Here is a 144,179-nt window from a genome sequence, read left to right on the forward strand (position 1 = left end):
AATTATTATTATTATTATATAGGCTACATACATAAAATTATTGTATTTGACATTTCTGTCACTTCTGAAATTATGGCTACGCCCCTGGGTGTGACAAAATGTTAGCTTATACATAATACTCTTTAAGCTCTTTTTTAAAAACTTGGCTTACATAAATTTTTACGTATGCCATGTCGCATCATTAAACTAGCATTTAACAATGGACAAAAGGTTTTTTTCTAACCTATGGTTCTCTAACCATAAATGCTACTGTAATTTGCCCCCTGACTAAGCATTTAAAGAATTTAGTAGAAGCATTTAAATAATCCAGTGAATGCACTTAATGCAGAATCAAATCGTTATAATCGAATTGAATCAAATTTAATTGTGAATCGAATCGAATTGAATCGTTCTAAATTTGCAAAAAACGTTCTTGAATCGAATCGAAAACCTATGAATCGTAATCGAATCGAATCGCTGCCTTGCCAAAGATTCACAGCCCTAATAACCAGGTATTTGAGTGTAAACTATAGGCCCATAGTTATCTTTATAAATGTTTGCAAGGGAGCATATTGGCTGGTACAGAGTGTCTTGTACAGTATACAACAATGGTCGAAGGACTCGGAATGAATCATATTTGCTCTTTAAATAACATTGCCATAATTCTGTGTCTGGGAGGCATGACATAACACATCGAATCAACTCGCTGTTGTCCTTGCCTTGGGTAGGAGATCTTTCTATTCTAACCACAGGTCTGAGTGACAGCTTAGCCTGCGGCAGAGCTTCATTTTATACCTGACTCATGTATACTAGAAAACTACCTGGTTTAGCCACAGGCTCAGTAAGCTTAGCTTAACATACATCCACTGGCTTTGCTAGCATGTGTAGTTTTCTTCAAATGTGCTCTGTATTTGTGTTCTGATAAAACTTTAACAAACAAGTTAACAGTTCAAGACTCCCATTTAGTAACAATGGGTGAATATATTCATACTAGCATGTTAATCTTAGCCTACTACTTATGTTAAAGTATGTGTAATGTTTCACTACCTTCATTTTAATGGTTGACACAATCAAAAAACATAGAAAGCTGTCACAGGGGTGGTAACAAAGGGTACAAAAGCTAAAAAGTACATAATTTTACCTATTTACCCCCTAATGGTTTATGTTAGTATTTTAAAAGTGCATATGAGTAGCCTACCGTTTAGCTTTTGAACCTTATAAGTTACTGCACAGTGACTTTCTTCTGATAATTCCCTCTTGAATTATTTGATATTATGTTACAATGACCAAAATTGCACATTCGTACTGTTTCATATCATATGCTATTTATTTTAAATTAGTAAGAAGTATAATCTTAAACATGCAGAATTCTAGTATTTAACTCAAAGTTTTTTTTTTTCTTTATTTGATTAATATTCATTGGTTGTGTTGTTCATTTAATTATTTAACTGTATTTAGTTTCATATCTCTCACTGTTTTCCTCCTAGTTTCTGTGAATCTGATTCTTGAAGAAAAACACAGAGGCTTACTGAAACTGAAAGTCTGTACCACAAAATAAACAAGACTTCTTGCACGAAAACTAGACCGACTGATTAAATCACATGCCCTGGTCATGACAAGCTTTAATGATATTTAGACAGTAATTACAGCTAACTAACCAGTTTATGGATCAAAAGTTGGGTGCTGTCAATTATTCTGATGGATTGCAAGAATAATTTCATTGTATTTGTTAATTAAAATGATCTGTAATGCAGTGAAATAATTGGGAATCCATGCCTGCAACAGAGTAGTTCACTTATTAAAATGATTAATGCAGCTGGATTAGATATTAAACCAAATATTTCTTGATTTTACACACTAAAGTTAAAAAGTACTTCCTTTAATCTAATCCAGACATTGTCTAAGTAAGACCACAGTAGCTTTACTCATTCTGTTCTCTCAGTACAAACTCAGACCAGTGGGCTGAGGAGGATATCAGCGCCATCTCCCACTTTACACCAACAATTCAATGCAGTGTAAAAGGTCCTATAGACAGTCAATGGCAGACTTATAATCAGAGCGATCGGATGATCCAACTATGGTTATACTCTGCCAGCTGCCAGAGTGTGAACAGAAATCTCTCTGTGCTGAAGCTGAATGTTTGGCTTCACCAGCAAAGCACATTGTGGCCCCCTGACAGTGTGATGAGTGTTCAGCATGTGCTAAATGTGACAGTATTTTTTCCTTATCTTTATAAGCTCAAGTAAATACAGACATAATGTATATATATATATATATATATATATATATATATATATATATATATATATATATATATATATATATATATATATAGACTGGAGCGAGGAGTGGATTTTTTAAAAGTCAGCTCATCAAGGTTTTCAATTGCTCAACCACCGCTCCATCAAGAGTACAATTCATGCCAATGCCCCGTAATATATATGCATATTTAGCAAGAATTCACATATTAAACATATGAAGCTATAGCCTGATGCAGATATAGCTCTGAAATCAGAAGGTAATAATGACTGCAATAACGAGTGGGATGTTACAGGCTAGTTCTCAAGAGCCATGTTTCCACTGTCGTGCCAGTGCGAGGGCTAAAAACGGGCCGGGTGGTAGCACCGAGGCCAGAATAGCGCAGAGTTTCCACTGTCAGGCTTGAAGCTCCGCTGCGTCACTAAAACACGCCCTTTATACGCCCCTCAGGAACAACGTCACGCAACCTCATAATTTCACCAACAAATAGAAGTTATCAAATAAGTCACTGGAACTAGCGCGATCACAAAACGAACATGATAAAAGCAGTCGTTTGTTTGCATGCTTTGTTAAATATTTAAATTCAAAAACATTGATGTTTTACTATAGAATAAGTGATACATTGATCATTATGAATTAATTTATCAGGACTCAAAAATAGTCACACAGAAATAAATGTATTTCTATTTTATTTATTTATTTTGAACTCTTAAGCATTATGAAAATAGCCTGCTTATTCAGTCGAGTCTGTTTCTGTATATTTGTAGCCACAGCCTATATGTCACATTTAGAATGAATGTGAATTTATAAAAATCTATTTTTATAAAAGCTCAGAACAAAAAAAAATATTATATTTTTATGATAGGCTACGTGTGTCACGGTTCATGAATTCACTGGCTTCTTCGTGTCCCGTGTATTTGTTGTTCTGTGTGTTAGTGGGTTTGACCGCTCGTTATTACTGATCAGCACTCCAGCAGATCTCATTCACCGCACCAGCTGCTGCCAATTCACTCACCTCAAAAACTCATCGCACTCTCCTCTCTTTGTCAGATCGTTGTTTTGGTGTTCACAGTGTTTGTCGTGTGCTGTTCCAGTCCTGTTCCGGTTCCTAGTTCCTGTTCGCTGTTCCTGTGATTCTCGTCGTCTCGTCTGGATGTTCACCGTCACCTGTCTTCACCAGCACGCTGACCATCTAGTCCCTGCACCACCAGCCCACCCGAACTCCAGTATCGCTCATTGACCTTTTCTACTCCTTAATAAAAGAGTTCACTTGCAATTTGCTTCCGCCTCTTGTATCATGACAGAACGATCTGACCAAACGATGGAAGCAGCAAGCGGATCTTCTTCCCCTCTGGAGGAATTTATCAGAGCAAGCATTTCATGGATGGATACCCAGGAGAGGAACATGACGGGTCGGGTCATTCAAGCTCTTGTGGTGCAGGTGTCCGAGCTCACCCAGCAATTGCAACATCTACGGGCTTCCACTGCGCCACCCACAACGGCCGCCCCTCCCGAACCATCACAGAGCACTTCCCAGTCAGAGCCCCGCCTACCGGTCCCCGAGTTATACAACGGTGAGCCTAACTATTGCAGAACATTCCTAACACGCTGTTCGATGCATTTCTCGTTGCAGCCCAGGACCTTTGCCACTGAACGAAGCAAAGTGGCATTCGTACTTACACTACTGACTGGGAAGGCAGCGCTATGGGGGACGGCGGTGTGGGAGAACCAAGATCCATGCTGTGCCTCGTTCCAGACACTCGCCGCTGAAATGAAGAGGGTGTTTGACCGCGTGGTCGTGGGAAGAGAAGCGGCACGAGTCCTTGCAGACCTCAAACAGGGTGGAAGATCAGTATCGGATTACGCGATCGAGTTCCGGACTCTGGCGGCTGAGTGTCAGTGGAACGAGGAGGCTCAGTGGGACATGTTCCTGCATGGATTGGCTGACCGCGTCCTGAGAGAAATCTATGCTTTGGACTTACCTACCACACTTAATGGGTTGATTGAACTGGCACTTCGTGTGTATTCCCGACTCTCTCGAGTCAAACGGCTTGGATTATCCACTAAATTCTCTGGAGCATCTGAGAGCACGCAATCCAGCGGCGGAGACGCGGTCAGCCCCGTCTACGATCACGAGCCCATGCAGGTCGGGCGAGCTTGGCTTTCCCGGGAGGAGAAGGAGAGGTGGAGATCCCAGGGCCTTTGCCTTTACTGCGGCACGGCAGGTCATTTCGCTTTCAGCTGTCCGGTAAAAGGGCAAGCCCGGCAGTAAATCTGAGGCTACTGTCGGGTGGGATCTCCGCTGAGAAGACGTCATCAACATCTACGCTCCTCCCGGTAAGACTAAGATGGTCAGCCAACATGCACAGCTGTCAAGCACTCTTGGATTTCGGGGCAGAAGGTAACTTTATGGACTATACATTTGCACTCAAAATTCATATTCCCCTGTTACCTCTCACCCGCACCATTTCTGTTCACGCCCTTAACGGCCAAGCCCTACCTGACATTTCATTCACCACTGGACCCGTTTCACTCATCGTATCTGGCAACCACACTGAGAAAACCTCCTTCTACATTCTGGATTCCCCCCTCGCACCCATCGTTTTAGGACACCCTTGGCTCATCAGACACAACCCTAAAATTGACTGGCAGCAGAGATCAGTGTTGGAGTGGAGTAGTAAATGTCCTGTCTCGTGTCTGCCTGTTCTTCTGTTTCTGTGTTTCAGGAGAAAGCAGTGGATTTGTCAAACATGCCCACGGAGTATCAGGACCTGAGGGAAGTGTTCAGTAAGTCTCGAGCTGCTTCTCTTCCTCCACATCATCCCTATGACTGTGCCATAGAGTTACTGCCAGGTACGTCTCCGCCTAAAGGCAAGTTATATTCACTTTCTGCTCCAGAAAGAGAGGCTATGGAGAAATTTATTTCTGATTCTCTAGCAGCAGGGTTCATTCGCCCTTCCTCTTCTCCGGCGGGGGTGGGGGCGGGGTTCTTTTTTGTGGGGAAGAAGGACGGATCTCTGCGACCTTGTATTGACTACCGGAACAGCATCACGGTAAAGAATACTTATCCTTTGCCGCTGATGACTTCAGCCTTCGAGAGGTTGCAGAGAGCGTCGATCTTCACTAAATTGGACTTACGTAATGCTTATCATTTGGTCCGCATCAGGAAGGGAGATGAATGGAAGACTGCTTTTAACACCCCCAGGGGGCACTTTGAATACTCGGTCATGCCCTTCGGCTTATGCAACTCCCCAGCAGTCTTCCAGGCACTTGTCAATGACGTGCTGCAAGATATGGTCGATCAGTTCATATATGTCTACCTGCATGATATATTGATTTTTTCTTCTTCTCTCCAGGAACATGTGCAGCACGTTCGACGAGTGCTTCAGAGGCTGCTAGAGAATGGGCTTTTTGTCAAGGCGGAGAAATGTGCATTTCATGCACAGTCTGTCCCTTTTTTAGGGTACATCGTGTCATCTGAGGGAATGCGTATGGATGCTGAGAAGGTTAAGGCTGTGGTGGATTGGCCAAGTCCAGATTCCCGTAAGGCCCTACAGAGGTTTCTGGGGTTCACCAATTTCTATCGGCGGTTTATTCGCAATATCAGCCAACTAGCCTTGCCTCTGACCGCCTTGACCTCCCACAGAACGACGTTCAGGTGGTCAGATGCAGCGGAGGCTGCGTTTGTCAAACTGAAGCGCCGTTTTGTTTCAGCTCCCATTTTAATTACCCCTGATCCGTCACGTCAGTTCGTGGTGGAGGTCGATGCGTCAGAGGTAGGGGTAGGTGCAGTGCTATCCCAACGTTCTCCCGCATATAGCAGGATGCATCCCTGTGTGTAATTATCTCCACACTCTCATGGGAGGTCGAGTTGAAGGTCAAGATGGCCTTACAAGGGGTAACGCCCCCGGTCGAGTGCCCACCGAACCATTTATTTGTGCCAGAGGGATTACGGTCCAACGTTGTTCAGTGGGGGCATTGTTCCAATGTAGCTTGCCATCCAGGAGTCAGTCGCACTACATCTTTAGTCTAACAACGATTTTGGTGGCCACGTATGGCTCGTGACGTTCACAATTTTGTTTTGGCTTGCTCAGTTTGCGCCACTGGTAAGACTTCCAGTCAACCCCCAGATGGGCTCCTTCAACCGTGGTCCCACATCGCACTAGATTTTGTCACCTCCCTCCCACCCTCTCAGGGTAACACGGTAGTTTTGACCGTGGTGGACCGGTTCTCGAAGGCGGTCCATTTCATTCCCTTGCCCAAATTACCCTCAGCCAAGGAGACAGCGTTAATAGTTGTCAACCACGTCTTTCGGTTACATGGCCTCCCGACGGACGTGGTTTCCGACAGAGGACCCTAATTTGTGTCCAAATTTTGGCAAGAGTTTTGTAAAATATGTTACTAAATGAATACACGATTGTGATAGAGAATAAGAAGCTGTTGTCTGATTTCTCCAAGTGGTTGCATTTACCCAAATTTTTTGCATCGTTTTTAAATATTTCTGCCTTGTATGATGATTATAATCCACATCAGATCAAGTTATTTCAAACAATCTGCTGCTGACTTATTAAAAAAAGTTTTTAATTTAAATTTTTTATGCTGGTGTTATAGCGGTTAGCTTTCTGAAATGATCAGCAGTGCTGACGCTCTATATTTTTATTAAAGCTCCTGAACAAAAAAACATTATTATATTTTTATGACAGGCTAGGTGGTGCTAAACTCTCGAGATGAGGCTTATGACAGATAAAATATGTTACTAAATAAATACTCAATTGTCATAGAGAATAAGAAGCTGACGTCTGATTTCTCGTGATTGCATTTATCATGTTTACTATGGTAGCGTTAATGTTTAGCGTGCACAGTAGCCTATTTTACATCGCTTATAAATATTTCTGCCTTGTTTAGTGATTATAATCCACATCGGATCGAGTTATTTCAAACACTCCTGCTGACTAAGAGTGAGTTTTGAGCTCAACTTATTTTAAAAAGCCTTTAGTGCTGGAGTTATATAGCTGTTATCTTTTTCTGAAATGATTCGTGCTGACGCTCTCCAGACACGGAGAAACTCCGTCTATGTTCATAACCACTCCTCTAGCCCGAGCTGGCCCGCTTTGGCCCAAGGTTTTCGTCGGGCCAAAAAACCCTGGCCGATGGACACGAGGAAGCCCCGATGAGGCACGATCAAGCCCCGGAAATGACAGTGGAATAGGACAGTGGTATTTTCGGGTTAAAGTATGATTTAAACAGGTACAGCACATTCACATGCAATCGGTTTCGCAATAATGCATCCAAACAAATGTAATCTTGCAGTGCGTCTTCATCTGTATCTGATTTTGAATCAACAGAAATCTGTAAGAAATACATCGATCTGTAGTTAAAATAACTGATGAAAATGTACTTTTTTTTTTTTTTTGGAGCGTAGTGATTATTAAATGCTCAGAGGGGAAATTGTTGCTCACATACTTTGGTTGAGACAAGGCAGGATAGATCCATTGTTTCATGTTATTTACGCCAAATTCTGACCCTGCCATCTGAATGTCGCAGCAGAAATCGAGATTCATCAGACCAGGCAACGTTTTTATAATCTTCTATTGTCCAATTTTGGTGTGCCTGTGTGAATTGTAGCCTATGTTTCTTGTTCTTAAATGACAAGAGCGGCACCCAGTGTGGTCTTCTGTTGCTGTAGTCCATCTGCTTCAGGGTTTGAGGTGTTGTATGTTCAATGATGGTATTCTTCATACTCTGGTTGTAATGAGTGGTTATTTGAATAATGTTGTCTTTCTATCATCTCTAACCAGTCTTCCCATTCTCTTCTGACTTCTGACATCAACAAGGCATTCTCTGTAAACCCTAGAGATTGTTGTGTGGGAAAAAAACTGTATATCAGCAGTATTTGAAATACTCAGAACAGTCCGTCTGGCACCAACAACCATTCCACATTCAAAGTCACTTAAATCCTCTTTCTTCCCCATTCTGATGCTTGGTCAGTTGCTGCCATGTGATTGGCTGATTAGCAATTTGTGTTACAAAGCAATTGAACAGTTGTATCTAATAAATTGGCGGGTAAGTGTGTGTGTGTGTGTGTGTGTGTATATTATATACTATATCCAACTAAAACCTCAGATTCAGGGTTTTATGAGCTTATATATGGTGGCATCCTGGAAAGCTGAACACTCACTGTTCCCAGCAGCCCTCAGATGTACTGCACATATCTGACTCTGGGTCACTGCCTCTCATGGCTGCATGCTTTCATGCACTTGCTCAGGGGCCAATGGACCCAGTCGTCCTGAAACTTACTTCCTGTTCTGTGTGCTCTCAGGCCTCTGGGCGTTCTCGTCTCATACCACCCATTATGGAAGGGCTTTGTCAGGAGGAGATATGCGTTTAGATTTATTTTTTAAATTAAAAAAATTAAGGCAGGAACATTTTTAAAAATGATATAGGATGGTATGTATAAATGTATTTAAAAAAAATAAAATGATAATATGATAATATAATTAAAAAATGAACAGTAACATAAGAGAACTCACAAAAGTTATCTAGTCTTTGAAAAAGTCCTCAAATTGTTAGCACAAAAGTTTTTTTTTTTTTCTGAAATGTTTTAGTTGGATGTTCATCTAATTACACACACTACTTTTGACAGAACGTTCACAGAACATTAAAAAGTAACATTCCAATAATGTTTGCAAAATGATAAAACAGAATGTTCCCGTAATCAATAACATTTGATTAACCAAAAAAAGAAGAAAAAAATAAAAATAAATTTAACAGAACAAATCAGGTATTCTGCACTAATGTTATGCTGATTATATAATCCACTGTGAGTCAATGCACAGTATGTTTTAATATGTATTAATAAATGTGCTCTTGTGTTCGGTATTCTGAAATAGATGAGTTGGATGTTCTTATAATGTTCTTTAAGCTTTTCTGCTTGTTTCTGAACATTCAGAGAACATTAAATTGTAATGCTTCCTTAATGTTTGCATAAAGTAATGAAACAGAACATTCCCTTAATGTTTTCTGTAATATTTGCATAACCATTTTTTTTTCTTTTTACTTTCAGAGAACATTTAGAAATAGCTTTTTAATAACTTAATGGGAACGTTAGCAAAACAGATCTTTGTTAGCTGGAAGGGAGGTGTAAAAGTCAGAGACAACACGGAAACTTAAGCATTAAAATAATATTCAAATTTGTATTATTTTTTATATATTCAAAGAAGTTTTATGATGAAATCAATGTCATAAACCTTGAAGATCCTGCACTATTTCGCTCTACTTAAATACTCCCTTTTTCCCTTATAATATATTGCGGATTTCATAATCCACAGTTAGTCAGTGTATAATATTTATATTTATTAATAAATGTACTCTAGGGTTAGGTCTGCAGTACACAAGGGTCCCCTATTAGACTTCAGCTGATGTTCTGTGTGATCTTCTATATATACCAGGTCAAATTATACATCTGCATTTTACATGTTTACCACAGAAAATGTATGGAATGTATTTATAGCCTTTATGGAAAAGCTTTTGGATTTGAACTCCGTTCCCCCACATGCTCGTAATTTTTTAATGCGAGAATAAATCCTTTTCACCCAGCAGGACTTTCAAAAAATTGCTTGCTCAAATGATCTTTACCGACACTAAAAGGGTCTCCAAATGGGCATTTGGGGGAACAGTAACGTCAGAAACAGCTTTTCTCTCATCCCACAGAACAAGAGTGGCATAGTCTGTTTCATTTTTTTGATTTTTTAGACTTCTTCTGTTTCTTTATGTGGTCTGAAGACAGGGTCACTGACAGCCATAATTATTCAAAGCCTTTGACAAAGAGCCATGTGTAAATTTTAATGAATAGTTATTTTGTCATCATCTACTCGTCTGCACATTGTTTGTCTATACAGCTAAAGTCAATAGGGTTCAAAACTAGGAGAACAAGAGTAAATTTTGACAATTGTGAAATGCCGCAAAAAAAAACGTAAAATGATGGTAAATCTGGCCACAACATTTTCAAGTTTAATCAGAAGTCAAAATAAACAAAGTACCTAGAAAAGTATTAACACACCTCTCCTCTACAAGTCACATGATTTGAGCAATCACTCACATCCATAACATTAATCTAGATAAGTTACGCCCCTAACATTTAGGGTTAAGGCCTGTTCACACCTAGAACAATAACTATAACGATAAATTAGTGTCCACGTCAACGGATGACACAACCAGTTTTTGTTTGAAAACTATGGGGTTGCATTTCAGTGGAAACAGTGTAAAACTGAGACTTTTTAAAAAGCTGAAAAAAAAAGTGAGATTGCTCCTTGTTAGCTGTAGCGATTTTTTACAAAACGATTTTTTACAACTGATGAACAATAAAATAAAATAAAAAACAATAAAAAGCCACGCCATTGTTTTAAAAAAACATACTTTTACGCTCTCAGAATGTTTCATGAATGCATTTTTCTATCACAGTTTGCTACTTTTCCATCATTTGTAAACATTTTAATGGCTATTGCTCTTGCGTCTCGCGTCTTTTGTAGCATCTCACACAAGAGCGCACTTGTGTGAGATTCTTTTTAAGAATCTCAACTTCAGCATGCAGCACGGCTTATCGATGTTCCAAAACAGCGGAACAATCAGAAGACCCTGGAGGCAGGGCTAGCGTTGCAAGCTTTTGTTTATGCTAGCAAGTTGGCATGGCACCTGTTTTATTTGACACAAAATTGTGTTTTAAGACACAAAGACACGTTCTGTGTGAACAACCCCTTAGTACGTTCTTAGAAAGCGTCCCAAGGATGTTATTTGTACTTGATGAACGTTCTAAGAAACTTTATTGTAACCTTTAAAAACTATTCTAATTATGACAAGAAAACGGAGCATTCCAATATTCTTAGAAATGTAAACATTCAAATAACACTATATATTGTAGGAAAAAATAAAGGTAACATTTTACAAACATTTCCATTCGCACAATTTTGTATAACTACTTGCGATATCGCTCCTATGAGTCGCTGGCGTTATAGTTTTAGTTGTATAAACTCTGCTATTCTTTCAATTTAAAAAGCATCATATCTTTTTCACTATAAATATCGATGTTGATGTGAACTGGCCTTTAGTGTGTAGAATCTCAAACCCTAAGCACAGAATGAGCATCACTTGACATGCTAAATCGCTAATACTTAATGTCATACAGTTATAGATCTTTAAAAAGGGGGTTTCAATTGCTCTTTCCGTGAGTAACCAAGCACCATGCCAGCTTCCCGTCCCAGCCTTCGGCACCAGGCTGGGCTCATCCCAGCATTGATTAAAGGTTTGCGCTGCCGCCCGAGGGGATCTTTGAATAGACAACTTCCTGTAGTTTAAGGCCAGTGATTAACCAGCCAACCCCTTATTCCCACCAGACCCTGTGCCTTTGTGAGCAGTATGCCTCGCCTCCTCTTACTTAGAACGCGGAGAGAAAGAGCGAGTGAGAGGGTTTGACAGCCAACTCAAACACACAAGGCCAATAATGGACCTTCTATTGTTAGCTGCTTCATTGTTGCCTAAAAGGGCTAATATTGCTTCGACCCGGTCGCTATAAAACTCCAGAGCAACAAGCCCTTTGCTACAGGGAGTTGTTCTATCATTATGATGCGCCTGAGGCCCCTCACCCATAATTAGAGGCTATTTTCATATAGAGACCTCTTTAGCATGACAATTGGTCAGCCATTGTCAGAACGTGGAAGGTACAGAGCCAGAAAGATGAATTGCAAACAGATTGATGGTTAACATTTTTATTAATTATGTTTTTTTTCAGCTGTTGAATACTATACACACACACACACACACACATATATATTAGTGCTGTCAACAATTAATCATGATAAAAGTTTTTGTTTGCATAATATATGTGTGTCCTGTGTATATTTATTTGTGACCCTGGAGTCTTAAGTCTCTGGGGTATATTTGTAGCAATAGTCAAAAAAAAAAAAAAAAAAAAACAAAAACAAACATTGTATGGGTGAAAATTATTGCTTTTTCGTTTATACCAAACATCATTACGATATTAAGTAAAGATCTTATGTAAATTTTGTAAATTTCGTTCAATAAATATATCAAAACATAATTTCTGATGAAAAATATGGACAACATTTGGACAACTTCAAAGGCAATTTTCTCAGTATTTAGATTTTTTTTTTCCACACTCAGATTCCAGATTTTCAAATAGTTGTATCTCGGCCAAATATCGTCCGATGCTAATAAACCATACATCAATGGAAAGCGTATTTATTCAGCTTTCAGATGTTGTATAAATCTACATTTTTTAAAATTTACTCATAAGACTGGTATTGTGGTTCAAGGTCACATTTATTATGTGTATATAAATACACACACATAAGAGTATACATGTTGAAAATAAGTTTTTGCATGTCTATATTTCAATTCATGAAAAAGAAATTGCTTCAAAACTATTGATTTGTGAATGCATTTTTTCACATTTATTTTCCATTAGCTATTAAATAAATAAACAAACAAACTGTTCAGTTACTATTTATGTCTTTTTATTTTTTTGTGAATGCAACAACAAAATAAAATAAAACAAGTCGTGAAAATGTTTTGGTGGGTGTTGAAAGTGAGGAGAATTTTTTTTGGAGAACTTAAGTTTGTTTTCTTGTTTACGGTTTTGTGTATGTGTGTAGGTGTTGAGATCTTCATTTAGAAACAGGTGTCTAAAAAAAAAAAAAAAAAAAAAAAAAATTTCCACTGCTCAGTTTTCATTTTAACCAGCATCATAAATACTGTAAGTGACGGAAAATTTTCTGATGTTTTTCACACTCCTCCACAAGCAACAAATGTTTCATATCTAGCTGCCGCTGTCAAATAAATAAATAAACCCATTGGAATAAATAACCAATGTAAATAAAGGAAATATAAAATTATATTTACTCATATATGTATGTGTGTGTATGTATTAATTTATTTGGGATTTAGTTAATTTGAGCAACATTTGGTTTTTTTTTTTAGCCAACATGTTTATTACATTCTTAATCTAAATTAAATGTAAAAGACTTGAGAGACACTGAGCCATTTTACTGTGTTATTCATCAAGACTTTTCCTCGTATAAGGCAAAATTGCTCTTCTCACATGTGTAAATAACTGTGGCCCCCTCGGGCTGAACAGTATTGATCTTCCTTTGCTTACTCACGGCCACCATTGGCCCCTGTGGTGAATGAAAATGACACAGAGACCTCAAGCCGCCACCTGCTCAACACCTCGCTTTGTCTCAGCCTGGTGACATCATCTGACCCTGGGAACATGGGGCCCCTTTTGTGTGACCTTCGATTTGACTGAGCACCTTTTCCTGTGGTTGGTGCCTTCAAGCGACAATAACTGGAGCAAAGTGTGTATCAGCGTATGAAGTCTTCAAACAGGTAAGACACATGTTTGAGTCACTGTAGAAAAACAAAAACAAACTGTAATATATTCAAATGGGATGGAGGGGGGGGGGGACTTTCAGAATGCAAATGTTTTTATATAAATATAATACATTTACAATTTATGTTAATTTATGCTATATACATTTTACAAATGTGTTAAAATTATTATATATTTACAATTTATGCAAATTTATGCTTAAAAAATATACAATGTGTTAATGTTTTATATATAAAATGATGCTTATTAAAAATTAATAATCACCTATTAATTTGTTTGCATTGAATATGTATATTATTCTACTTCTACACACACACACACACACACACACAAAACTGGAATTCTATATTTTATATATATATATATATATATATATATATATATATATATATATATATATATATATATATATATATTATATTTTTTATATTTTATTTCTATATTATTTTTATGAAATTTGTATATTTAATTATTTATTTTAAAATGCTCATTTATAATTAAGAATTACCTGACTAATTAATTAAAAAAAATAATTAAATAATTAACAAAATAATTTATGCCACAAAATGGTCTAATTTTTTATTTCTGATCATTTTTGTAAAGGCCGTCAAATATTGATCATATTATTTTGTCGAGAACAAAAAAGGACTAAAGTAGAACAAATACTTTTGTGCTTCAGCTTGGCTCACAGATGTGTGCGTGTGAGTTTGCGTGTGTTGTTTTTGGGAGTATGTCTGCGGGGCAGCTGCGTCTGAACTGCCCCCCTTCTTACAGGATGTGACATGGCTGTCGGAGTGTGTGCTCATCACTCATATGCTACACAGAACATGCTTAAAACACACACGCAGCCGGCTTTAATTATTACATAAAACGTTGAATACTGCCTGTATAAAAAAAAGCATGAGGACAATAAAAATATGAAAGGCCTCTTTAAAATCGCTGTAGATTTGCTTAAGCATAAACAACTCCGCTTTTATTTGAGTGAAAAACAACAGCAATGCTAATGCTAATTTTGGCACATAATTCGAACATCTGCTTCCAAACGGACCCCTGAACAAGTACACCACTTGGCTTGATCAAATTATGGGAGTAATTATATCCTAATATCCACAATTCCTTTGTTTGGTTCATGAAGGAGAAAGGAGCAGATAGCAGAGGTCCCTGATGCCAGAGCTCTCATTGTGCCCAGGGTTAAATATAACTGAGTGGAACCTCTAAAGCAAATCGGATCTGAAAGGCAGGCAAAGTCGAGAGTACGCAGCTGTCGGCAGAAACATGTATTTTTTAAAGGCTGCCCCTAATGATTCGAGACAGTTGGCAATTACGTAAGGCACACTTTTAAGGCCACTGCGGCGTGGCACAGCCGTCCCTGAAGCTCACTGGCATGTAATGTGTGTTTGAGGAAGCTGGCCTCTAACCAACATGAGAACGACAACATACACCCAGGGGGGAAAGAGAGGAAGAAAAGAGGGAACACAAGTGATAGACGAGCCGATGACGGTGACCGACAGAAGACTGTGAAATGCACATTTGCTTAAAGTGAAACACACACACAGAAACGCAAATGAACTCTGTATTTTAGGCTCCAAATAACTGACAATAAACCTAACCGATAGTATTACCAAAAGCAAATGTGATTTAGAAACACATTTGCTGACACAATCACACCATTTTAGATTACTTTTGCAAGTCTTTCAGCTTTTTTATTGTGAATTGTGTTTCATTGGACTCTTATCCGATATTCATCATTACATATGCAATGTTGTACCGGGTGCGCTACAGAGTAAGTTTACTACATAAAAAAAAGTTGTATATATGGAACTGTAAACATCAAAATGTGTTATTTTACAATTTATACACAGTTAAAAGTATTTTCAGGACATAATATAGTATTGTGCAAGGAACCACAGGGAAATACATTTTTATTAAATATTCAATATCGAATCTGCCTGGAAGTATATAGTTTGTGTCCAAAAGGAAACCTCCCTCGCATTTGAAGCATTTTCAAACTAAGTAACTTTCTGTTTGTTAACGTCATGAATCTGCATGACTCTAACCCGATCTCATGAAAGTGCGTACAAATTCGCCAAATAAAAATGAAAACTCAGGGTATAGACATGCAAAAATTGACTTTGGCCTTATGCAATGGGTAGGTTTAGGGTTGTAGGGTAGATGCATATCATATGTACACGAAACCGTATCATATTTACTCCAACACGTTTCGTATCATATGCACGCAAAAACTGCATATTATGTGCACGCCAAACAGATGCCTATTGCTCACATGGCCATTTGAATCCACTGCAAAGTCTGCATAGAGAATTCTTTTTGCGCAACAAATTCCTGATTGTGTAGATTCTCATTGAAATGCCTGGATTTGCCACAATAATCGAACAATGTTAAATGTGACCGCACATTACTAATAGTGAAATGTAATGCTGACTAGCATTACATTTAGCAGTTTAAAGCTGATATAAACTAAACTGTTACAAAAAACCTTTTTGATACATCTCACCTCCAGGAAATATGACTACACGGAAACAAAAACAGTTCTTGTAAGGTCATCTATGAGATTTAAAGCCTATATAGACTACCTAAAATGTCATAAACATATCTTCACCAGATATGACATCAGTGTTCTGACTCAACATATAAACTGAGAGACAATCAAGTGCCATCAAAAACACTCTTTTTCAATATTTTCTTATTAGATGTCAAAAATCATTCATTTTTAACTTCAAGGTAAATTAAGCTTATTGGAAAAATTTTGAAATAATTAAACGTCATATATTTGCAAGCTGTGCATTAGCAGTACTCCAATGCACAATCAACCATCCAGCCAGCAAACAAAAATAATGATATAACCGGATTTTTCTTATGACTCAAATGTACCGTAACAAGAATGATGATGATTTAATTAATAAGCTGTATCATAATGAGCAATCAAAGATGCAAAATCAGGTCAGGATCGGAAACTGTCAGATTAATGAGATTCGATACCTTGCATTTAATTGGGACCCAAGTATCTTTCCATTTCTTGCACAGGTGAACAGAATAACTAGATGCATTTTTGCAATAAAATAAATATCTTTTTTACATAAGATCTGCCCAGGCATAATTTTAAGCAGAAATCCTGCCCAGCTGAGCCTCCACCAGTAGAATAAAATCATTACAGCGCATTTAGACCAGCCATAGATTTCCCAATATTATTTCAAGACGACGCCATATTTCCTTATTTACTACTGTGATGTGCCAATGATATATCCCCAGCCATAAATAATAATCCATATTTGAAATGTTAATGAGCCCCGGGAAGAAAAGCCTTGGGCGATTCAGCCCCAACAATGGGAAAATATGGCATTCAGGCTCTACAATGGCTCAAATGTAGCCCTTATTTGCATTTCTGTTGACAAATTATTGCTAATATGGAAATATTTCTCCGGAAACAGCCGGCGCAGTTTGTCTCCCGCTCTACTTCAAATCATTTGTAAATTTCGAGTGGATTACCTCCTTTTGCCGTGGCATAAAAACCCCTCAGATATCACAAGTGGTGAAAGGGTTGTCAAACTGGTTTCTAATCTACGAGGGGGATTTAAATAAGTCTTGAATCACGTTTCAGCCTCTGCCTTACCCCTGCCGCAGCCCTCCCCCGCTCCGCTTTTCAAGACGATCGCTTCTTCTGGAGCTTTCGCTAAGTGAGATTAATTCCTGAATCATAAATAACTCGGAACAAGTCTCCGGAGAGCCCTGTAGCTATGGCACATCAGAGACACGTATGCTATACACGGGGTCACGTATTTTTACATCTAGTGTCAATTTGTAATGCTTTCTTTGTTTTAATAGACTGGGAAGCCGTTAATAATACTGACGTAACAAAACTGATGTTAGAAAGCTCAGTCGCACTCGGAGGGTCAGCAAAACTTCTTTAGTTGTTGGCTATTAAACGCATATTTCAAATCAAAGCTGTACCTGACAAGGCACAATCCACAATAATTATTGAGTTGTTGATAACAGCGAGTTGAGGTTGGAGGTTGAGCATCGTTCCTCTGGGGTTCCTCATGGTCCAAGAGACGCTTAGGAATCTTCTCATTACTGACCAGTTTTAGAAGTTTGCTAGAAGAAAGAGAGGGAGATAAATGCTGCTGTTAGATGTATTTTATATTTTTACTTACGCTGCTATTCTAAAGTAATGTACCATAGCTTCCAGAGAGCGCTACACGAGGAATTTAGCATTAAAATAAGATAAAACCACTCTGAAACACCTACTGGGCTATTTTACGTTGACAGCATGAATTTCTTATCACTAAGAAAATACATTTTTACAAATAGGTACATGTTTTACCAACTACGAAGTTCAGCACTTCCTGCTTTTAATATCTGAACAATTACTTCAACAGGACACAGCTGACCACTTAAGCCCCTTTCACATTGAGATTCTGGAAAATACACAGGTAATGTGTCCCAGCAATTTTTCCTGGATCGTTAGATTTTGGTTCATTCGCACCGCCAGTGATTTCCCAGAATCTGTGCATGCGTGCACACACAACCTGTAAAGGTCCCGTAATGACACGTGACATCAGGATGTGATGGGTAATGTACGAGTCGAAAACGTTAACGTTCACTGAAGCTGACATATTTGCATTCACACAGAAAGAAATCTGCCAGTTTTCCGGGACCAATCTTCAGTGTGAAATGTGGTTTAGAAAGACCTGTGAAGCTACTTATGCTCACATCAGATAGTGGGATGAACTCTGAAAGTGCTGTCCTTTTTATTTGGCAAAACGTGTATGTGTTGAAACAGCTTATTTAAAGTTTCATTTAATAGGTATTTAATAGCAGCTACAATTTTACCATTTTAAACTGTTTATAAAAATCCATCCACCTTTGCAGAATCACAACCTAGCATTAATGACCGCTGAGTCAACACTGCGAATAACCGGAAAACAACCAACTAAAATAAAAATTAAAATATTTGTTTTCCTGCTGTGATACTGTAATAGTATAAGCAGTTTTCTTTTGGCTGCCATTTCTGACCATAATTTCCACAAAATCTGATTAGAAATGCAAGTATGTAGACATCAGAACACATGAATTGAATTACAGAACCTCAGAAACACACGTTGCATCCAGAAGCATTAGCAGCAGAGTTGACCTAAACCTGCTTGACCTCTGCTGGACGACATGCTGTTTATTTGAATTAGTTTGATATTCTTTTTCAGCATCAGGGCCTGCTGCGTCTTGTGTTTACTCCTGAGAGAGGGCTCAAAATAAACAAGTATAAACTTGCTAATACTCATCCCTGCAGAATTATGAACGGTTAGTCACTGTGGTCTTAAAGGAATGGTACACCCAAAAATGAAAATTCTTTTTTTATTGCTCACCCTCATGTCGTTCTAAACACATATGACTTTGTTTCTGCAGTGCAATGCAAAAGGAGTTATTTTGTAAAGCTTCCTTACTTTTTTCTTTATACAATGAAGGTGAAAAGTGACTGGAAAGACCACAGAGGTCTATATATATATATATGATTTGAATGCTTTTGCAAAATTTCTAGATTCATATTATGGTTTGTCTGAAAAGGTGAAAACTTGCAGTAACGTTTGATGTCAATTTTGGCCAGCCCTATTGATTTTATTGTATGGAAAAGAGCAGCCAGGACATTCCACACAATAACTCTTTTTTGTGTGTGTGTTTATACACACACACACACACACACACACACACACACACAAATACTTTAGAACAACATTGAGAGTTTGCAAAAAAAATCATTTTTATCTGAACTATTCACTGAGATAATTTAAAAATGTTTGTAATTGAGTATGACTAGGAAAATTTTCTGTTCAATATGAAAAAGACATCACTATTACTTTGCCATTTTCTCATTTAGTGATCAAGCGCAGCCAGAATATATTAAAGGCAACTCATAGCTCTTCATTTTTAGAAGCTCCATCAACTATTTAAACACAGAAATAGCTGATATAGCTGGTTACGTTTTTGAAGGCTACTTGAATCTCGTACATATTAATACACTCCATGAGAATGAGCCAGGAGGCACTTCATGGCTATCACCACAGAGGCTTGTTCAAACGTTGCTTTGGATTTGTCAATGCCTGTGAATAATTATTTGTCCAAAAGACGAACTTAAATGTGGCTTTGAGTGCCAGATGTGGTAAACAGAGCTGAAGGCTCTGACAGGCTTGACAGCGACTTTGACGTTAATCTGACTGCTGTGTAACGGTCGCATCGCCGTGTTTGTATTCATGCATAATTGCCTAATTAGTTTTAATTTAATATAACTATAATTACTTGTCATTACATTCGTCCCCAGACCACTAATTTACTGTTTTATAAAGGCATTCACCCATAATTCTAGGTGAATGAGAGGAAGCAGGGAAAAGGTAGATTAAACATGGGTTTGTGCTCGGAGGGTGTTAAACAGCTGTGTTTACATTGACCAGTGCTGGGAGTATTAGGTAGCACTGCAGAGACCTGCCAACGTTTTTGACCAGTCGCTAATCATCTGCTCCCAGCATTTTATGTTTCACTTGAGTCCATTAATCAAACTCTCAATCTGTTTTTGTTTGAATTGTAATTCATTTGCTTTTCAAAGTCTATTGAATTAACCTTTTTAAATGCACAATGCTAACCACTGCTGCTTAACACATTCTTGACTGAACCTGCACGCATTTTCATTAATAAAGAATTGCAGGACATTGTTCAGACGATAGACTATAAAAGCTTTTTCTGCCCTTGGATAATAATAATAATAATAATATCAACAACAGAAAAAAAGGAAAAATGCTAAATTGTGACTTTTAATCTCATAATTTGGATTTCTGAGAAGATATGTGAGGTATAAACACAGTTCTCAGACGAAATGTCTGAATTGTGAGACAAACTCGCAATTGCAAGAACAAAAGTCAGAACTGAAATAATAAGTCACAATTACCTTAAGATTTTTGTTCCGTGGTGAAAAAACAAAACAAAACAAAAAGCAACAGTTGCAAGATGTAAACTCAGAATTTTGAGAAAAAGATCGGACTTGCGATATATGAACTCTTTTACAGTAGTGCGTTTTCATTTTAAGATGGCATTTTAGAACAAAAATGATCCGCATTTATACTGGCATTTCAGCTGCGTTTCAGAATGATACATAATTGAAAACGCATGTCACATGACCATTCATGGACACTGGGCATGTGCGTAAAAGTTTAAATAAGAAGTCGGTAGCTATTCACTGGAAGGTTCAACAATGAGCATGATGGCAAGGAAAAGCAAGAACTTCTTAATGTGGACAGATAATGAGGTGGAATTGTTACTCAAAGTAACTAATGATTATAAGGCAGACGAAAATGTCGATTGGGAGTCAAAACAAATACAGCAACATACTCGACAGAGACATGATACGGTTACACAGAGATCACGTGGTCAGCCACGCCATCATTTTCGAAAGTCTCTGTTGTAGTCCTTTTAAACTGAAACGCAACCCCAGAGTTTTCAAACTAAAAAGCAGAGTTTTAGATAAAGTCTCAGTTTTTGAACGTGGAAAATGCTGGAGTAGTGTAAACCATAGGGGTAACAGAAGCAAAAGTTATGCATTTTAAAACTAAAATGCACTAGTGATAATGTAAATGCTCTCAGAATTCTGAAAACAAAACATCAGAATTTCGAGATTTTTGACATTTCGAAATTTGGAATAGCGAGAATCGGAATTCTGACTTCACAATTCTGACTTTTTTTTTACACGCATTTATGAAAAAAGTCAGAATTATAGGGAAAAAAGGGACAAAAATGTATTTAGAAGCCTTGAAAAACACTTATTTAAGTAAAATAAGAAATCTCTGATTTCTATTTATAAAAGCCTAGCTGTCATATCCTCAATTTGGTCAAGGGGTTGCAAATTACATGAGAGCAGGTCATTTCATTTGTGAATTGAAATAATATTAATGACTGTAATTATGATCACAATCACAACAGTGCGTGTGTGCCGACCTGCATACCGTCATCTCAAAATGTTTTTCAAAATCAGCATCAGTTTCCCAATTTATGAACCGCTCTACTGACTTAATGCAATGGCCTTTTTCATTATGTTAAAAAAGTACTTCATTGAGTTGAATTGCAGGCGCTGAGCACAAGAGTCATTTCATGTAATTTATTGGATGTTTCCCAGCACACACATTATTGGCTCTTTATTCAAAATACAATGCATCCAGGTAAATGGAACAAAACTCTTACTGTGAGCCATCAGCGACCAGCAGAAATCCCAGCAATTAGTTCATCTCATTCATACTGTACTGGATCTACGACTGGAAAATGTTTATGCAATATTTACACAGCCACCAGATTTACAAAGATTTACAAAGCCAGATTTTATCGGCTTGTGGTTTACAGGAGTCAATGCAAACGCTAATGGATTTTAATTCCCCTCATGAAAAGTGCCATTATGAATCGGTGCTTATTTAGCTACAAAACTATCTACCATGTCTAAAAGAAACATATGGCCAAGAATGTCAGCTGGACGATTCAGTTCACATGCTCTTGTTACAGGTCACTGCTCATTGAGCATGTAGATTACGTGCTCTTTCAAATGTGTAGGCATGCGGCGCATATGTATGCATTTCTGTGAAATCTGGGTCAGTTCCTATAGCTAGAAGATCTACATAGTAATGAACTTTGCTACTAAATAAGTATTATGCTTTGGTTGGTTCTCGTTTTGGTTCAGATAACCTATTCTGATTAAATTTCCTAATAGATGATAAAACCAAAGGCATTTACTGTGAAATAAAGGCAAGAAAACATCTTTCTATTGAGCCATCCTCGCGCTGTACTTAACATCTCAACATCTACAGCACGACTGCGGTAGACAGATTTACCGTCCTTACAAATTTTGAGTTGTTTTTTTAAGGATTCATTTAAAAAGATCCATGAACTCCTAAAGTAGTTACCATTTGAATAATTCCCTTAACAAACTAACTGAATTCGTCAATCTTGTTTTTGAATCAGTAGGTGGCGACATATAACACTGATTCATCCAGGAATAAAACAACTACTCATTTATTTCTACTTTGTCTTCCTTTGGAACTTCAGAGATACTAAAAAATAGAATTTATAAAACACAGAATGCAAAAAATGAATCAAAATCAAATCGAAAGCTTCAGAACTGAATCAATATCCAGTTATGTTTACAATGACGTTCAATTAAAAAAAAATAAGAATAAAATAAGATAATAAAAAGAAATGGCTGTTAAAAAATAGTAGCTGCTCTCGAACAGTAGTCATATCACTCCTCTCTCTCTCTCTCTCTCTCTCTCTCTCTCCATGTCTGTGCTTGAAAGGGAATTATCTTATGTGACGTTATGAGAACGTCTGCTACGATATCCTAAACATGTCTCAGGCTGCTGCAGTGATCACAGTATATCTCCTCACTCAGATAATCCTTATTACATACTGTATGTGTCGCACTTTGATCAAATCAAACCCGTTTTGTTCAGTATGTGACCTTGACTAAATCTGCCACTGTTTAGAAAGGTAAAAATGAGACTTAGACCTGGTTTTTCAGAAATAATGATGCATGAACAAGAATACTGTAGAACAAGAGAGGATAGGTTCACAGGTATAGGCCTGACAGTGACTTCGGTAGCAGACCGGCTGTGAAAGGCCCATCTGCCTGGGAGGTTTTTGCATGGCGTGCCGCCATCTTGCCTCGCCTGACCCCCTCTAAGTACAGCCTTTGAGGTTTCTCTGGGGTTTAAAAATACTCTCCGCCAAATTCTTCTCTCTCACTGGCTTCAGATGGCAGGCGAATCTGAGCACTGAGCTTTCCACATAAACATTGACAATTTTTTTTTTCTCTTCCTACTTTTTCCCCTCACGATTTGGAACAAGAGAGTTCCAAAAATACCAGGTGTGAACAGAGAACACCAGTGTGCTCACCTCCGTCTGGAGCGCGTGTCTTTCCTAACACACTCTCTGACGCTTTATTATTCACAAAACCTATGAATGCATTATACAATACACTTGACATTCCTTAAAACCTACAGTATAAAGCAGTAGAAAGCATCATGTTTTCATTTATTGATTAAGTGTACACTTAAATCATTCTCTGAAAGGGGGGGCAATATTTTGTTGTTTTGAATTGTTAAGAAAAAAGAAAATGTACCCACAATGTTTATATCATAGCTTACTGTTCCAATGTAGAATACACACTAAACTTTTCTTTTCTTTTTTTTTCTTTTTACAAAAATGCACCCTCAGACTTTTTCTAAACTCATATCTACCATATTTCTTCCATCTAGTCACAAAAAACATAATAGATTGAATAAAAACAATGCACTTACAGTTTATGCATGTGATTCTGCCATTTCAAAATAAAAGTGTTGCTTAACTTCATTATTTAGGCTTATGTTTCTAGCATTAGCGTTAGTAGCACTATGACTTTTCTGTGAATAGTGCAAAACACTGGTAAAACCTATCATGCAAAATAAACCAACATATTAGGAACTTCCCAAGTTTTAAACATGGCTCCTCTGAAGACTTCGTTGATGCCGTGTCCTATTGAACAGGTTTTATGATTATTTAAAGTGACATTATTTTTAATAAAAATAATTGTGAATTGTGCAAGGTCAGATTATTCTGTTTTAAACCTAGATGTTTTTAAGATACATTTTAAGATTTAATCATTTTATGCATTATTAATACATTTATTAATATTTCAAATAGATGTTTTTTTATGATTGGCAATACAAACATGTCAAAATGCATACATGTACTCCTGTAAAACTATGTATTAAAAATATGTACAGTTTTAAAATATAATACATATATAAAACAATACATTATTATAACTACATATTTTTAAATAATAATAAAAAACAATTCATAAAAAAAAAAAATCTAACATTTTGGACACAAATAGCACTCCTTTCGTGAAAAAAGAAAATAAGAAAACAAAAAACTCTTTAAGTGCTGTGTCTGTCTGACTGTTATTAAAGAAATAAAAATAAAATGTAATTTAAAATGTATTGTTAGCTAACCTAAAAGTGTATTCATATTATCTAAATGTGGTAAAAACATGGTAAAACTGTTTTTCTCTGACATATTATGTAATGTGGAAGAATCAACAGGGCTGCATTCAATCAATCAATCAATCACCTTTATTTATATAGTGCTTTAAACAAAATACATTGCGCCAAAGCACTGAACAACATTCATTTGGAAAACAGTGTCTCAATAATGCAAAATGATAGTTAAAGGCAGTTCATCATTTAATTCAGTTATGTCATCTCTGTTCAGTTGAAATAGTGTCTGTTTTAATTTGCAATCAAGTCATTGAACAGACAGATCAGGTCAAATCATTTCTTAACATAATTACACATTTTCAGGTTTTAGAGTGCAATTTAGATGATTAGAAATACATTATAAACAAAAAAGCACATTTCATGAGAAACGAGAGGATTCATGAGATTATGAAAGAACTATATAATATTTCTTTGTCATTTTATGGTTTCCTCCTTCATTTTGGATTGCCTTTAGCAAAAGTGTTAATATTAGATTATGAAGCCACCCGTGAATTGATGAGCGCTTGATTCACAATATTTGAGCTAATTATTCAAAGAAACCATGTTTATTCATATGCTACTGATACATTTAGTATTATATTTTCTCGACTTGTCAACTTGCACACTGTACATACACAGACACTTCAGTTAAATCATTTTTTACTGCCTTGTTTCTGCCTGCAGCATTACAGTTTTTTTTCTGTGTATAATTCCGCCTGTAAAGACGCACATTCTTGACTTAGCTTACAATTAGCTTCATTTAGGCTCCCAAAATGGGGCTCATCTCAACAGAGGGGGTAGCGCTATCCCCAGCAGCAATAATAGAAATGGCTAAAGCAGCATGCAGTATCGAAGTGCAGCTGTCCCGTCTAATGAGATTTTAAAGTGTTCCCATAATGCCTCATAAATGGCCCCTACATGGGGAATTATATGCTGGAAACGGGGAATCTGATTGGTGTTCCAGGGGGCGGGGGCGTCTGTCGTCCCGGCTCTGTGTTATCGCGCAACAATGAGCCATGCAATAGAGCGTCACAGTTATTTGGGACAGTGTCCCTGCCAGGCACACCCATTCACTACACATACAATCATGAATTAGTCCAGCACATGTATCATTTACTGCCGCCGTGTCCTGGGAGCCACACTCAATTCAAAAGAGCTTGTATACAGAATGGAAGGGCCAGAACATAACAAAAATGATTACACTATTGTGTAACACACATCATAAGATTATGCATGACCATCTTATGACAATCTTAACATTGATACTGATAATAATGATAATTATTGTTTTTCATATTATAAACAATTATTGTAATTAATTATTGAATTAATGAGTTTAATTTGTTATTTGATTTTATGTTTGTTTATTACACCTTTACAGAACAATTACGTTATGTGTGAGTATTATGGTTGTGGTAAATAATGGAAAAAAATATAATAAAAAAATAAATGGTTGTTTACATGATACTCTACATTACCACAAAACAAAACAAAACAAAGCAACGCAACACAACACAACACAACACAACACAACACAACACAAAACAAAACAAAACAAAACAAAACAAAACAAAACAAAACAAAATCATGGTTTATCATTTTAGCACATAAGACACTGTATCATGTTTATGTGTGCTATGTACTATAAAACAAATTAATATAGCACTTTTATACATAGAAATATTTGCCATATTCATGTACATTGATACTAATATTAATGATAATTATTGTTGTTATTATTATTGTAAACAATTATTGTAATTAATTATTGAATTAATTAGTTTAATTTGTTATTTGATGTTGTGTATGTTCATTTACACCTACACAGAATAATTACATTATGTGTGAGTATTTTCTTGTTGTTTATTTATTTAAAAAGGCATTTTTACCATGATACTTTTATAAATACTGTAGCACTGAATGGTTGCCATATTAATGTACCATGATATTTGCACGTTATTCCTGAAACAAATGTTCCAAAAAACGTGTCCAAATGTTGCAAGTTACAAATACATAATAAATATTAGATTTAGCTTTTTTTTTTTAGAAAATGTGTGGGATGCACTTGCAAGTTCGTAAATAACTAATACAACATTAAATTGCACAAAACGGACACAGCTATCAGAAAAAAGTTGAAAACTTCATCTTGGATTCACACATCATACCAACCATGACCCAAAGAGACGAAAACACCAGTGTGTTTAAGTGTGTGTTTGTGTGTGAATTCCTCATTGTTCCAGGCCTGTACCACTCAAGACTCATACAGACTGAGAGAGAGACAAAACATGACTGTATGAGGACATTGGACACTGTGTGGGTTTTGTCCGGGCTCAGCACATCTTTTGTATGAGATATGTAGCCTCTTTGTGTGCTGAGAGACCTTGTTTGCATTAGAATACTCAGTCTGGGGCTGGGCCGTCTCGGGCGGTCACGTGCACACCTCGCTCAGAAACCCCAAAACATACTCACAGCGAGCTCCATCACGCTGTCTCTCAATGGAAACAGAGTTACGCTGGTTTCTCGGGTCACTTCATACATCGAATGTAAAATGAGGTGTAAGTGCAGATCCTCAAACCCAGAGCTGCTCATCATCTCCACAGTCAGATGCCGTTATTGATGTTATGGGCCTCCAGCTGTGGAGCTGAGGGTCACCTGAGGCCTGGCCGTCTGAATCAGTCTCAGTGTCTCGCCAGACACCAAAGCTGGACAACTCTGTAGGAGCCACATGTGTGTCGGGACATTTATAGTCATAGGTCCATCATTGAACGAATCTTTGATTTTCCAAAGTGTATAATGCATGTCCCAGGCTAGTTTAAGTGATTTTATTTTTTTGGAATAAAACACACAGAATGTCTGACTGTCTGAAAGATATTATGTAGCACTTGTGCAAAGTAAAATAAATAAATAAATAAATATAATATAATAAAAAGCAGGTTGTAGCTCGTTATTGTTATCTCTGCCAATAGCATGAGTTTTGGGGTGGGACTATAATTTTTATTTCCAACCAGTAGCGCATGTGGGTATTTTGGTAAACAGAAATCTTTGTTTGAAAACAAATATCTACGGAAGTTCTAAGCGACCATGCACTATAATTTTTTTCCTTCTTGTTTTTTCGTTATAACGACTTAATTTTCTCGTTATCTCGACATAACAAAAGTTGTTTTCTCATTATAACAACTTAATTTTCTCGTTATCTCGACATAACAAAAGTTGTTTTCTCATTATAACGACTTAATTTTCTCGTTATATTAACATAACAAAAGGTGTTTTCTCGTTAGATTGCAGATCTCTGCTAATAGCATGAGTTTTGGGGTGGGACTACCATTTTTATTTCCAACCAGTAGCGCATGTGTGTATTTTGGGAAACAGAAATCTTTGTTTGAAAACAAACATCTACGGAAGTTTTAAGCGACCATGCACTATAATTTTTTTCCTTCTTTCCTGATTATAACGACTTAATTTTCTCATGATCTTGACATAACAAAAGTTGTTTTCTCGTTATAACGACTTAATTTTTCTGTCATCTCGACATAACGAAAGTTGTTTTCTCGTTATAACGACTTAATTTTCTCGTAATCTCGACATAACGAAAGTTGTTTTCTGTTATAACGACTTAATTTTCTCGTTATCTCGACATAACAAAAGTTGTTTTCTCGTTATATTAACATAACAAAAGTTGTTTTCTCGTTAGATTGCAGATATCTGCCAATAGCATGAGTTTTGGGGTGGGACTACCATTTTTATTTCCAACCAGTAGCGCATGTGTGTATTTTGGGAAACAGAAATCTTTGTTTGAAAACAAACATCTACGGAAGTTTTAAGCGACCATGCACTATAATTTTTTTCCTTCTTTCCTGATTATAACGACTTAATTTTCTCATGATCTTGACATAACAAAAGTTGTTTTCTCGTTATAACGACTTAATTTTTCTGTCATCTCGACATAACGAAAGTTGTTTTCTCGTTATAACGACTTAATTTTCTCGTAATCTCGACATAACGAAAGTTGTTTTCTGTTATAACGACTTAATTTTCTCGTTATCTCGACATAACAAAAGTTGTTTTCTCGTTATATTAACATAACAAAAGTTGTTTTCTCGTTAGATTGCAGATATCTGCCAATAGCATGAGTTTTGGGGTGGGACTACCATTTTTATTTCCAACCAGTAGCGCATGTGTGTATTTTGGGAAACAGAAATCTTTGTTTGAAAACAAACATCTACGGAAGTTTTAAGCGACCATGCACTATAATTTTTTTCCTTCTTTCTTCATTATAACGACTTAATTTTCTCATGATCTTGACATAACAAAAGTTGTTTTCTCGTTATAGATTGTAGATCTCTGCCAATAGCATGAGCTTTGGGGTGGGACTACATTTTTATTTCCAACCAGTAGCGCATGTGTGTATTTTGGGAAACAGAAATCTTTGTTTGAAAACAAACATCTACGGAAGTTTTAAGCGACCATGCACTATAATTTTTTTCCTTCTTTCTTCATTATAACGACTTAATTTTCTCATGATCTTGACATAACAAAAGTTGTTTTCTCGTTATAACGACTTAATTTTTCTGTCATCTCGACATAACGAAAGTTGTTTTCTCGTTATAACGACTTAATTTTCTCGTAATCTCGACATAACGAAAGTTGTTTTCTGTTATAACGACTTAATTTTCTCGTTATCTCGACATAACAAAAGTTGTTTTCTCGTTATATTAACATAACAAAAGTTGTTTTCTCGTTAGATTGCAGATATCTGCCAATAGCATGAGTTTTGGGGTGGGACTACCATTTTTATTTCCAACCAGTAGCGCATGTGTGTATTTTGGGAAACAGAAATCTTTGTTTCAAAACAAACATCTACGGAAGTTTTAAGCGACCATGCACTATAATTTTTTTCCTTCTTTTTTCATTATAACGACTTAATTTTCTCATGATCTTGACATAACAAAAGTTGTTTTCTCGTTATAGATTGTAGATCTCTGCCAATAGCATGAGCTTTGGGGTGGGACTACATTTTTATTTCCAACCAGTAGCCCTTGTGGGTATTTTGGGAAACAGAAATCTTTGTTTGAAAACAAATATCTATGGAAGTTCTAAGCTGCCATATACTATATATTTTTTCCTTTTTGTTTTCTCATTCTTTTTTTGCTTTCAATCAAAACTTTTGTTTCTAAAGTGAATGCGATCTGTTTGTTTTTCATCCAAAACAAAACAAAACAAAACAAACTGCTGAACAACTGAAAAATAGCCTATCTTAAAACAAACACAGGAACAATAAAATAAATGGCATTCAAAAAAAAGCATAATTCATATAATAATTACAAAGCAATGTTTCTTATGCCAAAGTCAAAATAACCTACTGTATAAATCATACAGATATTGTACATATAAACCATGAACATGTCCTTTTCATTGCAACTGGAATAAAACATTTTGTGGTAATGCAACATTAGTATGAGCTATATTAATTAAACAACAACAACAAATCTTAGTTTTATTGTTTAAAAATATTAAAATCATGTAGAATTGATAAAAGGCTAAAAGTGAAAGCAAATAATAATAATAATAATCATATTTTCTTTTATAATTAACAAACAAACAAATGAGCAAAAAACAAAATCTAGTTAATTTGTATAATTAAAATCAAAGGGAGATTTCTGTCAATATCATGAGTTTGGGGGTGGGACTAATTATTATTATTTTTTTTATTTTTTTTTACCAATTGCAAATTGGGGAATGTTTGGGAAATGTTCAAAGAAATTAGTGTCATAAAAACAAGATATGTTTTTCTTTACACTTTTTTTTGATTATCAGTCAGAACTTTTCTTTCTGAAGTTCATATTTGTTTCATTCTACAGACTAACAAAACAAAAGAAAACAAACTGAAAGAAAGACCATCCAAAACAAACAAACAAAAAAAAATTGTTTAGCAAGTACAACAAAAAAGAAAAAAAGAAAAAAAAGAAAAATGTTATAATGGCTTTGAGATTATAGACCAAAAACAAAATCTCCTTATGTACTGTCCTGTATAAAATTGTACCAAAATGTGTACATTTGAAAGAAAACTATTTTGTTACAAATGTATAGATTTTTTTTGTTTTTGCCCAAACGTCCACATACAAATTTTAATAAACAAAAAAAAAAAAGGAAAGCTTCTTCTTAATGCGTTCAATGCAAATGTAAAACCCTGCACCCACATTGCATCCATTTTCTGCCAGTTACAGATATGCAGCATGGCCAATAGCATGTTAACATGCATAGCGAGTAACCGCAGTGAACTTTTGAACATCTCTGAATTCATTAGCTATATTTAGTGTGCGCTTGAAGTGCTCAATTAGAGTCGAAACCCGTCACAGAGCAACACACTAATTACAGAGTGTATAAGGGCAGTTTCACATATATATATAACCTTTTCAACATACAGCAGACAACAGAGGTCTGATTCTGATACTTTACACAAATACACAACAGTTAGATGAAAGAGGGAAACATGAAATATGCTATGATAATTGCATGGCTGGGTGGAGTTACGTGTGACAGCTGAATGCAAATGCTGCACCGCAGATTCACTGATGATTTATTTAGGCTAAAGGGAGTTTCCCCTCTTTGACCTGTACAGACGTGGCTCACTGTAAAAGCTGCTTGCATGCATTCACCTTCATGAACCTTCAAAGCTTAGATTTAACAATTACACATTTATGCTTAAAAGGTCAAAATGGCTGCAGGTATAATAAGATAATATCAGTGAAACGTGTCATTCTGATACATCGTCATTTTCATGTCCAAACCTAACTCTAAAAACAAAAAAAAATCTTTTTTTTTTTTTTTTTTTTTTACATTATGGTGTTTAAGCAATAAAAACAAGAAATATAGTGAGCTTTACATTCTCCTTTCAGTATTCACCCACAATTGGCCTCTGGATTTAGACCTAAAATAATATGATTTCAAAAATGTATTTATTTATTTATTCCAGTGTGTTATGAGAAGACAATTACTTCTCTCTCCTGAACCACTGCAGGGCCACCGATGTCCCATTTTCTTTTACTGACTTAAAGGGGAAAATTAAATGAAGTGAGACAAATAGTTTTTTTGGAGACCTCAGCCAATAAACCATAATTTCAGTCAATAAAACATCTTCTGACACACACACACACACACACACACACACACACACATATATATATATATATATATATATATATATATAGAGAGAGAGAGAGAGAGAGAGAGAGAGAGAGAGAGAGAAAGAGAGATAGATTTTTTTCTCTCTCCTGACATTTTTAAAGATTTTTTAAAGTAATTAAAATGGTTTTAATTGTATAAAATGTTTTTATATAATAAATACACTTGCATTCCTGCATTTACAAATTATATGCATAGTGATATATATATTTTTATTATAGCCATATACCTCTATAATGAAAATAACTGATCAATTTTCCTTATACCAGTCTATCATCACAAACCTATTATTAATTCAAAATTGATATCTATTATTCATACCAAAAGCACACTGGTTTGATAGACTGCCTGTGTGTTTTCTTCTTTGTTAGCAAGCACCATCTTGTGGCTAATGCTTGCACTACAAATACTCATGAAGTTAAAAGCACATTCTTCTGGTTTTACAGTATTTACACTTTCTAGGCCAGGTTCATGCACCTGACGAGGACACAAACGGGTTAACAAAACCATAAAGAGGGTCTGACCTGGATCAGCACAAGTGGCACTCTTTTGCTCGTGTTTATTTCACCTGTTTGAGGCTTAGAGCGAGGTAAAACACAACAGCTGTGTTGTTCAAGCAATCCTTTATTCTTTTTTTTTTCTTTTTTTAAAAAGGTACATCTGCTTAAAATGAAATATGTATTAAGCGAATCAGGAAAACAACAGTGAAGTGAAAGATAGTTTGATGACAGCTCTGTAGTGCAAAGTCATCTTTGCTCTTATTTTGGTTTGTTCTCGAACATAAAAGCACTCCCTTCCATTTCAGACACTATAATTTAGATGCAATAAGGCTATGCTTTAATACAGTTTCCATAAAAACTACAGAAAATATCGTCTGTAAGGTCTTATTTTACAATACATTCAAAACTCAATTTGATAGCCTAAAAATCAAATCATGAAGCAAATCCTTTACAAATGTTAATAAACAATATATATATATATATATATATATATGCAAAGCTTTCACACAAACAGCATCATTAGCCTTTACAGAAAATCCAAACCGAAACCTGAGAAATGTACGTTTTATTGGATCAGTGAGATCCTAACCTGAATTCTCCACACATACACACACACACACACACACACAAACTCTAACCTAACATTTAATGTACAATGAAACCCAATGTAAAACAAGAACTCAAAATTATTTAAAAAATCACTCCTTGACACTTGGTGTCAAATTAGCAAAAATATTTTAGCTCCCAAAATGCTTAAAGCTCTACGGTGGTGGTGGGGCCATTGGTGGTGCCCTCGGTGCTGGGTTTCTCTCCCTCTGCTGGTGGAGCCTCAGCAGTGCTGCTCTCCTTGGCTTCCTGCTCACTGCTCTCTTTGGCTTTCTGCTCACTGCTCTCTTTGGGTTTCTGTTCACTGCTCTCTTCGGCTTTCTGCTCGCTGCTCTCTTTGGGTTTCTGCTCGCTGCTTTCTTCAGGTTTCTGCTCGCTGCTTTCTTCGGCTTTCTGCTCGCTACTTTCTTTGGTTTTCTGCTCACTGCTCTCTTTGGGTTTCTGCTCGCTGCTTTCTTCTGCTTTCTGCTCGCTGCTCTCCTTGGCTTTCGGCTCGCTGCTCTCCTTGGCTTTGCTCTCTTCAGCCTCCTTCTGGTCAGCACCAGAAGTGTCATTGGGCTCGCCGAGAAGCGCCGTGGTTTCGTTGATGACCTGCGCGGTGTCGTTTGCAGGTGGCGTCTTTACAGCACCGTTTTGCACCGGGAAAGCACCCTCTAGAGCCTCGTAGAGGAACTTGTACTGCTCCTGTGAGGAGTTTAGAAGTACTTTAGCATTTTAACGTGAAACAAAAGAGTAACAGATTTGATCATGGACACTCTATTTGGGTTGAAACATCTTTGAAGTCACCTTTAAGTGCAAGATTTCATATTTGTGACTGCATTTTGTGAAGTTGAATAAATAAGCTTTCCATTGATCTATGATTTGTCAGGATAGGCTGGGATACAACTATTTGAAAATCTGCAATTATGGGGTGCAAAAAAAAAAAATCTAATAATGAGAAAATAGCCCGTGAAGTTGTCCCAATTCAGTACTTAGCAATGCATATTACTAATCAGAAAGTATGTTTTGATATATTTACGGTAGGATATTTACAAAATATCTTCATGGAACATGATCTTTTACTTAAGATCCCAATGATTTTTGGAATTAAAGAAACATCAATCATTTTGACCCATACAATATTTGGTTGCCTATTGCTACAAATACTGTATACCTGTGCAACTTAAGACTGGTTTTGTGGTCCAGGGTCACATTTAGCAAACGTTAGCAAAGATATGCAGGGCTACACTTTAAAATAGGTAAACTTGTTAACTATTAACTACGACTTTTGTCATAATAAATTCTTAAAGGGTAAGTTCACCCAATAATCAAAATTATGTCATTAATAACTCACACTCATGTCGTTCCAAAACATGTAAGACCTCCGTTTATCTTCAGAACACAGTTTAAGATATTTTAGATTTAGTCCGAGAGCTTTCTGCCCCTACATTGAAACTGTGTGGATGGTCTACTGTCCATGTCCAGAAAGGTAAGAAAAACATCGTCAAAGTAGTCCATGTGACATCAGAGGGTGGGTTAGAATATTTTGAAGCATTGAAAATACATTTTGGTCCAGAAATAGCAAAAACTACGACTTTATTCAGCATTGTCTTCTCTTCAGGGTCTGTTGTGAGAGAGAGTTGAAAACAAAGCAGTTTGTTATATACGGTTCACAAACAAATCGTTCGCTGTAACCGGATCTTTGGTTTGTGGTACACAATGTTGATCCAGTCAACTGCCACATTGCTTCAGTTCTGGACTTCATGCAAGAGAAATTGTCAACAGGCACATGCCCTGCGACTCTTAAGGTTTATGTGGCCGCTATTTCGGCTTGCCATGCCTTGATTGATGGGATGCCACTCGGGAGACACCCTCTGCTCTCTCACTTCTTTCATGGGGTCAGACGACTGAGGCCTGCAGTTAAAACCGAGATGCCTTCTTGGGACTTAGCTATAGTTTTCGAGGGTCTGGTTGAAACCCCTTTGAACCTTTAGAGTCAGCGTCTGATAAACTTCTGACTTTAAGAATGTTTTTTTTCTTATGGTAATAACTTCTTTGAAGAGAATTTGGGATGTGCACGATCTAACTATCTCACCATGATGCTTAGACTTTGCCCCAGGCAGGGTAAAAGTGATTTTGCATCCTCATCCTGATTACCTGCCTAAGGTTCCGTTTTCGGCTGTACACCCGGTCATTCTAGAGGCCTTCTGCCCTCCGCCGTCCACAATGTCGGAGCAGGAGAAATCTTATAGACTGTGTCCAGTTCATTCTCTTCCGGCTTACATCCACCGCACTAGCCAGTGGCATAAGTCAGAGCAGCTGTTCGTCTGTTATGGTGGTGGTAACAGAGGAGCAGCTGCCACCAGGCAGACCATGTCTCAATGGTTCAGGGATGCTATTGCTTTGGCTTATGAGGCGCGGTCTAGCTTCGCCTATAGGTCTTTGAGCTCACTCCATAAGGGGGGTTGCTTCTTCTAGTGCTTTAGCAAGGGGTTCCCCCTTACAACAGGTTTGTGATGCGGCAGGTTTGTCCTCTCCGCACACATTCATAAGATTTTAGAGTTTTAGATTTTAGAGTTTGTCCATGCTACTCAGGGCTCTCATGTCCTTGAGTCAACATCACAAGCTAATGACTGAGGCCTTCTTGTGGTTTGATAGCACACCTGCCCAACCTTAGGGGTCCAGACATTTTCAAGCACAGCGGCGTGGGTATTCTCGTTCCCAATGTGCTGAGCAGTGCAGCATCGACTGAAGCTTTTGAAAGGGAATGTTCCCGGTTACTTAACTTTAACCTTGTTCCCTGAGAAAGCGGAACGAGATGCTGCACTGCATTGCCGTACTGAATATGTCCCAGGACTGCTCTTCAGACAAAATGTCCCATGGAAGCACCTGTGGCGTATCTATTTATATCCCCGTGTTGTGGGCACGCGCCCTGATGACGTCATCAACCGAGGCTATATTACCACCGGGTCAATTCTATCGACGCGTTACACACATTATTCACAGCTGGTCATGAAAAAGACGTTTCTCAATGCGCTGAGCAGTGCAGCATCTCGTTCCGCTTTCTCAGGGAACAAGGTAACAGTTAGGAAACCGGGAATATTCTCTCTTCACACCAGTTCAGTCAGTGTACTGTTTGAGTAAATTAATTACTCCAGTATATTGGTTTGTTTGAACTCAGAGGGAGTGTCAGCCATGTTAAAAAAGTTAACAGCTTAAGTCATTTGCGGATTAATGCTTATTGGAGATGTGAACCGTTTTAAATGCTTTGTTTTGAACTCTCTCTCACAACAGACACGGAAGAGAAGACAATGATGAATAAAGTCATAGTTTTTGCTATTTTTGGACCAAAATGTATTTTTGATGCTTCAGAATATTCTAACTGACCCTCTGATGTCACATGGACTACATCATTTTCCTACCTTTCTGGACATGGACAGTATACCGTACACACAATTTCAATGGAGGCACTGAGAGCTCTCGGACTAAATCTAAAATATCTTAAACTGTGTTCTGAAGATAAATGGAGGTCTTACTGGTTTGGAACTACATGAGGATGAGTTATTAATGTCATAATTTTGATTATTGGGTAAACAAACCCTGTAATTTGCTGCTTATTAATAGTTATTAAAATAGTTATTAAGTTTATGTACTGGGTAGGATTAGGGATGTAGAATAAGGTCATGTGGAATAAGGCACTAATTTGTACTTAATTAGTAGTAATACATACTATTATCTAATATCCTAGTAATATGCATGCTAATGAGCAACTAATAGGTGTAACTAAGATAAAGTGTTACCGATCCGACAATAACAATGGAAATCCCAAACTATCTTTTTCTTCCAAAATGGTACATATCAGTATTTTAAGGAAAGTAGAAGATAATTAAGTTTTTCTACTTTTCTATAAACCTTAGTCAGGGTAGCGCCAAATGTCATTTTTGACAGGAATGCAGATGTGAGGGATAATTCCGTCGTTTAATGGATTGTACTATTAAAACGTACCGATTTGACAGCCGACAAATTTTTTAGTTCATGAAAATGTCATTGTGTCTTGAGAAAAATATATTTAACCCCCTTGTTTTATTTTGAGTATAGCATCTAACCTGATTAAGGTATATAGTTTTTTTAAACAAAGCAAGAACGTACGATTGTTTCTATAATCCCCTGTCTCTCCTTGCGCAAGTTTTTGACTACATGGAAGACATCCACCAGCTTCTCAGTGTATGCGCTGTCCAAAAGGTTCCATAGGGCACAAAAGACACCGGTACGTGATGATCCATTGCTGAAATGAAAGTTTGTGGAAGTTTAAACTCCAACAATCCATCCACCCATGTTCATCAGGAAAAAAAATACAAACTGGTGTTGATGGACTTACTTGCAGTGCACCACCATGGGGATGTTACGGTTCATTTTGCTGTTATCATAATTGCTGTTCTCTCTGATGACCCTTATCATCTCTATCAACTCCTGAGGGTTCTCCGGAAGCTCACGGCCTTTCCATTTCAGGAACTGGTACTGATCCACCTCCAAGACATCTGTCTTCTGTTACAGGATTCAAAACGGATTCATTTGTCTGCAGATGATGTCGTCACAGATATTCATGCTGAGGAGCAGGAATCTGCTTACCTTTGTGGACTTTATTTCCAGTCGCCGCCTCACATACGTTGGGAAGCTTTCTGTCTTTTTTACCTCAATTTCCATCTCTCCGAACGTTTTCTTTTCATCTCCCCAATACTGAGAGCAATATTCCTGAAACAACCCAAAATAGATATGGGGTGAAAAATTGGGCAGAGATCAGTTAATTGTGTCTGTCTGTCTGTCTGTCTATCTATCTATCTATCTATCTATCTATCTATCTATCTATCTATCTATCTATCTATATATCTGTCTGTCTGTCTGTCTGTCTGTCTGTCGGTATCTTTCTATCAATCTGTCTGTCTGTCTGTCTGTCTATCTATCCGTGCCTGTCTGTCAATCCTTTCATCTGTCAGTCTTTACCATTGTCACTCTTGTTATCTGTCTTTCTTTTGCTCAATCTATCCGTCTGTGTATATACTTTAACTGCTTGTCTGTTTGCATATCTATCTCTCATTCTTTCTCTCTGTCTGTTTATCCATCACTCTCTCTCTCTCTGTTACTGTGGGAGGTCGTACATTGCTGTCTTCTTGGCAGTCAGTGAGCATGACCAATGTCTTAGTTTGTTGCTGGTACAGCATGAGCAGGAACTCTCCCGTCGTGTTTGGTAAAGGTCCCTGTGTTGCGATCAGACTCTTCTGACACCAGTAGCCCTGTTGGAAAGCAATAACAAGCATATTTGATTCATATTTAGACATTCTAATCTATTAAACAATTTCTCATTCACTCTAATAACTGTATTTAAAAAAATAACAGTATATTAAATAATATAAATTCAAGAGAATCAAGTTTTGTACAGAAATGAACGAGGCGTTGATGTATTCATTAGATTCTTCTTCCTCATCTGATGAATAATCCTCCTCATCTTCTGGGTCACTCGTCTGGTTGCCCTCAATGTCCAGTCTAAACAGGACTCTGTTAAAGTCATCTGGAACAGAAAGGCTCACTGGTAACTCATCTAATGCTTATTTATAATGAAGAATTAAATGTATGTCTGTATATTATCTATAGTTTTGTAACATGCATTTGAGACCAAAATCTGCAGATTAATAAAGTTGGTGTTGGTAACTGACATGGGATAACATCTGAGTTGCGGTTTTTCTTCTTGTTCTCCTCGCTGCTTGCTGTGTTACATGTTCTCCATTTTTTAAATTTGGGCAGTTTCTTTATAAAGGAAAGCAATGGGAAATTATGAATATTAGTGTCCATTAGTGATTATTATTAAATGATTGATTATTAGTGTCCTAATAATCAATCAGCTGAAAATCAAAGAGGGAGGACAAACCTGGAACTCCATTTCAAGCAAACTGGGGTCATTGCCATCTTTCTGTCGGAGGGTGTTGAGCGCTGAGTGGAATTCAGACAGTGAGACCTCTGTCTCTCCGAACATGTGGTGCTCAATCAGAGCAGTGTGGATCAGTACGTACTGGGCCTGTCACAATAAACAATGCACACAGTTAAAAATGCATAAACGCATCCCCCAAAAAAGTAAAATAAAGACTGTTATAACAGATTGAAAACAGATTGAAAGTTAAGCGTAAAATAAAAGATGTTTTAAAAAAATAAAATAATGGGTGCTATAACTTGGCCATATTTGGTCACACTAAGGAAATATATATATATATATATATATATATATATATATATATATATATATATATATATATATATATATATATATATATAAAACATATAAATGTTCAATTAACTTTCTATTAAAATGTACATTTTAAAGATAAATGAAAATATGATTTTTGCATGTTTAGCTCACGATTACTTTTTAACACTTATATTTAAGATTTCAGAAAGAATAATTAAGATTTAAAGAAAAAAACATTTTAGCATACATAGGTTTAATTTACATTTATATACACAAATGCAAATGTAATTGTAAAATCGTACATTCTAAGCACTACTAAATGTTTGACGGAAGTTTCACCAATGTATTTTTCTTTTAAAGTTTATTCATGTTAAATAACTAAAAATCAGTGAGCAATAATTGGTCATTTTATTGAAATAAATTTATCGAAATAAAAGAAACTGATTGAATAAATATTCAAATATTTAAATAAACTGCTAAATACATATATTATTATGGTTAACAAAATAAGTATAATCATTAATTATATATAAAATAATTCAAAACTGATTAGAGTGTAACATTTAGACCAGTTTGAGCTTTTTAATGATAGCTACTTCAAATTTGGTGTGACACACCAAATGTATTACCAATAAATCAGTGAATAAAATGAAATCACCTCCACTTGAACCATGAGGCATCGCTGGCGACGTAGTTTTGCTACATATCCATAGATATCCACTCTGCCCTCTGCCTCGAGAGATTCAATCATTGCATCAATGCCGATATATGTTCCTGTGCGGCCGACCCCTGCACTATAGAGGATACAACAACATTCACATTAAGCTTTATTCACTCCAAATTACCCTTTTTGTCACTAAATGCATATAATAATCTCTACAGCCTTGTCTTACCTGCAGTGGATCACAATCGGGCCACTGAAGAAGTTTTTGAAGGAGTTAACTCTTCTCCTGAGCTTCAGAAGCAGGCAGGGGTCTCCGGGCACACCATGGTCAGGCCAGCTGATGAACTGGATATGTGTGACTTCTCTTTCTGAGGCTTTCTCTCGCTTCTGTACACACACACATATATAGTAAAAAGTGTCTGAATGAAGCATATAAGAATAAGTGGACCACACACACTTACATTGGCCAGGATCAGATGGCGAATAATGTAATCAGGACAGTGTTGCTCAGATCGGATTTTCACAACAAAATCATCAAAAATCTCAGTCTCTCTGTCCAGAGATGGCCAGTACTGAGCACATTTGACCTGAGAGAACAAACAGCAACAGAGAAAGCAAATAATTAACAAATAACTTATAAAAATTACAAAAACATGAATAAATCCTATAAAAAAAAATATATAACAACACTGGACCAAACACTACCTTGTTTCCTTCCTCACAACGGGTGACCATGACAATAATGGATGACTTTTGCTCCCAAACCATTTGCCAAAAGTCACAAACAGTCTCATCCTTGGGTCCTGGAAAACACGTCCAACAAAATAAAATCAAAATCTAGCCATTGGATAAAATTCAAAACTCACTAAATGTTCACTTTTAATAACCTTTAATGTTGATGTAAACAATTCTGCCACATTTTCATGGTCATTTGGCAACAGTGATATATAATGTTAGGTAAAAGTGTGCATTCATTGGCTGCTTTAAAAGAGGCTTAGCCAATCACAATTAAGAATCATAACCATCTGTTTAATTAGAGGATTTTTTACCTTGGGCTGCAATGTATTTCTTTGGCTCTTGATATCCCTGTAAGGGTTAATGCATTACAGTACAATTGTTAACAATTTTATAAATAAATAAATATTATTTAGCTGAATTATTAAGTATAATAAATTTAAATTGTATTTAAAAATGACCTCTATTAATTTCAATAAAGTTATATTCAAATTATTTAAAGTAAACTAGCATGATATATAGCTAGAGGATAAACGAGCCATACCTCGATAAAGCTGGCATTGATGTAGTCGTCTTCACCTCCAGCTGAGAGAGTAACCCGATTATAGTCATCTGCAAATTCATGCACAAAATGATCAATTCTCTGATTAAAAAAATGAAAACTACACAAGGCACTGTTGGTAAACTGATTTCTTCATGAAAACTGGAGTGATATTTACAAGGTAGAATGTCAACGTAGCGGTTCTTGGACTGGTTTTCCTGTTTCTTCGCTTCTTTGACGGTGTAATTGGAGAAAATGCGGGGAATGCTCTGAGAGGAAGCAGAATCTGAATGTATTTCTCAGTATATATTAAAACAGTAAATGTAGCTTCTGCAGATTTATGGTATGGAGAATCACCTGAAACTCGTCCATAAACAGACGGCTCTCATCAGCGATCTTGGTCTTGTAAGCCTCCACTAAACCTTCGGCATAGATGGGCTCAACTCTGCGCAGCGGTTCTGCTGGAGGACATGAAACATCAGATTCTGAAAGCCGTTTACTTCTGGAATGCACAGAATTGACTGATAGGAGAGAATAACATACGTGTGAGAGGAATCTCTTCATCCTCAGTAGCCCTGTGGTGAGAAAGCCCATCAGAAACATTGATGAACATTTACAGAAAACATTGTGATAATAGAGTTCAGAGGACAGCTGGGATTTACTGTGACACTGACCGCTTTCTTTTGAGAAGGTAAATTTTGAAGAGCACGAAGAGGAGCGCCACTGACGTCACAATGATCAGAAACACTAAGAATCCAACAACTGCCTTGTCATTGTCTGAGGGAGGAACATATTTGCAGATTAAATGTAAACCAAAGAGTATTTTTGTACATTTAAAGGTGCAGTCTGCAAATATTTTCCTCAGTAACAAGATTTTTTAACAAAGAAGTAATGAGATCTAGGCATATCAGTAGCCTAACAATTCAATTTTTCGCAATCACCATGTTTCTAAACACCTTCCCATTCAGAATACAAACAAAGTTCTTTCATGAAATTCTAGCTGTCACTTGATGATAAGTCCTTAACTCAACCTGCTAGTAATTATACAGTACACAGCGCAGCTGTGCATCAGCAGCCAATGAGCTTACTGTTCAACATTCAAATACTGGCCTGTGTTTTTTTAACGTATATATTCACTATTGTAAAAAAAAAATACAAATAAATAAATTACTGAGTGCACCTTTAAAGCACTTTGAGAAAGATACATGAACAGACAAAAATAGAGCTGAACTGAAATTGCAAATATCTCTAGTTGTGCTGGAACAAGAAGAGGTTGCTCTTACACTGAGTAGAAACCTCAGAAGTAATGAAAGCTGAATATCCTTCTTTATTCTTGGCTGTTATCTGAAAATAATAAATATTTAATGTGAAATAATCATGAAAACATTTAAATCCTACATAAACAGAAATTTCAACATTAACTCTTTGGCATGCTGAATGACAGATGGTGAAAGAAATGAAGTGGGATTTAGGTACCTTAATTTTATATGTTGTAAGGTAATAAAGATCTGGAAAATGAAATGAACATTTAGTTTTGTGTTTGGTGATTAGAGGTTCTCCATTGTATGTGATTTCAGCTTCAAATGTTCCCTCTCCTCCATTCCAGACTATCTTTGGTCCATTTTTTTTACATTTTATTTCAAGAGAATTGTGAGAAGGGTGAGTTACTTCAATATCTGGTCTGAAATCGGGTTCTATCAAACAGAATGAAACAAAACAGATTTTAGACACACAATGACCTTTCATTTACATACAAATAGCACTTCATTGCAATATTTATGAAAACTTCATTCAGATTACTGAATTAAAGATTAAATTATTAACAATACACATTATAGATAGAAAATACATGGGGTAAATCTTAATATCCACTAAATAACTGCAAAATGAAAAATGACAGAGGAAAGAGATTTAAAGGAAAAATAGAAGAAGAAGAAGAAGAAGAAGAAGAAGAAGAAGAAGAAGAAGAAGAAGAAGAAGAAGAAGAAGAAAAACTTACGGTCAGAAAGCGTTTTACTCTTATTAGTGTAAATGACATAAGGTTTTTGTTTGATTGTTCCAGTAATACTGCATTCATAGTTTGTATATGGCAATAATCCAGTAATGCTACAGACTGTACTAGTGCCACTGTCTGGTGTACAGCTCACACCTGAAAAGACAAAACATACCTCAATTAGACACTGAACATCTATTACCTTTACTAATATCATAAAGCCCCTGGAGTATTATTACAGATAATGTGCTGATGATAATTTCAGTGATGGTGTATTGGTAAAACAACAGGAAAGTTGCAGCTCTTACGATGATTGTTTCCATGTCTCTCAGGGGTTTTGCAGCTGACTGAATAACTGTCCCATTCAATCCCTGAGCATCGATCTCCCTCGAGTGAAGTCCAGGAGATTTCCAATGAGCTGCTGGATGGGGACTGAAATCGGACATTCTTTTGCCAATCTGTAAGAAAGAAAAATAGAAATCACCAACAATTCAAATTAAATCTTCACGATTCATAGCCGAGTGTACACAAGGCTCTCCATGACTTTGATCAGATGAGACAAAAGTAGAGCTCTTTTGTCATGGAGATGTTGCCTGTGTTTGGAGTAAGAAGGGACAGGAGCTCAACCCAAAGAACACCGTCTCCAGAGTGAAACATAGGGGTGCGAGTGTAATGATGTGGGAAATAATGTTTCAATGTGATTGGAACTTTTTTTGATAGTTATCATGACATTGCTGGTAAATATTTTCAGGTGTGCAGAAGAAAAAAGGAAGAACTCTGAACCAGTGCCATCTGTGTTTGAAATGAACTCACCACATTTGATCTGAATGAGGAGCTCATTACTCTTGATGGGTTGTTTCTCACGAGGATATTCTCCAGTGCAGGTGTACTGTGTGTTTAGTAATAATAACACTGGTGTATTTAAACCATATTTTATGCTGTTTTCTGATAAATAAAGAAAATAAAGCTCATTCATCATCCCCTTGTCTGTTTAATTATAAAATGTAAATATAGTATGATTACAAAAAAAAAAAAAAAAATGTCAATATGAATTCACAGTGCCATCAACACATGTCCATTACTCACTGTTCTCATTATTGATGCAGTTGATGTTAAGCAGTGAAGCATTACATCGTTCTGGTTTATTCATCCATTCAAACTGAGAGGGAATAGTTTCAGTGAAGTTTATGTGAGGCTTGACTGAAACATAAACATTTATGTCATTTAAAAAAATTAAAATAAAATAAAAATGCAGATCAAACTTTTCAAGTCACATCACAAACACGTCAGCAACAAAAATAAAAAACGACAATGAATATGAATTAAGGCAGCAAACAAAATGTAGAATTAAAATTCAAGTAAAATTTAAATAATAACATATGTGTAAAACTGCTTTAAGTTTGTTTTAATTTTGTTATGATACACAAAATATGTTGCGTACATGTATGCAAAGAAACAGATATTAAACATATATTAATAATTAGTGTTTGAAATGCATCTATATAAATTTATAATGTATATCATTATATTTAATTCAGTCATTTTGTAATTAATGACAATAAAATGTGAACAATTCAGAACTGAAAATCAGTCAATTCTACATCATGAGTGAGAGTGAGAATTATTTAACATTTATCATTATTCTACAGACATTACATTTGTGTTTAAACAGCAGTAAAAACTAAACCTAATAATGATCCATCTGTTGAGTTTATTAAATACCAACCTGGGGGCAGATCAACATTCATTGTGTAGTTACATGTGTCCAGTACAACGGTGTGTGTGTGTGCACAAGAGTTTTTCTCCGTTATTTCAACACATTCAGTCAGATCCCATTGAATACCAGTCAATTCTCCTTTCAAACACACTTCATTATCTGTCACGCTTGTCACAACAGTTCTATTAAGAGCTTCTACTTTTTCTGTACAAGAAATTAGAGACAATACATATTACTTCACAATATCTATTCACCATCATAATACAAACACAGTTCAAAAACCTGACATATAAGAATTGATATTGCTCTCTATGATGTTAAAATAAATAATACAAAGCCCCTAAAGACTATTTAGAGACTTACAAATCCCATTTAAAAATGACTATCATTACATACATTTTTCCTGCATCTGTGGGAAGTTTGAGAAAAATAAAATCCACTTATGATTTACCTTTACTCAACTTTTAATAATTTAATTATTTCTGAGATTTGTGCTAAAAGGAAGTGTTTTCTCCTGCTTTTTAAAAGAATTTGCTCTCATACTATGCATGATTATGTGGCTAAATTATTATTTTTTTTACTGTCATTTAGCAATACATTTAGAAATGGCTGAAACATGTTAAGTATTGTAACAGCTTTTTCAAAAATAGACTAAAGCAATGGCAGAAGTAATCATGCTGCGATCAGTGATGCTTATTTGTTTTGTCCAGACCTATTTTTGAAGCTTCTAAAATATAAAATCAAACTTCAGTTTGCTCTTCATGCATCCATGCATTGTTTCTGTATTGCAAATGTTTTCAGAAACGAATATGTTTGATAGCTGGAAGATGACCTTCATCTATTCAGCTACAAGTTACAAGTACAAGCTGCTGTTCACTGAATGATCTAATTCTTCTAAAAAATAAAGTAAAAAAAAATACATAAATAAATAAATAAATAAAGACAAGGGGAAAAAATGAATAAATAAATATTTTAGTACTGGATCTACATTTCTTGATTTCTGGAAAAGACGTTTAATATGAAGAAAAATCTATATTGGTAAATAAAAAACAAAACAAGAAAAAAAAAACATTAAACAAAATGTCAAAATATGATTCTGTTAAGTGTAAACAAACTGGATATTTTTAAGTGTGAGGTCACTGTAAATTACGTCCCATCTGAGTCTATTTCATTATTTTTTATTGATGCAGAAATCTTCTTATTCACACTTACTACTGGAAGTAAAGCTGTTGTTTCCACTGAGTTCACAGTCATCCACACTGACGGTGTACACGGTGCATGGTTTTAACCATTCAAAAGGAATTGTAAAGACAGTCTGGTGAGATATTTCCTCAGCACGGATCTCATTGTGCTTCTCCTTTATCCTGATTGTGTAAATTTGGTCCTTAGAGCCGGTGATATTCACCACATGAGCTTCATTTTCTTTCACACTCTTCAAAATGCTGTACTGACCTGTGTGTAAGTGTGTATGAACAGTCACAAATTCACAAGAAGAAACTGTGTCTTGAACAACACAATTAAAGTTGACTTCACACAACAGACAAACAAATACTCACATGGTCTTTTTGTGGGACCTGAGAAAAGCACATATTTAAATGTTAATCATCATAAATCAAGCAATTTTAATCTCAATAAACATCAATCATTTGTTCAGAGAGCTCAAACTGTGTGGAGTTACCCGTGATGCTGGTGGATGTGTGTAAGGTTGAGGTGGGTTGTGTGGAGGGGAGAGATGTGATGGTGGTGTTTGGAGGTGAGGTGATGGAGTCATTACTTGAACCTGGTTGAGTGTCTAGTTGACAATAAAAGAGTTAAAACTGACTAAACAGACGACTAAAGATGTACTGCAAAGCTCAATTAACATAGAAATAACACATTTCAGAAGCAAATCATTACCTTGATCTGGTGATAGTGAGGTTTGTGTAGGAGTGCGTGAGGGTGAGGGGACTGTTTCTAAAGTTCATGATACTGAGCATCACTTTATGGATTAGGATTAGCCATGGTAAATTACACAATTACGTATACACTAACACTAAATTGAATCTGCACAGCCTTTGACATCAACAGTTACATTTCCGGGAGTTACAACTTGAAAAACTGTGTGATACTGGTGAAATATTTTTTATGTTTAAATACAAATATTTAAAAATGTTACAAATTAACTTTAAAATGTACAATATAATTATCAACATAATTAATGGTACACTTTATTAGTTTTAAAATGTGAAAACAAACTACTGTATAAATGCTACATTTCTACAAACTTGCCAGGTGTTATTAAACAAGACTGTAAAAAGATTTAGTTCAGTACAAAAGACTACTTTATATTCACTTACAAGCTTCATTTTCATTTTATTCTGACAAATGGTGTAATAAAACATCACTAGGAATGTCTATTTATACATGTATAAATACAAAGAGTCCAGTTTGATTGTGTGCTAATGTCTTTAAATGTTGCAACTAAAGAAAACATATTGTAAAAATGTAAATAAGTCTGCAACAGGTATTAAGAATATTATTATAATTACATGTATTAACATTATTTAGGACAGGATAAAGTTTGCTTTTTGAACAAAAATGTTTTATATTATTAACAATATTGTGGTCTATAACAATTTTCAGATGTAATCACTGTACCATACAGTGGATGCAAGAATGGATTATAGCAGCTAAACATAAAAACAGCTTGTGTGACTATAAGGAAATGAATGGTCATCTAAAAAATGTAATCTAAATCTAAATGAAATATATAAAGCTCTCTCACTGTAACTCATGTGTCATTTATTACACCTCTCTATGTGTCATAGGTTGTCTAAAATGTGAAATTGTTTGTTTGGGTCTCTCTCACGCTTAAAAATAAAATAAAATAAAATAAAAGTTCAGAGATGGTGTGCTCGTAGCAGGGCATGATGGGAAGATGGAGGTGAGAGTGTGTGAGAGTGATAATTCAGCAGTTTGATGTCAGCTTTACCTTCAGTGCTGATGTCTGCAGGTGTGTTTGATGAAGTGGTGAGAGTGGAGAGATTTGACTGAGGGGCTGTAATGATGGATGGACACCATGAAACAATATCTAAGCTTATCAAGTTACTAATAATTAGTAATTAATATTAAACATAAAAATTTGTATGAGTATTTCCATTAGCAATGTTTGATTACATATGAATTGGCACCAAAATATACATGATTTTATATATTTTATATTTGATACTAAAATATAATGTTACCCCCAAAATATGTTTATTTTTATTATACACACACACACACACACACACACACACACACACACACATACATTAATCATTACTCAGTACTCAGTAACGTGCTCGCAGCAGGGAATGATGGGAAGCTGGAGGTCAGAGTGTGAGAGATTGTGTGTGAGAGTAATAATGCAGGAGTGTGAGTTTGATGTTATCTTTACCTTCAGTGATAGTTGTGTTTGGTGAAGAGATAAGAGTGGAGGAGTTTGGCTGATTGTCTGTAATGATGGGTTGACAACATGAAACAATATGTAAACAATATATAAACACAGTTTTACAAGTTATTACTGTATATATTTTCTGTCACATATTTTTAATCACGAAAAACATAATAGAAACAGAGCAACACTTGCCACCTGTTTCTGCAACTGTGGAAAGTGTGAGATAAAATAAATAAATAATAATAATCATGAATTACCTTCATCAGAATTACATTATCCAACTCAACTTTTAATAATTTAATTATTTCTGAGATTTAACCGAGTGAACACCTTTTATGCCAAAAGAAAAAAAAAATTATCCTGCTTTTTAAAAGATTTTGCTCTCCTAACATGGTTATGTGGCTAAATTAATTTTGTTACTGCCTTTTAGTAATTCATTAAGAAACGTCTGAAACAAGGCAAGTATTGTAACAGCTTTTTCAAAAATAGTCTAAAGCAATGACAGACATAATGATACTGCGATCAGTGATGCTCATTTATATTGTCCAGACCTCTTTTTGAAACTTCTAAATTATTAAATAAAACTTCAGTTTGTTCTGCATTTATCCATGCACTTTTTCTATAATGCAAATGTTTTCAGAAACACCTATGTTTGATAGCTGGAAGATGACCTTTATTTATTCACCTACAAGTTACAAGTACAAAATAAATGATCTAACTCTTCTTCTAAAAAGAAAGAAAGGAAGAAAGAAAAGAAAAAGGAAAATAAATAAATATTTTAGTACAGGATCTACATTTCTGAAAAAGATGTTTAATATGAAGAAAAATCTGTATTGGTAAATTTAAAAAACATTAAATACAATGTTAAAATATAAGCTGTTGCCTGCAGTGGTGCTGGTGTTCTGCTGTTGTGTGGGGGTGAGTGTGGGTGAGACTGATGTGTAATTCCAAGTGTCTTTCAGATCAGAAGTGTTCCCTGCATGATAATAATTATGTAATCAAATAAAATGTTCACTGGGGTCTTTAACTAGCATGAACATAATTTAAACAACAAAAACTAAAAAATGTGAGGTACAGTGTTCTTATTGTGTTCCTGTTGTATTGTAAAACACCGTTGCTGCTGTCGAGTCAGGTTAGGAACAGGTTTTACAGTAATTTCACAGTAATTACAGAATATATTTAAAGATGTAATTATATGCAGATATTTTTAAATAGAAGTAAAACATAGTTGGTAACACTTTACCTACCTTTATAATAACAATAAGTTATGTGTAATTACATGCACCCTAAACCTAACCGTATGGTAAGAACATTTAGGTAATTAATATTATTCAGTAAATACATGTATAATTACACTGTAACAAACTTAAAATAAAGCATAACCACATCCTGTATATAAACTGTACAATAACAAGTGAACTGTATCAAATGTTTTATTTAAATGTGAGTACATAGTAGTTATTTACACCTAATATAAAGTAGATCTGTTTATAGTTGTCACGGATTTGCCAGGCATCCTGCACTCACAACCAATTATCACCGATCACAATCACCTGACTTTTAATTTGCAGCACCTGTCACGCCTCATCATGCACTCACCACAAAAGCCAGCCACAAACACACAGTCACTGTCCGGTCTCTTCTATGTTACCTAGAGTAATTGTGTGGACTACACCTATCTCTTGGCCCTTGGAGAATTCTCTCGTCGTTATCGTCATCAAGCTAATAATTTGGAAAACCAGCCCCAATTTCTACCTCTGGTGGCTCTGGAGTGTGTCTGTGTGCATGTGGCCTTCCCCTGGATTACCATTCCATCTCTCATTTACCAGATATTACCATCCTTTCAATAAACTGTCTTCGCTTTGATTTAACATCTGTGTCCGTTGTCTTCTGTGTGTGACAATCGTCCTAATTAAAGGTGCATTTCCATGGCAGGAACTTTACCCAGGAACTAGGGACTTTGGGCCTGTACTCAGTGTGTTTCCACCGCAGGAACCACAAACTAAATAAAGTTCCAGGTAAAAAAAAAAAATGCCCCTCAGAAAGTCCCTGCTGCTGAGGTAGTAATTTTTCAAAGTTCCGGAACTTTTGGAGGTGGGACTTGGGCGCTAAACATGCTGACTGGTTAAGTCATGCAGCATTGTGATTTCAACCACCAGTTATTCAGATCGTTTTCTAAATATTACTGTTATTATGTCATGAAATGTAATTTTAAAAGTATTACAGGTGAGAATGTAGGTGTTTAAAACTCAAATCTGTGGTTTATTCGTAAAGACAGCGCCTATTTAAAAATGTATTTAGCTGATTTCGGAGACGTTGATCTCCATGCGATCAGCGGGAGCTCAGTGATCATGTATCCGCTGAGAGCAGCCTCACCTAGGCTAGACCTTCTGATATATGCTGCTGGCTCCGATTTCTCTTTAGTGGTTAAACATAAAATATCATTAGTTTTGGGTAAATCTAACAGGTAATCTTTGGTCTGTATTAAATTTATCTATATGTTAAAATTAAAATAAAAAAGGCAAATTGATATAATATTTTGTTTTATTGTAATGACTGTAGGCTATATATATATACACATTTCCCTGAACTAAGTACATTTCTACAGCTATTATTATGTTTAAATAAAAAAACGAAAGGAGGCAGTGGTATTTGATATCCTATTTCTTTTTATTGTGAATATACAGTGAAGAAAATTGCAGTAGCCAAGGCGAGCTGACGGATGTTATCAAGTACGCTGCTGTTTGCAGAATGACCGGAGTTGAATACGCAAAGTCTGAACTACCGAGGATGCAAGTCCAAAATCAGGGTACTTTGTATTGAGAAATGCATACAGACCTAAGTCACCAGACTATTTTCTAAATCTTCCCGGTACTTTAGATAGCAGTGGAAACGCAGAAAGCAACAGGTCTGGGGGGAGAAAAGTTCCTGGCAAAAAAAGTTCCTGGTACAAATGTTCCGGGTAATTTCGGTGAAAATTCGACGTCACGTCTTATGACCAATGAATTGGGATCCTGCCTAGAGAGACCAATCTACTTAGAGTGTAAATTAAATGAGCCAATGCACATTGGCATGTGACTACTGTATCCAGCTGCCGCTGATCACAGCGTGAGTATAAATAGGCAATAGATGCAGCGCATATTCAGCATCTCACTTCAGAGCCGAGCGATCACATCATTCTGCTTCTGACTGCTTTACTGGCACTGGGTGATGGTCACGATCACTGTCCACATGTCTGGGTATTAAACACGCTGAGGTGGCATTTGTAGATGGGTCATGTTCTCATTGCGGGAAGATGATCATCTTGGAGTTGCGGGCCAAACTCTGTCTCCTCAAAGGGGGACGGAGCTCGATTGCCTCTGCCTTGATCTAGTTCTCATCATGACAGCAGTCAGGTGGGGCTACTTCAGGCAGTAGCACGGGCGGTCTGAGGGTAACAGTGATTGCAAACCCTCCAGGTCAGGAGAGAAAGAGTAGGCTGCACTGCTGTCCTCCAGGACTGTGGCAATGCCTGAATTGAATCCAGAAACAATAGGGCCGCCGAGAGGTATAGGGCTTGAGTGGAAATCTCCACTGCATCCCGAGCCCTTGAGGCAGTGTCAGGGCTTGCAGTATCAGGGGTTTGGATAGAGCCCCAACTGCACTGGCACATCAACTGCCTCGAGTTTCTGTCAGTACACCGTGCGTTGTTCCTTCTCAAGGGGTGAACATGTACTATTTGGATAACACTGTGACTGTTGCATACATCATTCAACAAGGTGGTCTGCACTCCTGTCACATGTCACAACTCGCCCACCTCCTCCTCCTCTGGAGTCAGAAGCATCTGAGGTCGCTTTATGCTGTTCAAATTCCTAGTCTCGAGCTGCTCTCCTGGGAGAATGCATCCATCTCCAGATGGTCCAGCTGATTTGTAGATGTTTCAGAGCCACTCTGCCTTTGCAAATATGCGTTTCTCTCAGTGAGAATTCTTGCACAGACACTGTGCAAGGTCAGGGAGGACGAGGAGCAGGTCCTGTTAGTGATGCCCTATTAGCCCACCAGAACCTAGTTCCCCAAACTAATGCTTCTCGTGACACCCCTCCTTGGCCGACTCCTTATGCTTGGCTTATGCTTGGAAGTGGAATCTGTTCATTGAGTGCTGTTTTTCTCAAAAAGAAGACACCCAAAGGTGCCCGATCAGTCGTGTTGTCCTTCGTCTCTTTCCACCCTCAAAGCTCACTTCTGCTAACCATGACCTGTTCATCAGGTTGCTTAGGGGGATGAGAAGTCTAAATACTCTACTTCCCCCTTCTATACACTATGCTCATAACACTACAGCAGGGCCCATTTGAGCATTTTCAGAGAGCCGAAGTTTCTCTCGATTAAAACTTTGCTCCTGATTGCTCTGGCCTCCATTAAGAGGCTAGGGGACCTGCACACATTTTTGGTCAACGAATCGTGCCTAGAGTTTGGGCCAGCTGACTCCCAGGTAATCATGAATCCCTGACCCGGCTATTTGCCCAAGGTTCCCACTACTCCCTTCAGGGATCAGGTGGTAAACCTGCATGCACTGGCCCTGGAGGAGGCAGACCCAGCCTTAGCTTTGCTCTCCTGTCCAAGCAATGCTACATAGACCGGACACAAAGCTTCAGGACCTCAGCCCAGCATTTTGTCTGTTATGAAGGCTGGCAGAAGGGGAATGCCGTCTCTAAGAGGATAGCCCACTGACTAGTGAGTGCTATCACCTTGGCTATCAGGCACAGGGTGTGCCCTGCCCACTCAGGTTGTAAGCTCACTTTACTAGAAGTGTTGCTCCTCCTGGGCACTGGCTCATGGCGCCTCATTATTTGTAGAGCTTCAGGCTGGGCGACCCCCAACAGTATCACAATATTCTTTAGCCTTCGTGTGGAGCTGGTATCCTCCTGTGTTCTCACCTCCAATTGCTCTAAAGAGTCCATACAGTAGACCCTGTTGAGCGTGGTGGAGTGTCCTGTGCCAGGCCCTCTCTCGATGAGAACTGGTAGAGTGCTGAATTCCTTATGTAGAGACCTAAGTGGATCCCATATGTCTAAAATCCACAGTATGGCCTCAGAGCCTGAGTTTCCCTAGCAGACTTCTGCCATTCCAAGAGGGATACAATCACCTCCAATTTTCAAAATGGACCTAACCCGATATTCATATGTGTATTTGCCTTCGAAACCTCCTTCAGGATAGATGGGGCTTCCTGAGCGCCCTGTTCCAAATGGAAAAGGGTGTGTTTTCCCAGTTTTAGCTAGTAGTACATAGCAGCAGTAGCTGGTCCTCTTGTGGTAAGCCCTAGTCTACACCAAAAAGCAGGGGTGCAGGTGGCTTCAACAGGACACTGGAAAGGGCAGTAACTATGGCCCTTTGTTGGGGATCCCAATTCGTCAGTCATCCAATGTGATGTCGGGAGTGACTGACTGAAAGGGAACGTCTCAGTTATGTATGGTAACCCTCGTTCCCTGAAGGAGGGAACGGAGACATCATGTCTAGACGCCACAGTTCCTATACCACTGCTGAGTGGCTGGGTCACTGGCTTGGCTCCTCAGCAAAAACCTGAATATGCGCTGCATCTGCTGCCTATTTATAATCATGCTGTGATTAGCAGCAGCTTTATGCAATAATCACATGCCAATGTGCACTGGCTCATTTAGTTTACACTCAAAGTAGATTGGTCTCTCTAAGCGAGATCCCAATTCAACGGACATCCAAATGTGATGTCTCCATTCACTCCTTCAGGGAACAAGGGTTACCATATGTAACAGCATTACAAAATGGATCATTATTACTAGGAACTGCATAAGCACCACATAATGTTAATTTATTTTAATTTGTAAAATTTTAAACGTTAAATTCATTCGTTAATTTAGATAAATTGGTAAATGATAAAAAAACATTCAATATAATTAAATACACTGTTACCTGCTGTGTTGTTGGTGTTTTGTTGTTGTATAATGATGCTTGTGGGTAAGATTGATGTGCTTGTCTGAGTTTCTTTCCGATTAGAATTGCTCCCTACATGATGAATATTTAATCAAATCAGATATTTATGGTATACTTTTATCACAGACATAAAAAACAACAAAAGCAAACAAACACAAAACATAAAATATAATGTAAAATACCCTTTTACCTGTGTTGTTTGGGTTTTGATGTTGTATAGTGGTGGGTGCGGGTAAGATTGATGTGCTTGTCTGAGTTTCTTTCTGATTGGAAGTGCTCCCTATATGATAATGTGTATTTAATCAAATCAGATATTTATTGTACACTTTTATCACAGACATAAAAAACATTAAATATAATGTAAAATACTTTTACCTGCTGTGTCTGTTTTTTTTTGTTGAATAGTGGTGCGTGCGGGTGAGACTGATGTGCTTGTCTGAGTTTCTTTCTGATCAGAAGTGCTCCCTATATGATGATGAATATTTTGTCAAACAAAATGTTAAGTTATAAACCCTTTTTGGTCACAATTCAGTTTAGGGAATAATTCTCACTGTTAACTATCTTTTAATAATGACTTTTGCTTCAGTAAATTCCTTATTTGCTGTTTATTATTAGTTAGTAAGGTAGTTGTTAATGTTTAGGTATGGGGTGCATTAATGAATAAAAAAAATGATAGTCATAAGGCATAATGAGTTTTATAAGCGCTTTAAACAACCAATATGTGAGTAATATGTATGCTAATAAGCAATTAGTCAAAAGTAAGAATTGATCACTATACTAAAGAGTTCACCCCTTTCAGTCGGTCTCTTAAGTTGTCACATCGGTGACCAAGGAATTGGGATCTCGTTTAGAGAGACCAATCTATGTCTATGTCTATAATCTATGTCATCCAAGGTGAAGGGGGCAGAGCTCCATTGCCTCTGCCATGATCTAGTGCTCGTTCTGGTGGCTGTCAGACAGGGGCTATTTCCACCAGTGCACAGGTGGTTTGAGGGTTACAGTAGTGGCAACAAGGGAACTAACCCTAAGGGGACAATCGCTCCTCTAGGGCTTTGCAACCAGTTGAGCTGCCAAAATAACGTGCTGGGCCTTCTTCAAAGAGTGTACCAGCAGTATACTTCTGGTCGTCGGGAGGAGCACCGATGTGGATCACTGCCCTCCCGGGGTGGTGGCAAGGCCTGAATCGGATTCGGAGATGCCACCCGGCCGCAACACATCAGCCTTCTCGTCTTTGAGGGCGCCCCGTTCATGCAGCCGCATCTGCAGCAGCCTCCAGCAAGCAGTGCCATGGAGCTGGACAAAGACAAGCCCCAACCATCCTGGCCCCTGTCAAACCTGGCAGTAAGCGGAAGAGTGAGAGACCCCGGGACAGATAATCCAGAGAAGCTGATTTTTGAGGGATGGTGAAGGCACTTCTCTCTCCCCCGGATGTAGGCTGGGTGGAGAATCTGGAAAATTTCGGTGAGAGAGCTTACTTTTTTCATCCCTGGGTCACAGCATGGCATGGAGAGTCACAGAAGACCAACATCAGACCACACTCATCTTCTTACATCGTCAGCAGGCAGCAGCGGGTGGTTCGAGAGCATCAACCAAGGCCCTAAACATGCACCCTCTGCCAACCTTTGGAACCAGGTAAGCATTGCACTGCACACTCAGTTGGGTTCCTCTCTTCCCCCTCTTTGCCTCACTCTTGGTACGGCAGTGGTACTGCTGTTCCCACTTGCATGGTATCTAGGTCCCTGGCTAGCACCACCCAGCCCATCTTACTGGCTTTTGTGGACCATCAGCCTCGGCTATGATATTCTATGCAATTCTCCTGTCTTGAACCTGTTCATCGAGTGGTGTTCTTCTCGACGTGAAGACCCCCAGAGATGACTGATCGGGGCTGTGCTTTTCTTTGTTGCAGCAAGGCTTGAATTGAAAGCTGTCCCTATCTTCCCTTAAAGTATATGCCATTGGGATTGCTGCCAACCATTATCCTGTGGAAGGGAAGTCAGTAGGGAAGCATGACCTTGCCATCAGGTTCCTTATGTGGGAGAGAAGGTTAAATCCTCCTGGCCCTCCTCCATACCCTGATGGGACCTGTCTCTGGTGCTTATGGTGTGCCCTGCCCACTAGTTTACGATTTCACTCAATTAGGTGTGTTGCATCCTCCTGAGCAATTTTCCTGGTGTTTTCCAATCTCACTGGTAGTGCTTTGAGAATGGTGAGTGGAACTACTTGTTCCAAGCCCCGGCCTACACCAAATAGGGCCACAGGCAGCTCGCCCAGGGTACTGGAAGGGGCAGCAGCCATGGCGCTTTGGTATGGATCCTAATTCGTCTGTCACCGGTGTGACGTCAAGACTGACCGTCTGAAAGGGTATTTCACCTGCTGCCTTATTATATTCATGCTGTGATCAGCGGCAGCTTGATGCAATAATTGCATGTTAATGTGCATGGGCTCGTTTAGTTTACACTCAAAGTAGATTGGTCTATTTAAGCGATATCTCAATTCATCGGTCACCGATGTGACATCTCCATTCCCTCCTTCAGGGAACGAGGGTAATGTAAGTAATGTACTTAACCGAGATGTTTCCTTTTTAAAAAGATATGTACAAAAACATGAAATATGATTTCAATTATTTCAATATAAATATTAATATATTTTTAAAATCTATATTATTTATAACAGATTTTAATTAATTCATATTTAACAACAAACATTGTATTTACATTAGCCATATTCAATTACAAGAATACTGTAATATTCATTTTTAATAGGACATTTTAGAAAATATTTCCTTGTGTTTGATTATAAAGCACTGGCTGTGTTAGTATCTCACAAGAGGATCATCAGTACCTTTGTCATTTGATGTCATATGATCTTGAAAATTAATAAATAAATGATTATTCCTGCAGTACAGGAACTAGATTTTGTGATGAACAAAAATAAATGTTTATATTAATATCTATATTGCAGGATTTTTAAATGTGAAGCCTGGTGTTGCCTAAAAGGGCTTGCTTGGTTGTCAACAAACAAACAAACAAATAAATAACACCTCTTGCTCAGAAACGTGCTCGGTGCATGGCATGATAGTATGAAGCTGGAGGTCAGAGAGTGTGAGAGATTGTGTTTGAGAGTAATAATGCAGGAGTGTGAGTTTGATGTCAGCTTTACCTTTGGTGATGTCTGCAGGTTTGTTTGATAAAGTGGTGGGAGTGACTGTAATGATAGATTGAAATTATGAAAAAGTTGAAGTTTTCTCTGATACATATCTACAGTATATCTCTATCTATCTATCTATCTATCTATCTATCTATCTATCTATCTATCTATCTATCTATCTATCTATCTATCTATCTATCTATCTATCTATCTATCTATCTATCTATCCTATGACCCATATGTTCAAATCAAGAACAGCACAATCAACAGAAACTGAGCAACACTCACCTGCACCATCTTTGAAAAGTTTGAGATAAAAAAAACATATTAATTACCTTCATCATAATTACATTATTTAATTGAACTTTTAATCATTGAGGTATTTCTCATACTCAATAGACTGAATAGCTTTTATGCTTAAAGAAGGTGTTAACTCTGCTCTGGCTAAATTAATTTTGTTATTGGGACTTAGCAAATGTTTTTTTTCTCTGCTCTCAGAACAGATATGGGATTCTTTCGTTGGATAGCCACTATTGCAGAGGAATGTGTAGACAGTAGCGGACAGATTTCTTATGAATTGATGGCCACATTACATGTAAAAATACTGTATTTTTGTTTGCATTCACTACAGTAAACATTTTATGCAATATAATCAGATTATTTTATTTTGACCTAACATGTTTATCCCATTGATTTGTATAGGATAATATTGCACCATAATGTTATGTAACAATTAAACAACATCAAAAAAAAAAAAAGTGAACTGAACATGCAAATGTATTGGTTAATTATTAACTTATTACTTTAAAATATCAGGTGGGCTCCAAGTAAATATATTAGGTAAAAGAGGTTTACATCTAAAAAAAATAAATAAAAAAAATAATGAAAAAAAAAAATTATTACGGCAGTGTATTGCAATCGATGAAAAGTAACTGAGTATTTTAAAAGGACTGACATTTACAGACTTTAAAGTCCAAATGAAAATGCTATTCCCTTTTTGTATTATTTGCAAACTTCATCTAAATTAATGCTTTAGCTGTTGGTTAATATTATTATGCTCCCCATATGCATGACTGTTTATCATGAAGACATCAACCTGAAGAAATGGTATTATGACATTTTTATAGTAAAAACCTTCTAATAAATTAATATTGGCAACATTATAAAAGTATAACACTGCTCATGAACGCAGCAGTGAAGATGTGATTTTGAAGGAGAGTTCGCAGTGTGGCATGATGGGAGGATGGAGGTCAGAGGTCATGAGTTATGAGTGTGAGAGAGATACTTTATAATGCTGGAGTGTGTGTGTGTGCTGTGGTGATGTGTGTTGTCGTGGTTACCTGCAGTGGTAGGTAATGCAGGGGTGAGAGCAGTGGGTGGTGTGGGGTTGCTTAATTGTTTAGCTTGGACACCTAATTGACAATTACATAGTTATTAAAAATGGAGTATCGCTTTTAACTTTTTCACATTTATGAAAAAAAATAAAATAAATTGTATATAATGTAAAACCACACTTTTACCTGTGGTGTCTATCTTTTGTTGTTGTATAGTAGTGTGTATGGGTAAGATTGATGTGCTTGTCTTAGTTTCTTCCTGATTAGAAGCGCTCCCTATATGATGATGAGTATTTTATCAAATCAGATGTTTATCTTAAAGGGATACTCCACCCCAAAATGAAACTTTTGTCATTAATCACTTACCCCCATGCTGTGTATGCTCTTCTGTGTCATCCTAGTGGGGCGCATGACACAAAAGAGCGTACACAGTATACAGTGATATGGAGAGACAAAGAGGAGACCGTTGACAAAGGAAATGTTGTTTTATTCACTTACAAAAAGTGTTTTCCTGTAACTTCATATAACCCAAATTGCACGTCTGATGACTTGGGTATCTTTTATGGACCTTGACACTGTTATTTATTGGCAGTCTATGGGACAGTCTAAAGACTCCAGGTTTTCATCCAAAATATCTTAAACTGTGTTCTGAAGATGAACGGAGCTTTTACAGGTTTGGGGCGACATGGGAGTAAGTGATTAATGACAAAATATTCATGTGGGGGTGGAGTATATCTTTAAACTTTATAAATAAATAAATAAATAAAATATAATGTAAAATACACTTTTACCTGTGGAGTCTGGCTTGTGTTGTTGTATAGTGGTGCGTGCGGGTGAGATTGATGTGCTTGTCTTAGTTTCTTCCTGATTAGAAGCGCTCGCTATATGATGATGAGTATTTTATCAAATCAGACGTTTATCTTAATGGGATACTCCACCCCAAAATGAAACTTTTATCATGAATCACTTACCCCTATATCGTTCCAAACCTGTTAAACCTGAGTTCGTCTTCAGAACACAATTTAAGATATTTTGGATGAAAACTGGGAGACTGTCCCATAGACTGCCAATAAATAACAGTGTCAAGGTCCATAAAAGGGGTTTAAGTCATCTTCAGAATACTCCATCTGTCATCAGACGTGCAATCTGGGTTATATGAAGTGATGGGGACATTTTTAAAAATAATAATAATAATAATAATAATAATAATAATAATAATAATAATATTAATGACTCTATTCAGTAAATCCTTTGTCAACGGTCTCCTCTGTGTTTCTCTATTTTACCGTTTGTTGTTTATGCTCTTCTGTGTCATCTGCGCCACAAGGATGTGCTGCTTCTACATGTATTTTGCTTTGATTTTAAATAAAACAGCGCATCCTAGTGGGGCGCATGACACAAAAGAGCGTACACAGCTTTCGGTGATATGGAGAGACACAGAGGAGACCGTTGACAAAGGGATTACTATGTAAAGTCATTATTTTTGATTTCTTCGCTTATAAAATGTGTTCCCATTGCTTCATATAACCCAGATTGCACGTCTGATGACAGATTGAGTTTTCCGATGATGACTTAATCACCTTTTATGGACCTTGACACTGTTATTTATTGGCAGTCTATGGGACAGTCTAAAGACTCCCGATTTTCATCCAAAATATCTTAAATTGTGTTCTGAAGATGAACAGAGCTTTTACAGGTTTGGAATGACACGGGGGTAAGTGATTAATGACAAAATATTCATTTTGGGGTGAAGTATCCCTTTAAACTTTTTCACATTAATAATAAAACAAAAAAATAAATAAATAATGTAAAATACACTTTTACCTGTGGTGTCTGGCTTGTGTTGTTGTATAGTGGTGCGTGCGGGTGAGATTGATGTGCTTGTCTTAGTTTCTTTCTGATTTGAACCGCTCGCTATATGATGATGAGTATTTTATCAAATCAGACGTTTATCTTAAACTTTTGCATATATATATATATATATATATATATATATATATATATATATATATATATATATATATAAACATTTAATATAATGTAAAATACACTTTTACCTGTGGTGTCTGGCTTGTGTTGTTGTATAGTGGTGCGTGCGGGTGAGATTGATGTGCTTGTCTTAGTTTCTTTCTGATTTGAAGCGCTCGCTATATGATGATGAGTATTTTATCAAGTCAGATGTTTATCTTAAACTTTTGCATATATATATATATATATATATATATATATATATATATATATATATATATATATATATAAACATTTAATATAATATGAAATACACTTTTACCTGTGGTGTCTGGCTTGTGTTGTTGTATAGTGGTGCGTGCGGGTGAGATTGATGTGCTTGTCTTAGTTTCTTCCTGATTAGAAGCGCTCCCTATATGATGATGAGTATTTTATCAAATCAGACGTTTATCTTAATGGGATACTCCACCCCAAAATGAAACTTTTATCATTAATCACTTACCCCTATATCGTTCCAAACCTGTTAAACCTGAGTTCGTCTTCAGAACACAATTTAAGATATTTTGGATGAAAACTGGGAGACTGTCCCATAGACTGCCAATAAATAACAGTGTCAAGGTCCATAAAAGGTGTTTAAGTCATCTTCAGAATACTCCATCTGTCATCAGACGTGCAATCTGGGTTATATGAAGTGATGGGGACATTTTTTAAAAGAATAATAATAATAATAATAATAATAATAATAATAATAATAATAATAATAATAATATTAATGACTCTATTCAGTAAATCCTTTGTCAACGGTCTCCTCTGTGTTTCTCTATTTTACCGTTTGTTGTTTATGCTCTTCTGTGTCATCTGCTCCACAAGGATGTGCTGCTTCTACATGTATTTTGCTTTGATTTTAAATAAAACAGCGCATCCTAGTGGGGCGCATGACAAAAAAGAGCGTACACAAAAAAGAGCGTACACAGCTTTCGGTGATATGGAGAGACACAGAGGAGACCGTTGACAAAGGGATTACTATGTAAAGTCATTATTTTTGATTTCTTCGCTTATAAAAAGTGTTCCCATTGCTTCATATACCCCAGATTGCACGTCTGATGACAGATTGAGTTTTCCGATGATGAATTAAACACCTTTTATGGACCTTGACACTGTTATTTATTGGCAGTCTATGGGACAGTCTAAAGACTCCCGATTTTCATCCAAAATATCTTAAATTGTGTTCTGAAGATGAACAGAGCTTTTACAGGTTTGGAACGACACGGGGGTAAGTGATTAATGACAAACTATTCATTTTGGGGTGAAGTATCCCTTTAAACTTTTTCACATTAATAATAATACAAAAAAATAAATAAATAATGTAAAATACACTTTTACCTGTGGTGTCTGGCTTGTGTTGTTGTATAGTGGTGCGTGCGGGTGAGATTGATGTGCTTGTCTTAGTTTCTTCCTGATTAGAAGCGCTCCCTATATGATGATGAGTATTTTATCAAAGCAGACGTTTATCTTAAACTTTTGCATATATATATATATATATATATATATATATATATATATATATATATATATATATATATATATATATATATAAACATTTAATATAATATGAAATACACTTTTACCTGTGGTGTCTGGCTTGTGTTGTTGTATAGTGGTGCGTGCGGGTAAGATTGATGTGCTTGTCTTAGTTTCTTTCTGATTAGAAGCGCTCCCTATATGATGATGAGTATTTTATCAAATCAGATGTTTATCTTAAAGGGATACTCCACCCCAAAATGAAACTTTTGTCATTAATCACTTACCCCCATGCTGTGTATGCTCTTCTGTGTCATCCTAGTGGGGCGCATGACACAAAAGAGCGTACACAGTATACAGTGATATGGAGAGACAAAGAGGAGACCGTTGACAAAGGAAATGTTGTTTTATTCACTTACAAAAAGTGTTTTCCTGTAACTTCATATAACCCAAATTGCACGTCTGATGACTTGGGTATCTTTTATGGACCTTGACACTGTTATTTATTGGCAGTCTATGGGACAGTCTAAAGACTCCAGGTTTTCATCCAAAATATCTTAAACTGTGTTCTGAAGATGAACGGAGCTTTTACAGGTTTGGGGCGACATGGGAGTAAGTGATTAATGACAAAATATTCATGTGGGGGTGGAGTATATCTTTAAACTTTATAAATAAATAAATAAATAAAATATAATGTAAAATACACTTTTACCTGTGGAGTCTGGCTTGTGTTGTTGTATAGTGGTGCGTGCGGGTGAGATTGATGTGCTTGTCTTAGTTTCTTCCTGATTAGAAGCGCTCGCTATATGATGATGAGTATTTTATCAAATCAGACGTTTATCTTAATGGGATACTCCACCCCAAAATGAAACTTTTATCATGAATCACTTACCCCTATATCGTTCCAAACCTGTTAAACCTGAGTTCGTCTTCAGAACACAATTTAAGATATTTTGGATGAAAACTGGGAGACTGTCCCATAGACTGCCAATAAATAACAGTGTCAAGGTCCATAAAAGGGGTTTAAGTCATCTTCAGAATACTCCATCTGTCATCAGACGTGCAATCTGGGTTATATGAAGTGATGGGGACATTTTTTAAAATAATAATAATAATAATAATAATAATAATAATAATAATAATAATAATATTAATGACTCTATTCAGTAAATCCTTTGTCAACGGTCTCCTCTGTGTTTCTCTATTTTACCGTTTGTTGTTTATGCTCTTCTGTGTCATCTGCGCCACAAGGATGTGCTGCTTCTACATGTATTTTGCTTTGATTTTAAATAAAACAGCGCATCCTAGTGGGGCGCATGACACAAAAGAGCGTACACAGCTTTCGGTGATATGGAGAGACACAGAGGAGACCGTTGACAAAGGGATTACTATGTAAAGTCATTATTTTTGATTTCTTCGCTTATAAAATGTGTTCCCATTGCTTCATATAACCCAGATTGCACGTCTGATGACAGATTGAGTTTTCCGATGATGAATTAAACACCTTTTATGGACCTTGACACTGTTATTTATTGGCAGTCTATGGGACAGTCTAAAGACTCCCGATTTTCATCCAAAATATCTTAAATTGTGTTCTGAAGATGAACAGAGCTTTTACAGGTTTGGAACGACACGGGGGTAAGTGATTAATGACAAAATATTCATTTTGGGGTGAAGTATCCCTTTAAACTTTTTCACATTAATAATAAAACAAAAAAATAAATAAATAATGTAAAATACACTTTTACCTGTGGTGTCTGGCTTGTGTTGTTGTATAGTGGTGCGTGCGGGTGAGATTGATGTGCTTGTCTTAGTTTCTTTCTGATTTGAACCGCTCGCTATATGATGATGAGTATTTTATCAAATCAGACGTTTATCTTAAACTTTTGCATATATATATATATATATATATATATATATATATATATATATATATATATAAACATTTAATATAATGTAAAATACACTTTTACCTGTGGTGTCTGGCTTGTGTTGTTGTATAGTGGTGCGTGCGGGTGAGATTGATGTGCTTGTCTTAGTTTCTTTCTGATTTGAAGCGCTCGCTATATGATGATGAGTATTTTATCAAGTCAGATGTTTATCTTAAACTTTTGCATATATATATATATATATATATATATATATATATATATATATATATATATATATATATATATATAAACATTTAATATAATATGAAATACACTTTTACCTGTGGTGTCTGGCTTGTGTTGTTGTATAGTGGTGCGTGCGGGTGAGATTGATGTGCTTGTCTTAGTTTCTTCCTGATTAGAAGCGCTCCCTATATGATGATGAGTATTTTATCAAATCAGACGTTTATCTTAATGGGATACTCCACCCCAAAATGAAACTTTTATCATTAATCACTTACCCCTATATCGTTCCAAACCTGTTAAACCTGAGTTCGTCTTCAGAACACAATTTAAGATATTTTGGATGAAAACTGGGAGACTGTCCCATAGACTGCCAATAAATAACAGTGTCAAGGTCCATAAAAGGTGTTTAAGTCATCTTCAGAATACTCCATCTGTCATCAGACGTGCAATCTGGGTTATATGAAGTGATGGGGACATTTTTTAAAAGAATAATAATAATAATAATAATAATAATAATAATAATAATAATATTAATGACTCTATTCAGTAAATCCTTTGTCAACGGTCTCCTCTGTGTTTCTCTATTTTACCGTTTGTTGTTTATGCTCTTCTGTGTCATCTGCTCCACAAGGATGTGCTGCTTCTACATGTATTTTGCTTTGATTTTAAATAAAACAGCGCATCCTAGTGGGGCGCATGACAAAAAAGAGCGTACACAAAAAAGAGCGTACACAGCTTTCGGTGATATGGAGAGACACAGAGGAGACCGTTGACAAAGGGATTACTATGTAAAGTCATTATTTTTGATTTCTTCGCTTATAAAAAGTGTTCCCATTGCTTCATATACCCCAGATTGTACGTCTGATGACAGATTGAGTTTTCCGATGATGAATTAAACACCTTTTATGGACCTTGACACTGTTATTTATTGGCAGTCTATGGGACAGTCTAAAGACTCCCGATTTTCATCCAAAATATCTTAAATTGTGTTCTGAAGATGAACAGAGCTTTTACAGGTTTGGAACGACACGGGGGTAAGTGATTAATGACAAACTATTCATTTTGGGGTGAAGTATCCCTTTAAACTTTTTCACATTAATAATAATACAAAAAAATAAATAAATAATGTAAAATACACTTTTACCTGTGGTGTCTGGCTTGTGTTGTTGTATAGTGGTGCGTGCGGGTGAGATTGATGTGCTTGTCTTAGTTTCTTCCTGATTAGAACCGCTCCCTATATGATGATGAGTATTTTATCAAAGCAGACGTTTATCTTAAACTTTTTCATATATATATATATATATATATATATATATATATATATATATATATATATATATATATAAACATTTAATATAATATGAAATACACTTTTACCTGTGGTGTCTGGCTTGTGTTGTTGTATAGTGGTGCGTGCGGGTGAGATTGATGTGCTTGTCTTAGTTTCTTCCTGATTAGAAGCGCTCCCTATATGATGATGAGTATTTTATCAAAGCAGACGTTTATCTTAAACTTTTGCATATATATATATATATATATATATATATATATATATATATATATATATATATATATATACATTTAATATAATATGAAATACACTTTTACCTGTGGTGTCTGGCTTGTGTTGTTGTATAGTGGTGCGTGCGGGTGAGATTGATGTGCTTGTCTTAGTTTCTTCCTGATTAGAAGCGCTCGCTATATGATGATGAGTATTTTATCAAATCAGACGTTTATCGTAATGGGATACTCCACCCCAAAATGAAACTTTTATCATTAATCACTTAACTCTAAATGGTTCCAAACCTGTTAAACCTTAGTTGGTCTTCAGAACACAATTTAAGATATTTTGGATGAAAACTGGGAGGCTTGAGACTGTCCCATAGACTGCCAATAAATAACAGTGTCAAGGTCCATAAAAGGGGTTTCAGTCATCTTCAGAATACTCCATCTGTCATCAGACGTGCAATCTGGGTTTTATGAAGTAATGGGGACATTTTTTAAACGAAAAATAATAATAATAATAATAATAATAATAATAATATTAATGACTCTATTCAGTAAATCCTTTGTCAACGGTCTCCTCTGTGTTTCTCTATTTTACCATTTGTTGTTTATGCTCTTCTGTGTCATCTGCGCCACAAGGATGTGCTGCTTCTACATGTATTTTGCTTTGATTTTAAATAAAACAGCGCATCCTAGTGGGGCGCATGACACAAAAGAGCGTACACAGCTTTCGGTGATATGGAGAGACACAGAGGAGACCGTTGACAAAGGGATTACTATGTAAAGTCATTATTTTTGATTTCTTCGCTTATAAAATGTGTTCCCATTGCTTCATATAACCCAGATTGCACGTCTGATGACAGATTGAGTTTTCCGATGATGACTTAAACACCTTTTATGGACCTTGACACTGTTATTTATTGGCAGTCTATGGCAGTGGTTCCCAACCTTTTTCCTTGGGGCCCCCCCTATGTACGTATTTAACAATCCGTGACCCCCCCCCCCCATATATATATATATATATATATATATATATATATATATATATATATATACACACACACACACACACACACACATATATTAGTGCTGGGAAAAAATTAATCGCATCCAAAATAAAAGTTTGTGTTTGCATAATATATATGTGTGTACTGTGTATAATTATTTTGTATATAAATACACACATATGCATGTATATATTTAATATTTTTACTTATTTATATATAAATTATTTATATTTACATATAATATAAATTATGTATAAATGTATATATACATGCAAAAAAAAATAATACATGCATATGCGTGTATTTATATACAAAATAATTATACACAGTTCACACACGTATATTATGCAAACACAAACTTTTATTTTGGATGCAATAAATTTTTTTCCCAGCACTAATATATATATATATATATATAGGGGTGTAACGGTTCACAAAATTCACGGTTCGGTTCGATACACTTGTGTCACGGTACGGTTTTGATACAGCAAAAAGAAAGAAATGCCAGAGAAATTTCCTTGATTTCTTTTTTTTTATATTAAAACTAACATAATAAAGTGTGATATTTTTTACTTTTGAGTAATTCTGGAGCTATAATTGATTCTTCTTATGAGCATATAAAACAAAACAGCTTCTTGGAAAAAAATGAAATTGTAGTGGTTATAAACCAAGGTTTTTTTTATTTCAGATTATCATTTAAGAGCAGCAATTGTATTCATGTCAAAATAAAACAGACGTAATGTTACTTGAAGGCATTATAGCCTACTATTCCTGCCAAACTTTCATGGTTCGGTTAGTGTTACTAAAATAAACCCATGGTGAATGTTGCAGATCTGGACACTGGATAGTTCATTCACGGCACAATGTTTCTTCCTGGTTTCCACGCGCTGTTTGATCCGTTAATAACGGAGAAATGTGAATTTTTCTCTCTAGATCTTGCAGCAATGTTATTACTTCTGTGGCAAATTCAAATGCTTTCTTTACTGGATCTCTTATTAGCGCTGTGTAGTAAAAGCGTCGCATGATCACGATCGGCTCGCGCTGCACTGGTCCTAACTGATAAATGGTCCATCAACCACACAATAACGAGCAGTTTCGTTCCACTTGCATTATGTTTGCCATTTGATGTTGGGCACCGTTTTACATTATGAGCGCGCTTGCCACGCGCAACGGGCCTACATTTGAAATAACGAAATTGTAATTGAAATTGGCATTGTTAACATATGATTTTTTTTAAAACTTTGAAAAAATATTTATATATAAAATTATTAGTAGAACATTTTATGCATCTTTATTCCCCTCAAAGCATATCCGCTCCCGCGCCCCCCCTGTGAACTCTGGCACCCCCCTGAGGGGGGCGCGGACCCCAGGTTGGGAACCAATGGTCTATGGGACAGTCTAAAGACTCCCGGTTTTCATCCAAAATATCTTAAATTGTGTTCTGAAGATGAACGGAGCTTTTACAGGTTTGGAACGACATGGGGGTAAGTGATTAATGACAAAATATTCATTTTGGGGTGAAGTATCCCTTTAAACTTTTTCACATTAATAATAATAAAAAAAAAAATAAAAAAAAAATTAAAATACACTTTTACCTGTGGTGTCTGGCTTGTGTTGTTGTATAGTGGTGCGTGCGGGTGAGATTGATGTGCTTGTCTTAGTTTCTTTCTGATTTGAACCGCTCACTATATGATGATGAGTATTTTATCAAATCAGATGTTTATCTTAAACTTTTGCATATATATATATATATATATATATATATATATATATATATATATATATATAAACATTTAATATAATATGAAATACACTTTTACCTGTGGTGTCTGGCTTGTGTTGTTGTATAGTGGTGCGTGCGGGTGAGATTGATGTGCTTGTCTTAGTTTCTTCCTGATTAGAAGCGCTCGCTATATGATGATGAGTATTTTATCAAATCAGATGTTTATCTTAAACTTTTGCATATATATATATATATATATATATATATATATATATATATATATATATATATATATATATATAAACATTTAATATAATATGAAATACACTTTTACCTGTGGTGTCTGGCTTGTGTTGTTGTATAGTGGTGCGTGCGGGTGAGATTGATGTGCTTGTCTTAGTTTCTTCCTGATTAGAAGCGCTCGCTATATGATGATGAGTATTTTATCAAATCAGACGTTTATCTTAATGGGATACTCCACCCCAAAATGAAACTTTTATCATTAATCACTTACCCCTATATCGTTCCAAACCTGTTAAACCTGAGTTCGTCTTCAGAACACAATTTAAGATATTTTGGATGAAAACTGGGAGACTGTCCCATAGACTGCCAATAAATAACAGTGTCAAGGTCCATAAAAGGTGTTTAAGTCATCTTCAGAATACTCCATCTGTCATCAGACGTGCAATCTGGGTTATATGAAGTGATGGGGACATTTTTTAAAAGAATAATAATAATAATAATAATAATAATAATAATAATAATAATATTAATGACTCTATTCAGTAAATCCTTTGTCAACGGTCTCCTCTGTGTTTCTCTATTTTACCGTTTGTTGTTTATGCTCTTCTGTGTCATCTGCGCCACAAGGATGTGCTGCTTCTACATGTATTTTGCTTTGATTTTAAATAAAACAGCGCATCCTAGTGGGGCGCATGACACAAAAGAGCGTACACAGCTTTCGGTGATATGGAGAGACACAGAGGAGACCGTTGACAAAGGGATTACTATGTAAAGTCATTATTTTTGATTTCTTCGCTTATAAAATGTGTTCCCATTGCTTCATATACCCCAGATTGCACGTCTGATGACAGATTGAGTTTTCCGATGATGAATTAAACACCTTTTATGGACCTTGACACTGTTATTTATTGGCAGTCTATGGGACAGTCTAAAGACTCCCGATTTTCATCCAAAATATCTTAAATTGTGTTCTGAAGATGAACAGAGCTTTTACAGGTTTGGAACGACACGGGGGTAAGTGATTAATGACAAAATATTCATTTTGGGGTGAAGTATCCCTTTAAACTTTTTCACATTAATAATAATACAAAAAAATAAATAAATAATGTAAAATACACTTTTACCTGTGGTGTCTGGCTTGTGTTGTTGTATAGTGGTGCGTGCGGGTGAGATTGATGTGCTTGTCTTAGTTTCTTCCTGATTAGAAGCGCTCCCTATATGATGATGAGTATTTTATCAAAGCAGACGTTTATCTTAAACTTTTGCATATATATATATATATATATATATATATATATATATATATGTATATAAACATTTAATATAATATGAAATACACTTTTACCTGTGGTGTCTGGCTTGTGTTGTTGTATAGTGGTGCGTGCGGGTGAGATTGATGTGCTTGTCTTAGTTTCTTTCTGATTAGAAGCGCTCGCTATATGATGATGAGTATTTTATCAAATCAGACGTTTATCTTAAACTTTTGCACATATATATATATATATATATATATATATATATATATATATATATATATGTATATAAACATTTAATATAATATGAAATACACTTTTACCTGTGGTGTCTGGCTTGTGTTGTTGTATAGTGGTGCGTGCGGGTGAGATTGATGTGCTTGTCTTAGTTTCTTTCTGATTAGAAGCGCTCGCTATATGATGATGAGTATTTTATCAAATCAGATGTTTATCGTAATGGGATACTCCACCCCAAAATGAAACTTTTATCATTAATCACTTACCCCTGTATCGTTCCAAACCTGTTAAACCTGGGTTCGTCTTCAAAACACAATTTAAGATATTTAGGATGAAAACTGGGAGACTGTCCCATAGACTGCCAATAAATAACAGTGTCAAGGTCCATAAAAGGTGTTTCAGTCATCTTCAGAATACTCCAAATTTACACTATTCAATTCGATTCGATTCACAATTAAATTCGATTCTATTCGATTATAACCAGTGTTAATTTCGTTGACTAAATATTTTCGTCATTATTTTCGTCACGAATATATTTTTGCGGACGAAAACGAAACGAAAACTAAAATAGAAGGCACTGATGGAGACTAAAACTATGACTAAATTGATTGACATTATCGTCAACGAATAAAGGACGAGACGAAAATAGACTGTGACGAAAATCTAATCACCAGACGGGAGAGATGCGAGGAACGAACAAAAGAACCGGCAAAACGGAACAGACTGCATGAGAGAAGAGAACCAATCCGAGCCTGACTTATTGAGACGTGAAGCGAAGGTTTTCAGTTTTTAAATGAGCTCCCGGGAAGACGGCATTCGAAGAGGTGATGTCTAAAAGAGCGACAAAATGTCCACAGCTCACTTCACGTTTGACGACGAACAAAACAAAACAAAGCGTAAAGCACGCGGAGCGCTCATTCGTGGCAAGAACACCACCAATTTGAAAAGACATTTACAGACGAGCCACCCGGACATTTTCTCAAATGTAATTTCACAACGATGTTCTTTTGTTTATTGAGCTAAGCAAAATTGGAAGACTGCAGTGCGTAGATGTTGTAGCATTAAATATTACGAACTGAAAAGTACTGTAAAATAGCCCCTTCTTCAAGTTAGATGAGAGCACAATACTAATACGTAATATCATGATAAATACATTTGATTAATACTAATGTTTAGTATATTTTATAATGTTCTACTTGTTGACAATATCACAAATATTTCTATATTAGTCATGTGAAACATGAATGTTCACATCCTATCATTATACATACTAATCTAGCAATATTGTAGTATTTAAAACATACAATATTGCTAGACAAATGAATACCTTATAAAATCTTGTTACTTTTTTTTATCCACCTAGCTGCCAACTTATTAAATATTTACTTTAACTGTATGCACTTATTGTTCAGCTCAGCTGTAAGCTTTAAGGTCCTGGACCTAACTTTATTTTTCTTTTATTGATGGTCAATTGGCAGCTAGTTATTGTTTACATTATCATGACAGTGTTTGTTGCTGCATAAAAGCTTTTGAATCGAAATAAAGACAGTTGTGTTGAAATAAAGTTGAATTTGTGTTTTATATATTTTGGTTAAGTTTGTTTCCTATACCAGCTGTAAAAAATTGTCTAGTAAATCTGTTATTGATTTTAGTCTTATTTTAGTCGACTGAAATACCAAGCAGTTTTAGTCGACTAAAATAAGACTAAAATTAAAACAAATCAGATGACTAAAACTTGACTAAAACTAAAAAGAATTATAGTCAAAAGACTAAGACTAAAACTAAATTAAAATTTCGTGTCAAAATTAACACTGATTATAACGATTCGATTCTGCATTCTTTAAGTGCATTCACGGGATTATTTAAATGCTTCTACTAAATTCTTTAAATGCTTAGTCAGGGGGCAAATTACAGTAGCATTTATGGTTAGAGAACCATAAGTTAGAAAAAAAACAAAAAACCTTTTGTCCATTGTTAAATGCTAGTTTAATGATGCGACATGGCACAAGTAAAAATGTATGTGAGCTAAGTTTTTTAAAAAGAGCTTAAAGAGTATTATGTATAAGCTAACATTTTGTCACACCAGGGGCGTAGCCATAATTTCAGAAGTGACAGAAATGTCAAATACAATAATTTTATGTATGTAGCTTATGTAATAATAATAATAATAATAATTATTATTATTATTATTATAATTATTTATTTTTTTTACAAGGAATAATCTTCTTTTTTAATTACTTTTAATTAGCTGTAATAAATCAAATACACTGCTGGACAATAATCAAACATTTGTAATCTATATTTTTTTCCTAATGGCAATTTTATGATTGTTTTATATACTACGCTACATTTAATTAGCAATTATTAAAATTTTCTGCACAGAATAAGGTAGAAAATATACTTTATAGTTTCTGCACTGTAATAAATGTCAATCAGCACTGCATCATTCATAAATTGTTTGTGGTTTTTTTTTTGTTTCATCAGTTCATTCTGCTTTTATTCAGTTTATCTGTAGATATAGCCTGGCACGTCTATGAGAGTGAGATCGCTTCTCTTTCAGTGTGAAAACGTCTTCATCTCTATTTAACTTTTCCTCTCCATCAGCGAATGATTCTGAGAGAAAATGCGCCAGATGTCTGTTTGCTAATGAAACAAACGCTACTTTCATGCATCTGATTATCAGATAAATCTCGCGCTCTTATTTCAAGGTTGTTGTTAATGCTGTGGTTAATTTTAAAAGTTTTCTTCGTATATTCGGTTCATCCGCATTTTTTAAAAACATTTATCATTCAATGGATCTGTGCGTATGATTTAGACACTTACATTTCTGCTCCGTCCATGTAATAAATACAGCTGTCGATGGCTCTGGTAACTCCGTCGGTAAGATGCAGAGAGCCATTGACAAACTACAGAAAAGTAAAACTACTTTACGTTAGCATTACTGGCCACGAGTCCTAAAGATCACACGTCAGCTGCGTCAGAGACGAACGGAGCGCGAGCGCAATCCTGTGACAGCAGGCGGTAAACAGTGGAGCGCATGAAGGACAGATAAGAGGCACGATTCACGAACACTCTTCAAGGTCTCCATTAATTCGTGCGTGTAGTAATTTAATGTGAATACATTTTGAAAGCATTGAATCGCTATAGAAATCGCGATTCATTCTATTCTTAGCATTTTGAATCGATTACTGTCCAAGATCGGCGATTCACGATTCAAAAATCATGTTTCAAGATCGATGCATATGAATCGACAGGGTTTGTAATCGATGCATCGAGAAAACGAATGAATCGTTACAACCCTAAATGGCAGTCTATGGGACAGTCTCAAGCCTCCCGGTTTTCATCCAAAATATCTTAAATTGTGTTCGGAAGATGAACAGAGCTTTTACAGGTTTGGAACGACACGGGGGTAAGTGATTAATGACAAAATATTCATTTTGGGGTTAAGTATCCCTTTAAACTTTTTCACATTAATAATAAAAAAAATAAAAAATAAAAATTATGTAAAATACACTTTTACCTGTGGTGTCTGGCTTGTGTTGTTCTATAGTGGTGCGTGCGGGTGAGATTGATGTGCTTGTCTTAGTTTCTTTCTGATTAGAACCGCTCGCTATATGATGATGAGTATTTTATCAAATCAGACGTTTAACTTAAACTTTTGCATATATATATATATATATATATATATATATATATATATATATATATATATATATATATATATATATATAAACATTTAATATAATATGAAATACACTTTTACCTGTGCTGTCTGGCTTGTGTTGTTGTATAGTGGTGCGTGCGGGTGAGATTGATGTGCTTGTCTTAGTTTCTTTCTGATTAGAAGCACTCGCTATATGATGATGAGTATTTTATCAAATTAGACGTTTAACTTAAACTTTTGCATATATATATATATATATATATATATATATATATATATATATATATATATATATATATATATATATATATATAAATATATATATATAAACATTTAATATAATATGAAATACACTTTTACCTGTGGTGTCTGGCTTGTGTTGTTGTATAGTGGTGCGTGCGGGTGAGATTGATGTGCTTGTCTTAGTTTCTTCCTGATTAGAAGCGCTCGCTATATGATGATGAGTATTTTATCAAATCAGACGTTTAACTTAAACTTTTGCATATATATATATATATATATATATATATATATATATATATATATAAACATTTAATATAATATGAAATACACTTTTACCTGTGGTGTCTGGCTTGTGTTGTTGTATAGTGGTGCGTGCGGGTGAGATTGATGTGCTTGTCTTAGTTTCTTTCTGATTTGAACCGCTCGCTATATGATGATGAGTATTTTATCAAATAAGACGTTTATCTTAAACTTTTGCACATATATATATATATATATATATATATATATATATATATATATATATATATATATATATATATATATATGTATATAAACATTTCATATAATATGAAATACACTTTTACCTGTGGTGTCTGGCTTGTGTTGTTGTATAGTGGTGCGTGCGGGTGAGATTGATGTGCTTGTCTTAGTTTCTTTCTGATTAGAAGCGCTCGCTATATGATGATGAGTATTTTATCAAATCAGATGTTTATCGTAATGGGATACTCCACCCCAAAATGAAACTTTTATCATTAATCACTTACCCCTGTATCGTTCCAAACCTGTTAAACCTGGGTTCGTCTTCAAAACACAATTTAAGATATTTAGGATGAAAACTGGGAGACTGTCCCATAGACTGCCAATAAATAACAGTGTCAAGGTCCATAAAAGGTGTTTCAGTCATCTTCAGAATACTCCAAATTTACACTATTCAATTCGATTCGATTCACAATTAAATTCTATTCTATTCGATTATAACCAGTGTTAATTTCGTTGACTAAATATTTTCGTCATTATTTTCGTCACGAATATATTTTTGCGGACGAAAACGAAACGAAAACTAAAATAGAAGGCACTGATGGAGACTAAAACTATGACTAAATTGATTGACATTATCGTCAACGAATAAAGGACGAGACGAAAATAGACTGTGACGAAAATCTAATCACCAGACGGGAGAGATGCGAGGAACGAACAAAAGAACCGGCAAAACGGAACAGACTGCATGAGAGAAGAGAACCAATCCGAGCCTGACTTATTGAGACGTGAAGCGAAGGTTTTCAGTTTTTAAATGAGCTCCCGGGAAGACGGCATTCGAAGAGGTGATGTCTAAAAGAGCGACAAAATGTCCACAGCTCACTTCACGTTTGACGACGAACAAAACAAAACAAAGCGTAAAGCACGCGGAGCGCTCATTCGTGGCAAGAACACCACCAATTTGAAAAGACATTTACAGACGAGCCACCCGGACATTTTCTCAAATGTAATTTCACAACGATGTTCTTTTGTTTATTGAGCTAAGCAAAATTGGAAGACTGCAGTGCGTAGATGTTGTAGCATTAAATATTACGAACTGAAAAGTACTGTAAAATAGCCCCTTCTTCAAGTTAGATGAGAGCACAATACTAATACGTAATATCATGATAAATACATTTGATTAATACTAATGTTTAGTATATTTTATAATGTTCTACTTGTTGACAATATCACAAATATTTCTATATTAGTCATGTGAAACATGAATGTTCACATCCTATCATTATACATACTAATCTAGCAATATTGTAGTATTTAAAACATACAATATTGCTAGACAAATGAATACCTTATAAAATCTTGTTACTTTTTTTTATCCACCTAGCTGCCAACTTATTAAATATTTACTTTAACTGTATGCACTTATTGTTCAGCTCAGCTGTAAGCTTTAAGGTCCTGGACCTAACTTTATTTTTCTTTTATTGATGGTCAATTGGCAGCTAGTTATTGTTTACATTATCATGACAGTGTTTGTTGCTGCATAAAAGCTTTTGAATCGAAATAAAGACAGTTGTGTTGAAATAAAGTTGAATTTGTGTTTTATATATTTTGGTTAAGTTTGTTTCCTATACCAGCTGTAAAAAATTGTCTAGTAAATCTGTTATTGATTTTAGTCTTATTTTAGTCGACTGAAATACCAAGCAGTTTTAGTCGACTAAAATAAGACTAAAATTAAAACAAATCAGATGACTAAAACTTGACTAAAACTAAAAAGAATTATAGTCAAAAGACTAAGACTAAAACTAAATTAAAATTTCGTGTCAAAATTAACACTGATTATAACGATTCGATTCTGCATTCTTTAAGTGCATTCACGGGATTATTTAACTTAGAGAACCATAAGTTAGAAAAAAAACAAAAAACCTTTTGTCCATTGTTAAATGCTAGTTTAATGATGCGACATGGCACAAGTAAAAATGTATGTGAGCTAAGTTTTTTAAAAAGAGCTTAAAGAGTATTATGTATAAGCTAACATTTTGTCACACCAGGGGCGTAGCCATAATTTCAGAAGTGACAGAAATGTCAAATACAATAATTTTATGTATGTAGCTTATGTAATAATAATAATAATAATAATTATTATTATTATTATTATTATAATTATTTATTTTTTTTACAAGGAATAATCTTCTTTTTTAATTACTTTTAATTAGCTGTAATAAATCAAATACACTGCTGGACAATAATCAAACATTTGTATTTTTATGATTGTTTTATATACTAGGCTACATTTAATTAGCAATTATTAAAATTTTCTGCACAGAATAAGGTAGAAAATATACTTTATAGTTTCTGCACTGTAATAAATGTCAATCAGCACTGCATCATTCATAAATTGTTTGTGGTTTTTTTTTTGTTTCATCAGTTCATTCTGCTTTTATTCAGTTTATCTGTAGATATAGCCTGGCACGTCTATGAGAGTGAGATCGCTTCTCTTTCAGTGTGAAAACTTCTTCATCTCTATTTAACTTTTCCTCTCCATCAGCGAATGATTCTGAGAGAAAATGCGCCAGATGTCTGTTTGCTAATGAAACAAACGCTACTTTCATGCATCTGATTATCAGATAAATCTCGCGCTCTTATTTCAAGGTCGTTGTTAATGCTGTGGTTAATTTTAAAAGTTTTCTTCGTATATTCGGTTCATCCGCATTTTTTAAAAACATTTATCATTCAATGGATCTGTGCGTATGATTTAGACACTTACATTTCTGCTCCGTCCATGTAATAAATACAGCTGTCGATGGCTCTGGTAACTCCGTCGGTAAGATGCAGAGAGCCATTGACAAACTACAGAAAAGTAAAACTACTTTACGTTAGCATTACTGGCAACGAGTCCTAAAGATCACACGTCAGCTGCGTCGGAGACGAACGGAGCGCGAGCGCAATCCTGTGACAGCAGGCGGTAAACAGTGGAGCGCATGAAGGACAGATAAGAGGCACGATTCACGAACACTCTTCAAGGTCTCCATTAATTCGTGCGTGTAGTAATTTAATGTGAATACATTTTGAAAGCATTGAATCGCTATAGAAATCGCGATTCATTCTATTCTTAGCATTTTGAATCGATTACTGTCCAAGATCGGCGATTCACGATTCAAAAATCATGTTTCAAGATCGATGCATATGAATCGACAGGGTTTGTAATCGATGCATCGAGAAAACGAATGAATTGTTACACCCCTAAATGGCAGTCTATGGGACAGTCTCAAGCCTCCCGGTTTTCATCCAAAATATCTTAAATTGTCTTCGGAAGATGAACAGAGCTTTTATAGGTTTGGAACGACACGGGGGTAAGTGATTAATGACAAAATATTCATTTTGGGGTTAAGTATCCCTTTAAACTTTTTCACATTAATAATAAAAAAAATAAAAAATAAAAATTATGTAAAATACACTTTTACCTGTGGTGTCTGGCTTGTGTTGTTGTATAGTGGTGCATGCGGGTGAGATTGATGTGCTTGTCTTAGTTTCTTCCTGATTAGAAGCGCTCGCTATATGATGATGAGTATTTTATCAAATCAGACGTTTAACTTAAACTTTTGCATATATATATATATATATATATATATATATATATATATATATATATATACATATATATATAAACATTTAATATAATATGAAATACACTTTTACCTGTGGTGTCTGGCTTGTGTTGTTGTATAGTGGTGCGTGCGGGTGTGATTGATGTGCTTGTCTTAGTTTCTTCCTGATTAGAAGCACTCGCTATATGATGATGAGTATTTTATCAAATCAGACGTTTAACTTAAACTTTTGCATATATATATATATATATATATATATATATATATATATATATATATATATAAACATTTAATATAATATGAAATACACTTTTACCTGTGGTGTCTGGCTTGTGTTGTTGTATAGTGGTGCGTGCGGGTGAGATTGATGTGCTTGTCTTAGTTTCTTCCTGATTAGAAGCGCTCGCTATATGATGATGAGTATTTTATCAAATCAGACGTTTAACTTAAACTTTTGCATATATATATATATATATATATATATATATATATATATATATATATATATATATATATATATATATATATAAACATTTAATATAATATGAAATACACTTTTACCTGTGGTGTCTGGCTTGTGTTGTTGTATAGTGGTGCGTGCGGGTGAGATTGATGTGCTTGTCTTAGTTTCTTTCTGATTAGAAGCACTCGCTATATGATGATGAGTATTTTATCAAATCAGACGTTTAACTTAAACTTTTGCATATATATATATATATATATATATATATATATATATATATATATATATATATATATATATAAACATTTAATATAATATGAAATACACTTTTACCTGTGGTGTCTGGCTTGTGTTGTTGTATAGTGGTGCGTGCGGGTGAGATTGATGTGCTTGTCTTAGTTTCTTCCTGATTAGAAGCGCTCGCTATATGATGATGAGTATTTTATCAAATCAGACGTTTAACTTAAACTTTTGCATATATATATATATATATATATATATATATATATATATATATATATATAAACATTTAATATAATATGAAATACACTTTTACCTGTGGTGTCTGGCTTGTGTTGTTGTATAGTGGTGCGTGCGGGTGAGATTGATGTGCTTGTCTTAGTTTCTTCCTGATTAGAAGCGCTCGCTATATGATGATGAGTATTTTATCAAATCAGACGTTTAACTTAAACTTTTGCATATATATATATATATATATATATATATATATATATATATATATATATAAACATTTAATATAATATGAAATACACTTTTACCTGTGGTGTCTGGCTTGTGTTGTTGTATAGTGGTGCGTGCGGGTGTGATTGATGTGCTTGTCTTAGTTTCTTCCTGATTAGAAGCACTCGCTATATGATGATGAGTATTTTATCAAATCAGACGTTTAACTTAAACTTTTGCATATATATATATATATATATATATATATATATATATATATATATATATATATATATATATATATATATATATATATATATATATATATATATAAACATTTAATATAATATGAAATACACTTTTACCTGTGGTGTCTGGCTTGTGTTGTTGTATAGTGGTGCGTGCGGGTGAGATTGATGTGCTTGTCTTAGTTTCTTCCTGATTAGAAGCGCTCGCTATATGATGATGAGTATTTTATCAAATCAGACGTTTAACTTAAACTTTTGCATATATATATATATATATATATATATATATATATATATAAACATTTAATATAATATGAAATACACTTTTACCTGTGGTGTCTGGCTTGTGTTGTTGTATAGTGGTGCGTGCGGGTGAGATTGATGTGCTTGTCTTAGTTTCTTTCTGATTAGAAGCACTCGCTATATGATGATGAGTATTTTATCAAATCAGACGTTTAACTTAAACTTTTGCATATATATATATATATATATATATATATATATATATATATATATATATATATATATATATATATATATATATATATAAACATTTAATATAATATGAAATACACTTTTACCTGTGGTGTCTGGCTTGTGTTGTTGTATAGTGGTGCGTGCGGGTGAGATTGATGTGCTTGTCTTAGTTTCTTCCTGATTAGAAGCGCTCGCTATATGATGATGAGTATTTTATCAAATCAGACGTTTAACTTAAACTTTTGCATATATATATATATATATATATATATATATATATATATATATATATATATATATATATATATATATATATATATATATATATATATATAAACATTTAATATAATATGAAATACACTTTTACCTGTGGTGTCTGGCTTGTGTTGTTGTATAGTGGTGCGTGCGGGTGAGATTGATGTGCTTGTCTTAGTTTCTTCCTGATTAGAAGCGCTCGCTATATGATGATGAGTATTTTATCAAGTCAGATGTTTATCTTAATGGGATACTCCACCCCAAAATGAAACTTTTATCATTAATCACTTACCCCTATATCGTTCCAAACCTGTTAAACCTGAGTTCGTCTTCAGAACACAATTTAAGACATTTTGGATGAAAACTGGGAGACTGTCCCATAGACTGCCAATAAATAACAGTGTCAAGGTCCATAAAAGGTGTTTAAGTCATCTTCAGAATACTCCATCTGTCATCAGACGTGCAATCTGGGTTATATGAAGTGATGGGGACATTTTTTAAAAGAATAATAATAATAATAATAATAATAATAATAATAATAATAATAATAATAATAATATTAATAATATTAATGACTCTATTCAGTAAATCCTTTGTCAACGGTCTCCTCTGTGTTTCTCTATTTTACCATTTGTTGTTTATGCTCTTCTGTGTCATCTGCTCCACAAGGATGTGCTGCTTCTACATGTATTTTGCTTTGATTTTAAATAAAACAGCGCATCCTAGTGGGGCGCATGACACAAAAGAGCGTACACAGCTTTCAGCAACCAGTCTGGGGTGGCACAGAAATCTTCATTATTTTATATAAAAAATGTGTTTGACTATAATGTAGGCATAATGGGCTATTTTAGTGCCTTAAACACAACTGAGTACAATTAATTTTTTTATTATTCCTCACCTCCAGGTATTTTAAAAAAGGGGCTCACTTTAACTTTATTGCTCATTCAGCTTCTCAAAACTTGTAAATGCTTGTTCTCCAACATTAATCATGGATGAGGCATGCAATGATAAAAAAAAAAAAAATGTGAAAAAGGCCAGAAATCAACATAACAGTAGAATTTGTTTATGCATTTAAATGGTTTAATTTTCGAATATTTTATAGTATAAGTGCACTGTATTATAAAATAAAATTACTAATAAAAAAATACAAATCAACTTATGTCAGATATTGTGACTTCGAATTGCAGAATAGGCTATATTTTATTTGAACATGCATTTGAGATACGTGGTTTGCTGCTTATACATGCACAGTTTGCAGCTTTAATCGCCTTTTCTGTGATTTCATGACTTAGATGTAGACATCTTCAAGACTAAAAGACTTTAAACAGCCCTTTAATCACAGAGCAAATAAATAAGTCAAAGCTTGTACTTGTGTTATAGTTACTTAAATCTAGACTGTCACACTATATTTCACACACTGGGGAAGGGACAAATCTCTTGCTACACTGCAGCATAGTAAAATGATTCTCACACTCCAGTTAATGTTCTGTTATTATTTTTCTTCATCTTGCAGTTTTTCCTTTGTTTTTGTCTTATGTCCGAGTTTTTGCAGTTTAATTTTTCTATGCAAATTAGTGTAATCTGTCCATGCTGATGTCCAAATGCTGACGTTTCAATATAGGGCAACAATACATTTTTAACTAATATTCTATGATTTATCTGTTTACCTTACTGATACAGTGGAATATAGTTCATATAGATCAAACCTATAGGAGGAAATTCTAAATTACAAAACTCAAGGTATTTATCCATGTCTTAAAAAAAAGAGCAGAAATATTTAACTTGGATATGTCCTCCAATTTCCAAGTTAATGGTAAGCAACTTCTCTACACTAACACATTTTTTCATAGTAAAGTGAGTATAATGATACACCAACACTTTATAATAAAAAAAAGTCAGTGCTTGTCAAGAAACTATACTTAACTGACTTAAAGCAACTAGCACATGGCCAATGACCTGTTTTCTAATTTCGGTTTATATAGGTATATTCCTTCAATTAGGCCTTTAGAACCTCATTGCAGGTTATTTGTTTAGATTTTAACAATAAAGCTATTTCAATAGATGGCAAACTTAATCACATCTCCTCAGAAAACAATGTAAAGTTTAGAAGAAATGTGGCTGCTGGACAAAAAGAGGCCAGACAATTTATATTTTAGAATTAGAAAAAGCAAGACATTGATAAATGGTTAAAAAGGCTACTAAATATTTTCCTTTTCAACACTGCTTTGAGACATATAAACAATAGGTTACTGTCGTAACCCCGGTTCTCTGAAACATCGAGTGGAGAGATCCACCTATGGGAAGGGCATCCGTACCTGACCTCTGCAGAAGCATCCAATTGCACCAAGTCTGGCTAGACAGACAGAAGCGCGCAGCCAATGCCAGGTAAGGGCCCGCCCCCTTACCTAGGGGTATAATGATGGCTGCAGCGCTGCTATTCCCCAGTTAAGTATATTCGCTTCTTGTGTGGCAAGCGGGGCAAAGCTGGTGGATCTCTCCACTCGATGTTTCAGAGAACCGGGGTTACGACAGTAACCTATTGTTCTCTTTCATCATCTCGTGTTCGAGATCCACCTATGGGAGAGAAATGGACAGCTCCCCGATTGCCCAATACACTCACAGTGAGGTTCTGAAAGCCAGAGAAGGACGGTCGCCCCAGAGAGGCGGTGCCTGACACGTCCCATACTCATGAACCTGCAATACTGATGCACAGTCGTGACTGCTGTGCATATGCAGCACATGAAAAAATGTTAGCATCACACACATGATAACCAATGTGCATATAAATACACCCAGAAAAAGGAATGTAAAAACATGCTAGTGACAGTGACAGGGCCCATTCACTCCTTCTTCACCTCTTCCAGCGGGGTTGCAGGGAAGGGCTAAGAGGACCCCACCCCTAAAACCGAATGTGCTACCGAGATGCTGGTGACAACCAGCCAGTAATAACGCACAAAGGTATAAGGAGAAGACCAAATGGCAGCGGAGCAGATGTCCTTTAGTGACGCTCCCTGGTGGCTGCATTCCCTTTGATTCATAAGCCACAGCTATAGCATTCACAAGCCAATGTGAGAGGCGTTGCTTAGAAATAGGATTCCCTCCATGAGTGGATGCCCATGAAATAAAGAGCTGGTCGCTCTTCCGGAAAGCACTAGTCCTGTTCATATATGTCCGTAAAGCATGGACGGGACACAGAGCATTTAGCCTCTCATCCTCCGGGGAGGAAAAAGGTGGAGGGTCAAAAGCGGACAGCTCCAACACCTCTGAAGTGAACGCAGGGAAGCACTTCGGCATGAAGGCCGGATTAGGCTTAAGGGAAACCATATCTCCACTAAGAGAAAATTTAGTGCACAAGGGATGAACCGAAAGTGCATGTAGCTCACTGACACGTTTGGCTGATGCCAAGGCCAAGAGCAAAGCTGTCTTGAAGGACAGCAGCTTTAGGGAAATACTTCCAAGAGGTTTAAAAGGATACTGAGACAGAGCCTCCAACACCATGGAGAGGTCCCACTCAGGCACCCTTCATAAATCTGCGGATTAGATGATGTTGCCCGACTGTTGAGCCCTCAAAGCCCACATGAAAGGCCGAAATCGCAGCCAAGTAGACCTTAATTGTGGAAAAAGACCTGCCTTTTCCCAAGAGGTCTTGGAGGAAACACAAAATATCAGGAACTGAGCACTGATAAGATGTGAGACCACGCCCATCAAACTACCCTTCGAACACTTGCCACTTACTGCCATACAAGAATCGCATAGACACGGCCCTGGCATTCTGTATAGTAGCTATCACACACGGCGAAAGCCCCAGTGCGCTTAGGTTCGTCCTCTCACGGACCACGCCCAAAGAGCCACCCTGTCCGGGTGTGGGTGATAAATCTCCCCGTTCGCTTGGGACAAAAGATCTGTGCGGGGGGGGGGGGGGGGGTGGGGGGGCGCCACGGCTCGGCATATAACAGAGGGATTATCTCCGCCAGCCATGGTGCTTTGGGCCACCTGGGTGCTATCAGAAGAGAGACAGGCCCTGCTCTCTCACCCTGGCCAGTGTAGGAATTATCAGGCACAGGGGAAGAAAGGCATACAGCAGCACTCTGGGCCACGGGTGGGCCAGTGCATCTACCCCGAGGGGTGCGTCCACGTCCTTTAGCGAGAAGAACATAGGACAATGGTAGTTTTCGCGCGAGGCGAATAGATCTACGGTTGCCTGTCCAAATCTCCATAACATATCCACTATCTGCGGGTGAAGGCGCCAATCTCCGTAGATTGGGTTTCCCCTTGATAGAAGATCCGCGCCTCTGTTTAGAAGGCCGGGAACATGAGTCGCGCGTAACGACATGAAAACCCGTCCGCTCCACACTAGAAGCTTGTAAGCTAGAGCGTGAAGTTTCGACGAGCGCACGCCGCCCTGACGGTTGATATAAGCCACTGTCGTGGTATTGTCGCAGCGTACGAGCACATGATGTCCCTGCAGGCGAGGCAGAAAATGATTCAGAGCTTTCCATATGGCCATAAGCTCTAAATAATTTATGTGCGCTGAACGTAGTCTGCTCGGCCACAGACCGTTCACCGTTCTGCCCTCCTGGGTGGCGCCCCAGCCTGTTAAGGATGCATCTGTCGTCACAACTTTCCGCATCATAACTGTCCCCAGAGGGGTTCCATGTGCGTAAAAGTCTGCGCTCTTCCAGTGGCGCAAGGCTGCCGAGCAGGCGCGCGTCACTATTACAGAGCGGCAAAGATCGCGCGTCGGGCTGAAATGTAGTAACAAAACCCATTTCATGAACGCTCTCATTCTCAGGAGTCCCAGCGGTACAACCTGGATTGATGAAGCCATAAGACCCTGCAGCCTGAGGCATGTGCGATATTGTACTTTCGCCCCCTCTCTGAACTGCGACAGACAGTTCATTAGAGAGAGAACGCGCTCTTGAGAGAGACGCGCTCGCATGGAGACTGAGTTCAACTCCAAACCCAGGAAAATGACATTCTGACTGGGTGTAAAAGTACTCTTGCTCACATTCACTCTGAACCCGAGAGATGTGATGTGCGTGAGCACACGGCAGGTGTCCTGCAACACTTTCTCTTTCGATTCGGCTATGATTAGCCAATCGTCTATGTATGTCAGAATCCTCATACCTGACATTCTCATGGGTGCTAAACCCGCCTCCGCACACAGACAGAAACACCGGGGGCTTAGACTGAGCCCAAACGGCAGAACTGTGAATTTGTAACATGTGCCTTGGTAGGCGAAACGAAGAAACTTCCTGTGTGGCGGATAAATGCTTATATGGAAGAAAGCATCTTTCAGGTCGACCGATGTGAACCAGTCGTTCTGTTTTATGGCACGGGCGAGCGAGCCATGAGTCAGCATTCTGAAAATGTATTTCCTCAAATGTTTGTTTAACACACGAAGGTCCAGAATAGGGCGGAGAGCTCCGTCCTTTTTTGGGACCAGGAAATAACGAGAATAAAATCCCTGATTCATCAGAGTGGGGGGCACCATCTGAATCGCTCCCTTGTTTAGGAGGGAGGATATTTCCTCTTTCAGAATGTGTGAGGCGTTCTCTTCTGTGTGTGAAGAGAGAACGCCGTTGAAATGCGGGGGTTTCATTGAAAACTGCAGTCTGTATCCCTGCAATATAGTACGCATCACCCACTCGGGAGCCGAAACAGTTTGCCAAGCCCATTCGTGATTCGCAAGTGTTCCCACCCGAGCTGCAGCGGGGCTGTGTAAGCCCAGCTGGTTAATTTGTGATGCAATGGCGCCATCTAGTGGACACACCAGGGGCAACATGCAGGGGTTCAGACAGATTTCCTCTCTCCGCGGGGAGATGGACTCTCTCTGCGGAGAGAGATCCTCTCTCCGTAACGAATTCATTTGATTTAATGTGTTTTTTGTTTTTCTGTGTGTTTTATGTTGGGGAAACACTGGGGCCGAAGCCTTTATTGGTTGGGTGAGGGGAACAGAGTGTATGCGGTGTGGTGTCACTGCTTTTGCACTTTTCCTCACAACAGACCCCCTGAACGTGAGGAGGGAACACACACCGTTCATTAAACACATGGGCTGGGCAGCCTCGAACGGAGTGGAATCGATCCATCTGCGGGAGACCCTGCGTCTTTTGAACGGGGGTCCTGGGACAGGGAGAGAGTCCGAAGGGCTCGTGGCCCATGAACGCGGACTCGATGCCTCCATCAATCGAACATAAGGCAGGCCGCTTACGTTTCGAGTCGATGGGGGTAGGGTTAGATGGTCCTCCAGCCGCGGCCGCGGCGGGAGTCGATTTTTCCCCTTAGGAAGACATAACTTGAAGGCCTCGTCCTCCTTCTTTTTGTCGTCACACCGTTGTTGCATCAATGCGACGGCGGGGCCGAAGAGAGCCCGATCGGGCTCCATCGACGCGCCCGCGATGCGCCGCTTCTCACTGTCAGGAAGGCCTGACAGGTTAAGCCAGAGCGCGCGCTCTCCCACCACAGAAAGCGCCATAGAGCGCCCGCAGGCTTGGACGGCCTGCCGAGCATTACGAAGGACGAGGTCGTTCACCGTGAGGATCTCCTTCCACAAGTGTAGAGAAGGAGTTCGCTTTTTTAGCTGTTGCCCTAATTCGTCCAAAATCTCCGCCTGGTAAGCGGAGAGGAGAGGAGAGACGAGACGTTCAGGGCCCTGACTGCCAAGGCCGAGGACTTGTATGCGGCCTGGTGAACTGAGGCAGAAAAAAAGGTCCAGCTTGTTGGGCAAGACCGGCTTAGGGGGAGCGAGCAGCCCGCCCTGAGCGGGGTTAAGGTGCCTGGCGATGGAAGGCTCGATAGCGGGGGGGTCGCCCATACCATGAGCTGCCATATCCTTTACTTCAAGGCCCGAAAGGCCGTGTTTGAAGTCGAGCGGTTCGCTCCAGTTGTGCCTCATATGCTTAGCGCAAGCTGGAAGGACGGGGAAGAGTTGTTTCCCCGGACCGGGAGGAGATCCCAACACTTTTCCGTCGTAAATATCCCTCTCCTGGTCGGTGGCGCTCTGTGGAGCCGGCCACTCAATGTTGAGGCGAGCGGCCGCTCGCTCACACACTTCCAGGAGGATGGACTGAGGCAGGGCTGCGTGGCCGCTAGCCTGGGGAACGCCAAAGGGCGGGATAGCATCCTCGTCCTCTGAGACCCCGAGAAGGGCCGCATCATCCTCATCGCCGGAACCGGCCGGTTCGTCGGCGAGCATGAGTTTGCCCGCGAAGATGTCCTCTTCGGGGAATGCGGGATTGGGCTGGTCAGCCCAAACAAGTGAGGAGGCGCCCCGGGAGTCCCCCGGTAGCGCGTCGTCGTCACCGTGTCCCAGATCTGAGTCAGTAAAACCGAGCTCGGAGCACTGGGTCGCTGCAACCTTAAGACGGCGTCGTAAAACATTTTTGGGCAGCATAAGGCAATGACTGCAATTTTCCGCGTTCTCCAAGGCTTCTTGAGCGTGTTTAAGGCCCAAGCAAACCACGCAGACCGGGTGAAGGTCCTTAGCAGGGATGAGTGCTCCACACGCGGCCGGGCAGGCCCATGATAGGCTATTCCCCGGAGAAGAGTTATGTATAGAAAGCGACATACCGGAGAAGAAATCGGAAAAATCCGTGGCGGGCAGCCGTGGGAGCAGGTGAAAACGACGAGAGCGCGGCGGCCCTGAATGCAAAACACAGCAGAAAAAGCTGAGAAGACGACAGTCACGTCTGGCGGAGGCTGATCAATTGATATGTCCTCCTGAAGACACGAAGGTGAGCATCGTAATCCAACCGAACTGTGTCAATGCAGAGATCGCGAGAAGCGAATGTCAACTGGGGAATAGCAGCGCTACAGCCATTATTATACCCCTAGGTAAGGGGGCGGGCCCTTACCTGGCATTGGCTGCGCGCTTCTGTCTGTCTAGCCAGACTTGGTGCAATTGGATGCTTCTGCAGAGGTCAGGTACGGATGCCCTTCCCATAGGTGGATCTCGAACACGAGATGATGAAAGAGAACTGATTATGTTAACAGCTAGGATTAATTTAGTGGGGAAAGTCACAAATGCATGTTCAGGACCAAAAATTTTCATGTGTGCATATGGTTCTGATTCATACACAACTTTTATGGTTCATTGTATACTTATTCTAGTTAAGTATAAGCTTTTACACAGTTAAGCTTTCAGTGCATACATAAATACAACAACAGCAAGACATATAATACAAAAATAAAAATAAATGAGCATAAATGAATAAGTATAAGACAGTATTAAAACAAAATAGACAAAGCCTCAAGCATCACACTGAAATCGGTAATAAATCTGATAAAAAAAAGAAAAAAAAAAAAGGAAATAATTTTCGAGTTGTAAAACCCCTCGTCTTAAAACTATTTTAACGTTTAGGATTTAGGACGGTATTTTGAACCATTTGACTTGCCGTACATGCAGTCTCGCTTCTTGTGCATGCTAGTTCTGATCGTACTCGGCAACTGAACTGAGATGATGACATCACTGAATCAAAGATGAACTGCCTTTAACTGTCATTTTGCATTATTGACACACTGTTTTCCTAATTAATTTTGTTCAGTTGCTTTGACGCAATCCTTTTTGTTAAAAGCGCTATATAAATAAAGGTGACTTGACTATGTTTGCGTAAAGGGAAACAGACATTTCGAGGGGAACAGATAGACTGCTGCTGCACCGGCGGTATTCTAACCTTCAATGCTTAACTTAGTTTGCAGGCTACTAAGCTAGCCAGTGCAGTGTAGTTCGACTTTAAGCTGCTACTTAGTGCTAGATACATTTTTCCTACACATTCAGAGAGAACTAACTAAACATTGATTTACCATACATCTCAATCGACTGATTCCAGCGGTTTTGTCGTTGCTACTCTGTGTGTGACCGTCCTCCTGTGTTTCACGGACCACCAGCAGTAGGTGCAGCGCGCGCGCTCCTCTCACGGGTCACCTGACCTGCATGGCCAAACGTCCGCTGAGCAGAAATCAGCTCTCAGTCTCCGTACGACCGTTACTGTGTTAGTTAAAAATGTAAAACTGGCCCTTAATCAGTTGATCAGCTGTCATCATTGATTGACAGCATTTCTCCTTTCTTGTGTTGACGAACTTGACCAACTAGCTATCAGATCTGGGGTGGCCACCGGGGTGGCCAATGAGCTTTCTGGGGTGGCCCCGGCCACCCCAGGCCACCCCCTAGAATCGCCACTGGGAAAGACACAGAGGAGACCGTTGACAAAGGGATTACTATGTAAAGTCATTATTTTTGATTTCTTCGCTTATAAAATGTGTTCCCATTGCTTCATATACCCCAGATTGCAAGTCTGATGACAGATTGAGTTTTCCGATGATGACTTAAACACCTTTTATGGACCTTGACACTGTTATTTATTGGCAGTCTATGGGACAGTCTAAAGACTCCCGATTTTCATCCAAAATATCTTAAATTGTGTTCTGAAGATGAACGGAGCTTTTACAGGTTTGGAACGACATGGGGGTAAGTGATTAATGACAAAATATTCATTTTGGGGTGAAGTATCCCTTTAAACTTTTTCACATTAATAATAAATGTGAAAAATAATAAAAAATGTAAAATACACTTTTACCTGTGGTGTCTGGCTTGTGTTGTTGTATAGTGGTGCGTGCGGGTGAGATTGATGTGCTCGTCTTAGTTTCTTTCTGATTAGAAGCGCTCGCTATATGATGATGAGTATTTTATCAAATCAGATGTTTATCTTAATGGGATACTCCACCCCAAAATGAAACTTTTATCATTAATCACTTACCCCATATCGTTCCAAACCTGTTAAACCTGAGTTCGTCTTCAGAACACAATTTAAGATATTTAGGATGAAAACTGGGAGGCTTGAGACTGTCCCATAGACTGCCAATAAATAACAGTGTCAAGGTCCATAAAAGGTATGAAAATCTTTGTCCGAATAGTCTTTATACCATATGATATGCAATCTTGGCTTTATGAAGTTTTTGTAAGCGAATAAAACAAAAATAATTATTTCTATAGTAAATCCTTTGTCAACGGCCTCCTCTGTGTCTTTCCATATCACTGTATGCTGTGTACGCTCTTTTGTGTCATGCGCCCCACTAGGATGAGCATAAACAAACGGTAAAATGGAGAGACACAGAGGAGACCGTTGACAAAGGAATTACTATATAAAGTCATTATTTTTGATTTCTTCGCATATAAAAAGGTTTCTCAACACTTCATATAACCCAGATTGCACGTCTGATGACAGATGGAGTATTCTGACGATGACTTAAACACCTTTTATGGACCTTGACACTGTTAATTATTGGCAGTAGGGCTGTGAATCTTTGGCAAGGCAGCGATTCGATTTGATTACGATTCATAGGTCTTCGATTCGATTCAAGAACGATTTTTGCAAATTTAGAACGATTTAATTCGATTCGATTCACAATTAAATTCGATTCTATTCGATTATAACGATTCGATTCTGCATTCTTTAAGTGCATTCACGGGATTATTTAAATGCTTCTACTAAATTCTTTAAATGCTTAGTCAGGGGGCAAATTACAGTAGCATTTATGGTTAGAGAACCATAAGTTAGAAAAAAAACAAAAAACCTTTTGTCCATTGTTAAATGCTAGTTTAATGATGCGACATGGCACTAGTAAAAATGTATGTAAGCCAAGTTTTTTAAAAAGAGCTTAAAGAGTATTATGTATAAGCTAACATTTTGTCACACCAGGGGCGTAGCCATAATTTCAGAAGTGACAGAAATGTCAAATACAATAATTTTATGTATGTAGCCTATGTAATAATAATAATAATAATAATAATAATAATAATAATAATAATTATTATTATTATTATTATTATTATTATTTTTTTTTTTTACAAGGAATAATCTTTTTTTTAATTACTTTTAATTAGCTGTAATAAATCAAATACACTGCTGGACAATAATCAAACATTTGTAATCTATATTTTTTTCCTAATGGCAATTTTATGATTGTTTTATATACTAGGCTACATTTAATTAGCAATTATTAAAATTTTCTGCACAGAATAAGGTAGAAAATATACTTTATAGTTTCTGTACTGTAATAAATGTCAATCAGCACTGCATCATTCATAAATTGTTTGTGGGTTTTTTTTGTTTCATCAGTTCATTCTGCTTTTATTCAGTTTAGCTGTAGATATAGCCTGGCACATCTATGAGAGTGAGATCGCTTCTCTTTCAGTGTGAAAACTTCTTCATCTCTATTTAACTTTTCCTCTCCATCAGCGAATCATTCTGAGAGAAAACGCGCCAGATGTCTGTTTGCTAATGAAGCAAACGCTACTTTCATGCATCTGATTATCAGATAAATCTCGCGCTCTTATTTCAAGGTCGTTGTTAATGCTGTGGTTAATTTTAAAAGTTTTCTTCGTATATTCGGTTCATCCGCATTGTTTAAAAACATTTATCATTCAATGGATCTGTGCGTATGATTTAGACACTTACATTTCTGCTCCGTCCATGTAATAAATACAGCTGTCGATGGCTCTGGTAACTCCGTCGGTAAGATGCAGAGAGCCATTGACAAACTACAGAAAAGTAAAACTACTTTACGTTAGCATTACTGGCCACGAGTCCTAAAGATCACACGTCAGCTGCGTCAGAGACGAACGGAGCGCGAGCGCAATCCTGTGACAGCAGGCGGTAAACAGTGGAGCGCATGAAGGACAGATAAGAGGCACGATTCACGAACACTCTTCAAGGTCTCCATTAATTCGTGCGTGTAGTAATTTAAATTGAATACATTTTGAAAGCATTGAATCGCTATAGAAATCGCGATTCATTCGATTCTTAGCATTTTGAATCAATTACTGTCAAAGATCGGCGATTCACGATTCAAAAATCATGTTTCAAGATCGATGCATATGAATCGACAAGGTTTGTAATCGATGCATCGAGAAAACGAATGAATCGTTACACCCCTAAATGGCAGTCTATGGGACAGTCTCAAGCCTCCCGGTTTTCATCCAAAATATCTTAAATTGTGTTCGGAAGATGAACAGAGCTTTTACAGGTTTGGAACGACACGGGGGTAAGTGATTAATGACAAAATATTCATTTTGGGGTTAAGTATCCCTTTAAACTTTTTCACATTTATAATAAAAATATATATATATATATATATATAAATAATGTAAAATACACTTTTACCTGTGGTGTCTGGCTTGTGTTGTTGTATAGTGGTGCGTGCGGGTGAGATTGATGTGCTCGTCTTAGTTTCTTCCTGATTAGAACCGCTCGCTATATGATGATGAGTATTTTATCAAATCAGACGTTTATCTTAAACTTTTGCATATATATATATATATATATATATATATAAACATTTAATATAATATGAAATACACTTTTACCTGTGGTGTCTGGCTTGTGTTGTTGTATAGTGGTGCGTGCGGGTGAGATTGATGTGCTTGTCTTAGTTTCTTCCTGATTAGAAGCGCTCCCTATATGATGATGAGTATTTTATCAAATCAGACGTTTATCTTAATGGGATACTCCACCCCAAAATGAAACTTTTATCATTAATCACTTACCCCTATATCTTTCCAAACCTGTTAAACCTGAGTTCGTCTTCAGAACACAATTTAATACATTTTGGATGAAAACTGGGAGGCTTGAGACTGTCCCATAGACTGCCAATAAATAACAGTGTCAAGGTCCATAAAAGGTGTTTAAGTCATCTTCAGAATACTCCATCTGTCATCAGACGTGCAATCTGGGTTATATGAAGTGATGGGGACATTTAAAAAAAAAAAAAAAAAAAAAAATAATAATAATAATATTAATGACTCTATTCAGTAAATCCTTTGTCAACGGTCTCCTCTGTGTTTCTTTATTTTACCATTTGTTGTTTATGCTCTTCTGTGTCATCTGCGCCACAAGGATGTGCTGCTTCTACATGTATTTTGCTTTGATTTTAAATAAAACAGCGCATCCTAGTGGGGCGCATGACACAAAAGAGCGTACACAGCTTTCGGTGATATGGAGAGACACAGAGGAGACCGTTGACAAAGGGATTACTATGTAAAGTCATTATTTTTGATTTCTTCGCTTATAAAATGTGTTCCCATTGCTTCATATAACCCAGATTGCACGTCTGATGACAGATTGAGTTTTCCGATGATGACTGAAACACCTTTTATGGACCTTGACACTGTTATTTATTGGCAGTCTATGGGACAGTCTAAAGACTCCCGATTTTCATCCAAAATATCTTAAATTGTGTTCTGAAGATGCACGGAGCTTTTACAGGTTTGGAACGACATGGGGGTAAGTGATTAATGACAAAATATTCATTTTGGGGTGAAGTATCCCTTTAAACTTTTTCACATTAATAATAAAAAAATAAAAAAAATGTAAAATACACTTTTACCTGTGGTGTCTGGCTTGTGTTGTTGTATAGTGGTGCGTGCGGGTGAGATTGATGTGCTTGTCTTAGTTTCTTCCTGATTAGAAGCGCTCGCTATATGATGATGAGTATTTTATCAAATCAGACGTTTATCTTAAACTTTTGCACATATATATATATATATATATATATATATATATATATATAAACATTTAATATAATATGAAATACACTTTTACCTGTGGTGTCTGGCTTGTGTTGTTGTATAGTGGTGCGTGCGGGTGAGATTGATGTGCTTGTCTTAGTTTCTTTCTGATTAGAAGCGCTCCCTATATGATGATGAGTATTTTATCAAATCAGACGTTTATCTTAATGGGATACTCCACCCCAAAATGAAACTTTTATCATTAATCACTTACCCCTATATCGTTCCAAACCTGTTAAACCTGAGTTCGTCTTCAAAACACAATTTAAGATATTTAGGATGAAAACTGGGAGGCTTGAGACTGTCCCATAGACTGCCAATAAATAACAGTGTCAAGGTCCATAAAAGGTATCAAAATCTTTGTCCGAATAGTCTTTATACCATATGATATGCAATCTTGGCTTTATGAAGTTTTTGTAAGCGAATAAAACAAAAATAATTATTTCTATAGTAAATCCTTTGTCAACGGCCTCCTCTGTGTCTTTCCATATCACTGTATGCTGTGTACGCTCTTTTGTGTCATGCGCCCCACTAGGATGAGCATAAACAAACGGTAAAATGGAGAGACACAGAGGAGACCGTTGACAAAGGAATTACTATATAAAGTCATTATTTTTGATTTCTTCGCATATAAAAAGGTTTCTCAACACTTCATATAACCCAGATTGCACGTCTGATGACAGATGGAGTATTCTGACGATGACTTAAACACCTTTTATGGACCTTGACACTGTTAATTATTGGCAGTAGGGCTGTGAATCTTTGGCAAGGCAGCGATTCGATTCGATTACGATTCATAGGTCTTCGATTCGATTCAAGAACGATTTTTGCAAATTTAGAACGATTTAATTCGATTCGATTCACAATTAAATTCGATTCTATTCGATTATAACGATTCGATTCTGCATTCTTTAAGTGCATTCACGGGATTATTTAAATGCTTCTACTAAATTCTTTAAATGCTTAGTCAGGGGGCAAATTACAGTAGCATTTATGGTTAGAGAACCATAAGTTAGAAAAAAAACAAAAAACCTTTTGTCTATTGTTAAATGCTAGTTTAATGATGCGACATGGCACAAGTAAAAATGTATGTAAGCCACCGGCGGCGCCAGGGGGGGTCTTGGGGGGTCTCAAGACCCTGCCAAAAAATGCCTTGACCCCCCATTTGACCCCCCAGCCTCTTCCTGATTAAAATATATATATATTCGGGATAAAGATCCATAAATGTTTCTCTTCAAACTACGCAGAACAATAATAAATAATAATTATTTCGACATTTATTCATACACTGAACCGAGAACCGTTTCTGTCGGACGCGTCCGATTCGAGAACCGATGAGCTGATGATAACTGCGCATGCGTGATTCAGCGTGAAGCAGACTGACACAGAGCGCATCTGAACTGAACTGATTCTTTTGGTGATTGATTCTGAACTGATTCTGTGCTAATGTTATAAGCGCGGGTAAACCAAAGGCTTGAATGAAGGGCAATCATCGCCAATGACGGCATTACATCGAGCGCAAAAGAACCGGTGAACCATTTTTTTTTTTCAGCTGGTTTATTTGATCGAATTGTCCGAAAGAACCGGTTCACTTGAGCACCTGCTCCTTTGCCCCTTAAGTGCCCTTTTGTCAAAGCAAAATTTCCTCAATTTTTTTTTGTAATAACATAAACTTTTGTGAATGCCTGCCCACGCCCAATCATAATATTAGTACAATTTATTAATAATAATTTAGCCGTACATAAAATTACCAAAATGATGACAGTTCACCTGACTACGACCTCATCCAACCGGTAAGATTCCTCATGCTGCACGCGCATTTTTTAATTGCTAGAGGATATTTTCAACATCGTGGCAGCTGGTAAGTGGTGTTTCATTCTCAGCGAAGTGATTTTGATGTTTATTTACTTATTATTATTTTACAAGAACGATGTGATGTGAGAACATGCTGATATGTTGTTTATATTGCTGTGTGTAGCCTGTAGTGTAGAAGTAACACTAGCATGCTGTTTGAGGGAGAAAAGTTTCACAGGCATCGAAGGGTCTGGTCTTTTTTATGTTATTTGAATAAACTTTTATTATATTACAGTACTTATTTATTTTTAACACGTAAAAATAATTATCACAACACTGGTAAGGCTTATTCAGATTTTCTCATTCTCTGAATTATCATTATAAAAATAAAAACAATTCAGATTTTAAATGTGATGCAAATATTTTTTTCTACAATAGCAACAGTGTTTACAACAGCAAGACCACTTTAGCCTGTAAACTCAATAATATCTATCTGGAAATAAATGTAAAAATATCAATGTCAATAAAAATGCATAATATACCTGACATGAAAGTGCAGTGTGAAGGATATGAATAACAAATGTAGCCTGTCATTTGTTTACATTGCAAAGGTGTTTTTGTTGTTTAGTAGCAGAAATATGCAGTTATTAGTCATGTCCACTGTATTTTTTGTTGGTTTTCATGAGACCCCCCTTGAAAAGACCAGGACCTCCCCATTGCCCCCCCAATCAAAATTGTCTGGAGCCGCCACTGATGTAAGCCAAGTTTTTAAAAAAGAGCTTAAAGAGTATTATGTATAAGCTAACATTTTGTCACACCCAGGGGCGTAGCCATAATTTCAGAAGTGACAGAAATGTCAAATACAATAATTGTATGTATGTAGCCTATGTAATAATAATAATAATAACAACAACAATAATAATAATAATAATAATAATTATTATTATTATTATTATTATTATTTTCTTTTTTTTTTTACAAGGAATTATCTTCTTTTTTAATTACTTTTAATTAGCTGTAATAAATCAAATACACTGCTGGACAATAATCAAACATTTGTAATCAATATTTTTTTCCTAATGGCAATTTTATGATTGTTTTATATACTAGGCTACATTTAATTAGCAATTATTAAAATTTTCTGCACAGAATAAGGTAGAAAATATACTTTATAGTTTCTGTATTGTAATACATGTCAATCAGCACTGCATCATTCATAAATTGTTTGTGTTTTTTTTTTTTTTTCATCAGTTCATTCTGCTTTTATTCAGTTTATCTGTAGATATAGCCTGGCACGTCTATGAGAGTGAGATCGCTTCTCTTTCAGTGTGAAAACTTCTTCATCTCTATTTAACTTTTCCTCTCCATCAGCGAATGATTCTGAGAGAAAATGCGCCAGATGTCTGTTTGCTAATGAAGCAAACGCTACTTTCATGCATCTGATTATCAGATAAATCTCGCGCTCTTATTTCAAGGTCGTTGTTAATGCTGTGGTTAATTTTAAAAGTTTTCTTCGTATATTCGGTTCATCCGCATTGTTTAAAAACATTTATCATTCAATGGATCTGTGCGTATTATTTAGACACTTACATTTCTGCTCCGTCCATGTAATAAATACAGCTGTCGATGGCTCTGGTAACTCCGTCGGTAAGATGCAGAGAGCCATTGACAAACTACAGAAAAGTAAAACTACTTTACGTTAGCATTACTGGCCACGAGTCCTAAAGATCACACGTCAGCTGCGTCAGAGACGAACGGAGCGCGAGCGCAATCCTGTGACAGCAGGCGGTAAACAGTGGAGCGCATGAAGGACAGATAAGAGGCACGATTCACGAACACTCTTCAAGGTCTCCATTAATTCGTGCGTGTAGTAATTTAATGTGAATACATTTTGAAAGCATTGAATCGCTATAGAAATCGCGATTCATTCGATTCTTAGCATTTTGAATCGATTACTGTCCAAGATCGCCGATTCACGATTCAAAAATCATGTTTCAAGATCGATGCATATGAATCGACAGGGTTTGTAATCGATGCATCGAGAAAACGAATGAATCGTTACACCCCTAAATGGGTCTATGGGACAGTCTCAAGCCTCCCGGTTTTCATCCAAAATATCTTAAATTGTGTTCTGAAGATGAACAGAGCTTTTACAGGTTTGGAATGACACGGGGGTAAGTGATTAATGACAAAATATTCATTTTGGGGTTAAGTATCCCTTTAAACTTTTCCACATTAATAATAAAAAAAATAAAAATAAAAATAATGTAAAATACACTTTTACCTGTGGTGTCTGGCTTGTGTTGTTGTATAGTGGTGCGTGCGGGTGAGATTGATGTGCTTGTCTTAGTTTCTTCCTGATTAGAACCGCTCGCTATATGATGATGAGTATTTTATCAAATCAGACGTTTAACTTAAACTTTTGCATATATATATATATATATATATATATATATATATATATATATATATATAAACATTTAATATAATATGAAATACACTTTTACCTGTGGTGTCTGGCTTGTGTTGTTGTATAGTGGTGCGTGCGGGTGAGATTGATGTGCTTGTCTTAGTTTCTTTCTGATTAGAAGCGCTCCCTATATGATGATGAGTATTTTATCAAATCAGATGTTTATCTTAATGGGATACTCCACCCCAAAATGAAACTTTTATCATTAATCACTTACCCCTATATCGTTCCAAACCTGTTAAACCTGAGTTCGTCTTCAAAACACAATTTAAGATATTTAGGATGAAAACTGGGAGGCTTGAGACTGTCCCATAGACTGCCAATAAATAACAGTGTCAAGGTCCATAAAAGGTATCAAAATCTTTGTCCGAATAGTCTTTATACCATATGATATGCAATCTTGGCTTTATGAAGTTTTTGTAAGCGAATAAAACAAAAATAATTATTTCTATAGTAAATCCTTTGTCAACGGTCTCCTCTGTGTCTTTCCATATCACTGTATGCTGTGTACGCTCTTTTGTGTCATGCGCCCCACTAGGATGAGCATAAACAAACGGTAAAATGGAGAGACACAGAGGAGACCGTTGACAAAGGAATTACTATATAAAGTCATTATTTTTGATTCCTTCGCATATAAAAAGGTTTCTCAACCATTTCATATACCCCAGATTTCACGTCTGATGACAGATTGAGTTTTCCGATGATGAATTAAACACCTTTTATGGACCTTGACACTGTTATTTATTGGCAGTCTATGGGACAGTCTCAAGCCTCCAGGTTTTCATCCAAAATATCTTAAATTGTGTTCTGAAGATGAACGGAGCTTTTACAGGTTTGGAACGACACGGGGGTAAGTGATTAATGACAAAATATTCATTTTGGGGTGAAGTATCCCTTTAAACTTTTCCACATTAATAATAAAAAAAAATAAAAATAAAAATAATGTAAAATACACTTTTACCTGTGGTGTCTGGCTTGTGTTGTTGTATAGTGGTGCGTGCGGGTGAGATTGATGTGCTTGTCTTAGTTTCTTCCTGATTAGAAGCGCTCGCTATATGATGATGAGTATTTTATCAAATCAGACGTTTATCTTAAACTTTTGCATATATATATATATATATATATATATATATATATACATTTAATATAATATGAAATACACTTTTACCTGTGGTGTCTGGCTTGTGTTGTTGTATAGTGGTGCGTGCGGGTGAGATTGATGTGCTTGTCTTAGTTTCTTTCTGATTTGAAGCGCTCGCTATATGATGATGAGTATTTTATCAAATCAGATGTTTATCTTAATGGGATACTCCACCCCAAAATGAAACTTTTATCATTAATCACTTACCCCTATATCGTTCCAAACCTGTTAAACCTGAGTTCGTCTTCAAAACACAATTTAAGATATTTAGGATGAAAACTGGGAGGCTTGAGACTGTCCCATAGACTGCCAATAAATAACAGTGTCAAGGTCCATAAAAGGTATCAAAATCTTTGTCCGAATAGTCTTTATACCATATGATATGCAATCTTGGCTTTATGAAGTTTTTGTAAGCGAATAAAACAAAAATAATTATTTCTATAGTAAATCCTTTGTCAACGGTCTCCTCTGTGTCTTTCCATATCACTGTATGCTGTGTACGCTCTTTTGTGTCATGCGCCCCACTAGGATGAGCATAAACAAACGGTAAAATGGAGAGACACAGAGGAGACCGTTGACAAAGGAATTACTATATAAAGTCATTATTTTTGATTCCTTCGCATATAAAAAGGTTTCTCAACCATTTCATATACCCCAGATTGCAAGTCTGATGACAGATTGAGTTTTCCGATGATGAATTAAACACCTTTTATGGACCTTGACACTGTTATTTATTGGCAGTCTATGGGACAGTCTCAAGCCTCCAGGTTTTCATCCAAAATATCTTAAATTGTGTTCTGAAGATGAACGGAGCTTTTACAGGTTTGGAACGACACGGGGGTAAGTGATTAATGACAAAATATTCATTTTGGGGTGAAGTATCCCTTTAAACTTTTCCACATTAATAATAAAAAAAAATAAAAATAAAAATAATGTAAAATACACTTTTACCTGTGGTGTCTGGCTTGTGTTGTTGTATAGTGGTGCGTGCGGGTGAGATTGATGTGCTTGTCTTAGTTTCTTCCTGATTAGAAGCGCTCGCTATATGATGATGAGTATTTTATCAAATCAGACGTTTATCTTAAACTTTTGCATATATATATATATATATATATATATATATATATATATATATATATATATATATACATTTAATATAATATGAAATACACTTTTACCTGTGGTGTCTGGCTTGTGTTGTTGTATAGTGGTGCGTGCGGGTGAGATTGATGTGCTTGTCTTAGTTTCTTCCTGATTAGAAGCGCTCCCTATATGATGATGAGTATTTTATCAAATCAGACGTTTATCTTAAACTTTTGCATATATATATATATATATATATATATATATATATATATATATATATATATATATACATTTAATATAATATGAAATACACTTTTACCTGGGGTGTCTGGCTTGTGTTGTTGTATAGTGGTGCGTGCGGGTGAGATTGTCTTAGTTTCTTCCTGATCAGAAGCACTCCCTATATGATGATGAATATTTGATCAAATTAGATGTTTATCTAATACTTTTCCACAATCATGAAAAAAAAACATCAGATATAATGTTAAATAATTAATTGCAACGACCCTCTAAAATAATGCCTTGGCTGTTGGTTAATATTATTTTGCCCCCCATATGCGTGAACCATATCTGTTTATCATGAAGACATCAACCTGAAGAAAAGTTATCTTGAGATTTTTATAGGAAAATCCTTCTTTCATTATAAATATGTAACACTGCTCATGAGTGCAGCACTGAAGATGTGATTCAGAAGGAGAGTTCACAGTGTACATGATGGGAGGATGGAGGTCAGAGGTCATGAGTGATGAGTGTAAGAGAGATACTGTATAATGCTGGAGTGTGTGTGTGCTGTGGTGATGCGTGTTGTCATGGTTACCTTCATTGACAGGTAATGCAGGGGTGTGAGCAGTGGGTGTTTTGGGGTTGTTTGATTGTTCAGCATTGGGATCTAATTGACAATTATATAGTTTAATCTGGATCCAAAAACCGTCTATATGCATAAAGTTTATGCATTTTCCATAGCATTAACAAACCAAATGCAGCAATAACCACAAAAAATAAAAAATAAAAATATATTAAAATAACATGTTTTTTTTTTAAACTAACTCTTTCTTAATATCAGTTTATTTGTTAACATGAACTAGCATTTAACACAAATACTTCTAAATATTGTATTGTTTGAAATACTTCAAAAACTGTAACAAATAGAATGCTCATTGTTATTTTATATTATTTAGTGCATTAACTAACAATAACTAATGGGGCATCGTCAAATGCTAATGAAATTTATATTTTGTATTCGTCAAAGACAGATGAATTTGCACCAAAACCTCATAAAGTTTGATTGAGTGCATGACCTTCTATGTCAATAAGAAAAAACATGAGAAGTTCATGTTAAACAACTGCTCAATATTTATGAACTATTTTTCATAATTACATAATTATTCACAAAAACTAATGTAATATAAATGTATATCATATAAACTGTCCAAATCTGCAAAATGTGTGTGGAAAAACACTTCACATCACTTTATTTTTGTAGAAATGGTATACACACGTTTAACTGTCTACATCTAAACTTTCTAAATGTGTTTTAAACGAGATATGAAAAAGATTTCTTCTTTTCATCATCTCATACATCCTTCTCACGATCATATCCTTCACAAGCTGCTGAAAGACTGTTACCTGGCTTTGGTGTTTGGACTTCTTCAGTGTCTGAATTTGGGGGGTCTGTGAGTGAAGGGGAAAAAGTTCAGTTTAGATGGTTTAGTGTAAGATTTAACTACAAACACACTGAAACTCATACAACAGACCAAAGTTTCTTCTAGCAAGCCGTACACTTTCAACTCCTTTGATAAAGCGAATGTTTTACATGATGAAAGGTAGAAATATAAAACACGATCTTAATTTTCACTACAACAGCACTGCGTTTGAAACATATAGTATACTACGATTTCTTTAAGAAAATATATAGGATATAGGGAATTTACTGAATATTTAGAGAATTTACTGAAATTTGTGCTCTAAAGCTAGAATTTTTTTTGTAGAAACAATTTTCACTCAGAAATTGCAAGCAAACTTCACAAATAATTATAAAGACAAGTAGAGTCAGTTACAGTGTCCAACTGTACAGTCCTTGTACAGTGTCCAAAATTTTCATAATCCTTTTTTTTTTTTTTCTTAGTCATCATCCTAAAAATTTGTCACAAACCTCTCAGAATGCTTGCTACAGATGCAAAAAACACCGAAAATTTAACTGAATCAAATTTTTTTTATGACAGACGAAAATTTCATTGGCAGTGTGTAAATGTGATCAACACAACTTAAGATCTTATTTATTTTTTAATGGCCGAAAATTAAATAGTATTTTCTTGTAAAACCCATAAAATCCTAGTTTTATTCACTACTTTGCTTTTTTTTTTTTTTTTTAAAAATACATTGTAGCAATGGCAATATATTAAATTATTTACCAATTATAATTTAATAGATTATTAAGCTAAAAATAAATAAATGTGTTCCCTGACAACTAAAAAGCTGTTTATTTTAAAAACAAATCAACTACTGGACACTAAAAATCAACTTTGCATTATATTCAGCATCTCTTCTTTGAAACTCAAGGTTGGCTCCTTGTGAAAACTGTCAGCTTTGGTCTGAAAGGGGAAGGGAGTTACTAGCAGTGGTCTGTATGTGGTGCGACCTGGCTGCCATGGAAACGCAGCTTGCACACAAACTATTTCAGTTTCTCAACCACAGCTTCCTGTAGCGCGACAAAACCCTTCCCCCTTCTCAAGGCTCTGACACTTTGCTTTCTTTTCTATTGTTCGGCTCAGTATACACTGTGTATATGTGCTTTGGGCAAATATATACAGCCATATAACTCATACACAGTACGTGTGCGGAAGAGGGAGGAGTCAAATGTACTCGTGTGGGTGGGGGTAGATAATTATAGATCATAGACTATAGAAATTATATCTATGCAACTCTTTTAAATCTTATACACGAGAGCTTCGACTACAGCTACAATACTGTAAAATGTTAGTTAACTAGACTACTAATCTAAAGCAGTGTCAAGATAAAGTATTTTATGGAAAGATTTGGTCATTTTTGATACTGAGATTGCTAAAAAATGATTTTTATAAAGTCTCATGAAAGCTTTCTTTAATTTTTAACTCTGAATAACTTTAGTGTTAGTTTAGAGTAGCAGTACTTTGCCGGATGTGGTTTTGCTCGACTTGGTTCACAACTTGAAGCGCATGCATCTTGAGCGTAGCTGTTTTAACAGGTCCACCCTTTACATGGAACCTGACAGAATGACAAAAGTTACTTTAATTGTGTGTTTTTTTTTTTTTTTTTTTTTGTCGTTCACTTTGAAAAGATGCTGCTTTAATTTGACTGTCTTGTCACAGTAATCACAATGAGGTTCATTTAAAACATGAATCTCCTGCAAGTTAATATTTAGCTTGCTTTTAAAGTCCAATTTAAACCTCCAAACTGTGCTATAAATCACAAACATTGACTATTAAAACGATGCATATTACATATTTTCAATAGTAATTTAATGTAACATAACAGACCATTTTAACCATTATTACAGACTTAGTTTAGACTATAAAAGTACAAACAATTCCTTTAAATTTGAAAAAGTTTTCCCCAAAAGATGTCTTCAGCATTATTTGGTTTTAATCATTTTAGTTACAATATATTAATGCCATTTCTAATCAGTTTTGCAGTTTAAACCGGATTAAATTCCAATTTCATTCCAAATGGTTGAAAGTATGTATCAAACACTGCAAGGTTTGACTTTGACATTATTACTTAAAATTTTAAGGCATTAATTTTACTATTGTTACAAGCTATTTTTGCTATCACTTTAGTAAAGGGACCCATTCTCACTATTTACTAGTTGCTCATCAGCATGCATATTATGAACATATTTGCTGTTTATTAACTTATAAAGCACATATTCTGCATGAACATATTCTACATCTCTAATGTAAGCAGCACAAATTACCAAAGACAGCAAAAATAATTGTTAAAATTTATTATTTTAAAGCCATGGAGTTACAGGAAAACATCATTAAAGTCCTTACTAATTCTTTCCTGATGTATCAGACTTAAACTTTCTGTTTAAATCACTATTTTTACTTCAACACCAAGGTTGCAACACGTATCTACCATCTTTAAAAACACAAAGATTTGCAGATAGTTTGAGAGCGAGTTAAAGGAACATTCAGGTTAAAAAACAAACAAACAAACAAACAAACAAACAAACAAAAAACATTAATGACATCACTCATCTTTTAAATAATAGTTAGTTTGTAAGAACTGTTCCACTTCTTTTTAGTCTCCTAACTAATGAAGCCAAAGCAGTTGCCCAACATGAAAATAATGCATACTGGGTCAACACAATGCGACATAGGCCAAGATACTGTATATACCATAGAGTTCATGTACATACAGTCTTTGAGACTTAAACAGCTCAATCTTAAGATGCAGCCATGAAATCAACAATCAATCCAACGTCAAGACTTGATATGAATTTTATTTACACCCAACAATTTCTGGTAAAAATAAAAAATCAGCTTATTGTAAACATTGAATAATCTAATAAAACCAAGTTTGGCCAAGTAATAAAGTCTAAAGGAAGAAGAAACCGGCATGCTATGAGTTTGTTTACTGCAAGAGAGGAGGAAATGCTAGAACAATTATTTAATTGTTGCCTTAGTGGTTTCACACACATTGTTCAGTTGATACCTTGAGGAGATCATTGTAACTGATTTCACACTTGAAATCACTTTAGTCGGTATAACCTATTCGAGTCAGGTTGTTTTGGTCAAATTAAACCATAATTTTGATATTTTTTGTTTAAACGTTTATCTATCAGTATTCCAATTTGGGTCATCAATTACTCATCCTCATTTTATTATAGTTTTTTTTGTATGTACTGTAGACCACAAAAGGAGATGTATGTTTATACTGCTTTCCATGAGCTGTCAAGCTCCACAAATAACAAAAACATAATAAAATTTTACATTTAGTACATTCCTAGTCTTCTGAAATCATATGAAATATTTTTGCATGAAGATTTAAGACTTATGTTCCTTGCACAAAGATATTGTATGACTTCAGATGCCATATGAACTACTTTTATGATATATTTATTTATTTTTAAGGCTCAAAACCTTTGGTCACCATAATATTTTACTGTAGGGAAAGAGCAGCATGAACATTCTTCTAAATAGCTTCTTCTGTGTCCCACAAATGAAATAAAGTCATACAGTTTTGACCAAACATGAAAGTGAGTAAATGATGACATAATATTCCTTTTCGGATGAGCCTTTCCTTTAAATAAACATACAGCCAAATAAAGACACTCAAATAAGCCCTGTAAAGTAGATTTCATTAATATATGCATGACCACTGACTCATAAAGCCTCGACCTCACATGTACGCCCATCGTTCGATGTCTTTCTTCCTTTTCTATGTGATTTGCATGTACAGTGCAGTCACAAGGATTCTCATCTGGTCTCAAGCCACAACACTTTTAAATATAGTGAAAAGACATTTAGATGCAACACGTCGCATGTCAATTCTTCAGCGATTCTCGCAAGCACCATTTTAGCCGGCAAATTTGCGAGACACAGAAACCGGCTCAAAATGGAACAAGGAAGTGGTCAGAGGCCTGAGCAGCGAGGCGTTATGTTCAACAGTATCATGCAGTGTGACACCCAAAAGACATTTGAATGAATAATATAATATAATATAATATAATATAATATAATATAATATAATATAATATAATATAATATAATATAATATAATATAATATAATATAATATAATATAATATGCCTAATGTGCACTCAAGATATGTCTTAAGAAAAATCAAGTATGTGATCACAATTTTTTTTTTGTGTGATATTGTCATGTGATATTATTATTTTTATCATTCTTTCTTGCTTGCTGGACATGTATTTAACTGCATCCTGGCAACAACTCTGGCACAACAGAGTTTTGTTGTCCATGGTCACTGTTAAATAAATGACCCCCCCCCCCCCCCAAAAAAAAAAAAAAAAAAAAAAACTTTAACAATATTAATACTTAACATTTAATTTTTTTCACTTAATCTTCTGGGTTGATCATTTTCTCAATCATTTTTTTATTTTTATTTGTATATTTTTAGGTGAACAAAACGAAACAAAACAAAACACCCTTTTAATTTACAGTATATGTAAATTAACCTATTGATGACCAATTATAGGCAGTACTAGAATAATTGGTTTTATATTTTCCTTTATTATTATTTATTTAATTTATCTATTTATATTACATGTTTTTATGCAGTAAAGAAATGTAACATAAATTTAAATGTAAATTAGTAAATTCTATATTATTGTAAATATTGAAATATATATTGTACAATTCTAAAATGTTATATTATATTATATTATATTATATTATATTATATTATATTATATTATATTATTAAACATGCAGAAAATACACATTTCAGATGCTGATGCAATAGCCTGAGCCAATTTTCCCACAATACTCCATAGGACTCATCTCAAGAACATCAAAAATGGTTCTCCCCAAGAAAACCTGAGAACTTTTACTTTCAAGAAAACTGAACAGCACTCTAATAAATAACAAAGAGATCCTCAACGGGAACCATCAGAATGTGTCATGTGAAAGCAGGGATGATTGATTGACAGCTCGGCCTCCGCACCGGTCCAATCTAGCAGAACCTTAAGTGAGTTTGAGGGGATACGCCCAAACCAGCCAGATCTTTGACAGCTCCTTTACCAGGTAATACAAACTAGAACCCAACACACTCTCACAAGTGTCCCGCCACAGAACCTTTCAAAATATCATTCTGTATTTTGCAAAGAGCTCTTTTGCAACATTTTGTGAGCTCTGGCCTTACTCGGACACTGTAGAAAGCAACAACTTCTCACTTTGGCTGCCTAAAGAAAATTCCCCTCCTTCTTGGTGAACATCGGTGGAGATTCTCAATAAAAAATTACTATTCTAACAAACAATACTTCAAATAAATTGAGGACTCATGCACCAAAATAAGTTGGCCCTGCATGTACACATTAAGATTTAATTATCATCGACATCCCTGCCAAGAACACTCATTAACTTTTATGTTAGTATTTTAGTGTTATGACTAATTATGATAAATAAGCTTCCATAAACTCTATTTACTATTGAGAGATATATAACACACAATACAAAAACTGGATCAAAATTTGAATGAATCTACACCATAACAATGACCTTCTATAAGTTATGCGAACAATTAATTCACAAAATGCCACATAATCCAAAACACAGTAGGAAATACATAAATAAATGAAAAGATATATGCATATACCATTGCAAATTTGCTTGTTAAAATATATATTTACATTTTTTTATAAAAAAAACTTGTAAAAAATAACATGTTGTACTTACATAAGACCAAGCATAGGACCAAAACCAAGGGTCCTAGCGTAAAAAATCTCGCCATATCCAAGAGTTCAAAAGCCGCTTCTAAGACACCATATGTCCTATTTGAAACAGACACAGATCTGGGTTAACCATCAGAAAGCGTACTGGCCTTTTGGTCGCTCTTGCTCTGTTTTCATGTAATCTTACGTGTTCTCGTGCGTCTAATCGGTCGGTTCAGTTGCCGGAGAGTTTTCACCTTCAAAAAAAATCCTTAAGCTGTTTTTAGGGGTCTAGAGACAGCAGAGCAGTGTCAGAGACACTCTCCTCTTCAGCTTTGCGTTAAGGCCCTTTCTTAACAGGAAGTTGCATTTTCATCTACGCCACACATCTTTTGCCTTCTACTGCGTCGTCCTTCAAATGGGAAATGAGAGAAAATGATCTCACTTGTGCTTTTTTTTAACCAACAACCAGCATCTATATTGGGAGCAGCACATTCAGAAGATGCACATTTAAAACTAAAATCTCCTCTACTTGAATGTGTCAACATTTCAAATCAAATGTCAAAGTCACAGATAATTTTACGATACTTTTACAAGGCACTGTATAATATATAAATAAATATATATATTTTTTTCTTTTACATTTTGTGTTTTTTTTGCAACCTTATCTTAAACTGCTTTAAAGGAATCTTTTTGCACATTAATGTACACTCCATAAACCAAAATGGCAAAGCAAAAACAGAACTGTCACAAATTAAATAAGTACATTGTTCAGCCTTACCCTTAACTCAATACTTAGCTGAAGGACCTTTACAGCCATTTTTGCGTATGATGCGACAAACTTTGCACATCAGCATTTGGCAATTATCTGCCATTCTTAGCCTCACCTGTTCACCTCTCATGCTCTGTCAGCTTGGATGGGGTCGGACACACATTTTCAGGTTTCTCCAGAAATATTTGATTGGGTTCAAGCTCAGGCTGTGGCTGGATCACTCAAAGACATACACAGAGTTGTCTATAAGCGACTCTTACTGTTGTGTTTAGGGTCATTGTCCTGTTGAAAGGTGAACCTTCTGCCCAGTCTGAGGTTCTGAATGCTCTAAACTGGGTTTTCATTAGGACTATCTCTATATTTTGGTGCAATGAGCTTTTCTTCTTCTCTGATGAGTCCCTCAGTCCCTGCTGCTGAAAACCAGCCCCACATCACAAGGCTGCTTCCAGCACACTTTTCTTTTGGGATGGTACTTCAGTTAAAGTAATTTAAAGACGTTAACAAGGTTGTAACATAACAAACCGTGAACCTTTTTTTTGGTGATAATTTTGCATGGCACTGAATATAGCAGAATTTCATGAGCCAATTAGTGCCCGTGCTGCAGTCATTTAGCCTCCTTGTTAGTGTGTCTGCCTCCCATGTCGGAGGCCGGGTTCGAGGCCCACTCGAAGCGAGCATAAGGTCAGGCGATGAGGACCCGGGAGAGAGGGGTTACAGGATGCATCATCCTTTGTGACGTAGCGCTTTGAATGAGTGCTAGCAGCTGTGTTATCCTCCTGTCTGTCGTGTGCAGGCTGTTGGCCAGTTTTCAGGTTGTTCTCTGTTTTAAAAATGCATTTCTGCCTGTTAAATAGAGAGGCTTATTACCTTGTTTGTTATTAGATATGGGCCTGCAAGTAGCTGTAATCTGCATGGTGACCAAACTAATCTATAATATGTGAATGTCTCATGAGAAGTGACATTTCTGGATTTAAACATGGGTCAAGTACACACAAAAGGGTTTCATTATGATACTGATTTTTCATCCTCAATTTACATGAATGACTCAATGGTGATGTCAAACTCGAACATTTTCTTCTCTCACATGGCTCACAAAACTAAACTTAAAATTTGTCGCTTCTTGACTATTTCTCACTTTCCAAGCTACTCTGCATGTAGGCAGTGCTGCAAGAGACCACTTCCTTGCTTGTTCTTTTTTCTCTCCTCTCTTTTTTTGGTTTCCCGCCTGTTTGAGGAAGTAGCACTGAGAGAGAGGCGTGCAAAGATGAAAACTCAAAGTGACAACCTACTAAACATATGGACACAGATAACACAGTAAGATAGTAATTGAACTTTAAATACTGATCATTAGTGAAGATAATTCAAAGAGACTGATTACTCAGGATGGGAATTCTTATAAATTCCTGTGTATCAGCGAATCAGAAGTCAGTGCAAATATAAATTCCTCTTTTCTTTACTTCTCTTTAGCACTTTGAGAGAAACTGTAAGTAAAATTAGTCATTTGTTCCATTTTTTTTTTTTGTCAGTCGCATCACTGTGCTGAAGATGCTTGCCAGAGTTTATAAAACCAGCTTCCTGTGAAACTTGTGGCAATGATACCAAGTATTAGTGAGAATGTTCTCAGACTATATATATCTGCTTTGATGAGATTCAGTTTTTTTTAATTGTTTTATCACATTAGTTGCATGGTTAAAATGGTATTAAAATGTATAACAACATATAAGACCTCAAACATTACAATACAATAAAGTAGTAGGTGGTGGGTAGTTAGCTCAAAGGGATATCAACCACTTTTGGAAGTCTGTTTTCAAACTCAAATGTGCATTTGCAATTTTGCACAAGCAAATGCACAATCAGACACATAAACTCCACCCACATTTGTACAAATTGCTACAGCCAATGAGTAGTTCCAGAACCGCAGTTTGAAGACTTAAAAAAGTACCTTTTGACCCACTACAAGAGTACTTGCTAAAAACTATGTAAAAGTGGTACATTACAGCAACATATTCAAGCAACCAACACTTTCATTTGATCTTTGACTGATTGTGTATTCAACAATAAACCAAATGACAATTCGGAAGACAATGTGAGAAATGTCCCTGTATAGTCGATTAGCAGGCTGATTTTAGATGGGTTTTGACCATTTTTTTAGCTGGTCAGGCTGCAGACCAGCTGAGCAACAAGACAAAACCAGCTTGGCCATGTTAGGAGAACAGCTTGATAAACTCAGATAAGCTAAAACAAGCTACTTCCAGCTTAGATCAGCCAACCTGGACTGCGTTTCTCAAAAGCAACTATAATATGGTCACAGGTTCCATCATTACCGACAGAGTTCAGTGGAACGATTGATCATAGTTAGCCAACAATGCTTTTGGGAAACTCGCCCCTGCTTACGCTGGTTTTAGCTTATTTTTTTCCCCTGCAGGAATACAGCAACATTCGTGCCATTTGATTTGACTAATTGTGTATTTAACAATAAACCAAAAGTATAAATGTTTGAATAGGCAAAACTCACTAGCGTTTTCGAGATTTAGGTCACCAAATGTTAAAGCCTGATGAAACAAATACTATTGATAATTATATGGATAAAAATATAACACTGAACACAAGAAAATATTTTTTTAAATGCTATATAGGCTAAGCTAGCAGGCTAATCAGCTAGCAGTATGATAAGCTAGTTCAATAAACATAATGGAAAAAGTAAGCTACAGAATCCAAATGTATAAAGAATGAGAAATGTGTAATTTCACAGTCAATAATTTCAGTTATATACTATAGAGTGGGGGAATTATGACATCACTTTGTAGGCAGATTGGCTCTTAGCATGACACTGGTTCACTCGATAAAGCAAATAGGACTTTTCCATAGGCTTTTGGATCACAAAAAAATAAGCTCGGTATAGTTCATGAAATTTACAAGTTTTGTCCATCAAGATATTCTTCACAAAATAATATCACTTTGATGAAATTTGAAGTCTAAATAAAAGTGCCAGGACTTAAAAGCTAAACTTAGGCTATAAACCAATTACAGCACCACGGTCCATCGCCTTCAATGTCACCACCACCATGCTACCAACAACTTTTTCAAACTTATTTTTAATGTGTTTAGTGAAAAGGATTTACTCTGTTTATGAATTTGAATCCCTGCTACTTGAACCTTTTCATATAAACTTTAATTTGAATAAAATAAACTATAACTAAAGGGCATATGAAAGCAAGTATTTCTGTACATTTCGAAATAAGGTGCATTAAAAGTAAAATCACTGATTAATATGAATATTTTAATTAAAAACATGTCTCTGCATACTATTAAAAAGCATTCTAGTGCATTTAATCTATTAAACAACAGCAGAGTGAGCAAATTTTTGATATGGTAAACTTAAACTTATTTTAGTGAATAAAGTACCACATTTCAGCTTTGTTAGAGTGGGTACACAAAATTTTATTTTGTCCTTTCTTCCAGGAAATCCTTATATGCTTTATAACAGCTTCATGTGGCCGTAAACATTTAAATTTATTGTGGCTTTAAGCACTATGCATAGTTACAATTTCACTGTGACTAAGCCATTAAATGTGTATTACAATTGACAATTTTATAGGACATTGTGGTCATTACAACATTCTTGAGATTTTAAATAAGGCACTGAATAAAGTACATATTAAAAGTTTAGCCTTAGCAAGCACCAATAATACAAGTTTTAGTATCTGTACAACTTTATGTAACCTTCTATATTTTATCATCTTGACCCTTTAGGCTTTAGTTTAAGTACCTTGTTGAAAGAAATAATCTTAATATTCAGTTTATAAATAAATGAGAAGAACTCTGGAGTTCTAGACTCGCACAAATTATGCTAAGCTAAGTACCATTTGATCAATATGCAGATTTGATGAGTGTATTTGGTCTGAAAGCTGTTATCGTGTGTGGAAAGAAAATAATTACACATGTAACGAATAATCCTGCTGGTTACATTCCCTGTATTTCTCAGAACTTTCGACCTACTCCAGTACATTTGGAGGGACTGCTACAGGAGAAAACCAGACCTCTGACCTGAAAGATATCTTTGTTGCACTTGCAACAATATTTCTCATGTTTTGTGGCTGTCTGGCACTGGTCCACACATTGGTGTACCACCTGCTTCCATAAATATCTCAGGGGCATAGCCCTGTGTGCTAGCGATGGCTGCATTCCAATTCTTGGCTATATGAAATAAAAGATTAAAGATAACAAGCTTAAATCATAGTATGAAAATAGTATGTTTTCAGATACTAAACTGCATGTTAATTGCAATTCAATGAAAATATTAAAGTTAAAAAAGTATTTAAATATAAATATATAAATATATATACAGTGTTAAGATTTGAAGTAGACAACATGTGCACATTGAATACAATTAAGCACTTTTTAAAACAAAGGCAACTGTGCCTGGATAGCAAATTATTTACTCTGGACTTTTATTCATTCTTGTTTTTGGAGTTTATATTGCCCACAAACCATTGTGGTAAGGAAAACAGGTTTGTATCATTAGTAGAAAACTGTGAAAGCATGTCCGCAACGCATTTGACACAGACGATTTCTGTGAAACAAGATATAAAAAAAAAAAGGAAGAAAGAAAATAGGGCAGCACGTGATTCTGTCTAATGGTGATTGTACTGTGAAAAGTGGCTGCTACATATCAAAATGGAGGTCGTTGGAGGAGAGAGGCTGACAATTAAGAGAAACTGGTGATGTCAGCAAAAAAGGATGATAGAAATATTTTATTAAATTTTGAACAAGATGATTAATAATAAACAGTATTTATTAATATACAGATTTTAGGTAGATGCTACACCTAATATGCCTACTGCCCTATTATACAAGGCCAAAAACAGTACAAGAATGAGTACCTGTAATATGTCCAAATTCATAGTATTCATCAAACAGTACAAGAAAAGAAAAAAATGTCATTCATACAATATACTGTAGAATGTCATATTACATTTTTAGACAGATGTTTTTTTTTTTGCATTGCTGTTTTACTTTTTGGTGTTCAGGTTGCGGGGGCGCCCCAGCATGTTTAACACCCCATGATGACCTCAATTCTCCACATGACCTCATAATGACACCAGCTGCATTGTTAGGAACTGCCAGATGTCTTTGTTAGGTAAGAAATGAAGCTCATATGAATTAAAATTGAATTAAATCAATCAGTCAGTCATTCAGTCTGAGCTGTGGGAACCAATAGCTGGGCATTTATCTGAACATTTTCACTTTGCACAGTGAAAATCCAAAGATTTCACCATGAAGAAGCAGAGCAAAGAGGAAGAGTGCACAGTTTGCTTAATTTTGTGGTTTCTCAGACCTGCCCCTCCCGCTCATACTACATCTGCACCACGTTTAGGCCACGCCTCTTCATTTTTACATATTTAAGTGCTCGGTGGTTTAAAAATAGAGATTTCATCAGCCGCTGACACACCAGCCATCTTCGGTTCTTTGTGCTTTCTTCAAATAGATTAACAAGAACAACCAAGCTTGCACGGTGTAGTTTCATCAGCTGATCGTGACATACAGCACAAGAGAGAAATGGTTATATAGAATATTTTTAACATCACTTACAGTCATGGCCAAAATTACCTTTGGTAAATATGATCAAATAAGGCTGTGGAAATTAATCTAAATTGTTAATCCTTTTGATCTTTTATTAAAATAATAATACAAAAATAATAATAAAAAGCATATTTTTCATTGGAGAATAAGAATTTAAAATGGGGGGAACTATCGTTATGAAATAAATGTTTTATAATTGTGTCCAACGTGTAAATTCTCAAATACACGTTGGACACAATTATTAGCACCTCTAGAAATCCTTATGAGTAAAATATCTCTGAAGTATATTCCCATTCATATTTACAATTTTGAGCACTCCAGGGGGATTATGAACACGAAATTATCCAACCATGGCTCCCTGTTTCACAGAAAAATAAATAGGAGGGATAACAAAGCCTGAATTCCCTTAATCATCCATCACAATGAGAAAAAAACAAATAATATATTTCTGATGCATAGCAATAGATGATTGAGCTTCACAAATTAGTGAAGTGGCTTTAAGAAAAGAGTTAGAGCAGTGAAAATCCCCATTTACACCATCAGGGCAATAATTAAGCGGTTGCAATCAACATAAAATGTTACGAAACTGCCTGGAAGAGGACGTGTGTCTATATCGCCCTCAGGCACAGTGAAAAGGAGAGTTTGAGTGGCCAAAGACTCTTCAAGGATCACAGCTGGAGAATTGCAGAATACAGTTGAGTCTCGGGGTCAGAAAACCTTAAAATATTTGTCAAATAGCACCTACATCACCACATGTTGTTTGGGAGGGTTACAAGAAAAATTCTCCTAGCTCATCCAAATACAAACTAAAGCATATTCAGTTATCAGACATGACAGGAACTTCAAACGGGACTGGCTTCTATGATCAGATGAAACTAAAAATACAACAGTATATTTCATTGTACACATGGGGTAGTTTTTATCCCTGTGTTCACCAAACCCCTCTTGAGTGTTTGCTGCTAAAAAGCTCATCTTTTAATGTTGTGAGCCGATATTTCTGCCATTCCAGTCCTCTGACTTGAACCCTACATTAGTGTCAACCCTGTATTAGTGAAAATGAGTGTAGTGAACTGAAGAAAAGAAGCTGGGAATGAAGGAATGGTCTCTGATCTCTTATCAGGCATCATAGGAGAAAACTGGAAAATGGAGATTTCAAAAAGCATTGAATAAAAAGGTGCCGCTAATTGTGGCCAATGTGTATTAGAGAAAAACATTTATTTTATAATTATATTTCCCCCCATTTTAAATTCTTATTTTCCAATGAAATGTTAAATTTTATTTTTAAAATTAAAGTTCAGAAGGATTAACTATGCAGATACATGTTCACTGCCTTCTTTGTTTCATATTTACCAAGGGTGCCGATAATTTTGCCCATGACTGTATATTTAATGTCCCATAATACTGTGTGCTATGTGATAGCCAATTTATGGTCGATTAGTAAAACATGCTAGTTTTGGGACATACAGTAATACCACAGGTGGGTCCAAAATCAGGTTGAGTGGTGGGTTTTTGATGCATTTTGATGCAAATGTTTCAGATCAGAAATTCTTTAGACCAGAACAATGAACTCAAGCTTTCTTGATCTGATACTGCGCAGCTGTACGTAGATAAGCAGATGGGTGCTTAAGATTGTGTGATGATTACTTTGATAGACTTTGTGGTAATGTGGCAAGTTCTGCCTAACCTCTCTCAATGAGTCCGAAAGTTATAAGATAAGGTTACATGATTCACTTACCCTCCCGTCCACCACTCTTCTGAGGCATGTCAGTAATTAAAGTGCACCAGATGGGAGACAGGAAATTTCTCAAGCATAGGATATGTACCCCTACGAGAGAGAGAGAGAGGCAGATTTCTACAGCTGGTGCCTTATTGTACCCAAAAAGGACAATCTGAGGGGCCTGAACCATAATTTTTGATACAGTATACAGAATCAAGATGCTCAGACTCAGTATCCTAAATTGAATTCGTGGATTGGTTTGTGATGACATATCCAAAGCCTTCTAAACACTGTATGATTTTAGCAATCATATAAGATCATTGCAGATCACACTGTGTGACGTGGATGTAATTAACTTGGGTACGACATGCATGTAGACTGTACGATGTAGACACATTGTGACTTATAGTCTAGGACGCATGTTTCTATAGAAAAATAAAGAGTCATCAGCATGTGCTAATGGTAAACAAAAAGAGAACGATAAATCACACTTTGGCAGTTTTTATGTGTGCTGAAATAAAGTGGAAGTGGCAAAAGAGGAAAGAATAAGAGCTTGAGGTAAGCACTTTTAAGTTTTAGCGCCATGTTGCATTGATTTCATGTCGCATTTGTATTGGCTGGTCAGGAAATGTGGGTCGTAGCAGCAAACACACTGTGCGATGATCATGCTACATTTCTGACACAGTCAAAACTATCGTAGGCTAACTTTGGTCACAAGACTGTAACAACGGCGGTTTTTTTTTTTTTTTTTTTTTTTTTTTTTACCTTTTCACTGTATGACATAGGACCACCAATTATGAGCCATGATCACAGGAATTGCCATGATTGTTTCAGGATACCAATCTTCCGTCTGGGACAGCCAAAAATCATGCAGTGCTTAAGGGAGGCCAACTGTCACACTGACATTCTGCCAGAACATTATTTCAGAACATTTCTCAGGTTTGCTTTCGGTGAAGAAGGTTACCAATATCGAGTCCTTCCTTTCAGCCTAGCCTTGTCCCCACATACATTCACAAGTGCATGAATGCTGCTCTGGCACCTCTGTGACTCCAGGGCATCTGTGTACTGAATTACATAGTCATAGTCAGCATAGTCAATCAGAGAGCCACGTTTTTCAGGGGTAATGCAGGATTTGGCCATGATACAGGCACATTTGTCTCCTGCACATGTGACTTCAAGCCAGACCAGGAGCTTTCTGTTTTAAGATTTCAGAGACTTTTAGGTCTTATGCTGGCAGCATGCATGTGTCTGCTCAACAAGAGACCTTTTCAGTTCTGGCTCAAGTGAAGAGGTTTTCATCCTCTGAATCATGCCTCCCAGATTATAAGACTTATGTGCAGAGAGCTTTGTACTCCATGCCTTTGAAAAAAGCCAAGGATCCTCAACAGAGGTCTGGCATTAGAAGAACCCTCATCTTTCATGGTAAATACATTTCTTTAAGATGAAGGTTTTTTTAGCCCCTCAACATGTCATCCCACGGCTAAGGGAATACCACATGTTGGTCAGGACAGACAACGCTTATTTTCCTATTTCATTATTTTTCCATAAAGGGTCACCAGCATTGAGTTCTCCTTCTCTTAGTGGCTCCATTCCGGTTGGCCTAGGTTTGGTTTCCGGACATAACTTCTTTCATAAATGGCATCTCTTGGGAAATCCCAATTTGGAGAGATCTTCTCTGTCAAGTGCAGGGGACAAGATTTCATCTCTGTCCAGAGATCTGGAAGTTTTAACTCTGGCCCCTGAGGAATACCAGTACATAGTATCTGGTCTTTCGGCCAAGGTTATTAAGACAATCCTCAGTGCTAGAGCTACTTCTATGAGGATGTTGTATGCCCTGAAATTGCAACTTTTTGATGACATGGTGTAGAGAGCAATAGGGGAATCCAGTTATATGCCTGGTTGGTCAAGTGTTAGAGTTCCTTCAAGGATGTCTCAGGGTAGGATTGGTTTTGACTACCTTGAACATATTCTTGCCACTATTTCCACTAGGGTGACCACCTGTCCCCCGTAGCGCGTGCACGCACAGCGTTTGAAGCTCAATTCATGCGTCCCACAAATTGAGACTGTGTCACGCATAATCAATGCTTGCTCAAAAAAAGTTGGTCTCTCATCTATATCTGGAGTCACCAACCCGTCGATTGCGATCGACAAGTCGATCTTGGAAGCATTTTAAGTCGATCGCGAAGATTTTTCAAAATCTGAGAAAAAAAAGGTGCGAGCCTCCGCTGACTGCGCGCGCACCTCCCGAAACAGACAAGACATTTATACTTGACGCAACTGTTCTGCTTGAGCACCTGCCCCTTTGACCTGACGACGACGACCTCCTCATCCAAACGGGACGATTCGTCACGCCACACGCTCATTTTTTAATTGTCAGAGGATATTTTCAACACCGCGGAAGCTGGTAAGTGGTGTTTCATTCTCAGCAAAGTGATTTTGATATTTATTTACTTATTATTTTACAAGAACAACGTGATGTGAGAACATGCAGATATGTTGTTTTTTATGCGGGGTGTAGCCTGTAGTGTAGAAGTAATGTTAGTGTGCTGTTTGAGGGAGAAACGTTTCACAGGCATCGAGGGCAGAGGCGTCATGCCCATTCAAAGATTTCTGAGCCAAGTTGATTTTAAATGCAGCTTCCAAACGACCAAAAAAAAAACAGCAAAATAATATTTTTTATATATTTGATATAATCACACTGTTGTGATTAGATCGTTCAGTGCACCGCATCAGCTGCTAAATTCAAATCTGTGTTCCCTGGCTGGCGCTGAGACAGAGACGTTCGTACAGCGCTTCATGATAACCAATCAACGGTTCTGTTGCGCGAATGCAATGGCCAATCGGAGACGTGCAGAAGAGTCATCATGAAACGCGCTGTTTTTGTTCACTTGCTCGCTGACTGAATTATTTAGCGAATTCTTTCTTCAGAGAGAGAGAGAAAACAAACAAACAAACAAAAAAAAAAAATCCTGATGTGCATAATGTAATGGAAAGTGCTTCAGTGATTGTAATGGTAGTTTTTGACAGTGCCTGAACTCTGGCTAAACTGAATGAAAATTTTATTTGATAATGTAAATGTTCTTTACTCTCTGTAAAATGAAAGTGTTAAAATAAGCAACTTACAATATTGTTATTAAAATTTACATTAAATACAAATTCAGCCGTATTAAAAATATTTTATGGCATGATATGGCACTTAAGTACAAAGTCGGGGTTTTATGTGTAGTTAATAGATTACACTACCTTTCCATTTATTTATCAAATAACAATCTATAAAGGTGCAAAACGCGTTTACTTACACGTTTGAGAATCGAGATATTTCCTGATATATTAATCATGTTTGGAATTGTTTTGAATAAAAAGGAAAAATAAATAAAACATAAGCCTATATCAGTTATACAGTGCTTTCATTGCATGACTCAGTTGTTTGTTGTTTTGTATCAATATTTAAGGTGGACTTATTGATTAGGTGCAAGAATAGTAGTGATGGTTAAAATAATAGATTGATGATGAAATAGTAGATTGTGCCTTGTTCCTAGATGGACAGAGACTGGAAAGTAATAGATCAGATGAGGAGATGGAGATAAAGGAAGAAAAAGAGGCAAATGTAGAGGCACAAGTGACAGAAAGAGCAGGTAAGCAAGCCAGGAGACAGAGGCTGGTGAGAAAGAGGAAAATGTAGAGTGTTTTCTGTAGTTTTTACTATAACAGCTCTTCTTAATTATTCTGTAGAACAGAGAAGAAAAAGCCATCAGGTTGGGACAATTTAAGACATTTCAGTTTCTAATCCGAGAGCTATTATTAGGTGGAATTTTTCCTATTCCTTTTTTACTTTTAAACCTAAAATTGTCTCTTCTAATCTTTTTCTTTTTCAAAACTGCATCACAGCATTTGCTGCCGTATCAATACATAATCATCCATATCGATACGCAAATCGGCAAGGAATGCGCTATTTAAAGCCTTGTTCCATGTGCCCCTTTTATAACTTTGAGCACCTGCCCCTCCAAAGGTCTCTGCACGGCCCTGTGTCCCGGTTCTTGTGGTCCCATTGAGGTATGTCTCAACTATGAGTCTGAACTATGAGTCATGAGTTCCCTCCTTCAACCTATCATTGGTCCTAGGAGCCTTAATTAAAGCTCCTTTTGAGACTTTGTAGTCAGTCTCAGAGAAAATGCTCTCTCAAAGTAACCCTGTTTCTAGCGTTTACACCAGTCAAGAGAGTAGGAGACCTCCAGGCCCTTTTAGTAGCTGCCTCCTGCTTGAACATTGATTTGAAATTGTGTTTGTCCTGTGTGGTGGGTATGATAAAAACGTAATTGTGCTAAAGGTTTTATCTCAAGAGGAAATTACTCAAAGCGAGACTTATGTTGAGACCATGTGCTTCAGAGAGAGTTTCACATCTTCATCAGAGGTAAAGAAAAAAAAAAAAAGATACAGGTGACGTAAATATTTATTTTCAGCCATGTTTACATGTAGGGAATAACAATAAACTATCTAAATGTCCAGTGTTGCTTATATTAGATGTTGCACGTATTAAAACTTGCAAAATCATTGTTGCACTTCCAATCAGTACAGTTTCTCGTAAACTAGCTTCTTTATGCCAAAACTGATCAAACACATTTGAGAGAGTGAGCAACGGGTGTTTTCAGTATTCAGTTGACATGTTTGCAAGGAAACACATAAAATGCTTAATAGCTTTTATAAATACATGACAATGATACCAATTATAAACAAAACTTCTTGGCCCCACAGTATTGTGGTCTAGAACTGCCACTGCGGTCGGGTTATTATCCAGTAGATGCTATACATTTTTCAGACAAATAAATTGCACAGTGATTCAGACTTTAAATGGCTTACCATTCTGCAAAGCATCCCTTGTTTTATGCATGAATGTCATACAGTTTTGAAGGGTTAATCTAGATTTATAATTCATAATTTATGTATTAAATGTTATCTGGCATGTCTGATAATTTTACACAGGCATGTTAATCAGAGGTGACTTCTCCCTCTTCCCCATCAAACTGATCCACACAATGCTAAATGAATGATCTCAGCTAAACAAATGCTTCTGTGATTCACTTTTTAAGACTTTCTGCCACCCACTGGCAGTTTAAGTTTCATATATACTGTAGCCTAAAACTGAATCGTCTGGTTTCACAGACGAGGCTTAAACCTAGTCCCAGACTAAAATGTAAATCTGAGCTTTTCCAACTGAAAAAAAGTGCACTGACTAATCCTAAAAAATATCAGTACCTTTGTTTTGTCTCAAGGCACATTTATATAAATTAATTACATTTCCTAATTGAACTATGACCTAATGTTTGTTCAGTCTAAGCCCTGTCTTTGAAACCAGACATATATTTACATTTTTTATATAAAATACAAAATATTTTAATTTATAAAATGATTTATGCCTTTTGTTGGCGGATTCCTGGACAGAGAATTCTAATAGAATTCTGCTTTCTGTGTCATGGTTTTAAGTAGTCATAGACCTAGTCTAGTCAAGAGTTTAATGAGCTGATTCCTGGAGGAAGACTACAGCTATTTCAGGACTACTTTTTGTCTTCTTCTTTAAAACACAACATTAGGGTACAACATAATGATAGGTTTAATTTAATCCTCACTTTAGTCCTGAAGTAGCTTGAGTCTTCCTCCAGGAAATGGTTATGGTACCCAAGGGATGCTGGCTCTCAGTTATACCAGTCAGTAATTTATCCAATTAGTCTTTATTTACAGATTGCCCACCAGTTTTATGCCTCTCTTTGGACACACACACACACACACACACACACACACACACACACACACACATATATATATATATATATATATATATATATATATATATATATATATATATATATATATATATCTAATAAGTTATTTACCATTACTAATTTGAAAACATCATTTTAGAACTATAGTGACGAAGTAATGTTGAGTTCCTTCATTAAAAGAGTAGGTTATTATGAGAGAAGGACTGACTGTGTGATTTCCTGGATCAGATACAGCGTTCATTCTTCAGCTCAATCTCATATTCAGCATAAAACATTAGTTTTAACCACATTAGGATAGTTTGAAGAGCCCAAGCATAACAATAAAGAGAGAAGTTTGAAAAGGCCAATCCACCTTCAGCTTTAGATTGACAAAAGTGTTTTTAGTTATTCTATGGGCTTATAGTTTTACAAAAAAGGAATAATGAGTCCGTTGCTTAAAAATATTAGGCAAAGAATAAATGTTAAAAATAAACCCTTCATAACAGAGGAGGGATTTCAAAAACTGAATACTATTTTTGCACTTTGGCCACTAGAGGGGGAAAGTTGGCTTTGAAGAATGATTGAAAATTCTTTCTATCCTTAATTCCTAAATATGCAAATTGAGATGCCTGGTTTTAAATGGATAGTGTTGAAGAACTGAAAGGAATTGCATCTTTAAATGCATTCATTGACCAGTTTATTCTGTATTCTGACAATGTACCACAGTAAGAGATTGTTTCTATGATGACTAAAATAGTAGACTGAGCTTATACTGGATAGCAGGATATCATTGGCATATAGCCTACTGATATTATACTTAGGCCACTCTAGTTAGCCAAAAGTGTCTGCGTCAAGAGAAACAATAATAACAATAACCAACTTCTGTATTTGTGTTGTGGGAGTATATTATCTTTAAAACACATCTAAGATTCGAAAAGGGGTCCCTATTTTGAATTAATCCTGTCTTCCAGAGAAAATTAAATGACCAAGTTACAGAAATAAACCTAATGGACAAAACTTTAGCCAAAATGTATTGGTCTCATTTTAGAAGTGAAAAATTGACCTATAGCTAGTTACTTCCTCTGGCTCTTTCTCTTTCTACATGGAGGAAGTCACAGTCTTCCTACGCAAGAATACATGGTCATGTAAGAGGTCATGACTATCCAATACCTTTTTACAGCCAGGTCATTGATTACGGCCCTGGAGCAGTATAATACTTCATTGTTTGAATCATTGGTGTTTTCTCAAAAATCTAAATTTTGACATTGTTTTTATTTAACTTTAAATAAAGGCACATTTTTTTATTTGTTCTTCAGACATTCCTCCTGAAATGCAATGCACGCAAAGTGACCATACAACTGAATCTAATATAATTCTGAGATATGTTTAATACTTGTTGAGTTACAGACACACTATCTTTATAATATTAAACAATTAAACAATATTGTTGAATTATCTGTGTAGTTGTTTTTAACGAGAGAACCAAGATACAATTCTAGTTTTAACATTATTTGTTTTCAGACATTGCTCTTTAAAAAAAAAAATCAAGTCGTATACAAAGTGACACACATTTGTTTATAATGTAAGTTTACTCATGGAGTGTTACAAACATGCCAGGTTCCACCTCCACACAATCACATCGCACACCCTCACCTGAATACTAGATCAGCACCACCTGTTCCTCATCACCCACTCATCAGCGCTGCACCTTAAAAGCCACACACACGCACTCAGTCTTCGTCCGGTCACGTTCGCGACAAGATCATTCCTGTATGCTTACTATTAGGACTAACTCCTCTTCTACTCTCTCCAAGGATTCTCTCCAAAGGACCCAGTTCCCTGAAGTCCGTGTGCGTGGTTCACTGATCCCTCCAAGAAGTCACAGCCTTACTTGCACGGGGTTGTGCTGCTCCAACCATGGGCGCCCTAGGATGACATCAGCGGTGGAATCCTCCAGAACCAGCAGATGGATTTCCTCATGGTGCAGAGAAAAAAGACCATAGACATCCATTATGTGAGTCACAGACAAGAACGGTTGGACCTAAAATATCAAAATTTAATATGAGTTTGAACTATCCCTTTAAACTACGTTCAGTTAGGTAAACCGAACATACATGCGCGTACATACAGTATGCATCGCTCTAAAGCAGCGGAACCTGCAGCTGCAGACCGGAGTTCTTAAACAGACACCTCATTTGTTACAAAATAATAATAATAAAAAAGAATCATGTTAAACAATAACTTAAACAAAATAAATAATAATAATAATAATAATACTTAGAGCTGACAGGTTTTGTCAAAATGTAACTCAAAACTATCCCGGCCAGAAGAAAGGGCCAGATATTAGCCTTCCTAACAATTAGGCTAACTTAACAAATTAGTCTACTTAAAGCCTCGTGAAAAATAACTAACTTTAGTAACTTGCATACAACTTCTGCCCCAGTCTACTGATTTTTGTTGAGAAATATAAGCATGTTGACATGATCCGGGGTCATACGCAAACCGCAACCTGGTGACAGTCAGTTCAGCCACTGAAAACACCTGCTCTGATGGGACTGACGTTGCTGGGATGCACAGGTACCTCCGCGCTAACTTGGCCAGCCCAGGGAACCTTATTCCGTTCACTTTCCACCAGTCTGTAGGTGTGCAATCCAGGGATTGGGAAGGCTCCCTCAGAAAGTTCTGAAGTTCTGCTTCGATGCCAGCCTTGCATTGAGTAGTATAGTGATCCCCAAGGAGTTGTGCCATAGCAGATGACTGGAAGGTCGCGACTTCAGTGTTTGCACTCCCCTCGTCCGTGTCAGAAAATGCAGCCTCGACTCCCCCTATTGGTCCCCACCACCTCCCCCAGTTCAACCAGTTTCACATTAGCAGCTAGTCTCTGTGTTGGTGTAAGAAAGCCCAGGTGTTTGTGAAGAGGGTCCAGCATTGATGAGATCATGGGGGAGAATGACACAAACTTACCAGACTCAATCTGTATAAATATATGATGGGGAATCAATAATCAGAAAAAGTTATATTTTACTGTTGTTTATTTTATGAACAAAATTCATATTAAAATTAAAATTTTATGAAGTAAGAGTAACAGTTTTATTCGTTGCGGGGCTTATTGCTTACATCTAAATAGGTAACGAATATACTAATACATGTTATACTGTATTAACATTATATTTTTTATTGTTTATTATATGAATACAATAAATACTAAAATGAATATTTTTATGGAGTAACAGTTTTATTCTTCGCAGGGCTTATTGCTTCAATCTAAAAAGGTAACAAGCAGATAACAGGGAAGTATTCATGTAATTAAGTATATTTAAACTAAGATAAAAAAAGTTTAGATTACATTCATTCATTGGATGAGAGAGGAACGCACTTTTGTTTTGAATTTGAGTCTGGGTTTGTCTCCTTCACTGCGTCTGAGGTGGATATTGATGAGGCCGAAGGTGACAGGATAAGTGTTCCAGATAGAAATGTCTTTCTCTGCAGACATAACCTTGGTGGCACATTTAAGTGCTGACAGCATGGGCTGTGTGTCCTCCATCAGCTGCCAGTACTCATCCTTCAACTCCAGGATCCTGGCATCTTGAAGCTTGATCACGGTTCGGTCTGACAGCAAAGCAACAACAGCTCACCGCTGCTCCACCAGCCCATCAGACATCTCACACACAGAGTTCCACCGTGTTTTACATGACTGGGTAAGCCTGTGAGTTGCGAGGCCCATTTGCTCCTGTTTCTTTTGCAGCGCTTTGGTTGCTGTAGTGCTGTGATTAAAGTGGTTAATGAGTTTACTAGCAGCTGATATTACCCAATAAACATACAGTTCAAATCCATCCTTTATGGCCAACCTGAGGGTGTGTGCAAAGCAGGCAACAGAAATCCAGAGAAGAAAGAAAAGTTTGAGGACCAAAATCTAAACATATATTAAGATATCGTTATTACTTCTAGATAAAGCCATATATATATATATATATATATATATATATATATTTTTTTTTTTTCTACTGATTATATTATTATACACTCTGGCTTTTTGTAACATGGAAGAAAACATCAAACAACAGTTTTAATGTTTTGTCTACATCCAGAAGCTCTAAATTCCTGTACTTGTGTCAGTCCATAACACATCTTGTTCAACTTTTCAGACAAACAAAGATATTTAAAACCTGTTAACCCACTCCTGGATGTGGGTGTACTGAACTCTCCTTGTTTGTATGTGTCATTGTTTGCGATTAGATTAAATGAAAAGGACAAATTGAATCTTGACAAAGTATATATCATTATAATTAAATTCAACTAAATTCAAGTTTATTTGTATAACGCTTTTTACAATACAAATCATTACAAACCAACTTTACAGAAAGTTAAGTTTTTACCATATTTAGTAGTAGCTTATAAGTGGTGGTTGTTAATTTGTGCGCATATGACAGTATTTTTCAGAAAAATTTAGAGATGTTCCGATACCCTTTTTCTCTTCCCGATACCGATTCCGATACCTGGGCTCAGGGTATCGGCCGATACCGAGTACTGATCCGATACCTGGGTGTGTATCTGTATATACAGCTGTATATACTACTAGCCCTGTGTAAATTGCTAGAATTTTTTTATGGTGTGCTTCAGACAGATCCCTCAATAAAACATGAACAAATACATGGTGAACTACTGTATTTATTACAGTATTTTTATTATCTAACATGAATTTGACAGTATTATTTATTTTCTTATGCAAAAAAGAACAAATGCAGCCAAAAATCTAACACCGCAAACTAAAAAAGGTATTTAAGTTTTACAATATAACTGTATAAAAAAACTGCAACAAATAAGTCTAGGAATATAAAAAAAGATCTATTAATCAGATAATCTCTTTACAACAAAACAAGTAAAAAACAAGCAACCATCTAGGCATAATTATTATTATTATAGAGACGTATTATTATTACTGTAGGCTACAACAGTAGCTTTATATATTGTCAATTTACTCATGTAAACCAAACATTTATTTTAATGGGCTGCCATGAAGATCTTTGAGTGTCTGTGTTTATGATATGACAGTATTCTCAAATGAAACGGTAAATTCTCATGAAGTGACGGTTTATGCGTTCGTGTCCTCATGACACACAGCAGAGACTACAAAACAGCGAGCTCTCGCGCATCTGTGCCAGTCACCCACAGAGATGTAGATTTTGCGGGAGTAATATTTAAATAGTATTTTGCAGTTTAATATTCACAGACACTAGTATATATTCGGCTACTGTCTGGAGCCCTGCGCTTTGACTTACACGGAAGCGACTGAACGCAGCTGCCGGTACTGAATATACTCGAGAGTCTGTAACTACCGGTACTACAGTGACATACTGCTAACCACTGATCTATAATATAGAAGCAGCTTCACTGTCTTTTGGCAGTTTAGAATGTGATGAGTGATCCAGTCATATATAGATCAGGGCTGCTAACGCGTTTTCATTTCTTCTTCGCTGCTCTAAACAGGGGTTGCTTGTGGCAACACAGCACAACTTCCTGTGTTTTCAATGCATTTTGAGCAGCGAAGAAGAACCGTGCAGCGGTTAGGCAAAGCTTGCGGTCATAACTAGGTCTTTTTTAAGAAAATGGTATCGGATCGGTATATGGGTTCATGTATTCGCCGATGCCGATGCCAGAATTTGTTGTGGTATCGGAGATATTTCCGATACTAGTATCGGAATCGGAACAACTCTAGAAAAATTTATACAAGACGATGTCAGCCAGACGATTAACATTATTAACAGCAATTATTATATTAATGCAGTCACACTTGTAGCAATATTTATTAGTTCTGTTTGTTGATTCAGGGTTAGCTGTGACGGTGGATTAAGGAAAGTCTGGAAGCAGATGCGAGTTAACAGTTTTAATGTGATGAGATGAATACATACAAACAAACAAACAAACAAAGATGCTGAGAAGATAACACTCCGTGGTGGTGGTGAGGAGGTGAGGAATCCGGATGATGGCGGAGAGAAGGTGAGTTGTCCGGATGATGACGGTGTGTAGGCAGCAGGAGAGGATGGCATAGGAACTGCGGGGAATAGAGCCGAAGGTAAGTGTCTGTGGCTGAGTGAACGTGCGAAGAGTGGATGAGGTTCAAGGGAAAACACAGACATCCAAACGCATACAACACTAAAGCCAGACGAACAGGGTAACCACATCAAACAATAAACAACGGTCTCACAAACACAAGATGTGAAACAAGCCAATATATAGTGGATGAGTAATGAGTGGCAGCTGTTGCTGATGACAATTAATGGAGACGCCCACAAGCTATTCAGTGCAGACGCGAAACACACAGTGCAAACACCCCAAGATCACGGTTTACCAACCGTGACAGTATCCTCTTGTACGCTGGAGGTAGTTTGAGGTGGACTGTCACCGGACTAATGATCTTGGTGATATTGAACGGGCCGATAAATTTGGGAACTAATTTATTAGAAACGGAACGCAGAGGAATGTTACTAGTAGAAAGCCACACCTTTTTACCCACGACGTAAATGGGAGGCTTTGACCGGTGGTGATCGGCCTTGGCCTTAGTGCGCTCCCTCACCCGGAGGCTATCGGTAATTTGGGCAAGGGAATGAAATGTGCCGCCTTTGAGAACCGGTCCACTACGGTCAAAACAACCGTCATGCCATTAGAGGGCGGTAACAAAATCTAGAGCGATGTGGGACCAGGGTCTCGAAGGGACAGACAGTGGTTGAAGAAGCCCATCAGGAGGTAGGTTAGATGACTTACCACTGGCACAAACTGAGTAAGCCAAAACAAAATCGCTGATGTCGCGAGCCATATGTGGCCACCAGAATCGTTGTCTAACTAACCCATTAGTTCTACTTATCCCTGGGTGACAAGCCACATTAGAACAATGACCCCACTGGACAACTTCTTAACTTCTTAATTCCTCCGGCACAAATAAATGGTTCTGTGGGTAACCGGACCTTACGTGAATCTGGAGATGGCCAATCTATCACAGCCTTAACCTTGTCAGGGTCCATACATATTCCCTCGGACGAGATGATATACCCTAGGAAGGGAACAGACTGTGCATGGAATACGCATTTCTCCACCTTGACAAAAAGCCCATTCTCAAGTAACCTCTGGAGCACTCGTCTGAGGTGTTGAATGTGTTCCTGGAGAGATGAAGAAAAAATCAGTATGTCATCCAGGTAAACATATATAAACTGATCTACCATATCTCTCAACACGTCATTCACGAAAACCCCGGCATCACCAAGTACTCAAAGTGCCCTCTAGAGGTATTAAAGGCTGTTTTCCATTCATCCCCCTTCCTGATGCGGACCAAATTATAAGCATTGCGTAAATACAATTTTGTGAATATGGATGCTCCCTGCAACCTCTCGAAAGCTGAAGACATGAGTGGTAAAGGATAGGTATTCTTAATAGTGATGTTTTTCAGCTCTCGGTAATCAATGCAAAGTCGCAGAGAACCATCCTTCTTACCCACAAAAAAGAACCCCGCCCCCGCTGGAGAAGAGGAAGGACGGATGAACCCAGAGGCAAAAGAATCAGAAATGTATTTCTCCATGGACTCCCTCTCAGGAATAGAAAGAGAGTATAACTTGCCCTTAGGTAAGAGGCCCTTAAGTCTATGGCACAGTCGTAGGGATGATGCGGAGGTAGAGAAGGAGCACGGGATTTACTGAACACTTCCTTCAGGTCCAGATACTCAACGGGCACGTTTGGCAAAACCATGTTCTCCTTCTGAAAAACAGGGACAACAGAACAAGCAGAAACCAGACAAGACTCATGACATCTTTCACTCCACAATGTGACAGTGTTAGAACCCCATTCCACTAGTGGATTATGCTTGGACAACCAGGGGTGACCTAAAACAATGGGAGCAACAGGGGAGTCCATGAGAAAAAAGTATATGGTTTCTTGATGGTTTCCAGACGTGAGCAGAGTGATGGGTTCAGTATGGTGGGTGACGTGAGGCAGTTCCTGGCCGTTGAGTGCGTTGACATGGATGGGGAGACACACAGGAAGGACAGGAATGTTCAAGTCATGTGCAAGTGAAGAATCCATGAAATTACCTTCGGCTCCGGAGTCCAGAAGGGCATGACATTCGTGATGTTGATTCTTCCACCGCAGTTTCACCGGAAGGAGGGTCGATGATGTAGATGAGAACTTCTCAGAGGAGATCCCACCCGATAGTAGCCTCAAGTTTTCTACCGAGCTGGCTCTTTTAACCGTCCTTGGGACCTCCGCCGTTCCCTCTCCCTCCGGGAGAGCCGAGCTCCACCCACCTGCATGGGCTCGTGGTCGTCGATGGCACCGACCGTGTTCCCTCGACTCAAGCGCCCCCTAGCCGGAGAGATGGTAGGGCGAGAAGGACTGGGTTGGTGACCCAGGCGATTAATCTGTGCGTCGACCCGTAGAGCCAACCTTATGAGTCCGTCGAGAGTGGGGGGCAGCTCGAGGAGATAGATCTCTTGCTGAACATGGTCGGATAACCCATGTAGGTATCTATCCCACTGCGCCACCTCATTCCACTGGCACGCGGCTGCCATGGTGCGGAACTCGATGGAGTAGTTGGTTACTGAGGAAGAGCCTTGCCGGAGTTTCGAGAGTCGATGAGCGACTTCCCTGCCGCTCGCGGCCCGGTCAAAGACTCTCCTCATTTCCTCTGAGAGGGCGTGGAATGAAGCACAACATGGGTGTTGGTTTTCCCACACCGCCACCCCCCATAAGGCAGCCTTGCCGGATAGCAATGTGAGTGTGAATGCTACTCTTGAATCCTCAGTAGCGAAGGTGCGGGGCTGTAGGGAGAAATGCATTGAACACTTAAGTTAAGAAAGTTCTGCAAAACGCTGGCTCACCCGCATAATAAGCCGGAAGTCACGGCTCTGGCCGGAAGTGGTCCTGGGGAATCTCCCGGGGGACGGACGGTGCAGGCGGTGCGATGGACGCAGTGGGAGATTTGAGCTGATGGATCCGCTGGGTGAGCTCGGATACCTGTGCCACCAGAGCTCGGAAAGCGCGTCCGGTGTAAGAGATGCTCTCCTGCTGCTGATCCATGCGTTGGCCACTGTGAAGCATAAAATCCGTGAGGGTGTTAGTGCTCGCTGCTTCCATGGGGGTGAGATTGTTATGTGACGGTGGATTAAGGAAAGTCTAGAAGCAGATGCGAGTTAACAGATTTAATCAGCTGAGAGTAATACAAAGACACAAATAAACAAAGAGGCTGAGAAGATGACACTCCGTGGTGGTGGTGAGGAGGTGAGGAATCCGGATGATGGCGGAGAGAAGGTGAGTAGTCCGGATGATGACGGCGTGTAGGCAGCAGGAGAGGATGGCACAGGAACTGCGGGGAATAGAACCCCCAACTGCTCCCCGGGCACCGCAGCATAAATGGCTGCCCACTGCTCCGGGTATGTGTTCACAGTGTGTGTGTGTGTTCACTGCTCTGTGTGTGTGCACTTCGGATGGGTTAAATGCAGAGCACAAATTCTGAGTATGGGTCACCATACTTGGCTGAATGTCACTTCACTTTCACTTTTTTTTTCAAAGTGCAAACACCCCGAGATCACGGTTTACCAACCGTGACATTAGCATCATCTGAGGTCCTCTGAGGGTCAGCATCATCTCTTCTCAGGTGTTCTGGATTCAGACTGAAGCTTGTGTAAATCCTAGTTACATAGAAACAAATAGAGACATCATTAGCAACAAAGTAAAATTAATTAGTTTAAACCAATCTAAAGAATAAGAATGCGCATTTGATCAGATAAAACTGAAGTCACAATTTAAGAGATACATTATTTGAATGCTTGGCAAAAGAGATGCATTTTTAATCTAGATTTAAACAGAAAGAATGTGTCTGAACTCCGAACATTATCAGAAAGGCTATTCCAGAATTTGGGAGCCAAATGTGAAAAAGCTCTACCTCCTGTCATGATCCTGGTTCCCTTTCCCCTTTTCCCCTCCCCTCTCTGATGCTTTTTCTTCTCTTCTCTTTGCACTAATCTTTCTTCTCTCGTTAATCTCCTTCAGCTGCTCCTCATTGCGCTACTCTTCGCGCTTGGCTTCCCGCACCGGTTTCCTCTTCTCCTCTGATTAACGCTCCTACTTCTTTCCCTTTCCTCCCTACCTGCCTTGCCAGATTACTCCCCTAAATACGCTTAACTGGTATGTCTTGTTCCCTGTCGTTTTGTCCCAGTCTTAGTCCTGTTTGTTCGGGGTGCTGTGTGTGTGAGCCTGGAAGTTTAGCCGCTGCTCGTCTCCTGACCTGCTGATCTCTCCCTCTCTACTGCGAGGTTGCGGAGCTGTCCACCGTACTCAATCCGCCGGGGCGGCCGGTGGCTTTTGCTTTCTCCTTTTGAACAAAGACGAGTTTTGGTTCCAGTTTTGCCCTTTGGGCTTTTTTCTGTTTGCATTCCCTAATAATCTGAAGCTCCTGAGTTTGAACATTAAAGACAATATTTGCTCCGCGAATTGCTCTCTCTGGTCCTCTTTCCACACGACAGAATAATCTGGCCACTATGGACCCAGCAGGAGAGCATCCGATACAGACGGCCGTCGAGATCCAGGGAGTTATGCTGGGTAAACACGAGGAGGAATTATCGGCCGCCAGACAGGCCGTGGAGACGCTGGCGGCTCAGGTGACGGATCTGGCTAGACAACTCCACCAGTGTAGTCTCAATCCGCCAGCCCTGTCCGGATCCGTTCACTCCACGGAGCCTCGCATTAACAACCCGCCGTGCTATTCCGGTGAGCCCACCCAGTGCCGTTCATTTTTAATCCAATGCGAGGTTGTGTTTTCCCTCCAGCCGTCAACCTATTCTGGGGACAGGGCCAGGATCGCCTACGTTATCTCTCTCCTCTCCGGACGGGCTCGCCAGTGGGGAACGGCAGTCTGGGAGTCAAGGGCTGTGTGTGTCGAGCGTTTTTCCCTCTTCAAGGAGGAGATGATCCGTGTCTTCGACCGGTCTGTCTACGGGGAGGAGGCCTCCCGCCTCTTGTCTTCTCTGCGCCAGGGTAAGCGCTCAGTTACAGACTTTTCTATCGAGTTCCGCACTCTGGCAACCTCCTGTGGCTGGAATGAACCGGCGCTGCTCGCTCGTTTTCTGGAGGGGCTCCACGGGGGTATAAGGGATGAGATATTGTCCAGGGAGGTCCCTACTCGCCTGGATGCACTGATCGACTTGGCCTTACGCATCGAGAAGCGTTTTGACCAGCGCCGCCGCGCTCGGGGTCTGGAGTCCGCCCTACTGGCTCCTCCGCCCGCCGATCCCCTGGCACTTCCCTCCTCTGAACCTGAGGCCATGCAACTGGGCGGCATCCGCATTTCCGCTGCAGAGCGAGAACGAAGAGTGGTCAATCGACTCTGCATGTATTGCGCTTCACCTGCGCATTTTGTCGCCGTGTGCCCGTTAAAAGACAGAGCTCGTCAGTGAGGGGAGGACTTCTGGCGAGCGCAACCACTCTAGTCTCTCCTCCTAACTCCTGCACCACCTTCTCGATCCATCTTCGCTGGCCTGGCTCCTCTGCCTCCCGCAGGGCTCTGATTGACTCCGGGGCCGAGGGCAATTTCGTGGATGAGTCATGGGCTCGTGCGCAAGGTATTCCCCTGATGGAGTTAGATGCACCCTCTCCCCTATTTGCTCTAGATGGAAGCTCTCTCCCGAGGGTTAACCATGAGACTCCACCCTTAACACTCACTATCTCCGGTAACCACCGTGAGACCATATCCTTTTTAACTTTTCATTCTCCTTATTTCCCAGTAGTTTTAGGGCATCCCTGGCTAGTACTTCATAATCCCCAGATTAACTGGATAAGGGGTACCATCCTCTCTTGGAATGTGTCTTGTCATGTCAACTGTTTAACCTCTGCTATTCCTCCTGTATCCTCTGTCTCTGTGTTTCAGGAAGATCCAGGGGATTTGTCTGGGGTGCCGGAGGAGTATCACGATCTGCGGATGGTTTTCAGTCGTTCGCGGGCCGCTTCTCTCCCCCCTCACCGCCCTTATGACTGTAGCATCGACCTTCTCCCGGGCACTACGCCACCTCGTGGTAGACTGTATTCCCTGTCGAGGCTAGAACGCGAAGCTCTTGAAAAATATCTATCGGAGTCCCTGGACGCAGGTACCATAGTTCCCTCATCCTCTCCCGCGGGCGCCGGGTTCTTCTTCGTTAAGAAGAAGGATGGTTCCTTGCGCCCCTGTATAGACTATCGGGGCCTTAACGAGATAACTATTAAGAACCGTTATCCATTACCCCTCATGTCATCGGCCTTTGAGGTCTTGCAGGGCGCCAAATTCTTCACGAAGTTGGACCTTCGCAACGCCTATCACTTAATTCGCATAAAGGAGGGGGATGAATGGAAGACCGCGTTTAACACGCCCCTTGGACACTTTGAGTATCGCGTTCTCCCGTTCTGCCTCGTAAACGCCCCCGCGGTTTTTCAGGCGTTGGTAAATGATGTTCTTAGAGACATGCTAAATATATTTGTTTTCGTCTATCTAGATGACATTCTTATCTTCTCGCCCTCCCTCCAGGTGCACGTCCAGCAGGTTCGCCGCGTTCTTCAAAGGCTTCTCGAGAATAGGCTGTTCGTCAAGGCGGAGAAATGCTGCTTTCACGCGCGCTCGGTCACCTTTTTGGGATCGGTTATTTCAGGGGAGGGCATTAGCATGGACCCCGCTAAGGTTAAGGCGGTTATTGACTGGCCAGTTCCTGATTCTCGCGTCGCCTTGCAGCGTTTCTTGGGGTTCGCCAATTTTTACCGCCGCTTCATTTGCAACTACAGTCAGGTCGCAGCGCCCCTAACCGCCCTTACCTCTGTCAAGTCCAGTTTTGAATGGACCGAGTCCGCCCAGCGCGCTTTTGACCGCCTGAAGACCCTTTTCACGTCCGCTCCCATCCTAATGACCCCTGACCCCTCCAAACAGTTCATAGTCGAGGTTGACGCGTCCGAAGCAGGCGTTGGAGCTATACTCTCCCAGCGGTCTGCCTCCGATGGTCAGATCCACCCCTGCGCTTTTTTCTCGCACCGACTAACTCCCTCCGAGCGTAATTACGACGTGGGTAATCGTGAACTACTCGCTATCCGCCTCGCACTAAGTGAATGGCGTCAGTGGCTAGAAGGTTCCTGCGTTCCTTTCTTGGTATGGACGGATCACAGGAATCTCGAATATATTCGTTCAGCGAGGAGGATGACCTGTTTGTTCGGACAGGTAGGATCTAAATCATCTTAGAGCCTGCCCTTGAATATCTGTATAGTTTTGTAATCTATCTATGAGTATGTCACGATCTATGGTGTCGAACGCAGCACTAAGATCAAGTAAAACTAGCAATGAGATGCAGCCTTGATCTGACGCAAGAAGCAGGTCATTTGTAATTTTAACAAGTGCAGTTTCTGTGCTATAGTGGGGCCTGAAACCTGACTGAAGTTCTTCAGACAGATCTATTTATTTATTTTATTTTTTTGCAGGAAGTAGCTCAAATGAGCAGACACAACTTTTCCTAAAATATTAGACATAAATGAAAGATTTGAAATAGGCCTATAATTTGCCAGTTCACTAGGATCTAGTTTTGGTTTCTTAATAAGACGCTTAAAGGGATAGTTCAAACAAAAATCAAAATAATGACATTAATAACTCACCCTCATGTCGTTCCAAACCCATGAGACGTCCGTTTAACACAGTTTAAGATATTTTAGATTTAGTCTGAGAGCTCTCAGTCCCTGCATTGAAACTGTGTGTAAGGTATACTTGTCCATGTCCAGAAAGATAAGGAAAACATAATCAAAGTAGTCCATGTGACATTGGAGGGTCAGTTAGAATTTTTTGAAGCATCGAAAATACATTTTGGTCCAAAAATAGCAAAAACTATGATTTAGCATTGTCTTCTCTTCTGTGTCTGTTGTGAGAGAGAATTCAAAACAAAGCAGTTTGTGATATCTGGTTTGCGAATAAATCATTTAATGTTACCGGATCTTTTTGAACCAATTCACCAAATCAAATTGAATCATTTTAAACAGTTTGCGTCTCCAACACACATTAATCCACAAATGACTTTTTGAAGTGTTTTTGAAATTAAGCTGTTAACTTTTTAATGTGGCTGACACTCCCTTTGAGTTAAAACAAACCAATATCCCAGAGTAATTCTTTAACCCAAATAATACACTTACTGAACTGCTGTGAAGAGAGAACTGAAGATGAACACCGAGCCGAGCCAGATAACGAACAACAGACTGACTCATTCTCGAGTACAGAACCATTTCTGTCAGATGCATCCAATTCGAGTACCGTGGAGCTGATGATACTGCACATGTGTGATTCAGCGTGAAGCAGACTGACACACAGAGTGTCTGAACCGAACTGATTCTTTTGGTGATTGATTCTGAACTGATTTTGAGCTAGTGTTATGAGCGCTGGTTTTGGGATGTGACCTTAAGATTATGACGAGTTAATAATATTGATAAGCGGTTCTTCCGCTACAGGTAACAACTCTTTCAGCCATTTAGTGTGGGTACAGGATCTAATAAAAATGTTGTTGGTTTAGATACAGTGATAAGTTTATTTAGCTCCTCCTGTCCTATAGTTGTAAAGCACTGAAGTTTATCTTTGGGTGTGATGGATGAAACTGAAGTGTTAGACGCTGTAGAATCTACATTCACTATATTGTATTTCTAATGTTATCTATTTTATCAGTGAAGAAATTCAATACTATTAAATGTTGGTGGAATATTTTAATCAGGTGGCGTCTGGTTATTTGTTAATTTAGCCACTGTGCTAAATAAAAACCTTGGATTGTTTTGGTTGTTTTATATGAGTTTGTGGATATGCTCTGCCCTAGCAGTTTTTAGAGCCTGTCTATAGCTGGACATACTGTTTTTCCATGCAATTCTAAAAACGTCCAAGTTATTTTTTCTCCAATTGCGTTCAAGACTATGAGTTACTTTTTTGAGAGAGTGAGTATTACTGTTATACCATGCCACAGTACGTTTTTATTAAACTTTTTTGATTTTTTGATTTTGATTTTTTGAATTTGATGGGGGCAACAGCTTCTAATGTATTAGAAAAAATAGTGGCCATGTTGTCGGTCATTTCGTCTAGTTCATGTGTATTTTTGGGTACATATAGCAGTTGAGATAGATCAGGCAGGTTATTTGCGAATCTGTCTTTGGTGACTTGAACAATAATTCTGACCAGATGGTAACGCTGAGACATGTAGTTAATATCAGTGATACTGTTGCGAAGAACCAGACGGAGTTTGATCCATTTGCAGCTCTTTATTTTGGATAGTCAGACAGGGTCAAACGACAGCATACTGAGCAATGGGGGCAAGGCAGAGACAGGTACTCAGGCAGAAAGTTGAGGCAGACAGAGAGCAATCAATAACGTGAAACAGTCCAGGGTTAAGAGAAGAAAACAAAACACGGGTAATAACGCTCATAACTGACAGCTGGGGCAAATTAAGACTTCGCAAATGAGTGTGTGTGTGTGTGTGTGAGCAGCTTATATGAGTGTGGAAATGAGGTGCAGGTGTAAGTGTAATTAGTCCCAGGTGTGAGGCCTTGTGGGAAATGGAGTTTATAGTAAAACTAATATTCGGGTGATGGCTCCCCCTGGTGGTGCAAGGGAGGCAGTACAGGAACCTCCTCTGTAACAGTTATGCAGCATGCACGATAAAAGGAAATGGTCTGTAACATCATCACTTTGAGGCAGTAAACACAAGTCCTAATGCATCATTTGTATTATCAACATGAATATTAAAATCTCCCGTGATTAACCCTTTATCAACTGTAACCAGAAGGTCTGAGAGGAAATCTGCAAATTATAAAAATTTGTATTTATTGGACTCTAAAACAACATTCTGATATTATTTTTATGCAGTTAAATAAAGTTGCATTTGTATTCATTCTTTAGATTTTCAACTTCAAATGCAATGTAAATGACCATACAACAGAATATAAAAGGACAAGTTTAATGCTTGTTGAGTTACAGTTATACAGTTTTTGGAAAACAATAATATTGATACATGTTATGTTCAATTGTTTTCAGACCTAAGCCATCAATAGCCTTTAAAATGACTTCAAATGGATTATACAAAAAAACAAAAAAAAACAATGAGGCAATAATGATTGGTTAATGCCACTGTTAAAATACATAATGAAGGCTAATACAAAATATTTTATTACAAAATTATTACAAATACCTGCAAAGGGAGCAAAAGGGTAATTGCTGCTGTTACACTTACAGGACAATCAGATCCTTGTTTAGGCTACTGGCCAAACATTTCATTCAAATAGTTGCTTAACCTTTCATTTTTGGCCAGCTTTTTGTTATGAAACAACCTTTATAATTTATTTGACAAAAAACATGTGGACATCACAACCCTTACAAAAATAAACCATGTTTTTATCATAATAAAACTACTTAATTTTCTTTTGCATGATTTCTGAATGCTTGAGATTATAAAATCAATTAGACAACTGTATCATTAAAGTAATATCCATCGGTAACTGTCGAGAGCTACAATTGTAAATTGTACACAATACAAATGTTGTTATTCATTTACTTTTTATTTAATTAAAATTCTGTTTTTACCCATATAGTATATATATTTTTTCATGATATTTGAGGGAGGGGGGCACAACAATACAATACTGCTTACTGGGCACCCATTTGGCCAGCAGCAGCCCTGCTTTTCAGACATAAAAAGATGTCATTAGACACGCAAAGACGATGCAGAAACTCTGATTAAACCTTGATCGGTGCTGCATTGCATTGCATTTATGGTCCAAATTTTGTAATGTTGTTTTAACTATCATTTGTTAACATAATAATGTAAAGTTAGCTTGTGGCAAACAATTAATTAAAGCAAAACATTGACATTAATTGCTTACAGAAAAGGTAATACATTTACATTCTCTTTTGTCCCCAAAGAGTATTTGGACACATTTAATCACATTTAAAAATGACTATCATTACATAATGTTACAAAATCAAACCATTATGTTTTTAAGTCTGAACAAACTGGAAATTGTTAAATGTGACAGCATAAAAAATACGTATATACTGTACTTATTTGATCAAAAATACAGCAAAAGCAGTAATATTGTGAAATAACTATTTCTTTCTATTTGGATACATTTAAAAAAAAAAATATATATATATATTCCGGTGATTGAAGCTTTATTTATAATAATAATAATAATAATAATAATAATAATAATAATAATAATAATAATAATAATAATAAAATGTTTTTGAGCAGAAAATCTGTATATTGTAATGATTTCTAAAGGTTCATGTGACTGGAGTAATAATGCTAAAAAAGTCAGTTTTGATCACAGAAATAAATTACATTTTAAAATACATGATTATATTTACCTCTTAACCCGCACCCAAATGTGGGCACACTGAATCCTCCTTGTTTGCATGTGTCAATATTTTAGAATAGATTAAATGAAATAGAGGACAGATGTTTTGAATGGTAAACATATTTTAAAATGTTACTGTATTTGCTTTACTTTGAATCAAATAAATGCAGGCTTCTGTTGGACTGTTGGAATCTGACTGTTATTTATTAATTACTTTAATTGTCAGAGTTTTTCAAAGCAAATTATTCATTGTCAAATTATTATTGACCTCTATTTCTTTCAAAAATGTTTTGTTGGGGTAAAACTCTAACAGAAGTAAAATTTGTGCTTCCTGTGGATTTTAGGTCATTCTTTACTGATGGTATACTGGTTTAAAGATTTACACAATATTTCTCTACAATGTTGCAGTCATTCATATTCATCTCTTGGTTTGTTGTTTCGTCTCCATTCTTTGTAAGTTTGATCTGACCTGTGTGTTAATATAAATGAACATTCACAAATTCATAAGAAGCTATAGAAAAATGTCCTTAACAACACTATCAGACAGGTGCAATAAAATATCTATAATAAAGTGTCACTTCATTGGTTACAGTTAAAAATATACATTTTTGAAAAATAAATAAATAAATAAAAGATACCAATACAATCACAATAGAAACCAAAAGCAATTATATTGAAACCAAAGATGTTGAATAAAAATAAATTAATGATTATAAAATCAATTTAATCTCTTACCCCCATGTTGTTCCATACCTGTAAAAGCTCCGTTTATCTTCAGAACACAATTCAAGTTATTTTAGATTAAAACTTGGAGGATTGACACCAACCAACCAATCACATATCCTCACCCATTGCTCACCATTCACTACCTGCTCCTCTGCTTGTGCCTCAGTAAACCGTATTTACTGTAAAGATTACCGTAACAGCTTGAGACTGTCCCATAGACTGCCAAGTAAATAAAAGTGTGAAGGTCCATAAAAGGTATGAAAGGTCGTGGTCAGAATGGTCCATATGCCATCAGACATGCAATCTGGGTTTTATGAAGCAACAGGAAAAAAAGATTGTAAGCAAAGCAAACAAAATTAATGACTTTATTCAATAATTCCTTTGTCAATCACCATGCTGCGTATGCACGTCTGTGTCGTCCGTGCCACAAGGATGTGCTGTTTCTACATGTATTTAGCTTTGATTTGAAATATAACCCAGACTGCACAGATTGCACGTCTGATGGCAGATGGAGTATTCTGACAATGACTTTTCATACCTTTTGTGGACAGTCTCAAGCCTCCAGGTTTTCATCCAAAATATCTTAAATTGTGTTCTGAAGACGAACTGAGCTTTTACAGGTTTGGAACAACATGGGGGTAAGTGATTAATGACAACATTTTCATTTTGGGGTGGAGTATCCCTTTAAAAGTCTAAATAGTTTGTAGGGTCAATATATTGTACATTTAGCTACATGTAAACAAGTTTTTTTTTTTTTTGCGAATCATCATGGCATTATTGGTAAATATTCCCAGGTGTGAGGAGAGAAAGAGGGAAGAACTCTGAATCAGTGTTGTCTGTATAATATGAACTCACCACATTGTATTTTGAAGGAGAGCTCATGACTCTTGATGGGTTGTTTCTCACGAGGATATTTTCCAGTGCAGCTGTACAGTGTGTTTAGAAATAATGACACTGGGGTATTTAAACCATAAATTATGCTTTTTTCTGATAAATAAAGAAGAGAAAACTCATTCATCATCCCCTTCTCTGTTTAATCATCAATGAAAATATAGTATGACAAAAAAAAAAAGAAAAGAAGGATTTTCAGTTCACATTGCCGTTAAAAAAACATGTCCATTACTTACTGTTCTTGTCATTGATGCAGTTGATGATAAGCAGTGCAGCATTACATCGTTCTGGTTTATTCATCCATTCAAACTGAGAGGGAATAGTTTTCTTGAAGTTTATGTGAGGCTTGACTGAAAAATTACAATTAATTTGAATTAAGGTAGAAAACACAATGTAGAATTAAAATTCAATTTTGATTTGTTTGATCTACTTTTGTTATGAAATACAACATATGTTGGATACTTATACGCAAAGAAGCAGATATAAAACAGATATTAATAAACAGTGTTTGAAATGCCATCTACTGAAATCTCATTTAATTCAGTAATTTTGCAATTAATGCCAATAAAATTAAAATTGAGAACACTTCTGAGAGAGTGAGAATGATTTAACATTTATCATTATTCTACACACATTTCATTTGTGTTTAAACAGCAGTACAAATTAAACTGAATAATAATACATCTGTTGAGTTTATTAAATACCAACCTGGGGGCAGAGCAACATTCATTGTGTAGTTACATGTGTCCAGTACAACGGTGTGTGTGTGTGCACAAGAGTTTTGCTCCGTTATTTCAACACATTCAGTCAGATCCCATTGAATACCAGTCAATTCTCCTTTCAGACACACTTCATTATCTGTCACGCTTGTCACAACAGTTCTTTTAAGAGTTTCCACTTTTTCTGTACAAGAAATTGGAGACAATACATATTACTTCACAATATCTATTCAGCAACAAAATACAAACACAGTTCAAAAATCTGAAATATAAGAATTGTTATTGCTCTCTATGCAGTGAAATAAAATTATAAAAAGTCCCCAACGAATATTTGGAGATTTAAAAATTATATTTAAAAATGACTCATTGCATTATGTAACAAAATATCAATCTGTTGAATGAATTGTAAATAAACTGGATATTTTTAAGTGTGAGGTCACTGTAAATTATGTCCCATCTGAATCTATTTCAATATATTTTAATTAATGCAGAAATCTTCTTTTTCACACTTACTACTGGAAGTAAAGGTGTTGTTTCCACTGAGTTTACAGTCATCCACACTGACGGTGTACACAGTGCATGGTTTTAACCATTCAAAAGGAATTTTAAAGACAGTTTGGTTAGATATTTGCTGAGCACGGGTCTCATTGTGCTTATCCTTTATCCTGATTGTGTAATTTTGGTCCTTAGAGCCGGTGATATTCACCACACGAGCTTCGGTTTTGTTCACACTCTTCAAAACGCTGTACTGACCTGTGTGTAAGTGTGTATGAACAGTCACAAATTAATAAGAAGCAAACTGTGTCTTGAAGAACACAATTAAAGTTGACTTCACACAACAGACAAACACTCACATGGGCTTTTTGTGGTACCTGAGAAAAGCACATATTTAAATGTTAATCATCATAAATCAAGCAATTTGTGCTCAATATACATGAATAAGTATATCAGAGAGCACAAGTTGTGGAGTTACCCATGATGCTGGTTGATCTGTGTAAGGTTGAGGTGGGTTGTGTGAAGGTGAGAGATGTGATGATGGTCATGATTGGAGGTGAGGTAATGGCATCATTACTTGCACTTGGTTGAGTTGCTGAGTTGCACAAATATATGAAAAATTGCAGTAGTATTAGCTTTAGCCATGGTAAATTACACAATTACAAATTTACTTTAAATTGAAGGCACACAACCTTTGATGTCAATAATAACATTTCCGGGAGGTATAACTTGAAAAACTGTGACATACTAGTGAAACATTTTATTTTTATGTTAAAATACAAATATATAAACATGTTACTTTAAAATGAACAATATAATTATCAACATAATAATTAATCTATATAAGAGTGAGCTACACCACTACATTGAATTTCTAAGTTATGTGTACAATAAAAAAAAGTCATAAAATGCCACATAATACAAAACAGCAGTTAAAAAATAGTAAGTTATATTTACACCACTTACATAAATGCATACATACAATCACAGATTCATCTGTAAAATAATAATAATAATAAAATCTGTTCATCTTTTTTTAGGTTACATCTGTGTACTTACATAAGACCAAGCATAGGATCAAAACTAAGGGTCCTGGTGCAAAAACTCTTGCCATATCCAAAGGTTCAAACACCTCTTCAAAGACACTCAGAGACAATCTCCCCTTTAGCTTCGCATTAATGTTCTTTCTTACCAGGAAGTTACATTTTAAACTATGCCACATAGTACTGTGTCATATCCTTAAATGGGTAATGAGATCATATCCACTTGAAAGTGTGAGCATTTCAAGTCAAATCTCATCAAAGATACAAACTATTATGTCATACATCAATTTATTGGTTCAATGCATCACCAAAACCTTGAAATCTATCTATCTATATCTATCTATCTATCTATCTATCTATCTATCTATCTATCTATCTATCTATCTATCTATCTATCTATCTATCTATCTATCTATCTACACAAAGTGGTGTCCAAATATCAGGGGCATGGCAAGATAGGCAATGTCTCCTCCAAATATTGGATGAGGGATAAAAATCAGCAATATTAATATTGCAAAATGTGAAAGTATATAAATCACTTGTTCTTCTTATTTTATAAACACAACTCACATATTTAGATAAAACAATTTTTTTTTACATCAAAATAAGACTTGAAATGGCATCAAAACATGATCTGTGTTTTTAGTGAGTAATCAGCTTGGTAAAATTTAAAGTAAATCTCTGAACCAAAATATAATGACTGATGATCTAAAAAAAATAATAAAAATAAATAAATAAATAAATAAATAAAATCAGCTATGAAAAATAATCAGCTATAAAAATGAACATAGGTCCACAAGTAAAATATGGTTTAAATTGTTAATACCTTAACATATATTGATTTCTTTTTTTAATTTAATCATTTAACTATTCATTTAATCATTTAGCAGATGCTTTTATCCAAAGTGACATACAAATGAGAACAATAGAAGCAGGCAGGTCAACAAGAGAACAACAACAGTATACAAGTGCCATGAAAAGTCTCAGTTAGTCTAGTATGGAACACATAGACAGGTTTTTTTTTTTTATTAAATGAAAAGACAAGGAAAGGAAAAGTGCTAGTATTAGTTGGTTAAGTGCAGTCGAAAAAGATGAGTCTTTAGATGTTTCTTCAAAATGAGTAAAGACTCAGCTGTACGAATTGAGATTTGGAGGTCATTCCAACACAGCTGGGCACAGTCCAGGAAAAGGTCCGTGAGAGTGATTTTGAACTTCGTTGGGATGGCACCACAAGGCGTCGTTCACTTGCAGAGTGCAAACTTCTGGAGGGCACATAAGATTTAACCA

The 144,179-nt window shown here is 36.9% G+C and overlaps 1 protein-coding gene across 50 annotated transcripts; it reads right to left on the minus strand.

Moving 5' to 3' along the window:
• Nucleotides 1-32,490: 32,490 nt before the first annotated feature.
• On the minus strand, nt 32,491-108,231 carry LOC127988345 (receptor-type tyrosine-protein phosphatase C). Of its 50 annotated transcripts, none has more exons than XM_052591037.1 (42): nt 108,029-108,231; nt 107,846-107,940; nt 102,072-102,116; nt 101,263-101,334; nt 100,765-100,845; nt 58,886-58,975; nt 58,706-58,777; nt 57,378-57,422; nt 54,594-54,683; nt 54,409-54,498; nt 54,198-54,290; nt 48,276-48,332; nt 47,829-47,894; nt 46,754-46,810; nt 46,536-46,649; nt 46,414-46,431; nt 46,070-46,309; nt 44,867-45,061; nt 44,227-44,340; nt 43,954-44,085; nt 43,449-43,598; nt 43,147-43,296; nt 42,624-42,841; nt 42,431-42,491; nt 41,822-41,924; nt 41,691-41,722; nt 41,505-41,605; nt 41,326-41,416; nt 41,151-41,218; nt 40,921-40,957; nt 40,577-40,674; nt 40,333-40,458; nt 40,101-40,258; nt 39,866-40,001; nt 38,893-39,039; nt 38,681-38,771; nt 38,405-38,535; nt 38,126-38,260; nt 37,599-37,721; nt 37,348-37,514; nt 37,119-37,254; nt 32,491-33,674 (listed from the first exon to the last, which is right to left on the minus strand). In XM_052591037.1, exons 2-42 carry the CDS (start codon nt 107,898-107,900, stop codon nt 33,138-33,140), a joined length of 4,722 nt encoding a protein of 1,573 aa, XP_052446997.1. In that variant the 5' UTR covers nt 107,901-107,940; nt 108,029-108,231; the 3' UTR covers nt 32,491-33,137. The 50 variants fall into 50 exon arrangements, with proteins under 50 accessions (XP_052446997.1, XP_052446989.1, XP_052446992.1 ...); XM_052591029.1 differs by having other exon boundaries at nt 41,505-41,608; XM_052591032.1 differs by lacking the exon at nt 58,886-58,975 and adding an exon at nt 60,990-61,079 and having other exon boundaries at nt 41,505-41,608.
• Nucleotides 108,232-144,179: the final 35,948 nt, after the last annotated feature.

This window comes from Carassius gibelio, chromosome B22, assembly GCF_023724105.1.
Source record: "Carassius gibelio isolate Cgi1373 ecotype wild population from Czech Republic chromosome B22, carGib1.2-hapl.c, whole genome shotgun sequence".
NCBI lineage: Eukaryota > Metazoa > Chordata > Actinopteri > Cypriniformes > Cyprinidae > Carassius > Carassius gibelio.

What these genes read in the sequence shown, in the direction of transcription:
- LOC127988345 (XM_052591029.1), bottom strand. Translation starts at nt 107,900, where the DNA reads ATGGCGAGATTTTTTACGCTAGGACCCTTGGTTTTGGTCCTATGCTTG. An exon ending in ACCTGCAGACATCACCAAAG is followed by an intron (nt 54,684 to 57,377) that starts GTAAAGCTGACA and finishes ATCATCATATAG; the next exon opens with GGAGCACTTCTGATCAGAAA. An exon ending in TGGAAATAAAGTCCACAAAG is followed by an intron (nt 37,515 to 37,598) that starts GTAAGCAGATTC and finishes ATCCTGTAACAG; the next exon opens with AAGACAGATGTCTTGGAGGT.